The sequence below is a fragment of the Callithrix jacchus genome, chromosome 8 (assembly GCF_049354715.1).
Source record: "Callithrix jacchus isolate 240 chromosome 8, calJac240_pri, whole genome shotgun sequence".
Lineage (NCBI taxonomy): Eukaryota > Metazoa > Chordata > Mammalia > Primates > Cebidae > Callithrix > Callithrix jacchus.
Genome location: NC_133509.1, coordinates 91,198,851 through 91,343,029, shown reverse-complemented (window position 1 = coordinate 91,343,029; position 144,179 = coordinate 91,198,851). Strand labels below are relative to the sequence as shown.

Genomic DNA, 144,179 nt, shown 5'->3' with positions numbered 1-144,179 from the left:
TGCTGATTTTCCAAGGGCTCTCCACATTAATCCTCCCCACCAAATCCAGCCACTAGGAGCCTGAATGGTCCTCCAGACACCCATTCAGTAGAAAATGACGGGTGATTTTTGCCCTTGTCTCCCGAGATCTCCGGTGAGCACCGCTGCTCTGGCTGACATGTGTTTGTAAAGATAAAGCACCAGGCCACTTTGGGGGCCCTCCCAGGCTATTACAAAGAGCAAGTGGTGCCAACCATGGCTTTTTAGAATTGAGCTGTTAAATTTTTTTTTATATGCACCTCTTTCTGAAAAGGATTTGAAGCAACTTACAATACAGGCAAACAATAAAGTCTTTCCACTAAAATTAGAAAAGCAAAGTCATGGAAAGGAGGAAGAAGCAAACATTGACTAGGAAGTGTAATAGAATTACTGTGATTTAGCATCAGATTAGGCCCTGAGCTTCCTGGCAGCCAGAGCAAGAAAGGATACTCAATTAGACAGTGCATACAACCTTTTGGAGGGAAGCAGGACAATTCTCTAAGAGAGGTTTTGGTTTTTGTTCTTTTCCTTCTGGCATTAACCTGTGTGTGTGTGTGTGTGTGTGTGTGTGTGTGTGTGTGTGTGTGTTTTGAGACAGAGTTCCACTCTTGTTGCCCAGGTTTAAGTGCAATGGCATAATCTCAGCTCACTGCAACCTCCAACTCCCAGGTTCAAGCGATTCTCACACCTCAGCCTCCAGAGTAGCTGGGATTATAGGTGCTCACCACCACATCTGGCTAATTTTTGTATTTTTGGTAGAGATGGGGTTTGGCCATGTTGGCCAGGCTGGTCTCAAACTGCTGACCTCAGGTGATCTACCTGCCTTGCCCTCCCAAAGTGCTGGGATTACAGACGTAAGCCACCACACCCAATGCATTAACATTTTTTTAGGAGACTTTGTATAGGAAACTTTGAAAACATTATACAGTATGTCTATCGATCTTGTTATACAGTAGATGCAGAGGCTTTTCTGCTATTACTCTTTCTTGCTATAATCTTTGGCATTTGCAAAGGGCATATATCAATATATCAATCACAACTCACTAATGGTAAATCTTTTTTTTTTTTTGAGACAGAGCCTAACTCTGTCACCCAGGCTGGAGTGTAGTGAAGCAGTCTCGGCTCACTACAACCTCTGCCTACCAGGTTCAAGCAATTCTCCTGCCTCAGCCTCCTGAGTAGGTGGGATTACAGGCACGCACCACCATGCCCAGCTAATTTTTTGTATTTTTAGTAGAGACGGGGTTTCACTGTGTTGACCAGGATGGTCTCGATCTCTTGACCTCGTGATCCACCCACCTCGGCCTCCCAAAGTGCTGGGATTACAGGTGTGAGCCACCATGCCCCGCCCACCTTTTGCAAAATTAATTCAAAATGGATCATTGGCCTAAAGTAAAATGCAAAACTATAAAACTTCTAGGGATAATATATGAGAAAACCTAGTAACATTGGATTGTGTGATGACTTTTTAGATACAACACACACACACACACACAAAATTCGTGAAAGAAAAGAATCATTAAGTTGAACTTTATTAGAATTTAAAACTTCTGCTTTGCAAAAGACACTGTTAAGAGAATGAAGAGACAAGCTATAGACTAGAAGATAATATTTGCAAAACACCTATCTGATTAAGCACTTGTATCCAAAATACACAAAGAATTCTCAAATTTAACAGTAAGAAAACAGTGTTAAAAATGGGTGAATGCTCTGAACTAATATCTCAACAAAAATGATATAGCAAACAAGCACATGAAAAAATGCTTAACATTAGGGAACTGCAAATGAAAACAACAGTGAAATACCATTCCATATCTATTAGAATGGATAAAATCCAAAACACTGACAACATCAAATCCTGGTGAGGATGCGGAGCAAGAGGAACTTCCATTCATTGCTGGTGGGAACACAAAATGGTATAGCCACTACTGAAGACAGTTCAGCAGTTTCTTACAAAGCTAAACATGATCTTACCCTATGACCATACTCTTTGGTGTTTTACAGTCATACTCCTTGATGTTTTTACACAAATGAGTTGAAAATTTATGCCCACACAAAAACCTGACATTTACAGTTGCTGAAAACTTGAAAACAATCAAGATATCCTTCAGTAAGCAAATGGAAAAACAAACTCAAGTACATCCATATAATGGAATATTACTCTGTAAGAAGGAATGAGCTATCAAGCCACAAAGAGACTTAGAGGAGACTTACATGGTCATTGCCAAGTAAAATAAGCCAAGTCACACTGGGTCAAGCACAGTGTGACTCACACCTATAATCCCAGTACTTTGGGAGGGTGAGATGGGAAGATTGCTTGAGGCCAGGAGTTTAAGACCATCCTGGGCAATGTAGTGAGGCCCTGTTTCTACAAAATAAAAATATTAGCCAAGCATGGTAACCAGCATCTATAGTCCGAACTAATAGGAAGCAGAGGTGGTGGGAGTTCAAGGCTGCAGTGAGCTATGATCATGCCACTGCACTCCAGCCTGGGTGACAAAGCGAGACTCTGTCTCTAAAAAAAATTAAAAAAAAAAAGAAAGAAAGAAAAAGAGAGGCCAGGCTCAGTGGCTCTCACCTATAATCCCAGTACTTTGGGAGGCCGAGGCGAGCGGATCACAAGATGAAGATATCGAGACCATCCTGGTCAACTACTAAAAATACAAAAATTAGCTGGGCATGGTGGTGCGTGCCTGTAGTCCCAGCTACTTGGGAGGCTGAGGCAGGAGAATTGCTTGAAGCCAGGAGGCGGAGGTTGCAGTGAGCCGAGATCGTGCCATTGCACTCCAGTTTGGGTAACAAGAGCGAAACTCCATCTCAAAAAAGAAGAAAAAAAGTAATGTTGAGAAGGCTACATTCTTGTCATATAGTGGGAATCATATAGTATGTATGCTCAAAAAGCAAAAATATAGACAGTGGAAAGATCCATGGTTGCCAAGGGTTTCAGGGAAGAAGGAGGAGGATTAATGGGTGGAACACAGGAGATTTTTAGGGCAGTGAAACTGTTTTGTGTGATTCAGACTTCTGGGCATATGACACTATGCATTTGTCAAAACCCATAAAACTGAACAACACAAAGAATGAACCCTAATGTAAACTATAGACATTAGTTAATAATAATATATCAATATTGGTTCATCAATTGTAACTAATGTATTATACCAATGTAAGATATTAATGGGGCAAATGGGGGCAAAGAAAAGAGGGGGTAAGAGAGGGTGGAAACTGTATTTTCTGACCAATTTTTCTTTTTTTTTGAGACGGAGTTTCGCCCTTGTTACCCAGGCTGGAGTGCAATGGTGAGATCTTGGCTCACCGCAATCTCCGCTTCCTGGGTTCAGGCAATTCTCCTGCCTCAGCCTCCTGAGTAGCTGGGATTACAGGTATGTGCCACCATGCCCAGCTAATTTTTTGTATTTCTAGTAGAGACGGGGTTTCACCATGTTGACCAGGATGGTCTCGATCTCTTGACCTCATGATCCACCCGCCTCGGCCTCCCAAAGTACTGAGATTACAGGCGTGAGCCACCACACTCGGCCTCCAATTTTTCTATAAATCTAAAATTGTTCCAAAATATAAAGTTTATTAATTTTAAAAAATCTTGCTTTTCCACCTGCCCCCCCAGCCCTAGAAAAAATAAAAATAGCCGGGCATGGTGGCTCAAGCCTGTAATCCCAGCACTTTGGGAGGGCGAGGCGGGTGGATCATGAGGTCAAGAGCTCGAGACCATCCTGGTCAAGATGGTGAAATCTCATCTCTACTAAAAATACAAAAAATTAGCTGGGCATGGTGGCACGTGCCTGTAATCCCACCTACTCAGGAGGCTGAGGCAGGAGAATTGCCTGAACCCAGGAGGCGGAGGTTGCGGTGAGCTGAGATTGTGCCATTGCACTCCAGCCTGGGTAACAAGAGTGAAACTCTGTCTCAAAAAAAAGAAAAAAAGAAAAAGAAAAATCTTTTCTATGACATAAAAGACTCTTTACTGTCAAGATAGTATCATTCACCCCAAACTTAGCTCCACAAATTCTTGCCTATATCCTTTGTATGTTTGAAATTCTCATTTCTCCTAACCATGCAGTGCCATGTTTTTGGGTCTATACCACTGCACTTTGCTTAGAATATTGCTTTCATTATTCATTGATTGACAAACTCCTATGCATCAAAGTAAGCACTGTTTACATGTCTACCATGTGCCAGGCCCATCAAAGTCCCTACCCTAGGGAAGCGCACAATCTATTGGAAAGAAAACAACTCAACCATCATGCATTTTTACTGCAGGAATTAATTTCACCCAGTTTTGTTGTTTATAGTCTACAGTATCAGAATTACCCTCCTGTTTTAGAACAGCTTCTGGAAGCATCTGTTCTTCAGATTGTAACTCTGCCACTATGCAATGGTGAATGAAATAGAAGAGTCTCAACTGTCGCATTTATTACCAAAGTATATTCCCACGTAGGGAATAGGCCCATTATTCAGGGTAGCAAATGAGGCTCAGGGAAGTTCAGGAAGTTGGGTAAGGTTGCTGAACTAGATGTTTGCCCAGTTGGATTCAAACTCAGTGCTTTGCAAGAACAAAATTACCATCTGCTGGTGGCTTCACCCCACACAGCCCAGAAAGTAGCCCCAGCAGGTAACTTATTTCAGATTAGTTGTTGGTTGGCCTGAAAAACCAAGCTGAGATCTAGCTGGGTCTATCCATGAAAAGGTTTGAAAACATCCTTCAACCCTATGAAAAATGGAGGCCCTAGCTCCAGCCTCCTTAATGTGGCAGAGGAGGGATTGCGGTTAGTTTTTACACTACTGCATCCACTCTGTCTAGCACAGTGCCTGACTCACAGCAAATGCACTTGAAGTATCAGCTAAGTAAAAATAAAATAAAGGTCCCTATGTTTATCTTACCCCCTTTTAAGGCATTTCCACCTGCACTGTCTCTTTGATATATCACATTCGCCCTAAAGACCACGTAGAACAGAAATCATAGTCCTTATGCTATGCGAAGAAAGGGAATGAGGACCAGCATCCAAGTTTCTTCATGTCCAGTCTAGAGCAGTTTCTCTGTGTCTTAAAGCCACCCTTAAGGAAGCAGAGGCTCAGTGAATAGGGATGGTCAAGGCCAACACTAACTGAGCACTCACTATTGTACCATCTAATTTAATGCTAACAGTAGTCTTGTGGGGTAGATTTCAATAATTCTATCTTGAAGAAAAGAAAACAGGCTCATTGAAATTGTCACTTGCCTAAGGTCACAGAGCTTTGTTTTTTAGTTATTTGTACAAGTTTATGGGGTACATTGGAAATTTTGTTCTGTGTACATAACACATAATGATCAAGTTGGGGTGTTTAGGGCATCTAAGTACCATGCATTTGTGTTAAGTTTGGTCACCCCGCTCTGCTATCAAATGTTGACTTTATTCCTTCTGCTTTACTACGATATGTTTGTACCCTCTGATCCACTTCTCTTCTTCTTCCCTTACCCCACTCATGCTTCCCAGTCTCTGTTGGCTATTTTTCCACTTCCTTCCTTCATATAATCAAATTTTCTAGCTCCCTCATATAAGTGAGAACATGAGATATTTGTCTGTTTGTGCCTGGCTTATTTCACTTAAGATAATGACCTCCAACTCCATGTTGCTGCAAATTACAGGATTTCATTCTTTTTATGGCAGAATAGTATTCCATTGCGTGTATATGCCATTATTTTCTTTATCCATTCATCTGCTGATTCCATATCTTTGCTATTGCTATTGCTTTGCTATTGTGAATAGTGCTGCAATGAATATGTAAGTGCAGGTATTTCTTTGATATATTGAGTTCCTTTTCTTTGGGTAGATACCCAGTAGTGGATTGCTGAATCAAATGGTAATTCTATTTTTAGTTTTGTTAGAAACCTCCATACAGTCTTCCATAGTGGCTGTACTCGTTTACATTCCCACCAACGGTGTGTAAGTGTTCCCTTTTCTCCACATCCTCACCGATACCTGTTCATTTTTGTCTTTTTAGTAATAGCTACTCTGAAGAGGTTAAGATGATATCTCATTGTGGTTTTGATTTGCATTTCTTTGAGGATTAGTACTATTGAGCATTCAAAAAATATACCTCATATGCCTGTTGGCCATTTGTATGTCTTCTATTGGGAACTGTCTATTCATTTCCTTTGTCCACTTTTTAATAGGACCTTTTTTCCTGTTGACTTGCTTGAGTTCCTCATGTATTCTGGATATTAGTTTCTTTCAGATAAATAGTTTGCAAATATTTCCTCCCATTCAACAGGTTGTCTCTTCACTCTGTTGATTGCTTCCTTTGCTGTGCAGAAGATTTTAGTTTCTTCTCATGTATCTATTTTTGTTTCTGTTGCCTGTGTTTTTGAGGACTTAGTCACAAATTATTTGTCTAGACCAATGTCCAGGAGAGTTTTTTTTAGGTTTTCTTCTAGTATTTCTATAGTTTTGGGTCTTATGTTTAAGCCTTTAATCCATTTTGAGTTGATTCTGTATATGGGGAAGATATGGGGTTTAGTTTCATTCTTCTGCTTTTGGCTATCCAATTTTCCCAGTGAGTGCCTAGATTCAAAACCAATTTCACTGGACTCCAAAATTCATGAATTTCTTTTCTATGATGACAAGGTACTACCCAGTTTTCTAGATTAGAAAACTTTGAAAGGATGTTATGTAATATATGCTATTATTATTATTATTATTTTTGAAAACTGGCTCCCTTCTGCTATTAATAAGAATGAGGTGTCTTTGGGCAGTAGCAAGTAGGCCTGAGTACCTCATAAATAGGAGTGAAGGCTTCAGTGACGGGGAAAGTGTGGGATGGCTGATGGGGGCATCTACAGAAGGGCATTATATGCCATACTCAGGGCTTTGAACTTTGTAAGAGAGTGGAAGCAACATGAGGTCAAAGGAACATATAGGTTTGGGGTAGTCAGGGTTACCCATGGTGTATTTAGCCCTCCAAATAGCAGCCAGATGCCAAACAGATAATGAGAACCTGTTCCATGACAGCCTGCTTCTTGTATCAGGATACCTGGCCCAAACCCAGAAGAGTGATCTTTGAGATGACTTTGCAGTTTCCCTTTCCCAGACAAGCATTGGCTTCTCTCTCCTAACCAGCTCCCAGGGTATGAACAGTGTCCTCTCTATGCTGGAATAGGGCCACATTCACACGCATGTCAGTTGCTCAGCTCCTGTCTTCACATCCTCATTTTCACTCCAGACTGAGATTGGACTCTCCACGGTCATCCTAGGAAACCACCTCACTTCTCTGTTCTTAGACTGCTTCCTCATAGTGGCTTGGATTTTCGATCACCCCTCTCTGAAATGCCCTTTCCCCTGGGTCTTTTGGTATCACATAGGCTGCTTCCTTCTTTCTTTTGGGGACACCACTTTCTCTGCCCTTCTCTCTCTATCTCTCTCTCTTTTTTTTTTTTTTTTTTTTGAGATGGAGTCTCGCTCTGTTGCCCTGGCTGAAATGCAGTGGCATAATCTCAGCTCACTGCAACCTCCGCCTCCCGACCTGCCTCAGCCTCCCGAATAGCTGGGATTACAGGTGCCCACCACCATGCCCAGCTAATTTTTGTATTTTAGTAGAGATGGGGTTTCACCATGTTGGCCAGGCTAGTCTCGGACTTCTGACCTCAAGTGATTCACCTGCCTCAGCCTCCCAAAGTGCTGGGATTACAGGCGTGAGCCATCGTGCCTGGCCTCATCTCTGCCCTTCTCTTAAAGATTGATGTTTCTCAGGGCCCTTTCCTTGCCCTTCATTTAGTCCTACTCTATGTCCTTCCCACAGGAGGTCACATCCACTGCAGGGACTTCGTGTAACATCTATCTGTTGATGGCCTCCAGTCCTCATCTCTAGACCAGAAGGCACTACTGAGTGCCAGATTCATAATTGGGATTCCTACTGGAAATGTCATCTAACTATAGCATATATATTTTGCTGACCACTCCTGTCTGCCAGACACTTGCTGTAGGTGCTGGATGTATAGGCGGTGAACAAAACAGACACAAATTCCATCCTCCTGAAGCATAGAGGTCACTAGAACAAGGGGGGTCAGACACTAAATAAATAAGATGTTAGCACTATCAGAGGATGGTAAGCAGTGGGGAATGTCATCTGCTTTTATTTCTAAAGGCTCATTCTGGCTATTGTGTTGCAAATAGACTGGGGGGTGGGGAAGGTAGGAGTGAGAGCAGAGAAAGGCAGAAACAGGGATACCAGCTACTGCACATCTGTTTCTGAATATCCCATGGGCACCTGAGCCTCAAAACTCCAAAACTGAGCTCATTACTCTTCTTCCCTTCCAAACTTGCTCTTCCTTTTGTGCCCAGGACACCCAAATCCAGCAAGGACTCCAGTCAGGACTTGGAATTTCTGCCCACTGCAGCCCCTTCCCCTCATATCAAACCAGTCACAAGTCCTGCCACTCTAGCTTTTGAATATCCCATTCATTCACTCATCCACTCACTTACTATTTCACTAATTTGTCAAACATTTACTGGATAGTGACTATGTTTGAGGCCAGTACTAGAGAGAGAGATAATAATGGTCTCTGCCCTCTGGGAGCTTACAGTTTCGTGTATGAAACAGGTAACAAAATAAAAAATGAAACAATACATATATGACTTCCTCTCATGCTAAGAGCTATCAAGAAAATAAACTAGTTTCAAAACAAGAGAACAATAGGAGTGATACTCTTAGGTAAGGTAGACAGGGAAGGACCTCCTTAGGAAGAGACACCTGGGAAGGGATGTGTCAGTCACGCTTGAAGAATGGGTGTGTTAATTTCCTACAGTTGCAGTAACAAATCCCCTCAAACTCAGTCTCACCAATGTACCACAATGTAGCAGTTCCTCATTGTGAGGTATCACCCAGAATTCTTTGTCTCAGGACTGTGGACACAATGGGTGAGGTTGGAGCACAAGTTTAATAAGTGAGAGTGGAAGCTCTCTACTGCAGAGAAGGGACCCGGAAGAGGGCTGCCATTTTTACATTTGCATGCAAAGGCTTTTATAGAAAATCCATGAAGCCTGGGTGTCTCATTTGCATAAGGCACACATTTTTGGTAGCTCCATCCCGTCTTCCTAATGCACCTGTGAGCCGTTAGCTGGAGTTACTCCATATTGCTTTGTTCCCCTTACTGCACATGTGTCAGGGGACGGACTTTTCCATTGCGGGCATGTCTGGGCAAGTCACCTGTATCTTTTTTTATCTGTACAGCTGTAGCAGGTCTCAGGCAAGCCCTCCAGTGCGAGTTCCCTTATCTGTGCCTGCAGGCTGTGCTTTTGTTTGAAAGGATTCAACAGAGGAGCCGCCCTGTCTGCCTAACCTCTTTTTAACTTTTTCTCTTTTCTCCTCTCTCAAAACTGGCACTTCTTGTCATTCCTTGGCTTATGGACACATCACTCCAGTTTGCACCTCCACATGGTCACATTCCCTCCTTGTCTCTATCTCTGTGGGTCCTCTCCCGTTATAAGGATACTCATTATTGGATTTAACATTCGCCCTAATCCAGTGTGATTTCACCTTTACAAATGGACATCTACAGAGATCCTATTTTCTTTCTTTCTTTCTTTTTAAATAGAGACGAGGTTTCACTGTGTTGGCCAGGATGGTCTCGATCTCTTGACCTCATGATCCGCATGCCTCAGCCTCCCAAAGTGCTGGGATTACAGGCATGAGCCACCGGGCCTGGCCCAGAGTTCCTATTTTCAAATAAGGCCAGAATTTTGGGGAAACGTTTTTCAACTCAGTACAAAGAAATGCTTTTCTTCAGGCATACGGGGTAGTTTTTACACAAACCCACAGGTGAAAGGGCTTGGAATGTTTGGAGCCAGTGTGGCTGAAGTGCAGGCGCACGGAGTAGAATGAACCCAGGTGAGCTGGGAGAGAGGCAGAGCCAGGGCGTGAAGGATTTTAACAGGGAAAAGCTGAAGTGAAAGCCAAAGCGTCTTTCCAGATGGAGGACACCGGAGTGTGTGATACGCAGAGTGAGCGAGAAAGAGCAAGGAAGAGAGAGGCACAGAAGAGGAGAGACCCAAAGGAACAGACAGGGTCCTCGAGAAGGTGGCGGTGGCGGTTCAGGCATGGAGGAGCGGAAGACAGACACAGAAGCAGAGAGGTACGATGCAAGGAAAAGGCAAATCCTATCTAAAGGCTTCTATTTTCTCAACTGCATTGGATAGCCTGGAGGTGGGGGAGCGGGAGCTGAAGTGTGGAGAAAAGAAAGCTTGGGATGTTTGTCTTAGAGAGTGAGAAGTCACGCTTGCCCTGATGGCTGGGCAATGTTAAGAGCCTGTTCGGGGTTTGGTTGTTAGGATATGTTTGTTTTTCTTTCTCCCCGCTGTTACCGACCTAGTTCAGACCATATTATCACCCTGTGTAACTGCAGCCACCTCTGATGGGGTTCTCTCCTTCCCATTGTGCCCCACCCCACCCAGTCTGTTCCCCACACTGCTGTCACCACGGTCATTCAATGTTTATATGGCATCACTCTCCAGCTTCAAATCTTTCCCCTAGTTTCCCACTGCCCTCCAGATAAAACCCAACTTCTTACTGTAGCTCTCAAGATTGTTATCAGCTGGCTTATGCTTCACTAGCCTCATTTCTTACCACTTCCACTCAAATTATACACTTTTTCTTTCTTTTTTTTGAGGCAGGGTTTTGCTCCTTCACCCAGGCTGGAGTGCAGTGGTGCGATCATAGCTCATTGTGGCCTCAAACTCCTGGGCTTAAGCAACCTTTCCACCTCAGCCTTTGGAGTAGCTGGGACTAAAGGCTTACACCACCACACCCAGCTAGTTTGTTTTTTGTTTTCTTTTCATTTTTCAGAGACGAGGAGTGGGGGCTAGGATGGGGGTGGTGGTGATGGTGGGGGTCGCACCATGTTGCTCAGGCTGGTCTCGAACTCCTGTCCTCAAGTGATCCTCCTGCCTTATCTTCCCCAACTGCTGGGATTACAGGTGTCAGCCACCACACCTGGCCTACATTCTGCATTTCAAGCACTCAGGATTACTTTATACACTCCTTGAACGTGCTGTCCTCTCACTCTCCTTCAAGGTTTTGCCCTGCTCACCGCTGTTCCTGAGTCCTCTTTCCCCTCCGACTCCAACACTCTGGTCATCTGCCCTCTGCTGTTCACTCTCCTCCCGCTTCTGGCTAATTTAGTCCCTTCTGCCAACCAGCTTGCTTTGACATCCTCCACTCTGAGTCTAGATCGGTTTCCCATACATCCCTCATGTTTCCCTTATTACAGCAAGTATACCTTATAATGCAATTGCTCCTTTACCTATCTTAGGTCCTCATAAAAGTGTAAACCCTTTAAAGTATCCTGTTTTCATATTACTTAACACATGCCAGATACTTTAAAAAACATGAAATAGGTAAATAAATGAAAATATTAAAGCAGTTAATGTCTCTGCTGAAAGTCATAAGTAACCCAAAGCTTTAAAACAGTTGGCTCGGCCGGGTGCAGTGGCTCACGACTGTAATCCCAGCACTTTGGGAGGCCGAGACAGGTGGATCACAAGGTCAAGAGATCGAGACCATCCTGATCAACATGGTGAAACCCTGTCTCTACTAAAAATACAAAAATTAGCTGGGCATGGTGGCACATGCCTGTAGTCCTGGCTACTCGGGAGGCTGAGGCAGGAGAATTGCTTGAACCCAGGAGGCAGAGGTTGCAGTGAGCCAAGATCGTGCCATTGCACTCCAGCCTGGGTAATAAGAGAAACTCTGTCTCAAAAAGAAAAAAAAAACAGTTGGCTCTGGTTCCCCTCAAGGCACAGTGGGACAGACCTTGATGCAGGGGACATCAGGGACCCATGCTCTGCACCGCCCTGTTTTCCACTCTGCTTCTCAGTTGGACTTCCAACTTCCATCATGAACCTCATGAGGCTTTGGGAGGGTTCACTGCAGGATAATCTCTGCTGTGTCTTTCTGGTCCTTTGCACCTCCTGTCTCTTTTGTAATCGGTGGTCTCTGTTATTTGGTCATAGGGAATGCTTTTCTTTATGAGTGCTCATCCAGCTTCTGAGAGCCTTGGAAGAGTGTGTCTTGGAGTCTCCTGGGTCATTTCATTTTGAATTCCCAGAAATTCGTATCGTAAGCTGCTCTTTTCTTATAGCATAAATAACTGTCCCAGTTCTCATACTTCCCTGACTTCTGGCAGTGTCCCAAGGACGCACTTACACTCACACTCAAGTAGTATTAGGATGGCTTCTCAAATGGCAGAAAAGAAACAGAAGATGCTCTGGCTTCTGTTTTGCATGACTTTCCTCCATGAAGGCCCTCTGATTGTTTTGCAAGCATGCCGATTCCAACCGCTCATGCATGCAGATCCAGTTCCTGCAGACTGGCGGGATGACTCTGCATCTTTAACCCATTTCGTTGATGGTATAATAGTTTCCTTTCTCACTTCTCATCTTCAGAGAAGTCCCCACCTAGCTTTGGGTGAAACTGGCTATCTTTTGCTCGTCCTCATGTTCTTACCAATGTCCTGATTAATGTGCTTTGGATGTCACATAAATAGATACTACTGCACTGACCCATGTATTGCTGGGATAGAGGAAATAGATACTTTGTTTTTGAGACAGAGTTTTGCTTGTCACCCAGGCTGGAGTGCAACGGCATGATCTTGGCTCCCTGCAACTTCTGCCTCCCGGGTTCAAGTGATTCTCCTGTGTTAGTGTTCCAAGTAGCTGGGATTACAGGCATGTGCCACCACATATGGCTTCCTTATTTATTTATTTTTTGAGATGGAGTTTCGCTCTTGTTGCCTGACTGGAGTGCAATGGCGCAATCTTGGCTCACCACTGCCTCTGCCTCCCAGGTTCAGGCCATTCTCCTGCCTCAGCCTCCCAAGTAGCTGGGACTACAGTCATGCGCCAGCAGGCCTGGCTAATTTTGTATTTTTAGTAGAGACAGAGTTTCTCCATTTTGGTCAGGCTGGTCTCAAAGTCCCAGCCTCAGGTGATACACCTGCCTCAGCCTCCCAAAGTGCTGGGATTACGGGCATGAGCCACCGTGCCCAGCCTAATTTTTGTATTTTTAGTAGAGATGGGGTTTTACCCTGTTGGGCAAGCTGATCTTGAACTCCTGAACTCAGGTGATCCACCTGCTGCCTCAGCCTCTCAAAGTGCTGGGATTATAGGCCTGAACCACCACACCTGGCCAGAAATATGTAATTCTTAACCCCCATTATTTTGGGTTGATCTCAGTACCCATAAACCCTTGTTGAAAAATTCCACATTACTAATTTATCCATTTCTGAATGTGCATTTGTTTTTAGTTTAAAAAAAAAAAAAACAAAAACGATTTGCTTTCATGTACTGTTTGCAAATTCGTTTTAAAAAAAAAAACCATGTTTTCATTTTTGTAATTGTTAAAGTAGCAGATACGGTGTATAGATATTCAACATTTAATGCAACTGCCTTCTAAAATGCCTTGTTTCCTGCAGAGGCTGAACAATGAAAACGTGCCTCCCAAATGCCCTTTTGGGGAGAGTTCTGGACGTGAGTGTAGTTTGACCATCAGATACACTCGTGGGATTCAGAAGGTGGCAGTGAGTCACAGCCTATGTTTTCTATTCTTTTTGTGGGCAAGCCTAGTCGGAGATACTTTGTTTCCCTGGGTCTAATCACTAGCTTTGTGTGTGTTGAAAGGCGCTGTTGGGTAGGCCATTTAATTCGTGTGGATTCCAGTGGCCACAGGGATGGCTCTGGTTGTAGCAGGTGCAGTAATGCAGTAACTTCCTGACTATGGTGGCTTCTGAGAGTGGGAGGGATGTCATGGTTCTGGAGTTGGGGACAGAAGCAGTAGCTTCCCTCCTTGTTAGGGGGCTTCCTGGCTGTGAAAGGCTGCAGTTCCATTGGTGGCCAGGCTCTGCAGAGAAGCCTGGAGAGTCATCTTTGGGAAGGTTAAACCCAGGGCCTGTCTCTTCACCCTCCTCGTCATTCTGTCAGCCATGTAACGCTTAAACTAGCTGGAATGGATTCTGTGCTTGGCATTAAATCCATGACCTATATACCACGGGGTAGTTGTTTGCAATATTAAGTACAGCCTCTGGTTGGAGAGATTTTTAGACAGGAAAAGTAGCTGTCTGAGAAGACAGACAAGGTCTGGACGTTTTCTTGATAGCTGCAGCGATGTGGAAGCCCGATCGTGGCTCTTGCACTTGGGGTGCATGTACAGCTTTCGGTGACAGTAACAGCAATGGGATTTTGAGGGGTGAATGAAAGGCAGAACGTGGGGCCCTAACTTTAACACTAAACTTGAACTCACCCTGAGACCTAAACTTCTAATCCTGAGGGTCTAATTCTTCTGTCACAACCTTTCTAATGCTGAACAGCCTCTCTCAATTCTCTGCCTGTATTTTCCCCCTTCCCAAAGGAGTAAGGACTCCTACCCCGCTCTCCCATACACATGTGTGGGCCGGAGAAGGCCATTTGTAAAGAAATAGTAGTCATCTAAACAACAAACTCAAGTTTCAAAGGAGAAAAGATAACAAGATCTGCCACAGAGCAGACACCTGGGAGAAAGGACAATTACTCCTTTATGACAAGCACAAGAGGGGGAAAGTCATTCACGTGGCAGGAAAGGCTGACCTTGAGAACCAGGCTAGGAACTGGCTCATCACTCCTTTAGGCCACGTCCTGTTTCTCCACAGTTTTCCCTTTCAGATTCCTTTCTCTCCCCTCCTTCCCTTCCTTTCCTCTCTCTTTTTCTTTCTTTAACCAACTACCGGTCTGTCTACCCATTTTAAGATTGGGTAACACTTGCTCATGTTTCAAAGCTGAAAAGGGCACAGAGTGAAAAGCAAGTCTCCTCCACCGCCCCCACCCCTCCCACTGAGGGCATTCCCAGAAGCAGGCTCTGTGATGGGCTCCTCTCACCTCAGATCCTATGGAAGCATCCAACTTTCCAAAGGAGAGGTGGAGTCTAGGAGGAGGGGTGGCGACCACCAGGATTCCACACCCACCAGGCTGGTGGCCGGCCCAGGGCTGAATCCTCCAGCGTGGACCGGACAGCCTATGGTTGCCCTCTGAAGCCACCTGACACCTGGGCAGTAGCGGGAGGGAGGCTGGTGCCTTTTTCTTTAGCGTGATTGTCTGTTTGGTTTTATTATGTTGTGTCCTCACTTCCCCTCCAACTTCTCCTTCGGCTGCAAATCAGAGTGCCTATGGATGAATGTTTGTTTATATATGTCATGTTGCTGTCCCTTCAGAACAAATGTGTGTGTCTGAGGCAGGAGACTGTGTTTGGTTTTTAAACTAAGTGGAACTGTCAAACGCTCTCCGCCCAGCTTGTGGACAGGTGCACTATTAGGAGTTTACATAAGAAAAATCTGTGCCAGTTATAACAGGGAGGGAGGGAGAGAGAGAATGAGAGAAGGAGAACCTGAATAATCCCTTGGCAATTCTTACTGTGACACAAGATTCGCTTCCTTCTTAGCAATTCTGTGCCTCGTCCCTGATAATTTTAGGGTCTGCTATGTCTTTTGCTATGAGAATTAGCATCAGCAGCTTTCAAAATGACTTACCAGTTAGCCCCTCCAGAAATCTTAGGACATTATTCTTTTCTTCTCCAAATTTCCCATCTCTAAGCCTTCTAATTCTCCTTCAAATTTCCATCTGTAAAGTTAATACAATCCAATAAGAAAATAATGTGCTCTTGAGACGCTGACATGCTCAGAGCCATTTTATCCTGCCCTTAAGCCTGGAAAGTTTGAATTTTCCTTGGGATAAAAAGTAAGAAATAATAGAATAATTCACTGTACTGTAACAATTAAATCCAGCAATTTAACATTGTGCATTGGTAAATATAATGCTCGCAACAACTAAAAGTCTCCCATGTATTGACAGACAAAACCAAAGTTATAAATCTACACCTCCTATTCTGAACCACATTCCTAGATGTAAATAAGCATCTGAGCATGCTGCTCCATATCTTTACAGAAGCAATTACAAACAAGCCTTATCAGTTGGTGCTAAGTCACCAGCGCGCACAATGCTTATCTGCTATGCCCTCTACTGGATACAGTACACAAGGCAAGTCCCATTATTTCCAATTAATTTTTGGCATCATCACTCTGCATCTGCTTTAAGAATGCAAGGCGTGAAATTTATAGTAGCAGGTTTAATATTCCATCCAGCCAAAATCATTTTGCTACAAGGACTTACCTTTGGTGAAATATTTTGGGTTGGTTTTTTTAAGTACATAGATTGCCTCTCCCCTTCTTACAGCCCACTGTCCAAACTCTCAAGCTGTCACAAAACTCAGTACGTGGCAGGAATAATTTCATGCTGAGTAAAATGTGTTTAATTTCACATCTTGTAAGAATAATTACTTAGCATAATGCCACTTAAAATGTATTTTTATCTGCAAATGCTAATGAAGCTACAAAAACCTGAATCATCTTTTGAAAGAAGTAGGGTATTAAGGGTGCTTTGCCTTCACTCTCTTCTTCGCAGTGGCTGCCTGAAGAGAGAACCCCAGACTGGAGGAATAATCCCTGACTAGATCCTGCTGTCTTCAAGCTGGGTGTGAGCCTGGTGGCTTTGAGGGGAATTTAATCCCATCGGCCTCTCCGGAGCCTCCCAAGGTGCTGAAAACAGAGCTTCAGGCTCCCTGGGGCTGCCCAGTTCTCACCCAGGTCCACCTAGACAGCCACTAGGAGGAGGCTCAGGCCTGGGGCTACAGATACCTACCCTAAGGACTGGGCTGGTGGCAGACCTGTGGCCTGTGGCCTTAGGGATTGTGTCTCTTTGATCATCGGTGCACCCAAGTCATAAAGACCACTGTTCTATCTGTTGTTTTTCTCAAGGCCTAAAGCAGTAGTTAACAGAGAATGACAAGGAGTAAGGGGGAAAAGGAGTGCCTTGCTTTTAAAACTAAAAAAAAAAAACCCTTAAAAAGAAAAACCTCTTTTATTCCTGGTTTTAGAATTACAGAAAAGTTGCAACGATAGTTCAGAAAGTTCCTGTCTCCCTTTCACCCAACTTCACTCGTCTTAATATCTTATGTAATGATCAGAACCAAGAAACTAACATTAGGTCAAATACTATTAACTACACTATAGATTTAAATTGAGATTTCACCACTCTTTCTAACAACAGTGTTTTTCTGTCCTAGGATCCAGTCCAGGATCCCACACTGCACGTAGCTGTCCGGTCTCTAGTCTCCTTAAATTCATGACACTCTGTCTTTTCTTGTCTTTCATAACCTTAACATGTTTGAAGAGTACTGGTCAGGTATTCTGTAGACTGTCTCTCAATTTGGATTTGTGAGATGTTTTCTCATGATTAAATTGAGGCTGGCTTTGGTGGCTCGTGCTTGTAATCTCAGCACTTTGGGAAGCTGAGACGGGCAGTCAGGAGTTTGAGAACAGCCAGTTTTACCATGTTAATGGTAAAACTCCATTTCTACCAAAAATACAAAATTAAGCAGGTATGGTGGAGGGCACTGTAATCCCAGCTACTCAGGAGGCTGAGGCACAAGAATCACTTGAACCTGGGAGGTGGAGTTTGCAGTGAGCCGAGATTGCCCCATTGTACGCCAGCTTGGGCAACAGAGCAAGACTCTGTCTCAAAAACAAACAAACAAGCTAAACTGAGGTTCTACATTTTTGGGAAGAATGCTGCAGAAGCAGTGATTCTCTTCATTGCTTTGTGGAGCAGGCCCGCTTTCCTAACAATGAAGCTAAGCAGGGGCATGGGATGAGAGCCTGAATGAGAGCAGAATCCCCCTAGAAATTTGAGTGGTAGCTTTAAGGAGAGTTAGGCACCAAGCTTAAGGGCAAGTGACACACTTTTATTACCTCTTGCCTCCTTTCTCTGTTACTAGGGTGGCAATGGATAAGGGGAATATTTCTTTGCCACAGGTAGACAGCACAAATTTTTTTTTTTTTTTTGAGACAGAGTCTTGCTCTGTTGCCCAGGCTGGAGTGCAGTGGCGCAATCTCAGCTCACTGCAACCTCCACTTCCTGGGTTCAAGCGATTCTGCTTCAGCCTCCCATGTAGCTGTGACTATAGGTGTGCTCCACTACACCCAGCTAATTTTTATATTTTTAGTAGAGACAGGGTTTCACCATATTGACCAGGCTGGTCTTGAACTCCTGACCTCATGATCTGCCCATCTCAACCTTCCAAATGCTGGGATTACAGGTGTGAGCCACTGCATCTGGCCACAAATGTTTTTTTAATCCAGTGTTGCTGAGACCAGCAGAAGGATAAAGGGTAGCCAAGGAAAGCAGAGAATTACACATGTTGGTGTGGGAAAGGAGGTGGGGAGAGATGTGCCAAAACAAAAGTGTGGTCTAATGACCATTTCAGGGTCCAGTGAAGCCCTTTGCGGATTCAGCAGGGCTCCAGATAGCCCAAGAATGAGATGCAGACATCTCAACAGGTGGGAAACTTGTTAACTTGTGTTGAGCGGGTGGTGGTAAACATTTCAGAAGCATCACTTTTAACAATGAGAAAGCAAGTTTGAGTTCGATTCCTTGGTTGGGTAGAATGTAGTAGTGGTGAAAAAAGATCCTTGGGCAGATTTTCAGACTTGCATTTTGGCTTTCTCCCACTCTGGAATGGAAGCTCTTTAGGGGACAGGACCCTTGTCTGGCTCTCTTCTGAAAACCTTGTATTCAGGCCTGGCACATTGTAGAAACTCAAAAAATGTTTATTGATTAAATGTACTAAAAATAAGTGAATAGGCTGGGTATGGTGGCTCATGTCTGTAATCCCAGCACTCTGGGAGGCTGAGGTGAGAGATTGCTTGGGTTCAGGAGTTCATGACAAGCCTGGGCAATATAGCAAGACTTCACCTCTGTTTCAAAAAAATTAATAAAGAATAAATGGGGTGCTCATTTACAAACCATGCTCTTGGCTTCTCCACTCACCCCAGCTCAGTGATCTACAACCCTATCCCCCAGGATGTTTTTGAATGTCCAGCAGGGGCCCTGTGCTCTGAAGTGCAAGTTTCCTGCCCCATGTCAGTCCTCTAAGCCCCTGCAGCAGCTGCTTTGGTGGGAGACTGTTCTCTGAGAAGTCCCTGGGACCAACAAAGTCTACACTTTGTTGTAGTAGAAGGGGAAGGTAGACTGAGATCAAATATATAGACGGTGAAATCTAAGTTTGGGAAGAGGAGGAGATAATGAAGATGCCTCCTTCCTGATGGGCCATGGTTTGGGGAAGCCAGTAGAAAGAGGGAAGGACAGTCATGGTAATGAGGTCTCATGAAAATGAATTGTGAGGACATGATTTTTACTTTGTGTGTGTGCATGCGTGTGCACAGATTGAGATGTGTTTTCCTTACTGGGACTGATTTCATTTCTTCAACTGCTTAGTGCTCTTTGGTTACTCTCTTCTAATTCCCAGGTACCCATAGAATTTAAATAATTTATAAGTTTCATTGTAATAAGAATTATTTAAAATTTCCAGATGCATATTTCGTCAAGACGTTTTTAAACATAAAAGAGAGAAACACAGTACCAGGAGGCTTTGAACATTTGTTTTACTGAGAAGTAGAAAGTAGATAAGAACTGTTTTTTATTTTTTGTGGGTTTTTTTTTTGTGTGTGTGTTTTATTTTTTGAGATGGAGTCTCACTCTGTCACCCAAGCTGGAGTGCAATGGCGTGATCTTGGCTCACTGCATCCTGTCTCCTGGGTTTAAGCAGTTCTCTGCCTCAGCCTTCTGAGTAGCTGGGATTACAGGCACCTGCCACCATGGCCAGCTGATTTTTATATTTTTAGTAAGGGTGGGGTTTTACCGTCTTGGCCAGGCTGGTCTTGAACTCCTGACTTCCTGATCTGCTCACCTTGGGTTCCCAAAGTGCTGAGATTACAGGAGTGGGCCACCTTGCTGGGTTGAGAAGAACTATCATTACTGGCATACTAATGAAAACAGTGAACATTACTTGCAGTTGGTCTATACTAGGCACTGTTCAATGCACTTCATAAATATCCTTTTTCATTCTTACAGCTGCATCATGAGGTAGTCTATTATATTTCCATTCTACAGAAAAGGAAATTAAGGCCCACAGAAGTTTATTGTTATTTTTTTATTTTTTTGAGATAAGGTCTCACTATGATGCCCAGACTGGAGTGCAGTGGCACAAACACAGCTCACTGCAGTCTCAACCTCCTGAGCTCAAGCGATCCTCTCACCTCAGCCTTTTGAGTAGCTGGGACCACAGGCACCCAACACCAAGCTCGGCAATTTTTTTTTGAGACGGAGTTTCGCTCTTGTTACCCAGGCTGGAGTGCCATGGCGCGATCTCGGCTCACCGCAACCTCTGCCTCCTGGGTTCAGGCAATTCTCCTGCCTCAGCCTCCTGAGTAGCTGGGATTACAGGCACACGCCACCATGCCCAGCTAATTTTTTATATTTTTAGTAGAGACGGGGTTTCACCATGTTGACCAGGATGGTCTCGAGCTCTTGACCTCATGATCCACCTGCCTCGGCCTCCCAAAGTGCTGGGATTACAGGCTTGAGCCATCACGCCCGGCTCGGCAATTTTTAACAATTTTTTGTGGAGATGAGGTCTCAACTATGTTGCCCAGGCTGGTCTCAAACTCCTGGCTTCAAGCAATCCTCCTATCTTGGCCTCCCAAAGTGGTGGGATTACAGGTGTGAACCACTGCGCTTGTCCCACACAGAACTTTAAAAACTTCCTCCAAGTCACACAGCTAGGAAGTGACAGAGCTGGGAGTCTAATCAGTATGCTATACAGTGCTTCTGGTACAGTCCAGAAAGCCTATGTTCTGGAAATAATCCAGTTTCTGCTCTTTGCTCTTTTTTTTTTTTTTTTTTTTTGAGATGGAGTCTTGCTCTGTCACCAGGCTGGAGTGTTGCGGCGTGATCTCGGCTCACTGCAACCTCTGCTTCCTGGGTTCAAGGGATTCCCCTGCCTCAGCCTCCCGAGTAGCTGGGACTACAAGTGTGCACTACCACGCCCGACTAATTTTTTGTATTTTTATTTTTTACTATTACAAAAGTTTATTTAACAAAAAGTCTAATATGAAAATGTACATGACCTAATTTTTACATCATAGTAAAACAGTCCCTATGGAGAGAGGACATGGGTTTCTCTGCTGAACAGCCATTATTTATACTCGTTCCAAGGCTTCTAACATGTTAGTACTATTTCCTCATATTACCACCACTCCAATATTGTTCTGTTGTCTGCTAGTCGCCATCTCCACACATTCATCTATCACAAGATTTATAAAGGGATCAAATCCCCGCAATATTCTTTGGACATGTCTGCCACCATTTAATTTCAATAACTTCTTGTCCACAAATTTTTTCAACTCGGGAGGGTGAGCTTTGCTCATGATGGCTACTCTGTGGGCACATAGAGGCCTTGGAACCGTATTTTTTTTTTTTTTAAGACGGGGTTTCACCATGTTGGTCAGGCTGGTCTTGAATTCCCGATCTCAGGTGATCTGCCCGCCTTGGCCTCCAAAGTGCCTGGATTACCAGCATGAGCCACCACGCCTGGCCTAATTTTTTGTATTTTAGTAGAGACGGGGTTTCACCATGTTGGTCAGAATGGTCTCGATCTCCTGACCTCTTGATCTACCTGCCTTGCCTCCCAAAGTGTTGGGATCACAGGCGTAAGCCACTGGGCTGGCTCTTTGCTCTTTTGGGGAAAAATGAACACTCTAGACCCACATCCTTGCACGTGCTTCTTTGTGCAAGCAATATAAACTACAGTTATCCCTTTTCCTGGGAGGTAAGTCATAGTGACTTCCCACAAGAGATGGCACATGGCTATGGGAGCTTTTAAGAGATGAGATGAAGGTGTTGGCCGGGCGTGGTGGCTCATGCCTGTAATCCAGGCACTTTGGCAGCCAAGGCGGGCGGATCACCTGAGGTCAGGGGTTCAAGACCAGCCTGATCAATATGGTGAAACCCCGTTTTTTTGTTTTGTTTTGTTTTTTTTTAAAGAGATGAAGGTGTTAAGGTGTTGACTTCATCCAGGTGCATGATAATAAAAAAGGAAAATAGAATATCTATTGTATCCAAATTATATGCAGGTCACATGTTTCACATGACAATATAAGCACAATTACAGGATTTTATGCGATCCCATAAAATAAAGTTCTTTTCTTTATCTTTTATGCGATCCCATAAAATAAAGTTCACACATTTTCTTGGTACAAGTGAGCTCATGTTATTTCCCAGGTTTAGGCTCTTTAAATCAACTATTCAGCAAGGGACGAATGAAAAAGGAAAAGTTCTGTCCTAGTAAAAGCCAACCCTGTGAACTAGGTCATCTGTATATCTATACATCTTTATCAAATGCACGAAGTGCATGTAGCATGGTTTGTGAGGTCACATCAGAAGGGGATTTTCATTTCATGAGAGGTGCCAAACTTAGTTGCCTCCTAAATACGAAGGGCCAAATTACTTCTAATTCTGAGAGTAAATGAAGGAAATTTTGGTGAAGCAATTCAGTGGATGACAAATGTCACCTCACCAAGACTGTTATAACAGCTATTATTATTACTATTTTTACTACGGTGTATATTTTCACAAATCGTACATCAGAACCAAGAGTCAAATTTGGGAGAAATCACCATCACCTACACATTGAATATGTAAGGTTCACATTTAGAAAATCAGACACCTAGGCCTGCAAAGAGGTTTCTCCCCTGTGGACTTGTAGCATTTTAAATAAAGTGGCTAAACCAAAGAGAAGAATCATGAATACCAACACAGGGTGGACTCCGTTTCTGGAAGGTAAAGTCTAATTCCAGTGGAGCTGGGACATATTTCTTTCTCCAAAATATAAAAGTATGATTGTGTTTTGATGTCTACTTAAGAGGGGGAAGAAATATATAAACTAGTGCAATATTTTTCAAATTGAGCTTCTAGCAGCTGATTCAGCGGGAATGTAATTTATGTTAATAAGTTCCTGGATTTCAAAGTGACTTTTTTCTTGTCACACTAAAACCTTTTAATTTGGGTATATATTCCTAAGTCCAGAATGGGTAGAGACATTCTCAGTCAAAAAGCCAGGGATACAATTATCCCAGTCTAAAAGGGGGACAAATTATATTCTGGAGGGTTGAAGGAGAGGGGACAGTTCAATGTATGGTTTTTCAACAATTTCCTGCAACATAGTTAACGTTACACATCATTTACCTCTAGGCAAGTTTATCCTAATTTTAAAATGGCTGCATTACTTGAGGACTTTAATGTGCCATAGAGATGATGGTGGAATGTAGCTGTTTTCATACAACTGGGACTGAAGTGGGAAAACTACCAAGTTGAGCCAAGAAGCTATGTCCTAGTCTCAGTGCTGTTACTACCTTTGTGACATTAATCAAGTCACTTGTTTAGTATAGACATGTTTCTTTGTTTCTTAAACTAGATTAGTTGTGACAGTTAACACTGGATGATTCCTTACTGACGTTTTTGGTGTTTTTTTTTTCTTTTTGACACAGAGTCTCACTCTGTCACCCAGGCTGAAGTGCAGTGGCATGATCTTGGCTCACTGGCAATCTCCGCTTCCCAGGTTCAAGCAATTCTTGAGCCTCAGCCTCCTGAGTGACTCAGATTAAAGGTGTGTGCCACCATGCCTGGCTAATTTTTGTATTTTTAGTATAGATGAGGCTTTGCTGTGTTGCCCAGATGGTCTTGAACTCCCAACCTCAAGTGATCCACCTGCCTTGGCCTCCCAAAGTGCTGGGATTATAGGTGTGAGCCACCACACCCAGCCTCGTGTTAAATTCTCCTAAACCAGTGTTTCAAATTTATTTTTTACTATGATCTACAATGAGTAAATTTTATATTGTGACTCAGTATACACATTTATCAATGTCTTTACATACACAAGTATCACGTTATACACACATGCATATGTGCATACACACACATATGAAATGAAACTGAAGGTTCCATGAAACAATACTTACCCTTGTTACTTGAACGCATTTTTTTCTTTTTCTTCTTTTAGAGATGGAGTCTCGCTCTGTTGCCTAGGCTAAAGTGGCATGATCTTGGCTCACTGCAACCTCCACCTCTGGGTTCAAACAATTCTCTCTGCCTCAGGCTCCTGACTAGCTAGGATTACAGGCGCCTGCCACCACGCCTGGCTAATTTTTGTGTTTTTTAGGTGATCGGCCTCTCAAAGTGCTCAAATTATAGGTGTGAGCCACGGCACCCAGTCCATTGTGGTATTTTTAATTCTATTTCGTTAAGAAAAAGCTGGTCAAATCCCACTCAACTGACTTCATGACCCACAGTTTGACAATCAGTCTAAGCACAATCCTGCAAGTGGAGGAACGGCCTCCAGGTGGACACAGGAGACTGCATAGGTTAGCTAAAATTCTAATCACTGAAGGAGAAACTTAACTGTATAGATACAATCCACATGTTGAATGAATATGCTATAATTTTAGTGGAAAATTACGACATTCTAAATAAAAACAGTACGAGTATTCTCTATCAGTGAACTTGCTTGTTTTAAGCTCTGGATAAATTGAACTCTAGTTTTTTATGTTTCTAAGAATGAGCTTTTTTGAAAACTTTCTTTCACCTGTTAGACTGGCTTTTAACAATCAAAAGAATCCTAGCTTTTTGATAAATAGATCGTTTTCCATTTATAAACAATCCTCTTTAAAGTTTCTACAGCTTTTGCAAGAGTACTTCTTAAAAGCACTTGATTTCTTTATAACTTTTTTTTTTTTTGAGACAGTCTGTCACGGAGGCTGGAGTGCAGCAGTGCAATCACAGCACTTCAATCTCTGCCTCCGAGGCTCAAGGGATCCTCCTGCCTCAGCCTCCTGAGTAGCTAGAACTACAGGTGCATGCCACCTTGCCTGGCTAATTTTTGTATTTCTTTTGTAGAGATGAGGTTTCACCACGTTGCCCTGGAATGTCTTAACCTTTTGGACTCAAGTGCTCCACCTGCCTCAGCCTCCAAAAGGGCTGGGATTCCAGGCATGTGTCACCGTGCAGGCCTATAATAACTTTTAAAGGCATGGTTAAAAATAAAACAATTGTGTGTTCCCCTTTTACTTTCAAAACCTATTTTGAGGGGAGACACCATAATTAGATTCTACTCTTTCCATCTTTTACCCTAGCCTCAAAATCCTCAATGGACACACTATTACAGTTTTTCAGTTCAAGTTCTGGCATGCTAGGGCATTATGGGGAATGCTTTTTTGCTTTTTTTTTGAGACAGTTTCTCACTTTGTTGCCCAGACTGGAATGCAGTGGCATGATCTCAGCTCACTACAACTTCCACCCCCCAGATTCAAGTGATTCTCATGCCTCAGCCTCCTAAGTAGCTGCGATTACCTATGTGTGCCACTATACTCAGCTAATTTTTGTATTTTTAGTAGGTATAGAGTTTGGCCATGTTGTCCAGGCTGGTCTTGAATTCCTGGTCTCAAGTGACCTGTCTGCCTTTGCCTCCCAAACTGCTGGGATTACAGGCATGAGCCATCACTCCTGGCCTTGACTTCTTGTGTCTTAGATAATATGCAAGCATCCAGGGTAATGGGTGATTCATTTAGGTCCCATAAACACCATAATCCAAGGATGAGAAAACTGGGTCTGATTTTCTGAGCAGTGTTCTCCTTTCAGTTTTAATCACACACATTTATATGTGAACAACCACTGGAATTAAAGATACCTTCAACAGTTCAACTACCTAAGGGAGTATTTCACTTAGCTGAGAAAAATATCAAGTACTTTCTTTAAAACGTTACACTCCAACAAATACTTTCAGGTAACACTTCTAAATAGATGATTATGACTGTTATTTTAAAAACAGGACATAATCTCCATTTACTAGTTTGCAATGTTTATTATACAATGAACTTAATAATAAGATTTTATGCCATTTCTGGCCAGGCATGGTGGATCACATCTGTAATCCCAGCACATTGGGAGCCTGAGGTGGGCGGATCACAAGGTCAGCAGTTCAAGACCAGCCTGACCAATATGGTAAAACCCCGTCTCTACTAAAAATAAAAAATTAGCCAGGCATGGTTGTGCAGGCCTGTAGGCCCAGCTACCTGGGACGCTGCGATAGAAGACTTGCTTAAACCCAGGAGGCAGAGGTCACAGTGAACCAAGTTTACACTCCTGCACTCCAGCCTGGAAGACAGAATGAGAATCCGTTTAAAAAAAAAAATGCCGTTTCCATCTATTGTACATCGCCCTCTGCTACTTATATGAGAATTATAACAAATCCTAAACAAAGTTTTGAAAGGGTTAAAGCTTAGATTTGGTGCATTTCTATTTATCTTTTATTATACTTTTATCCTCATCTAAAGGCAACTATATACAAGAAGACTTGCAACTCTGCAGTTGCTCTGTGACGCTGGCTCACTGGGATAGGAGTATGGCCCAATTATGTGCCTTTGTGCCTTGACCTTTATCTTGTAACTTTCCCAACCTTGTCAACCCAACTTTCTAATATTACCACAGTGTCTGTATTGAAAATTAACCATCACCCCTAACTTTGGATCTGTAGCAAAGAGTCAGACAACTCCACTTTCAGGCCAAAAATTGTTGGCTTCACATTTACAGTGTTGGAACTGCTACTACTTGTCCTTCTCATGTGGCATCACCACTTTTTCTATTTTCAATATGGTGTGAGCTAATCTTTTGAATACATACAATTTCCATCAAATGTATGTTACGTTGTTGAAGCGCAATCAGATTTTTTTGTTTCCCTGAAAAAACCCCTTTTCAGGATATATTCCTGTTTAATTTTCTATAGCTGGGTAAGCACTCTGTACTATTCCTGGGGCTGTTTTAAAAACACCGTCTGTGCTGATCCAAATCAAACAGACCTTTAGAGGGTACTGACAATGATGTCTTCATTGAATATGATCACTGCTGAAGCTTTAGCTCCTTGTTTGCTCTGTAATGCTGTGCCAAGATCTTGGCCTTTAGATGTTCCCAGAATCCCTGGAAACATTACTTATTTGTTTGTATCAGCATTAGAATGGTTTTGCATTCACAACAAAATGTGAATCTCTTACTGGGTTGAAGTTGTTTTCTTTACCTAATCATAAGACTTGAAGCCCGATGGAACAGAATTTTAAGTAAAACATACCAGAAGTCAGAGTAATAGGATTCCTTTGTTTTTCAACCTTTGGTAAAAAATGTCTTCCTAAATATTACAGCATTAACATTTAAAAATTCTGAGGGATACTGGTGAGAACTATGATTAAAGATTCACAATATTTCACTTTTAAGACATAAAAAAACTACTCTTCATATCCTAGCCTGATGACTTAAAGATATCAGCAGGGTATCATAAAAAAATAATCTGAACACTCAAAATGGGCTTTATTTAAATATCATAAAGGCTAAACATTATGGCTCTACCAAAATAAAACACTAAGAATATAAGCAGAAATAACATTTCACATTTCTGTTTGGAGTTTTAAAATAATACACTAGTCATTGATTCCTTTCTATTTTGGCTACATTTTGAGTAAGAGAACAGAAGCATTTAAAATGAGTTCTTTTAAAAAACAACAAAAAAAGGCAAGTCAATACCAAGAACCAAGCATACTCCCATCAAAGGGAACAGGGAAGCACAGGGAGTGCAGTCCACTCAGTGGTTAGTCAGATAAGATGGGCGCCACACTTGCCCACTGGTGCGTGTCAGCCTCGATGCCAGGGCGGCAGGGACCTGAAACGTGGAGAGGCAGACAGTTTCACTGGCTCCCACTGGCTCCTCAGGCCAAAGTCCAGGCTTTGTGGGGTTCCTGTCGTCCTGCCAACCATGGAACTCCTGGGACACTGCTAGGAGAACGCTGGCCAAATCCTGTATGAGAAGTCACCTCCATCAAAGTCTCCTCAATGTCGGGGAGTCAGACTACAGGAAACCCCTTTTATCAGATTTTATGGTGTCTGTACACTAGCCAAGGAAAGTAAGGGAAAGAAAAAGAAAGCAACTTGTTTAACCTCATCTAATAGAAAGGAAAGGATTCTCCAAAGTAGTTGATCTGGGAATGAAGCCCAATATCTCTAAATCTCAGCTCAGGGTACTAGGTTTTTATTTACCCATGGTTTGTAGAAACTTAACTCATTAAGATCCTATCTGCTCTGGGCTATCATATTATTGGTTTCTCTAACAGAGTGGCCCAAAGCCATTGTTGGACACATGCAAAATAATCTGTGTACCATCTGACAATAATCCATACACAAAGCATTCAGCCATACACATATCTCCACAGTACAGACACATATTTAAAACATTTTTAAAAGTGCAGAGGTCTTCATCTGTCATTCTTAAGGCTACTAATAGGAAATATCACTTTTAATAAGGTTCCTCAAACACCACATGCATATGTAGATGCAGAGATGAATATTCACATACCTGTGTGTAGATGTTCAGAAACAAGCAGGACCACCACACATATGCTTGCAGTCTCTTTTCTGAACCAATAAAGACAATGCTTTCCTAAGGAATGTCTGAATTTTATTGTACTTTTTTTTTTTAAAAAGAGAATATCATAATCTTAATTTCTTTCAAATGGATAAACTTAGACAATTTATCAACGCTTCCTTACATTTTTACACCACGCTGAACTCCAACAGGTTTTTGTTTTAAGGTAAACCAGGTTTCTGGTTCTTCCCTGTGGAGAAGTTACTTTCAAGTCAGTGAAAGTTCTTGGCCCATGATTAAAAGTCTTTGCCAATTAGTACTCAACAACTTCAATTCATTTTTTTCTGGTTCAAGATGAGTAGGAGCCTAATAAGGCTGTGATAAAAGGGCAAAAGGCACTGAGAGCCAAAAGCGGATTAATGAGCTCCTCCATTTATTTGTCTTCCTAACAGCTGAACTGTTACAACTATTGACACTCTTCAAAAGGTTCCGCTCTGAACCCTGTCCAGGCACTGCAGGCTCCAATGGACATCTTCAAATCCAGAGAATGGAGGGGCAAGAGCTTCCCCTGTGTGATGCCAAAACCAACAAAGCCCCATGGATCAGGTAATGAAACTTCAGCTTTTCCCCCTTTGAGATTTATTTACTGGCAGCTGACAAGGGGCAAATTCAGCTCGAATTGTGCAGTCAAGGCCCTGTCAAGCTTTTAGAGGCACCCTTGTCTTGAAGCACCTTCATGACTGGCATTTCACTCAAAGCCCTCGGCACTGGTCCTTAACAGCTTATGACATCACAAAGGACACTCCAGACAGATGCCTACATGGCATCCTGCAGCATTTTAAAAGAGAATTAGTGGTTTTAATTATGGTCGTAGTATGAAAGGGAACCATGCAAGCTCCACAGGAGACCTTTGATCAGACCCTTTTGCTAGTACAATGCCACGGAACTGTGACTATTCCTGGTAAGGGGCCTTTTCTTGCTGAATGACTCACCAGTGATCTTTGAATGCAGACAAGCTTCTAGCCCTCCCTCTTCATTAGTGAGCATTTCTATACAGGGGCCTATATAGTGCTTGGAGTCTAGGAGCTATACAATTGGGGGGAAAAGAAGCCCTACAGATTCTGGCCTCTACTTAGGAAGTGCTGAAGGACTCTGAGTGACTTTATTCATTAAAACAGGTTGCTATTAATTAACTGTCATAATAAAATAAAGAACTATTATTTGCATTTCTTACTATGTTCTCTTTAGTAATATGTATAAAAGATGCTTGTAACAGAAATGAATTTATTGAGCCCCTTTCCCATCCCCCCCAGTCCCTGCCTTTTTTTCCCCTTTGCATTTTGGCAGCAGGAACCTACTAATTATTGGGCCTAGATCTCTGAGTCCAAATAGAAGTAAAACATAAATATAAAATTAAGTAAATGCAAAATCCTTTTTACTTGCCAATCAGTTTCTGAAACTGAAAGAAGCAAACAGTAAATTAGTTTTTTTTTTTTATTTCAGAGAACGATCTAAGACAGTAAAACAAACTTTAAAAATATCACCCACTTAGTGTTTAGCTTGAAGTGTAAGACTATGTAACAACTATAGCTACTTTGTAAAAAATGTATTCTCACCTAAAGCCTAACAAGATTCATTCTTCTTTTTTTTTTTTTCCCAGAAAACATAAAATGTCTTTGGTCTGGTATTACTATAAAAAAAATTTAACCTTTAAAACTGACCTCAATAAGCATGGCCCTTAAACAGTTCATGGTCAATATTTAGTTACATGAAAATAGTTCATTCTCTTCTAGAATCTAATCAAGCACAGTCATCTGGTGAAAGACTGGAAGTCAGAAGACTTTTCAAAAGCTTCTCACTGAAAGGTTAATTTGGTAACATGGGATAAACAGAATTTTGTGTAAGTGGGAGATCTTAGTCACTCAACACCCCATGAAACAGTACTGCTGGACCATGTTACTTATATCTAGGAGATGATCGTATCTCAGAGATGACTTAGTTTTAAATGTTTTATGCAGTTTCTTTTCTTGAAGGAAAAACTTCCGGACTTCATAATTTTGGAAGCTGAATGATGAGCAGGTTTTTCATATTTTGCTGTCTCAGACATTTTTCCTACTTCTCAGACTTTGCAGTTCTTTTCTTAGGTGCTTTATAGCACCTAAAATATCAGCGTGCTGTGGATCATTCTGTGCTTTCTGAGAATACAGACGAAAATGTTTGATGGTTTCAGATAGCAGGACTTCAGGGTCTGCATCTCTTGCCTGAAGGCGCAGCATCCGCTCACAGGCGATGGCATAGTTCTTGTGCCAATTCACTGGGTGTTCCTTTTGTAAATAGACAATCTCCTTATAAAGCTAGAAAACAGCAGAAATTTTGGTATTCCATTGTTAATCCCCCCCCCAAAAAAAAACCAGAGGAATTAACAAGAAAAAAAAAATCCAAGCAGCCTTCAGTAACAATCTAATCATTGCTAGGCCATGCAGAAAATGCAAGGATGTTACTGTAATTACTACAGTAGCGGGAGGCAAATATGCTGCATGTAAAACTGCTTCTGAGGTTTTCGGATGTTGCAGGGGAAACCTAAGACACCCTGTGTCAGGACAAAATGCCCTTCCTCCAGAAAGATGTTCTGGGGAAGGGATTTAATTTTAATTCATGAAAAGCTATTTACTCAACAGGTAGAAGGGTTGAAACTCTAAGTTTACCTGTTGGAGGAAAAAAAAAAAACAAACAAACAGCTTTCTTTAGAAGACTGCCCAGAAAAAGAACTTGAAGGAATTTAAATTTTTGTCCCATATTTTTGACAAAAATTTCTCTCTACATTAAAAACAACACTAATAACAATAGCAAAGATAAAACAATCCAGACAAATTCATTATCATAGAGGCTGGGTGACAGAATTTAAGAGACATCCATAAAGTGCGATACTGAAAGCTTCACAGTATCCTGTGATTTACAATTGTGATAGTTAAAAGTTTGCACACAGGAATTTAGAATTTCATTTTTCAACATCAGAGAGAGTATTAATTGAATAGTTAGATTTTTTTTTGATAGTGAGTTTTCCACAGAAAACACATAAAAAATTTAACAAGTAAAAAAGCAGATACAAATCTGCAAAAGAGAATATTACAGTTGCTTATTTGGGAATGTCACAGCTTTCTTGGAGACTGTCAAGTTAGAGATGTATTCACAGCCGTTTACCTGTAGACTTTCTGAGACAACAGAAAAGCAATAGTGCTTTCTCCAAGGAACAAGTGCTTTTTGAATTAGACATGACATCAGTTAGTTAAAAGAAACCCAATCATTTTGTCTATTTTTCTAATTCCCACTCCGGGGCAGACAAACGCATACCTATTTTAAAATAGCACCCTCATGAAAAATTCCACAATCCATGTTTTGATGTATCTTTCACTAGTTAATAACCCTCAGTCTTCCAGCTGCCTTTTAAAGCAAATTTCCCCTTAGTTCCCTTCCTTTTATACCACAGGGAAGAGGCTGGGCATGGCAGCCCATGCCTGCACTCCTGGCACTTTGTGAGGCCAAGGCCGGAGGATTGCTTGAGACCAGGAGTTGGAGACCAGCTTGGCCCACAGAGCAAGACCACATCTCTAGTTAGAAAAAATAAATGGAAAAAAAATGGGAGAGAATCACCACACGCTTTCATATACAGCAAGGTGATTGTCAGACTCCTACCCTTTATCCTCTTGGTAAAATTTTCAAAGCTTCTTTACCCTTTCCTCACCACCCTTTTTTTCTCCGGTGGTTTCTCTTCATGAGCTCTCCCCGGTAAGACACGGGTATAAAGGCTGTAGCACGCTGCCCCACACTTAAAGTAGGCATTCAGGAACTGTTCAGTTTTCAAAATCCTAAGTGTTGCTTTTTTAAAAAATGAAGTATAATACATATTTTTATACAAATCTATGCCACTTAGATTGATGTTTGTTACTTTTCTATTTTTAATTTTTACAGGTACACAGTATCTATAAGGTACATGAAATATTTTGATATGGCTTGCCATGTATAATGATCACATCAGGGTAAATGGGGTATCCATCACCTCAGGCATTTATCTTTTCTTTGTGTTACAAACAATCCAATTATACTCTTTTAGTTATTTTTAAATGTATCATAAATTCCTGTTGACTGTAGTTACCCTGCCGTGCTATCAGATACTAGATTGTATTTATTCTAACTATATTTTTGTACCCATTAACCATCCCCACCCCACTGCCCCACACTAAAGTGCTGATGTCCAAACAGATGCCAACACTTCCAGCAGCATTTCCCCAACTACTCCAGGGAATGGAGGCTCATTCATAACCCACCTACTAGTCTTCAGGCATCAGGAAAACTGTACTACCTTCTTCTGGAACACTTTGTTACTGACGCATTATCAACTTATTTTAGATGTCCTATTAAGCTACATACACCATATCTTAAGAAGCCTGTCATTTCTCATTATGTGGCATTGTATTTCTTCCTCTATGTTTATGTGTTTCAGTGGACCGTATTCTGCTGGTTGGGGACACATTCAAATTATCCAATTTATTCCTATAACATTGGTTACTCCCTGTCCTGCTCCCCAACCATGCCTAAATTATTAAGTCACCTGAACTTAATGTTCTGTATGAGCTATTGAGTAGGATAATGTACTCCACAACAAAAACATTCTTTATACCTAACAAGAACAGTCTCGAAAAACTAGCACCGGGGGTGGTAATTAAGTAATTATCACCAAGTAATTTGCCTCACTTGTAAACATTGTCATACATCTGGAGACTATGCAAAGGAGATACCAATAATCTGTGTTCACTGAAAAAAATAAACCTCGCTGACCCAAAGGGACAATAAGAAACCCACAGACGAGCTTTAGTAGTAGCCTAACAACTGACCACGGGAGAGATCACTGATGAGAATGTAAAACAGTAAGTCTCCTATCTCTCCCAACTAAATATTGCTTGTTTTTCGTAGAACTACAAGGTACGGGAGATATACAGCACTATGCTATGAACCGGATATGAAGGACAATCTTTTAAGGTTTAAAGCCCCTTTGCTTTTTCTTTTTTAGAAAAAAAATATCAAGGCCTGGAATGGTTCATTGACTCACAGTTGACAACTAATGGCAGAGTGGGCCTAGAAGCTGGGCCTCCCTACTGCCAGCCAGAACTCCAGCATGCTGCCTTCTATAATCAGGTATCTTGCTGTCCTTAAGTGGGGTGCCTTGGAGGGTTCTGCCTTTGCCCCCGTGGCTCGCTCCTTATGGACTGCTCTCCCCTCCCTCTCGCCTCCTTGCCCCACCATCTGTCTGGTTAGCTCCTTCTGATCTTTCAAGATGACACTCTAATGACATCCCCTCTAGAAGCCTTCCCTTCCTCCCTCCCTTGCCAGCCTACTCCCCAGCTTGCTCCGGTCCAGTGCTCTGAGTTTCCGTAGCACCTCTGCATGCCTCTCACAGAACTCACAAGAATGAACTGTGACCAAGGACCTGATCTTCTGTCTCCCTCTCTAGCCTGACACCTTTTTGATAGCAGAGATAAGACTTGTCTCCAATACACTATTTGCATGGAGTGGGTCCTTAAGAAATACCTTGTAAGTGGATAAGTGAATAAACAAGGAGCTAGTGATCACAGTTTAGGAATAAAAGTGGTCAAGTGGTCACACTAATTGGACACCAGGCTATTTTGATTTAGCACCAAACACTTGCCCTGGCTGAGTAGAACCACAGCAGTCTAGAGATAGCAAAAAGAGCTGCTCAGACATACAGGTCCTATGCTCTGTTTTCATTGTCCCTTGTCAGGATATTAAGTTTCCTACATAGCAGACTCTGCAAGTGTCCAAACTGCCCAGTGCCATAAGTCACAGAAAAGCAGAGACTCTTAAATAGTGCCACAGCAAGTCTCCTATATCTGCTCCCACTTCCCATCAGAGAGGACAGATTTGTGCGAGAGCTTCAGTGTGGCTGTGTCTTCCAAAGGTTCATTTGCCTTCCTGGGGCCACAGTTAGAAGACAGAGCCAACCTCCAACCTCCATGACTGTCGATCTCTTCCCATGAAATCTCAACAAGCCATGGCCTTATCATTTCAAGTGGAGCCAGGTCATAACTTTTGCATAGAGAGTAACCTGCCAGACTTTGTTTTATATGAAGCTATTATATTAGTTTCCTACTGCCATTGTAACAAATTGCCAAATGTATTTATTACATGTGGTTTAAAGCAACATATATTTATTATCTTGCACTTCTGGAGGTGAGAAGTCATGAAACCAGCATGACTGTGTTCCTTGAGGAGGCTCTAGAGGAGAATCTGTTTCCTGACCCTTTCCAGCTTCCTCCAGAGGTGGTCTGCACTCTTTCACTCCTGGCCCCTTCCTCCATCTGCAGTCAGTGTGTAGAATCTTCATGTTTCTGTCTCTCTCTGCCCTCTGCTTCTGCATCATGTCCACTTCTCTGACTCTGACCTGCCTAATTCCCTTTTATGAGGGCCTTTATGATTATGTTGGGCCCTCCTGGATAATCTGGGGATAAACCCTTGTCTCAAGACTCCTAACTTAATCCATCCCAAACCCCGCTTTGTTACATAGGTAACATACAGGTTCTGGAGATTAGGACATAGACATCTTTTTTGGGTAGGAGGTGTTATTCTGCCTACCACTGCCATTTACTTTGGATATTGTGATACAATTGAGCATTTGTTCATAATGCTGCTTTATACCATCCAAATTAAGATGGAAATAAAAGGATGAAAACTCTAATGTGATACACCCTCTAACCATCCTGAACAATCACCGTCACCTTCCCACCACTATATATAAAAGTGTAACAGGGGTTTCTGCCAAGATGGCCGAATAGGAACAACTCCAGTGCGCAGTTCCCAGAGATAGCAACACAGAAGCTGGGTGATCTCTATGTTTCCAACTGAGGTACCATGTTCATCTCATTGGGACTGGCTAGACAGTGGGTGCTCGCCCATGAAGGGCAAGTTGAAGTAGGGTGGGGCGTTGCTTCACCTGGGAGGCTGCAAGGGGTGGGAGAACTCCCTCTCCTAGCCCAGGGAAGCCATTAGGGACTTTTCCTGACACTGGCTCAGATACTGTGCTTTTCCCACGGTCTTCATAACCCCCAGACCAGGAGATTCCCTCTGGTGCCTACAACACCAGTGTCCCAGGTTTCCAGTACAAAACTGGGTGGCCGTTTTAGCCACAGTAGGTTTTTTTTTTTTTTCATATATCCCAGTGGCGCCTGGAACACCAGTGAGACAGAACTGCTCATTCCCCTGAAAAAGGGGATGAAGCCAGGGAGCCAAGTAATCTGGCTTGGTGGGTCCCACCCCCACGAAGACTAGCAAGCTAAGATCCACCGGCTTGAAATTCTCACAGCCAGAACAGCAGTCTGAGCTCAACCTGGAACAGTTGAGCTTGGTGCGGGGAGGGGCGTCCGCCATTATTGAGGCTCAGGTGGGCAGTTATAACCTCGCCTGTGTAAACAGTCACTTGGAAATTTACAGAGGAACTAGGCAGAGCCCATGAGCTCAGCAAGGCCTCTGGAGGCAGACTGTCACTAGACTCCCTTCTTGCTGGGTAAGGCATCACAGAAAAAAGGCAGCAGCCCATCAGGGACTTATAAATAAAGCCCCTACCTTCCTGGACAGAGCACCTGGGAAAAGGGGTGATTGTGGGTACAGCTTCAGCAGACTTAAATGTTCCTGCCCAGCAGCTCTGAAGGGAGCAACAGATCTCCCAACATAGCGTTTGAGCTCTAATAAGGGACAGACTGCCTCCTCAAGTGGCTCCCTGACCCCTGTGTATCCTGACTGAGAGACATCTCCCAGCAGGGGCTGAAAGACATTTCATGCAGGAGAGCTCTGGCTGGCATCTGGCGGGTACCCTTCTGGGGTGAAACTATCAGAGGAAGGAACAGGCAGCATTCTCTGCTGTTCTGCAACCCCTGCTGATGATTCCCAATCAAATGGGGTCTGGAGTAGAGCTCCAGCAGACCTGCAGCAGAGGGGCCTGTTAGAGGGAAAACTAACAAACAGAACATAGTTTCAATATCGGCAGAAAGGAAGTCCACTCAGAGACCCCATCCAAAGGTCACCAACTTCAAAGACCAAAGGTAGATAAATCTACAAAGATGGGAAGAAACCAGTGCAAAAGGCTGAAATCTCCAAAAACCAGAATGCCTCATTTCCTCCAAGGGATCATAACTCCTCACCAGCAAGGGAACAAAACTGGATGGAGAATGAGTTTGACAAACTGACAAGCAGGCTTCAGAAGATGGGTATTAACAAACTTCTCCGAGCTAAAGGAACATGTTCTAATGCAATGCAAGGAAGCTAAGGACCTTGAAAAAAAGGCTAGATGAAATGCTAACTAGAATAACCTGCATAGAATTGATGGAGCTGAAAAACTGTATGAGAACTTCATGAAACATACACAAGTTTCAATATCCAAATCGATCAAGCAGAAGAAAGGATAACAGATTGAAGATCAACTCAATGAAATAAAGTGAGAAGGCAAGATTAGAGAAAAAAGTGAAAAGAAATGAACAAAGCCTCCCAGAAATATGGGATTATGTGAAAAGACCAAACCTACATTTGAACAGTGTACCTGAAAGTGATGGGGAGAATCAAACTGTAAGGTTGACCTAAAGGATGGAGAGGCAGACCCAGGCTCAGGTTTAGAATGTTTATTTCAACCTGCCAGGCCAGCTATCTCACCACGGCAGTGAAGGCAGCAAACTGGCCTACAGACTATGGGAGTTATATAGGGGGTTTGCAGATAGCTGGTGCTATTCTAAGAAAAACTGCATCTTGGTTCTTAGGTGTTAACATTCTGCTTAATTGGGTCACCATCCTGGCTTTGAGAGCTGGGTGGGACCACATCCTGGAATCCAGGTACCCTGTTTATAAGGCCTGAGGCTGTTTTTGTTGTGAGCTCGGCTTAGCAGGGGAGAATGGGGAGCGGGTTTATGGGCTTGCCTTGTTGTGACCCTAACATTACAGCCTTTTGTTATATATGTAAAAGAAAGGGAGAAGGGGCACTGTTCATTTCTCGCTGCTTCATGCTGAGTAGGGACGCTGGTTGGGGTGAGGCTAGCATGCAAGTTGTAGTCCTGGAATATCATCATGTCTTGTATTGCACTGCAGATAAAGGCTTGTAATCGATTCTGCAAAAACTAGGTGAAAAGACGTAGGAGACAAGGGCCAAAGACCAAGAGGAGGAGGAGAGTTATAGCAGAGATAAGGAGCAGAAGCAGCCAAGGGGCCCAGGAGCTGAGAGATGAGCTGAGAGACCTGAGGGGCCAGGCGGGTCAGGCAGAAGAATTGTTTTCTTTTCATTTTTGGGCTCGGTCTTTGAGTCTTTTGACATCTTGCACTATTCTGATTGCTTGAGATAGAAACAACATTGTTTGTCTAGGAAGACGCAGAGACCACCTTTTTCAGCGGTAAGTAGATTGAGGCCTCTGCGGATCTGGAAGACAACTGCAGCCAGTGAATCTATTTGTGTTTGGAGGGTAGAAATGGACTTGGTCATGTCCTCTATACTGTCTGTAAGGTCTTTGGAGAGGAAGCCATAGTAGGAGAGAGTTGGAAAGCTTGGCAGTTCCTGTAGCTATTCCTAGTCCCACAGCAGATGTATGAGCTGCACCGCCCAGCACTGCCAGATAGGAGTGCTGACTGGGATGGATAAGGATTGGTTACCTGGGGCTATACTAACTTTTAGGCTGAGGAATACTAGTAGTGGGGAGGCAAATATAGGTGGAGGTGCTGCATAAAAAGACACCTTAGCTTGGCAGACAGAATTGGTTGTGTATGTTGAAGAGATGTGAAAATTTGTTTTTTTTTTTTTTTTGAGACAGAGTTTTGCTCTTGTTACCCAGGCTGGAGTGCAATGGCGCAATCTCGGCTCACCGCAACCTCCGCCTCCTGGGTTCAGGCAATTCTCCTGCCTCAGCCTCCTGAGTAGCTGGGATTACAGCCACGCACCACCATGCCCAGCTAATTTTTTGTATTTTTAGTAGAGACGGGGTTTCACCATGTTGACCAGGATGGTCTCAATCTCTTGACCTGGTGATCCACCCACCTCGGCCTCCCAAAGTGCTGGGATTACAGGTTTGAGCCACCGCGCCCAGCCTAAATTTGTTTTTTAATGTCCCTGCGAGTGCAGCTGCAGTGAGTGGCTACAGGGGTGCATTAAGAGGAGTTTGAGTGCCCCACAGTGCTTTATTTTCCCAGTGCAGGAAGAAGTGTTTGGTGTCTACCAGAATCCAGTGAGAGGAGTTCTTGGTAAAGAATGGGTGGAGGAGTTCTTGGTAAAGAATGGGTGGAGGAGACGGTCTTGAGTTTTAGGTGACTTGGTTTCATAGGAGGGCAGCCAGGGATGGAGACGTAAGCAGGGACAGTGTCTGCCATTGCAGAAGCCTGACTTCTTATTAAGGAGTAGGGTGATGTTGAGTTCTGGAGGGCTTGAAAAGCAGAGAGGAGTTTTGAATATGTTTTGGTTGGTATGCTCAGTGGAGGGTTTGAGTTGTGAAGTTATACTGTTGGGGGGCAGGTGGCCTACATGGTGGCCGGTGGGGGAATGGCACTGAACGCACAGTGGGGCCTGAGAGAACAGAGCTGTTTGTGTGGTGATGGGGTTTAGTAGAGCTGAACTTGATTGATACAGGGAGTAAGGGAGGTGAGAGAAGGGTGTAATAACAACTGCTTGTCCAGTGGGAGACTGAGGTTTGTTATGTTCTGTGAAGGATTTATAGAGAGCTGTATTAGTTGCTGTAAATTATATTGAAACAGTCCCCCTAATTGAAAGTGGGGGTGATAGGTTACTCTGGTATGAATCCAGTCTTACGTGGGGACGTGGATGGCAATGTAGGCAGTGTCCGAGACAGAGAGGCACAGCCAACAGTTGCTTGTTAGAACTGGGTTACACTGGTTTAGTTGGAACTGAGTTGAGAGTGTGGTGAAGGTGGCGTAGCAAGGGATGGGGTAGGTGTTGGTGGGGGGGGGGGGCAGGAGTAGCAAATAAGCAAAGGGTAAGGATGAAGGTAAAAAACTGGACTTTATCTAGGGTGAAACTGCACAGGGTGCCTTGGAAGGTAAGGTCAGTTATCCAATCTAGGAATGAGAGAGTAGTTTCTTCCCTGAAGAATATCCTCGTGAGACAGTGAAGGAAGACAGTGAAGCAACATGAACAGAGACAGGACATAAAAAAGGGGGTCATTATTTACCAGTGACTGTTATTCCTGCTATTAGTGCAATGATCAGGCAAAAAATTAGGGCAGTGAAGGCTCTCTGCTTGCTGTTCCACATTGAGGGGCTACAGTATATACACCTACTGCAAACAAGAGAGGGAGTAAGGCCGTTCCTGTGAGGAGGATGTGGTAAGCAATTTCCATTTAAGGGTGATATAACACTTGATTTGTAAGAAAGGAGCGGGAACAAATGGGGTAATTTTGCCTAACTGTCTGGTCCTCTGGCAGATCCTCTGGAATGGCTGTAAGGTGGAGTCTGGTTGGCCCGAGGACAATGCTGCAGTATTAATGAGTGGTTGGTGAGGAAGGAGTAGATGGGCCAGTGGGGGCCTTTCCACTTGTAATGTGGAAAGATGATACCAGGAAGTAAGTTCTGAGCATTTGGCCGCCGTGGGGATACTAAGGAGAACCTGGAAGGGGCCTTCCCATTTTGGTTTAAGGCTTGTGGGATTAAGGGTTTTTAGAAAACATACTCTCTTGGGAGTAGGGCCTGGTTAGCTGGGCCTTCACGAGGCCTTGGGAGGGTCCGGCCGGCATGTTCACAGAGAAGGTGTCAGATGAGGGAGAGTGTTGGCAGACACTCTCCTAGTGGAGAGTTTTAAGAAGTGGCCTGTTTTGTAAGAGGAAAGGGCATCCATACAGTAACTCAAATGGGCTAAGGAGGGTGCTTTTGGTTTTTGAGAGTGAGTTTGATTAGCTGAGTCTTAAGGATCCTATTTGCCCTTTCTACTTTTCCAGATGACTGGGGTTGGTATGGGATACGCAGGCACCACTGGATGCTGAGGGACTGAGAGACTTGTTGGGTGATTTGGGAGATGAAGCTAGGGCCGTTGTCTGATTGTATGGAGTGCAGGAGACCAAATCTAGGGATGATTTCTGTTAAAAGAATTTGGGAGACTACTGCAGCCTTTTCAGAGGAGGTGGGGACGCTTCCACCCACCTAGAGAAGGTGCCTGTAAGGGTAAGAAGAAACCTAGTTTATTTTGACAGGAGGTATGTGGGTGAAGTCTACTTGCCAGTCTTCTCTTGGGAGTGATCCTCTTAGCTAATGTGTGGGGATGGGAGGAGGGTGGAGGGCCCCTGAGAGGAAGTTAGAGCGTACATGACAGTTGGAGGGTATGTCCTTTAGTGTGGTAAATAGGTGGGGAGAAGAGAAGTAAAGGCGATGGAGAAGGTACAGGGGGCGTGCACCGATATGAAAGGACTGGTGAAGAGCTGTCAGAATTTCCTTAGTTTGTTCCTGAGGGAGGATGAGTTTGTGATTTTTGACTATCCAGCTCCTCTGGAAGGAGGCTCCTTATTGCAGTAGTGAACAATTCAGTAGGGCAATGCTGGGGTTGGACTGAGAGAGTGATGAGGAGGACAGGGGCAGGGACAGAGGAAAGGGAGGCTTCTTTTGTTGCCTTGTTGGCCTTTCTGTTCCCTCCTGATATTTCATCTGATCCTGTCTGGTGTCCTCGGCAGTATATAACTCCTGCCGTAGCTGGGAGGTGTGCAGCTTGGAGGCGTTGGTTAATAAGCAGACCATTAGTGATGGGGGTTCCTTTGGCAGTAAGAAATCCTTTTTCCTGCCAAATAGCGGCATGGGAGTGAAGGATGTAGTGAGCATATTTGGAGTCTGCGAAAATGTTGACGCATTTGCCTTTGGAAAGGGTTACAGCTCTAGTGAGAGTTCTAAGTTCTGCCTTTTGGGAGGAGGTTCCATGAGGGTAGGGGTTTAGTTTCAATTACTCAGTCAAGACTGACAACTGCATACCCAGAGATTTCATGGGAGTTGGCTGGTTTAGAAGAGGAGCTATCTATGAATAACTGGTCGTCAGGATTGGGGAGAGGCTCAAGGGAGATATTAGGAAATGAGGCTGTAACTGATCAAGGACTTCAATATAGGAGTGAGTAGGAGGGGAGGAAGACAGTGGAAGCAGAGATGCAGGAGTCAGGGGAGCACTTTTGGAGAGGCAGAACTCAGGTTTTTCGAGAGTGGGCACGGAGTAGTTGGATACAAGAAGGGGAAAGGATACGCAGCGCTCAGTAGGAGAAGATATCTTATAAATTATGTGAGCGGTGAATGGTGGTGTCTTGATTGAATGTTAGTCTTTCCAAGGCTAGGGTGGTGGCTGCTGCTAGGGCTCAGAGGCAGGTTGGTCATCCTTGAGTAGTGGTGTCTAGTTGTTTAAAGAGGTAAGCCACGGGAGCAAAGGAGGGGGGACTTCCTTTTTGTTGGCCAAGGATGCCAAGGGCTATTCCATGTTTTTCAGCTGTGTACAGAGTGAATGACTGAGACATCAGGCAGAAATAAAGCGGGAGCAGTGACAACAGCAGCCTTAAGTTTGTGAAAGCCTGGGATTATGTTCTGTGAAGTGGCTCATTTAGAGGGCCTTTGGCAGGTTCACAGAGGGGGCGGGCTAGGAGGGCAAAATTGGGAATCCATATTCTGAAGAAACCTGCTAGCCCTAGGAAAGAAAGGATTTCATTTTTTGAGGTGAGTGGGGACAGGCTCTCTATTAGTGCTGTCTGTGCTGAGGTCATGGCTCGGGTACCAGGGGAGAGTGGACTCCTAAGTATGTTACTGTTGAAGAGGAGAGTTGTGCTTTGGAGGGGGAGACCCTATATCCCTCATTAGCGAGAAAGTTCAAAAGGGTAATGGTGTGAGTTTGAGAGTCCTCTTGGGAGGGGCTACAGAGAAGGAAGTCATCCACATACTGGAGAAGCCGCCTAGAAGAAAGGTCTAGAGAGGTGAGGTCTTGACCCAGAGCTTGCCAGAAGAAATGAGGGCTGTCCCTGAAACCTTGGGGGAGGACGGTTCATATGAGTTGTAACTGAAGGGAGTCGGGATCAGTCCAAGTGAAGGCAAGATTTTGGGAGTTAGGATGAAGGGGAATGGTAAAAAAGGCATCTTTCAGATCGATGGAGGTATAGTGGGTTGTACTGGAAGGGATGAGAGAAAGGAGCACGTAAGGGTTGGGAACTACTGGATGAATAGAAGGGACTGCCTGATTGACAGCCTGGAGTTCCTGGACTAGTCAAGAAGAACTGTCTGCCTTTTTGACAGGGAGTATGGGAGTATTACATGGAGAATGGATTCGTCTGAGATGGCCCTGTGAGAGGAGTTTATGATGGGCTGTAAGCCTTTTTGATGAATTAATGAGATGGGACATTGAAGAATCCTAGGAAATTTGGAGGGGTCCTTTAATTGGATTTTGATGGGGTCATGGTGTATTGCTACAGAAGGGATGGTAGTATCCCACACTATTGGATTAACAAGGGAGGTGGGGAGTGGGTACTGGTGGGAGGGGTCAAGGGCTGGTGTGGTAGTGGAAAGGAGGAGGAGAGAGTCGGGTTGGGTGGAGGGCAGAGGAAGGTGATGGAAGCTCTGAATTTGGCTAGGAGGTCCCTGCCTAGAATGGGAGTAGGACAGCAAGGCATGGTAAAAAAAAAAAAAAAAAGTGTGAGAAAACAGTGTTAACTAAAGAACAAGTATAAGGGGCTTGGTAGCCTGTGGATGTCAGGCAAGTCCATCAACTCACACAACTGGGACTGGAGAGAGATGAGTTGGTCCTGGGAATTCAGGCAAAGCTGAGTATGTGGCCCCAGTATTGATTCTGTCACTAGTAGAGTTACCCTGGGCTCCGATGCAGTGATGGCAGATGGGGCCGCGGGCCCTGGGCCTCATCAGTCTTCAGCAGCCAAGCCAAGGAGCTGCAAGGGTGCAAGTGATTCTTCACCTTTTGTCTTGGTGAAGGGGTTATGGGTTGGAGGTACAGGCTTTTCTGTCTGCCTGTTGAGAGGACAGACTTCCAGTGGCCTGTCTGCTGGCAGACAGAGCAAGGGCTTTCTGGCACCTATGGACTGGGACATGCCTGTGCCCAATGGCCTTCCTTGCCACACTTGAAACATGCCCCTGGAAGTGCGCTGCTGTCAGGTCTTTTGTACTCCTGGGTGCCATAACCAGGTTGGCAAATGGCTGCTGCTAGAAGCTGGTATTTAGCACCATCTCTTTGGGCCTTGTCTATTTCACTTTGTTCATCCTTATTACTGAAGACCTTGAAGCCAGGTTAAGGAGGTCTTGTTGTGGGGTTTGAGGGCCATCTTCAGGCTTTTTGAGTTTATGCTGGAAGTTGGGGGCAGATTGGGAGATGAAATGGGTATTAAGGACAATAGTCCTTTCTCGGGAGGCAGGGTCAACGCAGGTATATTTCTGGAGAGCTTCTGTAGGGCAGCAGAGAAATTGGGCAGGGTTTTCATCTGCTTTCTGGGAAATTTGAGTTTTTCAAAATTTATAGTCTCATGGGCAGCTTTGTTAAGGCTTGCCATGAGGCAAGTAATCATGTAGTTACAAGATGACCAGCCCAGATCTGTAGGCTGACATTCCCAGGCTGGCTCCTCTCAGGGGACAACAGCCACCCCTACAGGGTTAGTAGGGTCCTGCCAGTGAAGGTCATCAGCATGTGCCTGTGCTTCAAGCCACACTCTTTCCTTCTCTTCGTGGAGGAGAGGATAATATGCAGCTCACACCAGGTAAGTTCATAAGACTGGGTAAGATATTTAAATTATTTGATGTAAGTGTCTGGATCAGAGGAGGAAGACCTGAGGCACTTTTCGATTTGGTAGGGATCAGACAGAAGACATGAACACAGACAATGACTTCCACCCCCACCACTTCTCGAAGTGGGAGTAAGGGAGCTGGCTGCAGGGGATGCCATGTTTGGGAGCAGCTGTGGAGTGAAGGTAGGGGAATTGGAGAGAGGTGGAGCAGGGATCGAAGGCGGAGGTTCAGGGTGTTCTGGCTGAGGCTTAGGGTGTTGGCAGGGTTATGATTTCCGTTCTTTTGCATTTGCTAAGGAGTGTTTTACTTCCAATTATGTAGTCAGTTTTAGAGTAAGCGTGATATGGTGCTGAGAAGGATGTAGATTCTGTGGATTTGGGATGGGGAGTTGTGTAGATATCTATTAGGTTCACTTGGTCCAGATCTGAGTTCAAGTATTGGATATCCTTGTTAATTACCTGTCTTGTTGATCTAATGTCGACAGTGGGGTATTAAAGTCCCCACTACTATTGTGTGGGAGTCTAAGTCTCTTTGTAGGTCATTAAGAACTTGCTTTATGTATCTGGGTGCTCTTGTACTGGTGCATATATATTTAGGATAGTTAGCTCTTGTTGAATTGATCCCTTTACCATTATATAATTGAATCTATAAATTACTTTGAATTTATAAATTAATTTCAAAGCCACCATTGACTTTCTTCACAGAATAAAAAAAAAAACACCTTAAATTGCATATGGAACTGAAAAAGAGCCTGCATAGCCAAGACAATCCTAAGCAAAAAGAAAAAAAACCAGAGCTGGAGGTATCATGCTGCCTGACTTCAAACTATCCTACAAGGGCACAGTAATAAAAAAAAGCATGGTACTGGTACCAAAGCAGAGATATAGACCAATGGAAGAGAACAGAGGCCTCAGAAATAATGACACACCTACAACCATCTGATCTTTGACAAACCTGAGAAAAGCAAGCAATGGGGAAAGAATTCCCTATTTAATAAATGGTGTTGGGAAAACTGTCTAGCCATATGAAACTAGATCCCTTCCTTACACCTTATACAAAAATTAACCCCAGATGGATTAAAGATTTAAACATAAGACCTAACACCATAAAAACCCTAGAAGAGAACCTAGGGAATACCATTCAGGACATAGGCATGGACAAGGACTTCATGACTGAAATACCAAAAGCATTGTCAACAAAAGTCAAAATTGACACACAGGATCTACTTAAACTAAAGAGCTGTGGCACAGCAAAAGAAAGTGAACTGGCAACCAACAGAATGGGAAAAAATTTTTGCAATCTACCCATCTGACAAAGGGCTAATACCCAGCATCTACAAAGAACTTAGACAAATTTACCAGAAAAAAACAACCCCATCAAAAATTAGGTGAAGGATATGAACAGACACTTCTCAAAAGAAGACATTTATGCAGCCAACAAATATGCTAAAAAAAGCTCAACAATACTGGTCATTAGAGAAATGCAAATCAAAACCACACTGACAGAGCATCTCACTCCACTCGGAATGGCAATCAAAAATCAGGAGACAACAGATGCTGGAGAGGATGTGGAGAAATAGGAACACTTTTACACTGTTGGTGGGAGTGTAAATTAGTTCAACCTTTGTAGAAGACAGTGTGACGATTCCTCAAGGATCTAGAAATAGAAATAACACTCTCCAAGATGGCCGAATAAACACAACTCTGGCGCCCGATAACCAGCAAGAGAGATGCAGAAATCCAGAGATCTCTTAGCTCCAACCGAGGTACCAGCTGCATTTCAAGAGGTCTGGTCTGATGGTGAGCAAAGCCCAGGCAGGGCAGACCGAGGCGGGGAGAGGTGCTGCTTCACCCAGAAAGTCCATCTGACTGGCGAGTCAGAGGCTCCCCCTCTGGCACTCCAGTCCAGATATAGCTTCCCCCAAAGCCTCAGCAATACACAGAACAGGGGATCTTTGCCAGTCAAGCGCTGGGAATTACAAGCGCAGAATTGAATAATAATCCAGTGTGGTGTCCCGGATTGGCACACAGACCTCAACAGACGCATAAGTCCAAAAGGCAGCCGGGAGAGTTTTCGGACTGAGCTATCGCCCCCTCTCCCTGACCAGAGAGAGGAAGTCGAAAGGGGAAGATGGCCAGGTGTGGCTGGGTGGGTCCCTACCCTCTCCCAGCAACCCCAGAGAGCTGAAGCTCTGACTTTAGCGGGTTGCCCAGCCAGTGCCAGTCTGAGCTGAACCCTGAATGATCCAGCCCAGTGGAGGAAGGGCACAACCCACCATAAGAGGGGTGGGACTGGGCTACATGTTTTAACAAAAAACACATGAACCTTACATAGCAACGGGACTGAGTTCTTGACCACCCGGCAGCACTGCCCGGTCAGCGTAAGAGGTGGGCCTAAACCCCCAGTGTAAACAAAAAGCCACAGGAAGCTTCCCTAGTAACCTGAAGGAGTCCCTAGAAACCCAGTAGCACCTCCACAGGTAGACAAGCACCCTCATCAAGCAGCTCCCTGAGACCACAGACAGGTAAATCCATAAAGATGGGGAAAAAAACCGCAAAAAAGATGAAACCATCAAAGACCAGAACACCTCTTCTCCTTCAAGGGGTCACAACTCCTCAATACAGGAACAACATGACCAAGAAAGAGTGCAATGACTTGACAAACAGGCTTCAGATGGTGGATGATAACAAACTTCTCTGAGCTAAAGGAACACGTTCTAACTCAATGCAAAGAAACAAAAAACCTTGAAAAATGGTTAGATGAAATGCTAACTAGAATAGCCAGCTTAGAAAAGAATATAAACTACTTGATGGAGCTGAAAAACACACCACAAGAACTACGTGAAGCAAACACAAGTTTTAAATCAATCAAGCAGAAAAAAGGATATCAGAGATTGAGGATCAACTCAATGAAATAAAAAGAGAAGGCAGTCTCTCTTCTGGTCCTAGGAGCTTCGGGAACCGCGGCTTGGGTGCAGACATGGCCAAGTCCAAGAACCACACCACACACAACCAGTCCTGAAAATGGCACAGAAATGGTATCAAGAAACCCCGATCATAAAGATACGAGTCTCTTAAGGGGGTGGACCCCAAGTTCCTGAGGAACATGCGCTTTGCCAAGAAGCACAACAAGAAGGGCCTAAAGAAGATGCAGGCCAACAATGCCAAGGCCATGAGTGCACGTGCCGAGGCCATCAAGGCCCTCGTAAAGCCCAAGGAGGTTAAGCCCAAGATCCCAAAGGGTGTCAGCCGCAAGCTCGATCGACTTGCCTACATTGCCCACCCCAAGCTTGGGAAGCGTGCTCGGGCACGCATTGCCAAGGGGCTCAGGCTCTGCCGGCCAAAGGTCAAGGTCAAGGTCAAGGCCAAGGCCAAGGCCAAGGATCAAACCAAGGTCCAGGCTTCAGCTCCAGTTTCAGTTCCAGCTCAGGCTCTCAAAGGTGCCCAGGCCCCTACAAAGGCTTCAGAATAGAACAGATATCTTTGTCTGCCAATGTGAGGACAGAGGACTGGTGTAACTCCCTTGGGGCTGCCATCTGCATGGGGCTGGGGTCCTCCTGTGCTATTTGTACAAATAAACCTGAGGCAGGATTAAAAAAAAAAAAAGAGAAGGCAAGACAAGAGAAAAAAAGAGAAAAGAAATGAACAAAGCCTCCAAGAAATAATGGGATTATGTAAAAAGATCTATCTATGCTTGATTGGTGTACCTGAATATGATGGGGAGAATGAATCCAAGCTGGAAAATATGCTCTAGGATATTATCCAGGAGAACTTCCCAAGCCTAGCAAGGCAGGCCAACATTCAAATTCAAGAAATATAGAGAACTCCACAAAGATATTCCCCAAGAAGAGCAACCCCAAGGCACATAATCATTCAGATTCACCAGGGTTGAAATGAAGGAAAAAATGCTAAGGGCAGCCAGCCAGCCAGAGAGAAAGGTTAGGTCACCCACAGAGGGAAGCCAATCAGACTCACAGCAGATCTCTCAGCAGAAATCCTACAAGCCAGAGAGAATTGGGGCCAATAGTCAACATCCTTAAAGAAAAGAACTTTCAACCCAGGATCTCATGTCCAGCCAAACTAAGCTTCGTAAGTGAAGGAGAAATAAAATCCTTTATGGACAAGAAACTACTGAGAGATTTCATCACCACCAGACCTGCCCTACAAGAGCTCCTGAAAGAAACACTAAGCATGGAAAGGAACAAGTACCAGCCACTGCAAAAGCAAAGCAGTTGGCAAACACCAAAAATGCAATGAAGAAAATGAGTCAACTAACAGGAAAGAAAACCAGTAACGATGGCAGGATCAAATTCATACATAACAATATTAACATTGAATGTAAATGGCCTAAACACCCCAATCAAAAGACACAGACCGGCAAACTGGATAAAAAGTCAGAACTCATCAGTGTGCTGTATTCAGGAAACCCATCTCACATATAAAGACACACATAGACTCAAAGGGATGGAAGAAGATTTACCAAGCAAATGTAGAACAAAAAAAAAAAAGCAGGGGTTGCAATCCTAATCTCTGATCAGATGGACTGCAAACCAACCAAGATCAAAAGAGACAAAGAAGGGCATTACATAATGGTAAAAGGATCAATCCAACAAGAGCTAACTATCCTAAATATAAACGCATCCAATACAGAAGCACCCAGATACATAAAGCAAGTTCTTAATGACCTAAAATGAGATTTAAGACTCACACAATAATAGTGGGAGACTTCAACACTCCACTGTCAATATTAGACAGATCAACCAGACAGAAAATTAACAAGGACATCCAGGACTTGAATGCAGAGCTGGACCAAATGGACATATACAGAATGGTCTACCGCAAATCCACAGAATATACATTTTTCTCAGCACCACATTGCACTTACTCTAAAACTGACCACATCATTGGAAGCAAATCACTCCTCAGCAAATGCAAAAGAACAGAAATTATAAGTCTATCAGACCACAGTGCAATCAGACTAGAACTCAGGATCAAGAAACACACTCAAACCCGCACAACCACTTGGAAACTGAACAACTTGCTCCTGAGTGTTGACTGGATAAACGATGAAATGAAGGCAGAAATAAAGATGTTCTTCGAAACCAATCAGAATTAAGACACAACTTACCAGAATCTCTGGGACACCTTTAAAGCAGTGTCAAGAGGGAAATTTATAGCAATAAATGCCCACATGAGAAATAAGGAAAGATCTAAAATTGACACCCTATTGTCAAAATTGAAAGAGCTAGAGGAGGAAGATCAAAAAAAGTCAAAAGCTAGCAGAAGACAAGAAATAACTAAGATCAGAGCTGAACTGAAGGAGATAGAGACACAAAAAAACCCTTCAAAGAATCAATAAATCCAGGACCCAGTTTTTTGAAAAGATCAACAAAATAGACCACTAGCCAGATTAATAAAAAAGAAAAGGGAGAAAAATCAAATAGATGCAATAAAAAATGATAAAGGAGATATCACCACTGATCCCACAGAAATACAAACAGCTCTATGCACATAAACTAGTAAACCAGGAAGAAATGCATAAATTCCTAGACACTGTGTACTCTACCAGGACTAAACCAGGAGGAAGTTGAAACCCTGAATAGACCAATAACAAGGGCTAAAGTAGAGGCAGCAATCAATAGCCTACCAACCAAAAGAAGTCCAGGTCCAGACAGGTTCACAGCTGAATTCTACCAGATGTACAAAGAGGAGCTGGTTCCATTCCTTCTGAAACTGTATCAAACAATACAAAAGGAGGGAATCCTCCCTAACTCATTTTATGAGACCAACATCATCCTGATACCAAAACCAGGCAGAGACTCAACTAAAAAAAAAAACTTCAGGCCAATATCCACGATGAACATTGATGCAAAAATCTTCAATAAAATACTGGGAAACAGATTGCAACAGCATATCAAGAAGATTATCCACCATGATCAAGTAGGCTTCATCCCAGGAATGCCAGGCTGGTTCAACATATGCAAATCCATAAATGTAATCCATCACATATACAGTACAAGAAACCATCATTAGAGTGAACTGGCAACCAACAGAATGGGGAAAAAATGTTTGCAATCTACGCATCTGACAAAGGGCTACTATCCAGAATCTATAAAGAACTAAAACAGATTTACAAGAAAAAAACAAGCCCATTCAAAAGTGGGCGAAGGAGATGAGCAGACATTTTTCAAAAGAAGACATATATGAGGCCAACAAACATATGAAAAAATGCTCATCATCACTGATCATTAGAGAAATGCAAATCAGAACCACATTGAGATACCATCTCACTCCAGTTAGAATGGCGATCATTAAAAAATCTGGAGACAACAGATACTGGAGAGGATGTGGAGAAATAGGAACACAGTTGGTGGGAGTGTAAATTAGTTCAACCATTGTGGAAGACTGTGGTGATTTGTCAAGGATCCCGAAATAGAAATTCCATTTGATCCAGCAATCCCATTATTGGGTATAACCCAAAGAACTATAAATTGTTCTATTATAAAGACACATGCACACATATGTTCAATGCAACCCTGTGTACAATAGCAAAGACCTGGAACCAACCCAAATGCCCATCAATGATAGACTGGACAAAGAAAATGTGGTACATATACACCAAGGACTACTATGCAGCCATAAAAAATGAGTCCGTGTCCTTTGCGGGGACTTGGATGAATCTGGAAACCATCATTCTCAGCAAACTGACACAAGAACAGAAAGCCAAACACCACATGTTCTCACTCATAGGTAGGTGTTGAACAATGAGAACCTGGGACTCAGGGACAGGAGCATCACACACTGGGGGCAGGTGGGGGGGTAGGAGAGAGACAGTGGGGGATGGGGAGGGATAACATGGGAAGAAATGCCAGATACAGTATGCACCTAAAGTAAAATTAAAAAAAAAAAAAATACCATTTGACCCAGCAATCCCATTACTGAGTATATACCCAAAGGATTTTAAATAATTCTATTATAAAGACACATGCACACGTATGTTCACTGTGGTACTGTTTACAATAGCAAAGAGTTGGAACCCACTCAAATGCCCATCAATGATAGAGACTGGATAAAGAAAATGTGGCACATATACACCATGGAATACTATGCGGCCATAAAAAAGGATGAGTTCATGTCCTTTGCAAGGACATGGATGAAGCTGGAAACCATCATTCTCAGCAAACTGACACAAGAACAGAAGACCAAAACTGCATGTTCTCACTCATAAGTGGGTGTTGAACAGTAAGAACACATGGACACAGGAATGGGAACATCACATACCGGGGGGGGCCTGTCAAGGGATGGGAGGATAGGGGAGTGATAGGAGACATATCTAATGTAGATGACGGGGTGATGGATGCAGCAAATCACCATGGCACATGTATACCTATTTAACAAACCTGCATGTTCTGCACATGTACCCCAGAACTTGAAGTATAATAATAAAAGTATAACATACGTCATATGCATGAGTGTAGAGTTGAGCTTTCATTGCTGAAGGCATGTTAGCAGTTTCTGCCAGGTTAAAGATGAAGAACGGTGTTTTCATCCTGGGAGTGGGGATAAGAACCTTCATTAAAATCATACAGCCAATTGCACATTCAGGGCTAAATCTTTCAGGCTTCTCCTCTGATAAAGGATATACAAAATCCTTTACTGTATCATTTTCAATTCTCTCATATTCATGGACATTTGCTCTGAACCAACAACAATCCCTCCACTCACCCCTAAGATGCTGCATTCACACTGATGAGTAAATCCTTTAGAATGAAAGCTTACATTCATCATCACTATTACACATCATTCTGCCTCCAAATGTACGTTTTTATTATGCGAGAGAAGCCAGGAAAAGGGAAACTTGCTGAGTTTGCCAACGCATCCCTGAAGGTACCCATCACGAAGCTCATGCCATGTGTGCCCATTTCTACAAAGGCAGCTAGACCCTTAGACCCCATGAAGTAATCCAGGTTGTATTCAGCACACCAATTAAATCAATACCTGCCCAAATAATGACCTGCTTTCTTCTTTTATGTGATTTCTTCCCAGCTTTCCCACACCCAACCACAGTGAATTGTGCAAATTTGTTCCTATGACTGAAAATATACCATTTTCTGATTTATTCAAAAAGACTATTGCATAAACTATAGTATATATATATTTGCAAAGACCTCTTTAAACTTATGTAAGCTCTTTATATCGTCACTGTTCTCAGTGCACAGTCCCTAGCTCAGACTGGGCATCAATATACTTTTGCTGAAGGAAGCACTCCATATGTACAAGATACTCCTGTCTGCATGACTTAGGACTTTTACGTCAATACTTAGGCCAAAGTTTGTTAGTGTTATTTTGATTAAAAAAAAAAAAAAACGACAGGAACCAAAAGAAGCAGTAGGATCACTATGAAATGTTCCATCCAGGACAGGATGACCTCTCTCCTCTCTGAACAGCAGGAAGGTATAGCATCCATCAGATTAATATTTCAATCTCCTTTCACATGTCTGCTCATTAGACTGTAAGCTTCATTAGGATAGGAACTATGTCATATTCAAATGTGTAGCTTCAATGCCTAGCACAGTGCCTGGCCTCTAGTGAGTATTAAGTGCTTAACTAATTAACGGGCACATTATAAATGGAGGCGAGGTTGTAATGATTAACTTCTACTCAATAGATTACACTCACTTTAGTTAACGCAAGAAAGCATAGGAGAGATACGAGTGTTCCAGAGGCAGACATGTGAGATTTGGACTTCATCACTAGCAGGTATATGTCCTTGGGACAAGAAGTAACTTTTCCACATCCAGTCTGCTCTTCTATAAAATGGAAATCATAACTTCCTCACAGGTTATTATATGGATGAACTGAGATATTCATGTATAAAGACTAGTACAGTGCCTCAAAAACATAAATGCTCACAAATGCTATTTTTATGATCACTACACACCCGTACTGTCAAAATGAAAAGTGCCATAGGTTACTTCCCTGCCACATTAAAAACAGACTACAAACACAAAAAAGTAGATTATTTACCTTGCTTGCCACATTTCTTCATTGGCCACAGATTCCCAAGAAGATGGATCAAACCTGTAGTTACAACAAAACAGTAATATCTTTCTGCCATCCACATTTTTAGGTTTTTTTTTTTTTTTGAGACAGAGTTTCACTCTTGTTGCCTAGTCTGGAGTAATGGTGTGTTCTCTGCTCCACGTCCCGGGTTCAAGTGATTCTCCTGCCCCAGCCTCCTGAGTGGCTGGGATTACAGGCGCCCGCCATCACACCCAGCTAATTTTTGTATTTTTAGTAGAAATGGAGTGGCACCATGTTGGCTGGTCTCAAACTCCTGACCTTTGGTGAGCCATCCACCTCGGCCTCCTAAAGTGCTGGGATTACGGGTGTGAGCCACCATGCCTGGCCATCCTCCACATTTTTGCAATGGATACACCATGACTGTTTTATAATCTGACAAGGCCAATAAAATAAGCTGAATCTTGAAATACTGATAGTGATCAAATGAATAAACTTCTCCTAAATAAGTCGAATTATAAGAAGTTTGAGTTGTGGTAAATGTGTTCTTAATCTGCGTAATGAGCTCCCATGCCTCAAGAGAGCAAACAGATTAATGGAAAGACTGGAAATACCTGGGGAGCCAGCTGTTCCTAAGAACCATATGTTAGATGGCAACAGGGCAGAGGTGAGTTGTAAGTCACTCTATGGACAGAGGTAAGAGCCAAAGAGCTGTGAAACAAGAGGATCAGCCTGAAGAGAGGGGACTCCTGGCTTGGAAAATCACTGCTGGAGCTATGATACTGCTCAAAGAACAATGGGCAAGACACTTGATTTTTCCTTCTCTTAATTAAAAATTTTCTTATATATATATTTTGATAGAATGGGGATAATGAGCAATGTTACGTATGTGTGCTAGTTGTCAGCTGTTCTGGCTTTTTCTTATGATGGTCCTGCAGTGCTTTGATTATCCACATGTGTACATATTGAGTTTTCAAAAAACCTTTACAGCATTTAAAAATAAAATCTTGTCTGTTGCTCTTAAATTATAAGCAATAGGCAGTGGATCACAAGGTCAGGAGTTTGAGACCAGCCTGGCCAATATAGTGAAACCCTGTCTCTACTAAAAATACAAAAATTAGCTGGGCATGTTGGCGCACACCTGTAGTCCCAGTTATTGGGGAGACTGAGGCAGGAGAATCACTTGAACCCAGGATTTGGAGGTTGTGATGAGCCAAGATCACGCCGCTGCCCTCCAGCCTGGGAGATAGAATGAAACTTAGTCTCAAAAAAAAACAAAAAAACCCAGAATCGCTACTCCATAGGTAGAGCAGTCTAGATAGTGGCTCATTTTCTATATAGGAAAGAGTAAAGTCTATGTAGAAATGCTTAAAGGAAGGCTAGTAATGCCAACAACATAACCAGATTGATGCCAAGAAACTGAAAACAGAGCTACTCAAATCTGAGTCTTCCCTCACAGAGAAGTTATCTGCCATTCTTAAAGAAAAAATATGACAAGTTTGTACATATGGAAACTACCACAAACAACAGAATGCCTTTTAAAGTTCAACTGCAGTTAATGAACCTCTTCCACTTTTACGGTAATGAGATATAGGATGGTGGACAAGACAGCCTTCAAAGACCCGGAAGTAGAAGGTGTCATGCATCTAACCATCATGGAATCCACACAACCACAGCACCCCTTTCCCTCCTCTCTCCCCATTGATCTGTAAATAGGAGGATGACAAAGACATGTTCTCTTTTTGTTGTTTTAAGGTATTCTGTGGGTAGCAAGTAAATATTAGCAATAAAAAGTAAAACAAATTAAAAGGCATCTCAAAATGTCTTTTTTGGGGTACTCAAAACGGCTATATTTATATGCACCAAAAGGCAACTGCTGTTCATACCTTCCATAGTCTTCAGTCCAGTTATAGATATTTTTTGTAAGTTTAATCCATTCCTCGGGGTTGAATACAATCTCCAAAGGAACCAATTTGTCACAAGACCCCCATGGCCAAAGTGAATAGTTCTTTTTCCAGGATGGGTCACCTTCATGAATTCCTATGCAAACAAATGTTTCTTTTCTATTGAAACAGAAAAATACATGATGTACTTAAAATTTAAAGTTCTAAATGTTAAGTAAATATAATTCATGAAACATCATTTTTAGATTTTTTTTCCCCACCATTTATTACTTACATGATTTTGGAAAAATAACTACCTTTGTCTAGTCTTCTCATCTGTGAAACAGGAACGACAACTTATCTTTCAGAGCTGCTTAAGATTAATGAGATATCTGATATAATTTACATACTCAAAACATAATAGAGGCTGGACATGGGGCTTCACACTTGTAATCTCAGCACTTTGGGAGGCCAAGGTGGGAGGATCACTTGAGGCCAGGGCTTTGAGACCAGCCTGGGAAACACAATGAGACCCCAACTCTATTTACTAAAAAAAGAGTTCTAGTTCTGGAGAAGATGGAGTAACTACAGTCTGCTTTGTGTCTCCCACTGTACACAACTATAACTCCTGGACACAGAATATGTGGAGCAGCCATCTGAGGACTCTGAAAAGTAAAAGGTAGAAAGAAGACTGAGAAAAATGACCAGAATTAAACGTTCCACCACATCAGGGATAAGTTTACCATTTTTCTCCCTCCATGGGGGGAAAAAGAAGCTCTAAACTCAGAAGTATGTTTCAAATAAGGACAAAAAGAGTTCCAAGAAAAGTCCCCCTTTTTTTGTAGCCCAAGGAGTAGAAAAGGGGACTCCTAAAATTTGGAGAGAGTGGAGGAAATCCCCCAGGTCTTTTTCCTTCTCTCCTTTTCCAGGTGCCAGCCAACACCATGGCATTAGTGGAGGCAGCAGCACAGTGACTCTGAGGGAGGGGAACCCTTCTTTCTAAGCAGAGACTCTGTGGTTCCAAGAGTGTGGAGCTAACCTCCCTTGCTTTTTGTTTCTCTCAGACCTTCAGCCTGGCTCCAGATGCAGACACAGTCACAGGAAGTGCATGGCAGAAGAAAGAGATTAAAGCCTTGGCTTTCTGGCCGGAGAGCCAAAAAGGAAGGCCCTAGCAAGTTGGAAAGTAACGGGGTGACCAGAGAAAGGAGAGCGATAAAGAGAGCAATCCCATAACATTGTATATAAGCTCCTGGCTTATCTCTGAGCTGTGCATGCACAGGTCTGACCCTAAACAGAGTTTGTAAAATTAACCACAGGGCGGACCACCACCCTGGTTCCAGACTGGGTACCTGGTAATATTACCATAGGCATGAGCAGGGCAGAAAAGGGCTCCCCACCACCTCACCCCAACCCCACCAGGAATTTCAGACAACCATCAGGTAATGGTCAGACAGTTGTCACACTGCTTCTGTAAAATAGTAACATGTTGCACAGCCAGCACCAGGAAAAGGCAGTTTCCCAATAGATATAAACTGGTGATCAGCAGCTTCCCAAAAAGATCTCAGGAGTTGGGCGAGTGGCCTCAAGCATGTGCGCTAAGAGGCAAAATAGCAGAGTTTAAATGGTATATGACCTTGCAGGCCATTCCACTGGTGAGGGAAGAACGCCTCAAGTGAGCCTGCATACAACTCCAGTAAACACACTGCACATTTCTTTCTTTCTTTCTTTTCTTTCTTTCTTTCTTTCTTTCTTTCTTTCTTTCTTTCTTTCTTTCTTTCTTTCTTTCTTCCTTCCTTCCTTCCTTCCTTCCTTCCTTCCTTCCTTCTTCCTTCCTTCTTTCCTTCCTTCCTTCTTTCTTTCTTTCTTTCTTTCTTTCTTTCCTCCTTCCTTCCTTCCTTCCTTCCTTCCTTCCTTTCCTTCCTTCCTTCTCTCTCTCTCTCTCTCTCTCTCTCTCTTCTTTCTTTCTCTCTCTCTCTCTCTCTCTCTCTTTCTTTCTTTCTTTCTTTCTTTCTTTCTTTCGAGTATTGCTCTGTAGCCCAGGATGGAGTGCAGTGGCGTGATCTCGGCTCACTGTATCTTCCTCCTCCTGGGTTCAAGCAATCCTCTTGCCCTCAGCCTCCCGAGTAACTGGGATTACAGGTGCACACCACCATGCCTGGCTAATTTTTTAAATTTTAGTAGAAACAGGGTTTCACCACTTTGGCCAGGCTGGTCTTGAACTCCTGACCTCAGCTGATCTGCCCACCTCAGCCTCCCAAAGTGATTATGGGCGTAAGCCACTGCACCCGGCCCACACTGCACATTCTCATCTCCCAAGTGCCAGCAGGCTACTGTGCATCCGGGCAGGGTACCCCCAGGGAAGAATCAGGGGAGATGGGACAAAAGACCCTAGAAGTATGCCAACATATAAAATCCTGAGTCAAAGGTTAAATGGGGCACATATGTCTTTCAAGTCGCCTGCTTGGCTTTCTAAGTATACTTTCCTTCCTTTTGTTTCTGCTTTAGAGCTTCTAATGAACTTTTGCTCCTCATCTAAAACTTGCCTTGGTCTCTCCTTCTGCCTTTTACCCCTCAGTTGAATTCTTTCTTCTGAGGAGGCAGGAATTGAGGGTGCTGCTGACCTGTACATATTTGCAGCCAGTAACTTGGACACTCGCCACCAGTAACAGTAGCACACACATGGGATTGATCCAAATAGCACTGCAAATGCTTTGGAAACAGAATTGGTATTAGAACCACAATTCACAGAAGGCAAGCCAGAATCTGCAACCTGAGATTAACCTGGCCAAAGGCTTGGTAACAAACAAACCAAAAAGTCATCATTCTCCTTGGGATTTAAATAAGACCCAAATAATCAAAATATCCAGGATACAATCCAAAATTACTCAGCATATGAAGAACCAGAAAAATGTCAACTCATAAGGGAAAAAACAATCAACAGATGTCAATTCTAAGATAACACAAATGCTAGAATTGTCAAAGACTTTAAAACAACTGTTATAACCAGGCATCAAGAAGAAGGGCAAATACTCTAGAAACAGTTGGAAAGATGGAGAAGCTCAACAAAAAAGTAAAATATACAAAGAGGATCCAAATGGCTTAATATAAGTTTGGCAAGACAGTATGCCAGGGAATTTGAAGGTAGATTTTTAAAAATGATACAGTTTAAACAAAAAAAAAAAAAATTGACTAAAATGTATAGAGTTTAGTCATCTGAGGGACAATACCAAAAGGTCTAAATTCATTTCATTAGAATCTTGGAAGGAGAAAAGAGAGGCTGTGAAACAGGAAAAATTATTTAAAGAAATAATTCCCAAATTTTGTGAAAGATATAATCTTACAGGTTGAAGAACCTCAGTGAACTCCAAATGAGTTAACTCAAAGAAATCCATGCTAAAATATATCATAATCAAATTGCTAAAAACTAAAGACAAAAAGTCTTGAAAATAGCCAAAGAAAAACAATACATTTCACCTAGGGGAACAATTATCTGAATAACTGTGGATTTCTAATTAGAAGCTACACAGGCAAAAAAAAAAAAATGTAACTTTTTTTTTTTTTTTTTTTTAGACAGGGTTTTGCTCTGTTGCCCAGGCTGGAGTGCAGTGGCACAATTATAGCTCACTGCAGCCTCAAACTCCCAGATTCAAACAAACTTTCCACCTCAGCTGCCCAAGTAGTTGGTACCACAGGTGTGCACCACCACATCCAGCTAATTTTTAATTTTTTTTTGGTAGAGACAGGGTCTGCCTATGTAGTCAAGTTTGGTCTGGAACTCCTGGGTTCAAGCAATCCTCCTGCTTAGCCTCCCAAAGTGCTGGAATTACAGACATGAGCCACTGTGCCCAGCCCAAAGTAACATTTTTTAAATGCTGAGAAAAACAGTATTATCAACCCAGAATTCTAGTTCCACAAATATCCTTCAAAAATGAAGGTGAAATAAAGACATTTCCAGATAAAGTAAAATTAAAAGAATTCATTGCTAATAGTCTTGGTTTAAAAGAAATGCTTAAGGAATATCCTCAGAATAAAGGGAAACTATACACGAGGAAAATCTGGAATATCAGGACAGAAGAAAGAACAAGAGATCTGGTAAGTGAATAAAACTGTAGACTATTTTTTTCTCTTAAGTTCTTTAAGAGAAACTGAAATATCACACCTGTAATCCCAGCACTTTGGGAGGTCAAGGTGGGTGGATCACGAGGTCGGGAGATCGAGACCAACCTGGCCAACATGGTGAAACCCCGTCTCTACTAAAAAATACAAAAATTAGCTGGGCGTGGTGACACACGCCTGTAGTCCCAGCTACTTGGGAGGCTGAGGCAGGAGAATTGCTTGAACCTGGGAGGCAGAGGTTACAGTGAGCTGAGATTGCACCACTGCACTCCAGCCTGGCAACAGAGCAAGACTCTGTCTCAAAAAAAAAAAAGAGAAACTGAAATAAAAGTGACAACTGAAATAAAAATGACCACATCTGACATAATATATAACACAAAAGTAAGAGACTCATATGGCAGTAAGGGCTCCACGTTCTGCTTGAAGTGGTAAAATATTTCTTCTAAGAAGACAACAAAAAGTTAAGTATGGATGCTGCAATCTCAACAGCAACCAGCTTAAAACAAAAACCAAAACAACAATAACAAAAACTTTACCAAGAGATACAGTAAAAAGACTCAATAAACATTTTTGAAAAATATATAAAAAGTCAACCAGGCATGGTGCCTCACACCTGTAATCCCAGCACTTTGGAAGGCCAAGGCGGGCGGATCACTTGAGCTCAGGAGTTCTAGACCAGCCTCTGGCCAACATGGTGAAAGCCCGTCTTTACTAAAAATACAAAAATTAGCCAGGCGTGGTGGCACACACCTGTAGTCCTGGCTACTCAGGAGGCTGAGGCAAAAGAATTGCTTGAACCTGGGAGGCAAAGGTTGCAGTGAGCCAAGATTGTGCCACTGCACTCCTGCCTGGGCAACGAAGTGACACTCCATCCCCCCCCCAAAAAAGTCAATTAATCCAATTAAGAAAAGATAATAGTAGATAAGACATACATCTAAATATATTAATATTTACATTAAATGCAAATGGTGTAAACATAGCAATTAAAGATAGAGATATTTGAAATAGTAAAATAAGGCTCAAATATATGCTGTCTATAAAACACCCATTATAAATAGGATATAGGTTGGTTAGAGACAAAAGGATGAAAAAAAACCACAGAAACACTAATTAAATCAAAACCAATCAAAAACCCCAGAAGAATTTTTTTTCTTTTGTAGAGACAGAGAAAGGTGCAAATACAATTAAATGAAGAAAGGAGAATCTCTGTAGTAATAGTGTGAGGACAATTTGACACCTGTACCCAAAAACAAAACTACAGAACTCACAATAGAAAACATGAGAAAATCTTTGTAACCTGGCATTAAGCAAAGAGTTCTTAGAAGTTATACCAAAAATATAATTCATAGAAGCAAAAAATTGGATTTGGATTTCATAAAAATTAAAAAGTTTCACACTTGTAAAAGACAAGCAATTAACTGTGAGACAGTATTTACAAGTTGCATATCTGGCAGAGGTTGTGTCCCTAGAATACATAAAGAACTTTCAAAACTCTACAATAAGAAAACAACTCAATCCTAACCCTATGCAGAAAAACATACTCACACACAAACCTGTATATGAATGTTTATAGCAGCTCTATTTATAGATGACCCAAACTGGAAACAACCCAACTGTCCTTCAACAGGTAAATGGATAAACAAACTATGGTACATCCTTACAATGAAATATTAGCAACAAAAAGAATGAACTATTGATACAGACAGCAACTAGGATGGTTCTCAAAGGCATTACACTAAGTGAAACATGCCAATATCAACTTTTTAAATTAAAAACTATTTTAAAAACTGATATTTATAAGTCATATTTATCCAGCAATCTTTGTTAGTCAAAAATATTAACAAAACTTTATGGGGCAGAATGTTCATATCATCTTATAATAGCAAAAGTCTAGAAACAAAGAACATCCAAAAAATAGAATATCTGTTAAATTATTACGCATCTTATGAGAATATTAGCCAAAAATGACAATAATATACATGAGGAAATGCTTATGATATAATGGTAGGTAAAAAAAAAATTGAACAGAAAATGATAGCTATATAAAATACAGTATGTATAAGCACATGTATATGTTTTAAAAGTAAGTAATTTAATATACATGGGGAAATGCTTATGATATAATGGTCGGTAAAAAAAATTGAACAGAAAATGATATCTCAGCTATATAAAATACAGTATGTATAAGTATGTGTATGTGTTTTAAAAGTAAGTAATTTATGTTAAAGATGAGTGGAATCCAAAAATATTTATCCAAATATTAACAGCAGCTGTCCCTGGGAGACAGATGATACTGATTGTCCTTACACTTTTCTGTGTTGTTTAGAGTTCCCCAAAGAACATAGGATATTTCCATCATATCATTCCTGGAACACTTTAGACACCCAAGTTTTATTCAGTAAATGCTCAATGAATGTCCCCAAGCAGAAATAATGGCTTCCTCATCCATGCTGCCAGAACACTTGGCATATATTGTCAGTTAAATCATCTATTCAGTAAATACCTATTGAGCATTTACTATGTCTGACACTTTACAAGGCATTGCTAGTATAGAACTTATCCCACCAAATTATGGCTAGTCGTATTAATGTTTATGTATGTATGCAACTAGATTGTGTTCTACTTGGATTTGGAACTGAGTCTCATTCATCTTTCTACTGCCAGGGCCTAATACAAGCTGTAACATAGTAGACATTCAGTAAATGCTTGTGAGACTGAATTCTTGAAAATTCCTAAAAATGCCTATTTGGGGATGTTAATGGTTCCTAATATCTTATTCTAGAATAGAATAATTAAATGTTACTCTCAAAGCACATTTATACCATTACTTTTGTTTACTCCATGAGCCACATAAACTTCATCTCTAAACACTCAAAATACCACATTATGTTCTTAGCAAGGGATAATTTAACTTTGGGATCTACAAAGACATTCTGAAGTCTTCTTTATAACAAAAAAGAAATTGTGAACTAAGTGTTTCTTTTTCAAGCTCTGGACAATCTCAAGCACTTCATGGCAGGAGGAATGTTCAACACTATACCATTGGGGGACTTATTTATTCTTGACCTTAACTACAAATAATTTTATGTTCTCAAGTACAGAATTCACAATTTTATCTCAGCTAGTATAAACTGTAGGTGTTTTTCTTATTTATAAAAATGTCTTATCCTTTATAAAAATCCTTAAGCTATTTTTATATAGTGATTATTCCTGAAAACATTTGCTTTATACTTAAAAGGGGGGCCATGGTGTTGATCAGGGGGAAACTGTAATTGCTTGCCATCCACCTGCAATGATTTCAAGTAGGCAGGCACATCTCCAATTTCTGTGAATTGTACTAAGATCTTATTTGCTGTTATTGCTAATCTGTCTTCATTTTTCCTTTACCCAGAACAATAACATTTATTTCTGCCTGGCCTCATTTATGCACAGATATTCAATTTAATTACAAAGATAATCTCACCAGTGACAGGGAAATAGGTATAGAAAATTGGTCTTTTGGATGAGGCACAGCTGCTACAGAAACAATTTTAGAAAAGCTTAAGATTTTAGAAAAGCTATTATATAAAAAGAAAGCTTACTGTTTATTTACTTCAAGAAAATGATAAAGATTAAATGTGACCATTCCACTAGGTAATATTCCATCCACAGGATTCCACCGGTTCCCAGGAAAGTTGACACCTGGCAAGTGCTTTGCCATCTTGGGTAAATACCACTCGTAAGTCATCATCTGCCAGAAAAGTCACACATAATGTCAGCCTTTTAAACATATTTATTAAGAACAGTCAAGTTTATCAAGTAATGGCAAAAACCTCAATTACTTTTGCACCAACATCATATGTACATACTGAAAATATAAGTACAACTAAAGATGTGGCACTGATTACTTTTTTAGTGATGTAAACCTTAGATTTTATTATGACTATCATCAGTCACATTAATACCTTCTTCCAATTTAGCTCCCGTGTTTGACTCCCCAGAAGGACCTTCCCCTATTTTTATACCTGAAGCAGGGGTCTCCAAACTGGGCCACACGGCAGGAGCCAGCTTTGCTACCTGTGCTCCACCTTCTATCAGATCAGTGGTGCCATTCGATTTTCACAGGAGCGTGATGCTATTGTGAAGTGCACATGTGAGGGACCTAGGTTGCATGTTCCTAATGAGAATCTAATGCCTGATGATCTGAGGAGGAACAGTTTCATTCCAAGACCATTTCCCACCCCCACCGGCACCCCCAATCACCAATCTGTGGAAATATTGTCCTTCATAAAACTAGTCCCTGTGTGTAAAAAAGGTTGGGGACTGGGTGGATGTGGTGGCTCATGCCTGTAATACCAGCACTTCGGGAGGCCGAGGCGGATGGATTACCTGAGGTCGGAAGTTCAAGACCAGCCTGAGCAACAAGGAGAAACCCTGTATCTACTAAAAATACAAAATTAGCTGGGTGTGGTGGCCAGCTACTGGGGAGGCTGAGGCAGGAGAATCGCTTAAACCCAGGAGGCAAAGGGTGCTGTAAGCCGAGATTGTGCCATTGCACTCCAGTCTGGGCAACAAGAACGAAACTCCATCTCAAAAAAAAAAAAAAAAAAAAAAGGTTGGGGACCACTAACCTAGAGAACATGTATTCAACTTTCAGAACCAGTGTAAATATCAATTCCTCTGAAGCCCTCTTCTGTCTCCATAGCCAGAATGACATGTTCCTGTAGCACTTTGTACCCAGCTCTATTAGAGCCTGTTTCTCACCAGACTATGAACACCCAGAGAAAAGGCACTGTATTTTTTCATCTCTGTGTCCCTGCACCTAGCACACTGCCTGGCATAGAATAGTTCTCAATTCATTATTATTATTACTTTGAGACAGATTCTCACTCTGTCACCCAGGCTAGAGTGCAGTGGGGTGATCTTGGCTCACTGCAACCTCCACCTCCCAGGTTCAAGCAATTCTCCTGCCTCAGCCTCCTGAGTAGCTGGGATTACAGGAACATACCACTATGCCCAGCTAATTTTTGTATTTTTGATAGACATGGCATTTCACCATGTTGGCCAGGCTGGTCTCGAGCTCCTGGAAGTGATCTGCTCACCTGGCCTCCCAAAGTTCTGGGATTGTGGGCATGAGCCACTGCACCCAGCCAGCTCTCAAATAATGTTTGCTGAAGTTGAAATGCCTCTGACGGCCAGACTAGACAATGTAGACAAAATAGCCATTCTTTTATTCATGCAAAAAAACAAGTATGCTTATCTATAATGAATAAGATATAATCCCTGCCCTGGAGAAGCTCAGTCATGTAATAATCTAGGCCTCAAACTTAAAAACTCTTTTGGTATTTCAAATTATCTGAATTTATTAGTAGTGCTATATTAATTACATATCCTTACAAGTTCTTTTGATTAAAAAATTTGCATATATTAGAAAAAATCACTTTACTTAATTCTATACTCAATACATACTTAATTCTAAACTTGGATGTGTATCTATTAACTTTATTTAAAGAAGAGACTTGCATTTACATCACCAAAGCTTTGTTATGTTTGGATCTCATCATTTGAGAAACTGTGCTTATGTTTTACTTATGCTAAAGCATAAGTCATTTAGTGAATGACAAATTAATTTTAATGTAAGTGTAAATTGTAAATACTCAAAAATCCTTACTGAATTAGGCTTCATCACCCAATAGCTCCAGTTCTTGAGGATATTATTAATTACATACCCACTGTGTGCTATGGATTTTATTGTTCCTCATTTAATTCTCATCATAACCCTGCTATGCGAGAATAATTGTATCAGACACTGTTGAATGCCCACTCAACAGTGAATACCTTGTTCTTTCTCACTAACACAATCTTGATTTTGATCAGCTGGCTTAGGCTGCAATGCTCTCAGGTCTAGTCATTCTCCTTTGCTAATGAGCAGTGAGTATATGACTAGGTATTGGTCAGTGGGGCCTGGGTAGAGGTCTGCTGGGGGGCTTCTGGGGCACATGTTAGTCTCAATAAGTAGAAAAAGAGTGGGAGATGCCCCAGAAGAAGCACCATGCTTTGTTTTAGGTTGTGATGTTTGGAACTGGGCATCCATCCTGTGACTGGGAGGGAAAAGTCAAGAGAATGGCAGAAAAGCTGCCCCAGAAACAGACGTCCCTGAACTACACATATTATCAATCCTAACATCACCTATCTCCAGACTGCTTGTTGTGTAAGGCTAAAAAAGTCGGTAATTTAAGTCAGGTATTTCTGTGTCTTGCATTCAGATGCATCCTAACTTATTTAATAATGACTTCCATTTCATAAATAAGGAAACAGAAGCTCTGAGAGGAGAAAAATCATTAGCCCCATGTCACATATCCAGGAAGTGACAGAATGAGGACTTGAGTATAGGTCTAATTCACTTTCTAATCCATGCTTCTCAAGTACAGTATCTGACATCCTAAACAGTATTTAAAATCACAGTGTGGAACTATGTTTTTAACACATAACCTAGCTTCTGTCAGAAACTAGACTGAAGATCAAATTATTCGATCTGTGTACATGATATAAATGCAACTGCTTATAAAAACATAAAATTGTGTATTTATAAATCTGTTGATAGTTTTCTCCAGAAATTGTAATTATTCATTAATTCAACAAAATGCATTAAGTACTATGCCTAATAATTTGTTCAACTGAATTCACATTATTCTTTTAAGATTAGAATTCCTCTTTTCTTAATGACTGCTCTAAAAACACCAGAGATAGGTTTCTTCCCTTTTATGTATTTATGGCCTAAATAATAACTCTTATAGTTTAAATAGTTCAATTAAAAAATTGTTTTCATAGCCCTCAGCATTTTCACAAGTCCTCTCTTCATGTTTTTTGTCATAGCACTAACAAAGTTTACGTAAAAAATCTATAGTATAATTGTGGTTAATAATTTGTTTTGAGTGAAATGTTTACTTAACCACAGTATGATTTATTTCCTACTCAATATCATTTCTTTTAATCGTTGAACCAATGGGCAAGGTTAATTTGAATGGCTGAGTTAGCTGAATGTAAAATAACAATTTTAAAATAGATTTACAATACAGCAAAGACTTTTATGGTTTGTCACAGGAACTAGAGACCTAAAATATTATGAATCTAACATGAAAAACATTAATTCTAAAACATTCAGTTTGGATGTTTTGAAAGAAGAAAGAGGCAACTAGTGTGACTTACGCTATTAAATGAAAGAATGTCATATTCTACCTAACAGTGATCATGAAAACTGTACCCATCCACTGTTTTAAAGAAGATAGTTTTTTCCAAAACATACATTTTTAAATAATTGCTATATTCTAAGTATATTTTTCACATACTTACTTCCTGATCAACTAGGGAAATGTCAGGTCTCAATCCCTCACAGTAATGCATGTAACGGAGAGAATTCCCGGGCAAATCTCCTCTGAGTAAGATAATTGCATCATGAGGCATGGATATGAGAAGGTTCTTTGCAAATTTATCAATCACATAGTTGGTCCTTTGGTCACAAACGCTAAATAAAAGGATCGAAAAAAAAAATTAAAATAGCAACACTTTGCTACAGTTTTCATAACACTGGGCTTATTTTCTATGTCATTCCTTTCCTATTATACAATCAACATTTAGTGTTTCAATATATTCTAAAATAATAAATAATTTGAAGAGAACACTATCGTCTGATAAAAAAGCAGCAGCTAATGTGCAATTGAAAAAAATCAGTCTACTGCTTACTTCTGGAATTTATAATCATTTCCACAAAAAGGGAATCAGTGCCTAAGAATAGGTCCATTTTCCCCCCAAGTGCAATCCAATCTTATCTTTAGAAAGTAAGATTTCTAATTCCACTTGGAATTTAAGGCAATTTCATGTTAATTCCATTTACTCAAAAGAACTTTCAGAAATGCAAAAGGAAATCTGCCCATTTCTGACTTGAATTTGTATGATTTTCTTGCCTGCAGAGGTTGATCCTTCCACCTCTCCCCATGAATCACAGGCCTCCTGTGTTCCTCTCTGCCTTTAGAGATCAAGAAATCGCTAAGGGGATGAGACCAATGAGAAGCAAGGGGAGGAAGAGTTTACTGAGTTGCTTACTTCTCTCCAGGCATTATTTGCTACTGCCAACAACTTCATTCTTTTCAAGAATAAAGTGAACTTTCTAGCTTCAAAGAAAATCTGGCATGAATTCTGAGACCACTATATGAAAACAGAAGACGACGACAAGACAGTAATAAGTATCAAAAAATCAGATAATCAATGTCCTTCCTGTTATGACCAGGTCCATTACATTGGATGAAGCTGAAAAACACAGCCTAGAGCTGAATCACCGGGTTAGTATCATGAAGCAAATGAGCACCTCCAAGAACAGAATATTATCCCTGCCTTTGTAATTCATGTAAAAATCACTGTTTCCTACCTGATTCCCTACGCTACAGAGTGATGAGGCACATTGTGCCACCTAGCAAAGGTGCTACGTATTCCATTCCCCTGAGGCAAATAAAAAAATCAAACAAGATAAAAACACCTAGCCTGTGCAAACATGTCTCATGCTGAACTTGGACTGCCCTAATGGCCTGAGCCAGGAGATAACTGGGATTAAAAAAGGTTGGGACACACACTGTGGGCTTGGTGAACCTTCTTGAGCTAGTGACGATGTGTCCAGGACAAGCAGCCCCTTCTCTCAAGGCCTCCTGGTGGCCTTTCTACCACCAGCTGTACCCCAGTATTATAAAGAACAATGGTTTTTTAACTTTTATTTTAGGTTCCGGAGTATGTATGTGGGTTTGTTATTTGTTATATAGGTAAACTTGTGTCACAGGGTTTGTTGTACAGGTTATTTCATCACCCAGGTACCAAGCCTGGTTCCCAATAGTTATTTTTTTCTGATCCTCTCCCTCCTCCTAGCCTCCACTATCAAGTACGCCCCAGTGTCTGTTGTTCCCCTCTTTATGGCCACAAGTTCTCATCATTTAGCTCCCACTTACAAGTGAGAAGATGCAGTATTTGGTTTTCTGTTCCTGTGTTAATTTGTGAAGGATAATGGCCTCCAGCTCCAACATGTTCTGGCAAAGGACATGATCTCATTCTTTTTATGGCTGCATAGTATTCCATGGTATACATGGACCACATTTTCTTTTTCCTACCTGCCATTGATGGGCATTTTGGTTGATTTCATGTCTTTGTTATTGTGAACAGCACTGTAATAAACATTTGCATGCATGTGTCTTTATGGTGGATTGATTAATATTCCTTTGGGTTTATATCCAGTAATAGAATTGCAGGGTTGATTGATAAGAACATTGGTTTTTAAAGTTAAAAGAGAAAAATTAATCCTTTAAAACAATACCAGCCAAATCTCACTATAGCAAAATTCCAAGGGACTGTCTTCCAATTCCATAATGTGTACTTGATATTGCTGGAAATAAACAAACTATAATCTAAGACATCTTTTATGTTAGACTGAGATTCTTATTGTAATGATTATTAAATAGATTTTGAGAAATACATGTAATATCAATAATACATGAGTTAAGAAACTTTTAGAACTTAATTTAAAAATAATTAAGGCTGGTGTGGTGGCTCACACCTGTAACTCCATCACTCTGGGAGGTTGAGGAGGGAGGCTTGCTTTAGGCCAGGAGTTCAGGACCAGCCTAGGCAACGTGGTAAGACCTTGTTTCTACTAAAAAAAGAGAAGAAAAGAAAAAAGCCTTGCTAATAGTGGCATGTGCCCATAGTTCCAGCTACTGAGGAGGCTGAGGCAGAGACCTGCTTGAGCCCAGGAGTACGAGGCTGTAGTAAGCTACGATCATGCCACTATACTCCAGCCTAGGGGACAGACTGGGACCTTGTCTCAAAAAAAAATTAATATTTACTACTACAGGGTCAACTGGACATAAAGTAAAGCATAAAGTGAATTATTTTAGGATATACAAAAAGACCCTCAATCATTTTACTCTTCACCTAAGTGTTATTTCAGGTCATAGAATTTTACCTATACTACGGATTCTGAAAGTATCTCTAGGGTTCTTTAGAGAAAAAGATACAAATAGTCTTCATGCACCACCTAAACCCTTGCTTGCAATGGCCTGAAACCATACATCACCCATGCTGAGAGTCTGGTTCTGGAGGTTTAACAGCCCCAAAAGTTAAAGAACTACTGCATTCAACCAAGCTGTCTCACTTTGAGTCTTGAAAACCAGTAGAAGTTAAAACTGAAATAAACTTTGAATCTAAACATTCAGCTATCTCTGGCTTGACAGCTACTTCTTACAAAAATAACCATGTGTTACCTGTAATTAGAATACATTTGGTAAACTACAAAAAGAATTGCAGAAAGCCATTCCAGACACTGAAGCCCATTGTTATTCAGCACTCGGTTAGTCTCAGACACAAGTGCAGCCAAACCAGTGCCAGCGAGGACAGCCACTACTGCATTGCTCTGCATCCAGAATCGTTCCACCTGTGAAAAAGACCAGTAGGTCCAGTTGACTAGTTTATGCTATTCATCAGGTATGTATATATTTTTTAAATATACTGTGTAAACCTAGTTGCATGCGCCTGTTATCATTCAGATTTTGTTAGCTGATTTCCCGAATCCAAGCCCAGGTCATATCGTTTTTCTATTTCAAACATTATTCCTTCCCAGTTTGACAGGTGCATCTCCCTTTTTAGATCCACACATTCACTTCAATACTGTGGCCTTACTCTTAACTCCAGTAATATACAGGCTGAAAAAGGTAGAGAAATGCTTTTGCTTTACTCCTGATGTTTCCTTCCACAGGGAGAAGCTCCACTTTCCTAGCCTCTCTCTGACCCCTCACGTATTTCCTCCTGTGGGATGTAGGGACTGATCCAACTAGGGAGTTTGGGAGCTGGGACTCAGCCTGCAGGGCCTTCCCTTTTCCTCTCACTTTTTCCTGGAAGTGAGCTAACCACAGGAAGCACTTGACCAGGGGCAGAGTCTGTCTCTATGGCACCAGTGGGGTGGGGAAGACATGGGAAGAGGAGTGCCCTGCACAGTACTGCCTGTGACTAGTGGGTAAATCTGTTCATTCTGAGATGCTCAAAGAGGAAGCCCTCTTGGCCACAGATAGAAGCCACATTTTCAAGTCTCAGTATTATCAGTAATAAAGGTGATTCTCCCACCCGTTATACTGGATTACCTTGTTTCTCAATTGATTCAGAACTCAGGTGATCAAGTAGGGTATTATTTATTAGGCTTCCTGAACACAGACACACACACAAAGACCAGTTGGTTTCAGCTGTCAAAAAAAAGCTATTGATATTTACAGAGATTCTATTATAAGTAGAAGAAATACTCTAATCTCAGAGACTGCTGCCAAGGAAAACAGAAACACAGTTGCTCTTCTGCCTAGGCATGGGACAGGGGAGGTAAGAAACTAGGGAGTATGTGGTTAAGTGCCCTCAATTGTAATTCATATTTCTTTTGCTATTAAAAAATTCCAGGAGAAATGCTGTTGTGCCTATATTTGAAAGCGCGCGTGCGCGCGCGCGCGCACACACACACACACACGCACATACGACTGACTTAAATCTACCTTACATTTTTCTATTTAACAAGTGTGTTAAACACTGCATTCTTCTTATCCTAAAAAGAGGCCTTAGCTGTAATGACTCAATAATTTAACTATGATTTATAAAAATGTAAATACAATTTTAACTATTCCTCAAGTAATCTGCTCTTCTACAAGATTCATGAAATGCAAATTTGTACATTCTTCTCAAACATTCTGGTCAATGATACATCTAAGTAAAACTTACCACACCCATGAAAAGTGGTTTTGAAATATCTAAATTTGCTCTCCAAGCAAAGAACAATGAATAAATGCAAAACATTCCAGTAAAAAGCCATACTAATGATGGATTCTGCCTGTCCCTACAAAAAATAATAAAAATATATCTAAAATATTTATATAAATATACATAAATATCAATAATAATATCACAGGACTGTAAGCTATTAGATCTATAAAAACTTTCCATTTTTAACTACGATCAAAGAGAGATGTCGGTGTTTAAAATCTGAGTTGAAACAAATAACCAAAATATAGTAATAAACTTGAACTACAACTTGGGACTATGCAATAAAGGAGATAAAGCTAACATTCACAGAAGAAATACAAACTACTAATTTTGTTAAATTTCAGAAGTGATCAAATATATGCAAAACAGATATTTTCATAATTGAAATAATAAAGATTTAAGAATGATAAATCTCAATGCTGGTGTGAATGCAGCAGTATGACAGTATGTTAGTATAATCCTTCAGAAAAGTTACTTTAGTAACATCTATATCAGGAGCCTTAAAAATATTCATAATCGTTGACTCAGTTATGTGACATGCAGGCATAAATCTTTAAGCAATAACCAGAAATGTGAATAAAGATTAATCCATAAAAATGCTTTGGTATTACTTACAATAATACCAAATAAAGAGTGAAAGCGATCTAAAGACTTCTCAATAGAAGAACATTTAAATTAATTCTCCTTGGTCATAGGATGTTACATAGACATTTAAATGATTTTAAGTATTTTTATAGTATGGAAAAATGTTCATAATACCCTGTTTAAGTGTTAAGTAAACAAAACTATAGATGCATATGCAAATATATATTTGCACACAAATACATACATTCAAAAGACTAGATAATAAATTAATTAATAGGTTTTATAGTGCTATATTTTTCAGGGTTTCTTTTCTCATCAGGGGTTACTTTTATCATCAGAGGAATTAAAATAATTGCTTCTTTTTAAGATCAGCACTAATAATCAGTTACGCTGAGTAAGAGATCAAGCCTGAAGTTTAGGACATAAAACGACTGCCTATTTAGACAGTAATATACTGCTCAATTTCTTGAAATCATTGATTTAGAATCAGAATAAAAATAAGAAAGCAATACATATTTATCTTAATAGATAGCTAGGAGACTCACTTATTTGAAATATAAAATAATACTAGCAATGTCCTAAAGTGACACAATGAAAACATTAATTCATTTCATGAACACAGAAAAGTAAGAGAAAAAGGCATTCTATTACTCACTTTCTTGCTAAACATACATTTGCACAAACTGCAAGGGCTTGGATGTTGAATGAGAGTTCGGTCCTCATACTTGTGACTTGAGAACTGCAAAAAACAACCTAACTTACTGTTGGCAGAAAACAATTTGATTAATTCCAAATAAAATATTCCTTGTAGGATACATTTGATTATATTCTGAACAATCATAAGGGCCGTGGTCAGATTTAAAAATTTTGCCTTTTAAAGTTGGAAGACAAAGTGCAATAGAAAGAGTTAAATAGTTGCAAGATGTTTTCCAATTGTAACATGTGGTTACCAACTTACTTAATTTGGAATAGGATCAGAACAAATAATGCTTCTGTATTTTTGATATTGGATTCCTGTATAGAACATCCCTGAGCTTCCTAGCTCTTTGAAATGAGTTTCTGAATTTTTTCCTGTTGGCAGTGTAGACATGGTCAATAGTGATTTAGCAACTGGTAACAAAATTAATTTGAATAGCTTTCTGGAGATCTAATATGAAGAAAACAAAGGCCAGAAGAGATGATTCCCAGCTATTCTTTTGCGGGTTATCTTTTTTCTTACATGGCTTCCTTGTTTTCTATATTATTTGTTTTGGTTCGAAAAATATTTAAGCAATCTCAGAGAAATGTATTTTTTTTCCTACAATTAAACTAAATTCTTCCATTGACACATACGCATTTTCAGGTGCTGAGTCCTAAAATAGCTTCTGTTTTAGCTGTCTCCAATTTTTAAAAAAGAAATGACTCTATACATCATCTCAAAGAACTTTCTTCTCCCTACCGGCAATTTTACTGGAGAAAATGTGATACCATAATTATGGACACCAGACAATGTGTATTTTACTAATGAAGACTCATCTACTATGAGAAGATATCCTTACTCATTTTCAAATACACTTGAAAAATTGATTCCAGCATGAGGCCCATTTCAAACCATTCTTCAAAAGGAATAAAGTCAGTCTCAAAATTAATTCTTGGAGATCTATTGCTTAAGTGTAAGTGCAAAAAGATAGTCACTGCCTAAGGTTAGATTTGATAATTTCCTTGTACAGGATTGCAATTTAGAGATACGCATGGGGAAAAATTTAATTTGCTTGACTGAAAAAGAGCAGATAATTAGCTTCTATCATTTTGAAGGATTTTCTCATAAGTTAATCACGAGTTGCATTTTTTAGCACTCCTGCCCACCCAAAACAATTAAAGACTAGAAATTCTCACTCAGGGAATGCTAAAATTACACCTTCATTCTACATGATGACTTGGTCCACACAAAAGTATGAGTGTGAGTGGTCCTCACTTTTGTCAAGTCTTTTTTCTGGGTAGACAACCTGCTATTATTTTAATGTAAAGGAGGCCTTTAAATCTCCCAATAGATGACTTTTATGTGCAACTAATAAAAGTTAGACATATGGTCTAGGATTACTCTTGAGAGTTCTTTGGAGTTCATGTAGGGTTTGCTAAGGCAAAACATACCAGTTATCCTTAATGCTATAACAATCTCTGGAAGGTAGGTAGAAAAGAGCAGGCAGTGAGTCCCCATGCATGGAGCAAAGCAGAATAAAGTAAAAGCCCAGAGACATTGATATGACTGTCTTTATCTTTATCTCATTTATTTATTTTTTGAGACAGCATCTCACTGTGCCACTCAGGCTGGTGTACAGTGGCATGATGATGGCTCACTGGAGGCTCAACCTCCTGGGCTCAAGTGATCCTCTTACTTCAGCCCCCAGAGTAGCTGTGACTACAGACACATGCCACCAGGCCTGGCTAATTAAAAAAAAAAATGTTTTGTAGGCTGGGTGTAGTAGCTCACTTCTGTAATCCCAGCTTTTTGGGAGGCTGAGATAGGTGGATGATTTGAGGTCAGGGGTTTGAGACCAGCATGGCCAACGTGGCGAGACCCTGTCTCTACTAAAAATAACAAAAATTAGCTGGGTGTGGTGGCACGAACCTATAATCCCAGATACTCAGGTGGCTGAGGTGGGAGGATCACTTGAACCCAGGAGGCAGAGGTTGCAGTGAGCAGAGATTATACTACTGCACTCCAGCCTGGGTGACAGAGCAAGACTCTTTTTCAAAAAAGAAAAAAGTTTTTGCAGAGACAAGGTCTCACTAAGTTGCCCGGGCTGGTTTCAAACTTCTGGGCTCAAGTGATCCTCCCACTTTGGCTTTCCAAAGTGCTAGGATTACAGGCATGAGCCACCGTACCCAGAGCCATCTTTATTTCTGAAAAGAAAACTGAGCTTCCTGTTCCATTCCCCCAATGAAAAGGAGAAAGCCACAAAAGTCTCACACATAAAAAGAAATATTTAAAACCAATGGTGAGAACCATCAAAAGGTTATGTGAAAGTAACTGATGGCAGGGAGATATTTCAAGATACGATGTAAAGTGAAAAACAGCAGGCCAATAAAACAGTAGTTTTACTGTGATCCTACTTTTAAAAATAAAAATCTTAAAAATATTAGAAAAATACAGTTCAAAATATTAACAGATTAATAATAGTGGTTACCTCTACATGTTGGATTTATAGGTAGTTTTTACTTTCTTAATTTTGCTTACCTGTATTTTCTATAAAGATTATGTACCTTTTTTGGAAGTAGAAAAAAGAAGTTGTTTAAAAAGAAAGGAAGGAAAGATGGCTGGAAGAAAGCAAGCTAGTAAGTAAATTACACCAAAATCGTGAGAACTCATGAACTGCCTCACATATAAAGTTGAAATATTCTCCTCACAGTTTTTTTTCAAACAGCCCCAAGAGTTCCAATTAGTAATTAGTTAGGACATTACTTTAGTGTTGTAGAAACCTATTTTCTTCCAAAATTTTGTATCAAGTTGGTATGGATATCTTTCCACTTGTCTTAATCTGCAGGTTTTAAAGCAAATATTAACCCAGTTTTCAAAGAACACTATTGAATAATATAGATGAAAATATATTTGCTTAAGCCAGCTCTAATAAGGTTGGATGTTAAAAATATGTAAGTCAAAGATAGAGCTTATGGCAAGGATAGCCTAAAGAAGTCATAGGAGACATTACATAAATTAAGCTCTGAAGAAATAAAAACCAATAACAAGGAAATAGTTGTTCAAATTGTGCTGAATACAATGTTATAAAATGTACATAAAATAAAGACAATGTAAAAGCCAGAACAAACAATATATTATTTATAAAACAATACTACACTGACTGGGTAATTTTATATCCAATTGAAGGTTAAAACATTTTAGTTCTACAAATGCTCTATATAGTACCCTAATATTCTCATTCACTGTTGTGTTTATTGCTCATTTTAAGCTCTTACTGAAGGAGGTGCGAAAATATTTGATGGTACAGTTGGCCCTCTGTATCCATGGGTCTGTCTCTGTGGATTCAACCAACCTTAAATCAAAAATATTTGGGGAAAAGTACTGTCTTTACAAACATACACAGATGCTTGTTTTTTATCTCTCCTCCCGCCCCCACTCCCAGATGCTTTTTCGTGTTGTTATTTCCTAAACAATACAGCATAACAACTATTTACACAGCATTTACATTGTACTAGGTATGATAATGTAGAGAAAATTTAAAGTATACAAGCGGATGTACATAGGTTATATGCAAATATTATGTCATTTTGTATCAGGATTTGAGTACCCATGGGCTTTTGTATCCTCAGGAGGTCCTGTAACCAATACTCCATAGATAGTGAGGGACAACTGTAAATACAAACAACTGTTAACTGCAGAGGCAATAACTACTTCTCAGACATACTTTGCTACAAAGAGATAAACTCAGAAATCCCTAAAATCACTTAAAGGAAGTAACAGAGAATTCATTTTAAAATAGTTTCAAATATTTCATACTCACAGCAGTATTTCAGACATACTGGATCCTACTTCCGATTTGGCCTAAACACAAAAGGCAAACGTTTATTTGCACAAGCATTAAACTGAAGCTTTATTAGACTACTGTACTTTAACAATCTTAAAACATACCTGTGCAGGTTTGTTATACAGGTAAACTGCATGTCAAGGGGGTTTGGTGTACAGATTATTTCATCACCAGGTAATAAGCATAGTACCCAATTGTTTTTTTTGATCTGCTCCCTCCTCCTACCCTCTGCCCTCAAGTACATACATGTATCCATGTGTACTTAATATTTAGCTCCCACTTACAAATTAGAACATGTAGTGTTTGGTTTTCTGTTTCTGCATTACTTTGCTAGGACATAAATTCATTCTTTTTTACGGCTGTGTAGTATTCCATGGTGTTTATGTACCACATTTTTAAAAATCCAGTCTACTCTTGATAGGCATTTAGGCTGATTCTAGGTCTCTGCTATTGTGAATAGTGTAGTGATGAAGACACGTGTGCATGTATCTTTACAGTAGAACAATTTATACCCCTTTGGGTATACAGCCAATAATGGGATTGCTGGGTTGAATGGTAATTCTGTTTCAAGTTCTTTCAGAAATTGCTGCATTATTTTCCACAATGGTTGAATTAATTTACATTCCCACCAGCAGTGTAGTAGTATTCTTTTTTCCAAAACCTCACCAGCATGTTTCTTGACTTTTTCATATAATAAAAGCCATTCTGACTTGTGTGAGACGGTATTGCATTGTGGTTTTGATTTTCATTTCTCTAATGATTAGCGATATTTAGCACTTTTTCATATGCTTTTTGGCTGTGTGTATGTTTAAAAGATAAAGATTTTAAGTGTACAATGCAACATTTCTCTTCTCTCAAAGTCTTTAATCAGAGTCTTATTGAATTTTTAAAGAGAAGTCAGTGAAAACTAATTGGTACATCCTTTAGGAAGAATTTCAGAAATAATAATTGGCAGGCTGGTCACAGTGGCTCACGCCTGTAATCCCAGCACTTTGGGAAGCCAAGGTGGTTGGATCACCTGGCCAGCATGGTGAAACCCTATCTCAACTAAAAATACAAAACAAAGGCAGAGCATGGTGGTGCGCACCTGTAATCCCAGCTACTTGGGAGGCTGAGGCAGGACAATCACTTGAACCCAGAAGGTGGACGTTGCAGTGAGCCAAGATCGCGCCACTGCACTCCCACCTGGGTGACAGAGCAAGACTCTCTCTCAAAAAACAAGTAACAATTGGCTAGAAATCAGTTAAACTATTCCAGAAAAAATGATTAACATGTTAATAAAGTAATAACCTTTTTATACTTCCATTATAGACTTTTCTTAAGCTCTTTATAGCACTTCGATTAAAATTCATTACAACCTGTTCATCTACAATTTCACAATTATGTATGAATAATATGCTTCAAACCTAGAATGGTCCTCAGACAATATTTTTATGAAATAACCAATATAAGTAAAGCAGAGTATAAATGTAAAGTATCAAATTCTCTAAGTCAAAATAATAATTTTCCTTTTTATTAATCTATTTCATGTGAAATATCTCCTACATATAAAAACATATAGAATACATATCTAAGGCTCAAAGTGCTTTTTAAAAAATCTATAGATCCATCATTGATTTAAGAAACAAAACCTCATCAATATCATAAGGTATCTCACAAAGCCCTCAAAGACTTTTTCCTCCTTATCCCACAGTAGTAACTACTACCTTGAATTTGGTGTTATTTCCCTCTTTTTTATAAATATATGGTCCTACCACTTTTGTATGTACCCTTGATTAATAGATTGTTTAGTTTTCGCATGGTTTAGAGTTTTGTGTAAGTGGTATTATATACTATGTACTCTTCTGAGATTTGCTTTCTTAAACAGGACACAAAAGTACAAACCAAGAAAGAAAAACCTGATATAATTGTCTATATGAAAATAAAAAAACCTTCCGCTTATCCTTTCATTTTTCAGATAAGCTTTACTGCGACTACATTTAATGTGTTTCCCTAACATGTCTTAGGAAAAGCAAGGCCTTTTGAACTTCTTTGGAGCACACTGTTTCCATTTAGTGAACTTGTATGAGGCATTTACAGATATGTCTTCAGTTTTAATAACTAGATACTAACATAAACACTGTTCATCAAATATGAAAAAGAAGAAGAAGTGGTTTGGTCAAGGTAAATTTTTAAATCTGAGGACTTTTTTTTTCCTTCAATCTTTTCCAGATAGTTTTATTCACAGATCAAGAGCCCATAGTGACTCAGTGCTAACAAGACTGAAATGCTTCAAATGTAGGTGGAAGACTTTTTAATGATTGCTATCCGAAAAAATATATTCAGGATATACAACTATATGATGTCAAATTAAGTGATTCTGACTTTCCTCTAACTTACATCCAAGGTCATATTCCGAGGGGCAAGTTTGCTAAATAAATAACCAAAATTAAAATTCGATCCACTGTCATTGATAAATATTGTTTTTTGCAATCAAGGCCCAGGCAGAGCACCAAAGTTTTGCCACTTGTTTCCTTAGAAGGGCTTTAAATATGAATTTACCAGGCTGAAGGTTCCATATTCTTCCCTGAGAAAATGTGTCAAAAATCCTTGCAGTGTTGTCTGGTCTCCCCAGGTCCACCGGGCATGATTAAGGTAAGATGAGATGGGAAGGTGGACATAGGGCAGCAAACCAGCAGAGAAGTACAGGCTCAACTTCAACAAAGAGCCCAGGGAGAGTTCCTGCATCAGAGCACATTGGGTGGTATAACAATGTTTATTTTAGTAGATTCATCCTGGAACTTCAAGAACATATCAAGGAAAACATCAAATATGTTTACTCAGAGCTGATCTCCCAATTTATATTAAGTCACCACACAATACTATGGTAAACCTTCTGATTACTATGGATTACTAGAAAATTGCATCAGCCTGAACTCCTTTGCATGGCAGGTGAAAGCTGAGTGAAGCAAATAATATTAGCAAAGGCTCATGAGTATCATGTTTATTGCATCACTTACATTTAAAACCATGTCATGACAAGCAGCATTGCACAGCTAAGATAACCTGCTTGGAAGTGATTATGTGCTGTTTGGCTGATTTTGAATATGCCCAAAATACTATTCTAAGACCAATTTACTTCATCATCATTAGGAGTAGACTTCAACTATATATATTACTATGATTATACGTTGACTATCCTTTCAACAATGATTTTGAACATTTCACAGAAACGTTTGGCATAAATGAAACTAGCTTTTATATAAACTCCAAGCTCAACCAAATGCTTTTTTCCCCTTCAATTTACACACAGGATGGACTATTAAAGAAAATTACTTGTTATATTTAACAATGCTGCTTCATATACCTTATTTAGGAAAGTATATTTCTCATTTGTATAACACTTTTCTTAAACAAAGGACAATATTGACAATGTTTTATAAAGATTAAATCCAAAAGAATATGAATTCTGGTATGTTCCATCAATTCTTGCGTATTAGAGCAAAAATCCAAATACTGGTTAGTTAACTTGAAAATGTGGTCTACTGCAAATATCATATTTGAAAATTGCCCATTTTTCCTTTACAAAAAAAGAGAGATTCATAAGTGAGAATGAATACAAGAATCAAGGTTCACATTCACCAGAAGTAGAACAAATAGTTGATTTATATTAGCATTTTCAAATAAACATTCTTAATTGAAAATGAAGTGTTTTATTATAGTACTGATTTCATTTGAGATTTCTATAGCAGTTATGAGATGCATAAAAAATGATGGCATGAAAGGAGTGTGAGAAATAATCTCACAACATGCCTTTGCTATTCTTAAAGGTGGTTTTAAAGAAAGTACATGCTTACTTTTGCACAGTTTCTGCATATTATAAAGTTGAATTTAGAATGGTAAGATGCAGTTGCTGCAGAATTTTCCTTTTTGTGAAAAATAAAAAGGGAGACAATTACATGAGAGCTATTGCAGACAGTTGGGGAATAAGTAGTTCATAGTCCTGACTGCACATTAAAATCATCTGGGAGCTTCTTAAAAATACTGATGTCTGGGCCTAACACCAGATCACTTATATCAGAATTTTTTGGGGTAGAATCAAGTTTTAGCATAAATATGTGTGTATGTGTACATATATATATATGTGTGTGTGTGTGTGTGTATGTGTATATATATATATATACATGCACATACACCTATGTATGTATGTGCATGTATATAGATACATACACACACACCTATGTATGTATGTGTATGTATATATATATAGATACATACACACACACCTATGTATGTGCATGTATATATATAGATACATACACACCTATGTATGTATGTGCATGTATATATATATAGATACACACACACACCTATGTATGTATGTGCATAGATACATATATATATATACCTACATTAATATATACACATGTACATCTATGCATAAATACACACAAACACACACTTTTTTTTTTTGAGATGGAGTCTCACTCTGTCGCCCAGGCTGGAGTGCAATGGCATGATCTCGGCTCACTGCAATCTCCGCTCCCTGGGTTCAAGCAATTCTCCTGCCTTAGCTTCCTGAGTAGCTGGGATTACAGATGCCCGACAGCACACCCGGCCAATTTTTGTGTTTTTAGTAGAGGTGGGGTTTCCCCATGTTGGTCAGGCTGGTATTGAACTCCTGACCTCATGATCTGCCCGCCTCTGCCTCCCAAAGTGCTGGGATTACCGGCATGAGCCACTGCACCCAGGCCCAAACACAGACTTTTTAAAAGCTTCTCAGGTAAGTAAGCATCCAGGGTTGAAACCAACTGACTCAGGACTTTCTGCTCTGTCTCGCATCACCTCACAGTGAAATCCAACTACCTTGTTACTTCATTGGTAGGCCTTATTTTCAAGCCTCTACTTTTTAACTAATGGGAAATAAACAGTCACAGTTCTCAAAATTTCAGCACTGTCTGGTAGCTTACCTCAGTACAGGGAAAATATGCCCTTAGTCCAGGATCCAAAATTATCAACTCTGAATCCTTCATGTGTTACACAAAATATATGCCTCTCCTTTCAATCAACAAACATGAAATATGAGCTAAGAATGCACCCCTCCAATGTCTGTCCAGGTCAGAAGCCTGGGTAAGATGACTGATACTAGAGGGAGATGTATCCATCCACCCCCACTGATTCACAAGAGAAATATTTGGGCCTCCTTCTCATATTCCATAGGAAAGCTTCACTGAGTTGTATTTCATATCTCCACTTTTAATCAAGGGTTTATACAATAAAAGGCCATATAAAGAACTTGCTGTATACACTGTTAAAGACACTGCCGGTTATGCTGTTTAATAAGCTTTATATAAGGACTTACATGATTGACTTCGCAAAATTCAGTGCCAAGGAAAAGTAATTTCCTGTCAACTGCTATGTTTCCCTTTTACTTACCTTTTCTTTTCTTTTTCTTTTTTTTTGAGACAGAGTCTTGCTCTGTCGCCCGGGCTGGAGTGCAGTGATGTGGATGGCTCTTGGCTCACTGCAACCTCTGCCTCCTGAGTTCAAGCAATTCTCCTGTCTCAGTCTCCTGAGTAGGTGGGACTACAGGTGCATGCCACCACGCCAGCTAATTGTTTTGTATTTTTAGCAGAGATAAGGTTTCACTGTGTTGCCAAGCTGGTCTTGAACTCCTGAGCTCAGGCAATCCACCTGCCTAGGCTTCCCAAAATGCTGAGATTATAGGCGTGAGCTCCTGCACCTGGCCCCTTTTACTTACTTTTTAACCACATCATAAAACTTTTATTACCCCCAGGTTACCCTTTTTGGTTTGCTGTTAAGAAGCTAAGAAGCAAAATGTGTTCAAGTATAGTAAATACAGTTATCTAAAGCTTTGGTACAATTATTTCTCATTTCTAGATAATTTTATTCATGTGTTTTCTATTATAATTTTGATTATAGCCGGGTATAATGAACAAATAATAAAAGGATAAATAAAGCTGAGTTTGTACAAACAAACAAACAATATAGTAAAAAGACTCCAGCACTGGTTTTGTATATAGACTATTTTAACCTCTGGGTACTAAATCTCTCAGTGCCTAATGAAGTCATTTTCTTATGTTGCTTTATATTTAATTTTTTTCAGAGAAAGAAGAAATAACAATAAATCAGTTTTAAGTCTAGGGAATCCGTTTTGAGAAAACAGCACCGTTATTTACCAGAGATTTTATTACTTAGTTCACAATAGCAGTGATGTCTGTTTTGTTGAGAGCTGACTCTTTAGCACCTGGAACAAGCAAATGGCACACGGCAGGGACTCGGCACACAGTTAAATGAGTAAGTAAGTATGACGGCACACCACTCTGAGCCTTAGAATGTAAAAACAGTAAGAAAATGTGACATTGTTGCTTTAAGTCCTTTCAGCCTACTTTCATTGAGGTGCTGTTCAGAATCAGTCACAAAATTATGGAACAGGCCAGATGCCACTGCAATCAATACTGCATAATTTCTGTAAATCCTATTTTTTTCAGTCAATATTGTTAGGCCCTAAGGTTATTTACGGCCTAAATGAAACCCAAGAAAAATTAAAGCCTGAAATTTTCTCATAACAAAAATGTTTTATTAGACCTAAGTAAAATATTGTACTTTATTTTTCAAAATTCAAAAACCTACCTTCTGTTTTAAAAGTCGAAAGAGAATCCAAGGTATTATGCACAAAACATAGAGTATTATTGTGTGCTGGTTACATAAGCTGAGGCCACAGCAGAAAGCACCAATTTTAGTTATCTGAAAATGAATTTTTAAAAAATTAAGTTAAAAATTCACCTAAAACTCTAAAAACAATAATAAAAAGCCATTTTTATATTAAAACCAAGCATTTGTCTCATAAGTTAGGTTAAAAATCAACCTCTAAGACACAAGTAGTTACACCTTTAATAGTCCCTAATATTTATCACTATTATTTTTGTTAATAGTTTCCATGTTCATCAAATAATTGCAGCTTAATCTTAAATAACTGTTTTCAAACCAACTTTTAGAAAATCCTGTATGATAAACAGGTAAGTTGTAATAGTAACAGGGTATTGCGTAATGCTTATTCAAGTAAAATCTATAATTGAAATTCAGCAATTGTTTTTTCTCCTATTACACAAATGAAATATAACTTCTTTTATTTAGAAACCTGGTTATCTCTGGGTGATGTTTTTGAGTTTTTTGAATGTGTGTTAATTTCATAATTGACAAAGTTTCTCTCCTTGACCAAATTCAAGTCAGGCTCCTCTGAACTGCTCCCAACTAAGCCTTGACTTTTGGGTTTCCATGCTCATCTCTGCATAGTCCAATTTTAGCATGAATCCTGCCAAGTCAGTTTCGCTAGAACCCTCATCCTCAATATCTGATCAAGTTCTTCATCCACTACCATTCCCTAGGTGATGTTCGCTCTGGCCTGCTTTCAGCCAGAATTCAAATTGGTTTAGCTAGAATCCCTCTTTACCCCTGATGTTTCCTCTCAGTAATTTTCTATCCACTGACTCTCACCCTGCTCCTTGGCTAAAAATTCCCACTTTTCCTTGTATTTTGAGTTGAGCCTGATTTATTTCCCCTACTGCAAAACCCCCTTGCAGCTGTCCCTACACCTGAACCTGACAGTGTGCCTTCTCACTCTTTAAAAGGCGTATTGAAAAAATTTTTAAGATAATCAGACATTTTTTAAGCCCAAAAAACCCCTCTAATAGCATCACAGGAAACTACACATAAACGATAATGTTCTTTTGTTTCTACACTCTTGAACAACAAAAGGCTGCCTATACTAAGATGATTTGGTATTTCCCAACGTGTAGACTCTAAGTTTTTAGAAGATAGCGTTCCTTTACATGTTAAGTGATTTTTATGATAGTGTTTACCTTAAAATTCATTGTAATCTCATCTGAACTACTTCATGTTTTACATTTGATACTCTTCTTTTAGGTAAGTAAATTACAAATTTGACCTTTTTTGGCAATTAAGGAGTGAGTCAATGTACTATAATTTAAGGGGGCCAGTCCAGAGTTTGGCAACTTCTGATAACATAAACAAATGATGGTGAATTAACCAACAAGCCTTTCTTTCCCATGGGACACACAAGGGAGTTGATAATCCTCTCATTTTCCAAAAACCTTCTCAACTCTGAGGGGAAAAAAAGCATCATGTTTTTATAAGGGTTGTCGTGGTTCCATCCATAATAAAAAAGACTGAGATCATTTTCTCTCTCAACATGCTAGATTATCCTGACAGTAATCAGAACAGATAAATGGTATTTAAGCCAACATTGAAAAGAAACACATGTCTAAAAAATTAAAACAAAAACTGATTTCACTTTGATCAAAATAGGTTACCTTTGATCTCTCCTTTGCAGTTGCTGCTTCCTCAAAATGTACAGTAAGAGCCATAAGCAGCCCCACAAACAGATTGTTTAAGCTAAAAACCTCTGCTGCAATGGACCACTGCCATGTTAGACGAGAAAATGAAAACACCCCCGCAGCAAGGATTCCTCCAGCAGATGAGCCAGAAAGTCTGCAAACACAGATAACATGAAATCTTCTTTCCCAACAAGAAGAACTAACTTTATTTTCCTTTTTGTAAACTGTACCAGCAAATTATGACAGTCACCCAGCACTATTCCAACACATTATATGGTTGATACATTACCTCATATAATAATTTCTTTCAACGGATTTTAATCAGGAAGTTCATATGTTAACCTATTAATGAACAAATAAACAAACCTATTGCTAGAATGAGGTTCAGTCCTCAGATGTAACTGCTAGGATTCACGCCAGTTCAGAAAACCTGAAGACATAGTGGCTAGAGAGAGAACAAACCTGTGTCATTTTATTGCTCTACCCATGAAGAAGGAAGATTTAGTTAAGACCTAAATGTTTGATTGTAAAAATTAATGAAATGAAAAAATATTTATTCAGAAAAATGCATTCTCACTTCAGGTAGAATGTTTGAACCTAGATACCTTCTATTTTCATCTCTTAGCACATGGCTAAGAGAATGTCTTGACCACAAGATTTGATGATTTTTTTTTTTTTTTTTGAGATGGAGTTTCGCTCTTACCCAGGCTGGAGTGCAATGGTACGATCTCGGCTCACCACAACCTCCACCTCCTGGGTTCAGGCAATTCTCCTGCCTCAGCCTCCCGAGTAGCTGGGATTACAGGCATACGCCACCATGCCCAGCTAATTTTTTGTATTTTTTAGTAGAGACGGGGTTTCACCATGTTGACCAGGATGGTCTCGATCTCTTGACCTCATGATCCACCTGCCTCGGCTTCCCAAAGTGCTGGGATTACAGGCTTGATCCACTGCGCCCGGCCCAGATTTGATGATTTTAATATCCTATACAGTGCAGTTCTTAGTTTGCGTTTTTTTCTTTAGACAAAGCTGAAGTTCAAACTAATTTTTTTTCTAAAGAGGAAGATAGAAATGTGAATCTCAATAACACCAGAAGAATCACTTAGAAAAAAAATTCTCACCCATAAATGTCAACAAACCCCGTACCTTCAAAACAATCAAGGATCTGGATCTCAGTTCAGAGACTTGATTTGAGACTGGTAGTGTGGTTGAATTTACTGGCGCATATCAAACCAAAATAACTTTCCATTTCCTTATAAATATTCAATGAAGAAAATGAAAGCTATTGTGAAATGCCTATTTCTAACAGTGTTAGAAAATTCAACAAGCATTACTGTGTCTAACAATTTCTATAGCTCCAAATCATTAATTTTCAACTATATTCTTTTGTATAAGAAGTTGCAGAGTAGTTCTATGGCTTTTAATCAATCATTATTTTTAAATGATTAAATAGAAATCTCAGTATCAGCAAACCTCTTTCTTCTTTGAGTTTCTGTTTGCAACTTATTTCTGTTTTCTCTCTTACAAAAATCAGCAGTTTCCTGTTTCTTTCAGTTTCCCATTCTCCCAGTGACCCTAATTCAACACACTGCTATTTATTCCTTTCAAATTAATTTCCTATCTACTCCCTCCTTTCTATTTGTACTTTTACTGCCTTCGACTTGATTATTTTAAGAGTTCCCTAATTTGTCTTCTGTTTTTCAATCTACTCTGCAATATAACATCAAGTTTCCTAAAACATACTCTACCCAGCCCAAAAACTTAAGGACTCTGTGCTACTTTAAAGGATAAGTTCTAAATCAGCCAGCCTGGAATCTAGGCTTGCAATAAGCTGGATTCCACTCATTCACTATTGATCAACATTATTCTCCCCACCAATTAGTCAGGCTCATCAGAGTTTCCTCCTAAGACACGCCTATGCCTAGCACTATACTTTTGCTCCTTCTGTAGCACTGAATCTAATGTCCTCGCTGTTATTTATTTAAATCCTACTTCTTTCTCAAGTGTTTCTTCAATTCCTAGGTTTTTAGCCCATTCTGTAAATCTATAGTATTAAATTGTCTGTAACAATTAATTTAGCATTGCTTTTGAAATGTGAATTGGAGTTAAATTTCATTTATATTGGAAATATCTAGCCCTAAGCACCCAAATTTAGTGAACGAGAGAACAAATTAAAATATTTCTAACATTTCTAAAGGAACTTCTTTGTTTCATATGTCAATATTATTTTGAAAGTCAGCATAAGATATAAGATTCCTTCCTCTACTTAAAACCAAAATTAGCATCCTTGGAGAAATGGCCGATTCTAGAGCTGGGGTAGCTCTAGCACAATATTATTCTGAAACAGCTTGTGGTGGAAAGTAAAGAAGTGCTCAGAGAATGATGGGAGCATGACAGAAGGACACAGGAACCAACTAAAAAGGCTCCCACTGGCCAAATCTGGGATAATTTAAGCATCAAAAATAATTATAGTAATAGCTTCTAACTCCCTGAATACACAACAATCTATTTATCTACTGATGGAAATAAATAGGTGAGAAGAGAATATCATTGGCCTTTCCATAGAAAATCAACTAATAATTGTAGAAAAAATGACTGAATTAGAAATCACCATTTGGCAGCCTTCTTAATAATCATCAATGAATACCAAAACTAGTGGGTAAAGGTTTTGGAGTAACAGAATATGTATAGTCTCAAGGCACCTCCCTATAAATAGATGAATTACTAAGGGAAAAATGGTAACTTAACAGTAATGAAAACTGTCAGACACAATCTTAACCACATAACCAAAATTAACAGCATTAGTAATAGGACAAACATCACATGCTTCCCAATCTATTCTAGTGAAAAGAATACAGCATCATTTCTACAGTATTCCTGCAGAAATGTGTTACCTGAAACTAAGCAGAATAAAATTCTGATATAAATGAATCCTCAGAAAGAAAACTCAACCTTCACTAATCTACAATGATTTTTAACACATTCTTTCACTCAGGAAGGCATCCTAAAGCATTTGAACTGTTGACATTAATTATTAGAATTATGAACTATGTTAACTGCCCTTTCAAATATTTCATAAGGCTTTAAAAATTGAAGAATATAAGGTAAAATTTTTGGCTTCAATAACATTTATCTAGTTACCTTAGATTACTATACTTAGGTACATTAGTATTTTACTGAAGACTAATCCCATATCGTCAAGGTCTATAATCTGAATCCTCTCTCGCCATCTCCCCACTAAGGTCAAGATGGTTTTGCAATAAATAATTCATGTACTCCTTCACCTGATTTTCCTCAGCATTAGAAAAATAATTTGTGAGACCGCTGAGTAAAGTAGAAGACAAGATAACTAACAGATTATAAAATGAGTAATGGAAATAAAATCTAAAATCTCAGCCGTTTTAGCATCAGATGAACTTGCTCAGAAATCAAACTAAGTCTACAGTAGTCCTAATGTATTGCACACAAAAGCGTAGTGGATCTTTCCATTTGCTTGTTTCCCAACAGCAGTGTATGAGGGTCTGATTTTTCCACATCCCAGGGAGCACTTGCTATCTAACTTTTTAATTCTAGCCATCCTAGTTAGTGTGAAGTGGCATCTCACCAAAGTTTGGATTTGCATTTTCCAAATGGCTAATGTTGCTGGCTGAGTATCCTCGTCTGTGTTTATTGGCCATTTGTATACCTCCCTCGAAGAAATGTCTATTCAGATCCTTTGCTCATTTCTTTAACTGGATTATTTGTGTTTTTAATTATTGAATTGTAGAGTTCTTGCCAAGTTCCTTTTACTGTTTCTTCTTGGCTAACCGCAGCCAGAGTCACCCATTTGCAACCAAGAACCCTGACTGGAACACACCGTCTTCCCTCTTTAGTATACTTCCCATAATATTTTCAAGGAAATTGTGTGAAGAAATTCTGAAAATAAAATGCTCATGTTCTCCTAGTCTTGTGTAAAACAGGAGAGGAGGCACGCCTCTAAGAGCAGAAAGTCATGTGTATGTCCATACATAGGATATATAGAATATAAAACATTTTGGAGGACCCATCTCTTTTAGTATTCATGTTTTTATACAATAATCTATATGGGGTAAGCCTGTATGAATTTCTTTGATTTCAATAGGATAAGTCAAACTCTGAAAGCTCCTTAAAATGCACATATTTCAACACACTGCCTTTTTTAAAAGTTTACTTTATGACAGTTAATATGTGGGCTATATATTGCTTATTTAAACATTGACCAAATTGTCTACCATATCTGCCTAATCATCAACTCTCTTCACTTTGGAAGAAAAATTATCCAAATAATTTTTAAGACCCAAATGACTTTGGATTTTTGTAAACAGGATGATAGACAATTTAAACAACAGATTCTAACATTCTTCAAAAAACTTGAGATGACTGAACTACCATTTATATGGGTTTATGTTGTATTTTAGTCCAAGTAACACATCCATGTTTAATAGATTCTATTTCCAAAGGTAGATTCAGCTAAGTCTTCCAAATCGGGTTTTTTAATTTTTGTTTTTCCTTCATTCCTTATCCAGTTATGCAGTAACAAAAACAGACTAAAGATCAGGAGTCAGTTTATCAGAGCTGTATGTATAAGACTCCCTTCCCTTGTTAATACAAAAATAAAAAGCTAAAAGCAAAAAAGAAAGTTACTTTATGCTAAGACTCAGAATCAATAAACAGTTACTTGCCATGTAACATATACAAACTAGTGGATTAAGAAGTTGAGACAGGCCGGATGCAGTGACTCGTGCCTGTAATCCCAGCACTTTGGGAGGCCAAGGCGGGTGGATCACAAGATCAGGAGACTGAGACTATCCTGGCTAACACAGTGAAACCCTGTCTCTACTAAAAATACAAAAAATTAGCCAGGTGTGGTGGTGGGTACCTGTAATCCCAGCTATTGGGGAAGCTGAGGCAGTAGAGTCACTTGAACCAGGGAGGCAGAAGTTGCAGTGAGCCGGGATTGCACCACTGTATTCCAGTCTGGGAAACAGAGCAAGACTCCGCCTCAAAAAAAAAAAAAAAGAAGTTGACATAATCTGAAACATCTGTTGTGGAAAAATGCCACAAGCTCAGGAGGGATACATACAAGGTTATGTAGGTGGCAATTAATGCTCAGCTGAGTTTGAAGACTACAGAGACCGTGTGGAGATGGAGCAGCAGCATCAGTCCACACAACTGTGGACAGGTCTGTAGCAGCCTGAGCCAGGCTTTATTATAATAATAAATATTGTTTTATCCTGGAGAAGCTGGATGGAGCCATCCTTTGGGGCTTTACTAGGTCAGAGGGACAGGAGGGCAAAAGGACAGAAGGAGAAGAGGGAGAGTTAAAGGAATGAATCATGGGGCCTAGATTGAACAGAAGAGGAAGTAAAGCCAGTAGGGGGCTAAGAGAGGACGTAAGAAGGATGAGCAAAGTTGGGCTATGGGTTCCAATTGTACCACTGACAGTGTGAGCCATCAATGAAACGAGTGAAATGAAAGCTAAAGTCATACCAGGGAGTGAAAGTAGGTTGGGGAAGGGAACATCAATTTGTTAGCAGATGGAACAGGCCAGTTAAGCAAGATTAGACTCTACTGTTGAAAGCAGCCAGTGATGGAACAGAGTTTTAAAAAAGCTGTTCTCAAAATTGTAAGATTTTTCAAATTATTTGTCCTGAAAGTCTACCAGTGATTGGTACACGTGCATTAATCACTCTGCAGGCTGAGTGCAATGTAGAAATATAGGTCTGTGGCCTAGTGCCATGACTTCACATGTATACTGTTGTGACCCCCACATCAGGACAGAGCAAGTTGTGCCTGTGATTTGCGCTGACACATCAACACATCAAGGGATGATGCCAGTAGTGATAAGAATGACTATTTTCTGAAGACTTTGGAAGTCTTCAGTTAATTCACTAATTCTGTAAGAAAGCAGTCTCATTATATTGCTCAAGTCACATTTCCTATGCATCATCTGAGCATGCTTCGTTTCAGAGATAAAAGACTACAAAACAGGTTGGCGTCAGGGATAATTTCATGAAGACACATTTCAGATTAAGGGTGAGGCTCAGTATCAGCCTTACATGTCCACATCTGCAGCCTCTACTTCTGTTCTCACTCTAGTCTTCTACTCAAATTGCTCTTGCTGAGGTCCCCAGTGACAACAGGCTTTCTGAACCTCTCTGCTGTGTTGATCCCTGTTGATGATCATTCCCCTCCCTAAACACACTTTACTGAGTTGATGTTTGGGACCACAATCCCATGGTTTTTCTTCTATGGCTCTGGATCTTCCTTCTGTGTTTTTTCTGAATGTCTCTTCTTTTTCCATTAATTTCTTTAAAGCTGGTTATTTCCCCAGATTTCATTCCCAAACAATTGCTCTTCTCACTCTACATACTCTAAGTGGCTAGAGTAATTTTATCCACTATCCTGATTTCAACTGCTAACCACAAACTGAAAAAACCAGATCTGTTCCTGGCACTGCATTCTCCTGCAACGTTGGACTTAAATATCTCCAACCAACTATGGTACACCCCAGTGACAGTGCAACTCTGGATGCCCCGTAGAACCTGAATGTCAACATGTATAAAATTAATTTCTCATTCTCTTTTCTAAAAATGATTTCCTACTCCTGTATTCTTTTAGTGACTTTCATTATCTGCCTTGTTATTTAAGAGACCCGAAAGTGATCATCAAAGCTTCTTTTCCCTCTCTCTGTCGAACATAACACATCCTGACAATTCTATTTCTTAATAATTTTTAAAGCTAATCTTCTCTCCATCCATAACACCACTGTCCCATTTTAGCTATTATTATCACCTCGGACCCAAATCAATCCAATAACGTGGTAAGCCATCTGCCTCCAGTCCTATACCCACCATTGCCAAAGACGTAAGAGATCCAAAACATGTCTGACCTCACTCCTATCTGACTCCAACCCTTTAACGACCTCCCCTTTAATGATAAAACATAATACAAGTTCCTCATCATGACATAAAAAGCCTTTCATGATCATGTCGTTTAACATAACACATCAAACTTTATGTTTCAGCAACACTAAATGATTTGTCCCTATACTTAAAAGCTGTTTCTCCACTTCGTGGTTTCTTTGCAAATGAGGTTCTCTATACAGGTTGAAGATCCCTTATGTGAAATGCCTGGGACCAGAAGTGTTTCAAATTTTGGATTTTTTCGGAATTTGGAATATTTGAAGAACACCTATCAATTGAACATCTCTAATCAGAAAATCTGAAATCTGATATGCTCCAATGAGCACCCTCTTTGAACATCATGTAGTATTCAAAAGTTTCACACGTTGGAGCATTCTGGATTTTGGATTTTTGGATTAGGGACGCTTAACCTGTGTGTGGAACAGTGTTTTGCCTTCACTTGGCTAATTCCCACTTAACTGTTTACACTCAGTATAAGCATTACCTTTTGCAACTTTTCCCTGAAATATTTTCATTAAGACTAGGATACTTGCCCCTTCTCTAGGTTCTCATCAAATTAAATGCATTAAATGAGTATGAAATAGATTCTTTTTTATTTCTAAAAAAAAAGACTGTGAGGAATATGAATTGTTCACTGTAACCTAATCAAAACACTATAAAGAAACCAGACTTGAAGAACTTAAAATCCTCTATGTAATGTATTACAAAGTCAAAAAATAATTTTTGGACCATTGATAATATTAAATAACCTGTCAGCATATTGGTATATTTTTAATTAAAAATGTATCTCTCTCTATATATATACATATACACACACACACACACTCACATTATGTACATATTTATTATGCGAGTGTGTGTCCCTAGAAAAACTACTTGATTTTTTGAAAAACTGTTTCCCATATATATTATTTTAGACATACTTTATTTTTAGTTTTTAATGCTCTCCAAATAGCAATAGTTTCTAATGACCTCAATACAAATCCAAACATTTTAAAATAATGCTTGATAAAATTACTTACACAATTATTTGGAAAGAAATTTGTTTTAATTGCAAAAAATTAAGACAAAAGATGTTTTGGTCTTGGAGTAAGTTTTGTTCAGGAACCATGTCGTTTATTATTGCTGTCCGTTATTATTATATAAATGGTATCTTGCTAACAAATGTTACTAAGGGAAACATTAAATAATTCATTTTAATTTATTACGTTGATTTTTTTTTATCTTAAATAAAATGATGTTTGTATGGATAGATCTTCCAGAAACTAAAGAATATTATTTTATCCTTCTGTACTTTAATTCAAGTGTTTATTCTTTTGGGAAGGGTATAGAATAACTTATTTTTAAAAACCTTCTATTTTCATATTAGTTTATTCCTTGTCTGTAAGACAAATATTTCAAAGAGAATAATAAGATATAGACCAGGCATGGTGGCTCATCTCTGTAATCCCAGCACTTTGGGAGGCCAAGGCAGGGGATTGCTTGTGCTTGGGGGTTTAGAACCAGCCTGGTCAACATAGTGAGATTTCATCTCTACCAAAAAAAGAAAAAAAAAGAACACCTGGGTGTGGTAGCACATGCCTGTATTCCCAGCTACATGGGAGGCTGAGGTGGGAGGACTGCTTGAGCCCAGGAGGTTGAGGCTGCAGTGAGCTGCGACAGTACCACTGTACTCCAGCCTGGGCAACAGAGTAACATGACTGTCTCCAAAAACATATAATAAAATACAGGTTCACAATTACTCATACTGCCTTTCACATATTGATCTGCAAAGAAAGTTCCTTAATTATCTCAAATTTTTGTGAAATTTCAAACAAAATACATCAAATTTCCCATCTTACATTTTATTGAGCCAAATAACAATGAACCCTTTATATCAATAAGGCACTACATATTGGAGCTGGAAAACAAAATAAAATAAAAATATTAAATGTGCAGAAGGCTTACCTAGGTGATGCTACAAAAATCATAACAACAAATATATCTAAAGGCATATCTAGTCTTACACTTGCTAAGAGAGATTACTGAGACGCACCTTTATTATCTGTTTATCATGAGTTTAAAAGGCATTTTCCTATGAGTCTACAAAATTCCTAGCACCTTTAATTAATCCACTATCCTTTTTCATCGCTGGGGGCTTCATTATCTTACGATTCTGGCCAATTATCATCCCTATCAATGAAGGGAACCCGTGAGTGATTAGACAAGTTAGTTGCAATCTCTTTCTGGGAATAACTCTAATCAGGAGACATACTTTATAAAAAGTTTTTCCCCTGGAAAGGCTACAACATATATTTAAAATTTTGTTGGCAGAGTTAAATTACATAAGTAGAGCAAAATATTATTCATAAATCTTTTGCATACAATACTATTAAATGAATTGGTAGTCCAAATTTCTAACTTAAATAATCTTTTAAAAATAAATGGAAGGAATGTCCAATCTGACATTATTTAATTTGGAGCTTTAAATAAAATTGTTGATCCAAGTTCACAAAACAAGCTATATTGTATAATCCGTAAAATCTAAAGTATAGATGAACTATAAATAAAAGTACCACCAAAATCAGACAATTGTCATCTATCCATAGAGTAAGTCTGATAATTTTTTTTTCTAATAAAAATGACATAATCGAAAACATCACTGTGTTTTCACTTGGCAATCCTGGAGACCTATTTTCAATTTCCATTTTATTCTTTTGGACAACTCTTAAAACAATTCTTATTTAGACATTTCTTAATTATTATTTTAAAAAAGCAACTAAGAGTTAATAATATGCTAATGCAGAATCTTAAAATTAGCCCATTAAAATGAAAAGACATATTTTTTCTATTGAAATTATTACTTCAACCAAATAAAAGCAAGCTGGAGAAACAGAAGATAAATTCAAACAAGGTTGTGAATAAAATGAGAATTCTTTTCACCAGAACTCGCTAATATATAGTTATTAGTTTAAACTATTTTCTAGTTTAACTTAAGAACACTTTATGATGAATTAGATATAAGAAAAAAATGTTTCCATTCTCAATTTAATTCTCACAGAGCCCCAATAGAGTAAGGTCAAATAAGGTGTTCCTTCAAATGAAACACACAGTTTTATCATCTAACCTGAGTTACAGAAAGATAAAAATCATATTAGATCATATTAAAAAAAGACCACAATCTTCAAACTCCACCACTATGATCATTTTAATAACACAATCCTTGTATTATAAAATAGTCAACTGTCAATATCAACAATCAACATCAAGTTCTTACACTGTTAAAGAGGTAAACTTAATTCTAAGGTTTTGCAACAATACAGGAAAGCACTGATATAGATTATTCAAAATATCAAATCCAAAAGTCATTGAAGTACATTTTGTTGTATATAAATAACTTTATACTCTCTATATAAAATATACTTTACAGTATATTTGCAGGAGATAAATCTTCCTGATTTGCTTTTTACTTAGGTTAACACAAAAACCATGTGGTTCACATTCCAGGAGAGCACAGTGTTTAGTCAATAAAAAAGACATACCAAGAGTATGATAGATAGTATGGGAAGGGTAGTCAAGTGTTTAAAATCTCACCCAGATCATGCAAATGACAGAAACCCTCCACTGGAGTAGGGATGATGTGATGCTATTAAGCATCAAATGTGAGCATCAGAATTCTCTGCTTAAAACCTGTCTTCTTTTTTTGGTCCACAAAATTCATGACATTAAGGTAAGATTCCTAAGAAAGGTACTGATTGTGTAGTAGTTTTCTCACTGATGGAATACTATTCATCTGTTGACACAATGGATAAATCACAAGGTTACAATTTACACCATTGACACAGGTTTGCTATTGATAAGGTATATTTTGCTTTCCACTACACAGTATTTGATTTTCATGTGCAGTCACATGTTTGTCTAACCCTTAATCAAATGGCAAATAACAGAAACCTGAAATTCTTTCCGAACACACATTTGACATGCCTCATAAAATTCATGAATGTATTTGTCTTCAGTGTTACTTGCATGCAAAAAACCCAACATGGAAGGTACACTGCCCTATGTCTATTCTGAGTGTACTGAGAATTCCTACTTGAAGTAAGCAGAATCTGACTGGACAGGCCACAGTGCAGCATCTGAGCATTATTGTTTAATAAATTACTATTAGTGTCAATTCATAGTGACAATTAAAATAGTGCAGTTGACTACAGGGTTCGAAGCATGGTAAAGGAGAGTAAAATGAACAGCAAATCTACTATCCTCATCCTTACACGTTCTTATATTTCTGGGTCCTGTTCATGAAAATGATATAAAAGTTCCCTTCAGGCTCATTCACATAATCAACACCATGTATTTATCTCTCCAGTCTACCTGGAGAATGGTCAACCTAGGGAGCTAAGTTACTGAAAACCAAAGTCCTGCTAAGCCTCCTTCTTTTGGTGGCAGCTCATTCAACATTCTTTCAACAAATATGTTCTGGGTATCAATATGTGCCAGGTGCTTGTGGGAAAATTATAATGAGGCCACTGAGAGAGCAGTAGAATATAAATATTTTCACTGTCCAGTTTAGACCTAAGAACATAAATCAGTAATTTAGGACATGATATAAAAAATACATCTCTGAAGCCATCACCACTGAACCTAAAACAAGTTAAAACATTTCCATCTTTAATAAATTTGCAAATGAGTCCTTTCTTCCACATTTTAGAAAAACTTACTGTGATTCCAGATACAATCCTACTAAGGTTAGTTCTACTTCATGAGGTTTAACCAAAAGGAGAAATGTTTCGCTCAGAATTTTCAGCTATATAAATATTAACTACCAGTACTCTAAAAGGAAAAGTATAAAGTATTATTTCTGATTCAAAACCACTAAATAAAATTAGGGTAAAAAACTTAAAGCCTTCAAAAAGGAAAAAAAGCAAACTAAAATGCAAGTGAGGTTAGGAATACCTTCCATAAGTAAAATGTAATCACACAATTTCCATTAGAATTAAGATTTGTGCATTAGCTTCTAAATGATAAAGCTATCAAAGTTTAAACAGTTCATTTTCTTGTACTCCATCAACTTATTCCTGAATATGTAGAAGAAAACATTGAGCTTGGCTTTATAGGAACAACCGCAATTTACCTCAGGTTTTCACTAAGTTTTCACAGTATGCTGGATAACTGGCACAATGGTCCAGCCTGGTTTAAAATAACTCCCCAGTTACAAATTTTAGTCAGTTTTGTATAAAATGTATAAAAGCATATAAAACCTCAAGATCAGCTTGTTACTCAATCTTTATAATGTATTTTGCATTCAGTAGTAAGACTGAAATTGGTTAAAAGTATATTCCATCGGAGTATCTTCAAAGACACTGGTCAAAGCATATCATCATACTATATCCTTTTTAACTGAAAACTTAGAAGACGCTGCATAATTCTTACAATGTTAAGATACTAAAAGTATAGGAAACAAATGTAAAGCATCCAAATAACTAAAGTCAACAGAATGAGGGTACTAAACTACTTTCATCAGCAGTACTAATCAACTTAATAAACTATAGAGATTTAATATTAGTCTTATGCAAAGTCACGAAGTACATCTTAATATCTCAATTTATTAAGACTATTGTCTATTTTTATGGCTTTGAAAAGTACCAAATCTATATGAATTATGACATAATTTTATTTGTAATTTATAGAAATATGTGCATTTATTATTACAACCATAATAACTGATGACTAGTTCCAGTGGCAAAATCTCGGCAGGAAACAGATTTAGCAATTTAAATGTTTTATAAGTTTTTGTAATTGAGGAAACTTTTCATAATCTGACATTTGTTAAAACCACTTATTAGAAATTATGCGGCACAGTAGCTGTGGAAATATGAGCTAGCCTCACAATTATAAAGTCAGCCTATGTAGCCCTTTCCTATTGTATATAGTGGCATAAACCCCATGGCGGCCTATCAGCTAACTGGCAGGCAGGGGGCTGCTCTATTCAAAGTGAGAGATACAAGCTGCAGGGCAAAAACCTGGCAGCTCCCATCTGACCCCACAATCCCCTACTGGTGACAGCTCCAAGCTCCATGGCAAATTAGGCCTTCTCATATTACAATTGGAGAAGACAGATTCCATTAGCAGTATCTGAAATTGAGTGGAGAGCTGCACTGTTATCAGACTTGACTCATAAGCACTGCTATTAATCAGAGCTATGATAGCATTTATATATTTCAAGCTATCTGCTGCCGCTGTGATATTCTGCTACAAAGGGTTGATGGGACTTAGGAAAGTGAACAATAGAGCTTTCTGGGAAAAGCAGAGTAAATCAAGAAAGTCTATGACTTCCGCACATTCTGAAGGGATTGTGGTTTACATAAATTTTCTCCCAATTGGAGATTGAGCTCTTCCTCATCTTACACATGGGATTTAGTTGTCACTCAATGGTAACAGCTGTGAAAAGGTGAAGCGGCCCACCGCTCAGAATATTGCCTTCGCTTTTAAAGCAATTAACCCATGAACAGGAGGATACCTGGTGATATCAAAGGGATTAGGCCAGGCAGTGCATTATTAACATTTCCTTGAACTAATTCTAACTCTGACTAGCTGTCAGAAAAGACTGTACAGTCTTAAAAAAGAGTTTTTGCCCTGCTTTCTTCCCTTTAAAATGAAGTGCTACAATTTGAGCCTAATATGTCCCTCTACTTATAAGAAAATGCAAATGAACCAAGCTCTTAATATGCTTAAGCAGTCTAAGTCAATGCAATTTTAATACAAGTAGGAGAGAAATATATGATCAATTAACCAGGGATCAAGACAGATATTCTCCTGAATGGAAATTAATGCTCCAGTACTTTCCATTCTTCTTCCACTACAAAAACTTGGTGACTATTTGTTACTTACGCATAGTTACTTCTGAAATTAGGAAGAGCTTCACATTATTCTCTATGGCAATAATCTAAAATACTCTCTGAGCTGGAAAATCCAAATGTCCCTTAAGCAGGAGATTCTGCATTCTCTAAGGTATGGCATTTTAATTTTCTATTCTTTATTGAATGAAATCTTAGCTGAAGCTATAAGAATAGCAGACACAGTGCTCAGAATCAAGTCTTTGCCTTCCAAAAGTTTAATCAAATTAATTTTTAGCAGCAATGTAATGTTTAAAAATATATAAATTATAAAATTACAAAGTCCATGAATTAAATGCTGGCACAAAACAATCTGCCAGAAGATATTCAAGGATTACTGAAACTGATCACACGTTCTTTGTGGTAACCATAGTTTCAATATACCTTCACTATTAACTATTCCTATGTTAATAGTCCTATATTTTAGGTAGTCCACTTGACATTAAGAGATCTGATGTCTTACTGTACAATATTAATGACATTGGAAAGTAATTTTATGTGTTTCCTAAAACCATATCTTTTAGAAAAAATATTTGAAAAACTGCCTATTTAATGGTTAGTGACTTTGTATTACTTTCTTTAAAATAAGCACTGAATTTTGATTATACAAACTAAGAGCTTTACTTTCAAGTCACATGAGTGTTCAACAAATTTTGTGTAATGAATTCTTCTATAGTTCCATTTGGCCCATAATAGTTTGAAAAGGCTAGGCTGACTGTCAGGTCTGTTGAGAATACATCCCCTGCACTGTAACTATCAAAATAAATGAAACAACATATATCTTCCTCTGATATCATAAGCAATTTAAATCTTCCTATGTTGACAGCATTTAAATACAACGCTATCAACATGCTCTCTTCTCTCTCAGTGATACCAGAACATATGAAGAGTGAGAATACAGATGTTTAATGATAGTGAATTCAGCACTCCTTCTTTATTCAGTAATTAAGATTTAGTTTGTTATTTCCTAGACAACCATTTTGAAATTCAACCATTAAACAATGTTAAATGGTGTTCATGTTAATGATTTATATCATTTATAACTTTAAAATTTTATAATAGGATTTGTGAATTTCAAATAGAACAGGGCATTTTAAATATTATACTATCAAATCTAAAAATCATTTACTTTAATAGCCTTAAAAAAGAAAACCCCAATTTCCAGAAATCACTAACTATATTACATAGTTTTAGAAACACAGATGTACACATTAATAAAATGAATACTATTTCATATAAATGAAATGTACTAAACTCCCCTAACATAATGCATGCTTAAAAATACTCCTGAAGGGGACAATACATAAAAAAATACATACAGAAACAAGTGCCACAATCTTACTATTTTTAATTCAATAAACTACAGTGACACATACAGCTTTCAATGTGCTGTTTTACTCATATGCTTTCAACATTAGAGGAAAGCAAATATAAATGAGTTCTTGCCAACCATTAGGAAAGATTGACAAAAAATGCAGTGTTAATGACATCTTACAGCTTTTAAAAGCAAGAGAAAGATGCAAGAAAAGCAAAAATTACATAGTAATTGGAAACAACGAATAAATTGGTCTTTCAATCTAAGTCATGTTTACTGAAAAAAATGGAGCTTTTTACATCAACACATTTAAACAGAAATTTGCTTTTGAAATAAAATCTTTGTTTAAAAGGTACAGAAGGTCTTTATGTCCACCCCAAGAGCTAAATATAGTGAATGCTATGTGAACAATTACCTGAATAAAATCTAAACCTGTTAAAAGAATTAATTTACTGCACACCAGTCAGCACTAATCCTACATGTACAGTAATGGTCTCTTAAGTGATGGGGGAAAGAAAGAATAAAACTGTTTCCTGGATCAAAACCCTTCAATATTCAACAACAAGACGGAATGATGATTTGGTTTGTAAATGAATTAAGTAGTGAAATGTCTCCTAAACAAATTCTGATAAGGGAGTCAACCTGCAAAGAAACACATTTACTGTATGCTGGGACAGGAAAAAAGCCATCACTGTAATGGTTGTACAAAAACTGTGTCCTGCTGTTGGGTTTATATTCACAGAAGAAAGGTTTTAAAGGTTAAGTTCAGGTCATACAACAAATGAAATTGTAACAAGCCAGCTGACATTGTATAATGTCTTCTTCCACTCAATCAATAGGCTACTGTTAGTCCTATTACCATAGAGATGGCTTCTCCTTTTTGAAGGGTATCTATTGTTTGACAAAACAGATTTGCCACTTGAACTAGGTTATTCCCAAAGGACGTGTACCTTGTCAATTATTTGTATTCAAAATAATGAAGTATTTTCATATTAAAATTATGTTAAGAGATAATATTGTTAGATCCCTTTTCTGAAAGAAAGCAACTTTTCCAAAGCACATACTGTATTATTAAAACCACTCAAACACCTAATTTACTCATATTAAGAGTTTGGATTTAAAGCACATGGCAGCAAGTATAAAATATATCATTAGCCATGTATATTAAACGAAAAGTGTTACAGGCTAGTGTGCTAATCTAAACCCATTATAATCAATTATGATAATAAAAGCTATTTTAAAATAGATAACTCAAAAGAAAAGTACTGTCCAGAGCTATCTGGATTCTGTAAAATTTTTTAAGATTTTTATTTATGATTTTTACAGTGGTTCTCATGTGGAATGGCATCAACAATTAATATGTTGAAAAACATGGAAAAGTTTTAGAAAATGAATCCCTTTACTTGCACAAAGAGCTATTTATAGCTACATAATATTTAAATATATGTATATGTTACATAAATGATCTAAAATACAGACTATCAAAATGAATAGTTTTCTTTAAATGTTTTTGTTCTAAAGTATCTTATGAAAATTAATAATGTACTAATTCAATATAGAACAAGTTCCTGTTCAATCTGGATATTTAAAAACAAAAAACAGTTTTTTTCTCAGTGGAAATACTGACGGATTCTTAATTATAAAAGACTCAAAAAAAAAACCAATTCTAATAAAAATTATTCAAACAATTGAGAAAAAAATATTCATGGCATTAATGAATCTAAGCAAAGACATTATTTTAATTATTTCATACTTAAAGATTTGGCTATTACTGTAAACTTGTAAGACTAAAATAACAACAAATTTAATAATATAAAAATTCTAGAAAACAGCAACAGTTATAATACCTGAATCTGAAAGTTTTTTCACATACAGATTAAAAGTAAACTTCAGTTATAGTTATACTGTTATCTTTCTATAAATAACTAAAAGAGAATTTAGAATTTAGCTAAAGGGTAGTATTATGACTTTAACACAAATAAAAATATTAGTCTTCAAAAATAACATTTGAAATTGTGCCTATTCAAATTATATTTACATATAGAAATCATTTGTTTTGTAAGACGTGCAAAAGCTTTTAAAAGTGTTTTAATTTGGTTTTTCCTTTTGCAGAAAGCATAATTTGTATTTTTCCCTATAATCCTCTTAAGTATAAGATACACTGAGTTAAGAATGAAGGCGACAGAAACATCAGAGACAAATGAGTTACCAACATTCTAAACTAACGACCAGTGTTTTAAAAGCAGGGTAGCCTTCCAAACTAAGAAAGCCTTCTATCAATGAAGTACTTGGGATCCAATTTGCCTGCCTTCCCTACAGCAATAATGGAGTGGACTGAAACCTTACCACATCCCAAATTGATTTCCTTAGTTAACAGCCTTATTTCAAAAAGTATACAACATGTTCATATTCAGAATACAACATAATTAGATATTAACCCTGGACCTGACAGGCAGCTGCCCATCAGCAATACTGTGAGTAATTAAATGATATTTACCATTTACCAAAAGATGAACCTCACACTGTTGAGGTAAACTGGCCCATCTGCATCTTCATAAAATGACAAACCTTATTAGTTCTGCCTAACCAGAGAATTGTGATAATGAACTGGTGACACCTTCACTCCATTGTACAAAACAGAACCAACTGTGTAATCATTTGAGGGGTCAAATGCATATGAAATTATTATAAATTAAGAAAGTGAAATCATGTGTTAGGGAAACCAAGCAAAAGATTTTTTTAAATGTATGTACTTGAGCCATAAGAAATCTACATTTCCAACTGCTCAAAATTAATTTTAACTAATCAACTACTTTACCTGAAAACGGTGAAAAAAAGTAACGATGCAGCTACTGCTCCAAATAAGCCACAGAGAAGATTGACACGGTAGGCAACTGAACCAAAAGGAAACAGCATAATTGCCAGTTTAGCCACCAGCGTGAACAAAGGATAGCCAGGAGGATGGGCAACCTATGGAAAAATTAGCAACAGTTAGGAGATTTTTCATCTAGGAAAGGAAGAGTCACACAGACTTTAATTGAAAAGTAGCCCTTTTCACAGGCAATTCTGAAGATTATGCACCAATGACTAAACGTATGAATAGTGGTTTTCTATTGTAATCCTCTTGTGGCAATACAAATAAATATTTTCTTTAGTGGATTTGGCAGCATGTATCACATGGTGCGCCACCCTGAGAAAGGGTGACATATTTCATTGTCAGTTCTTAAGCAGTTTGTTCTCTGGGTTCACAGTACATTAGGGTCATTTAAAAGGCTATTGAAAAAAAGCAGATTCTGAAATAACATATTGGTTAGAAAGTTGAAAGACCACACTGCTATCGGATTACCACCACACTGACAGTCCTAAGGTCTTGCCTAAAGGGATCATGCACCATAATAAAGTTTATTAAATAATAAACTTATTAAAACTGTTAACCCGATTTATTTTATTCTCCACAGCTTATACAAAATTTGGGGTGATAATAAGGCAGCTACTGTATATATAGTAAAGGCTTTGCTTTATAATTTAGTTTAATTGGATTTAAAACTTAAAGTAAATTGTCACGTACTGTACTTATAAGTTACTAAAAACTAGGGTTTGAAAATAAATTAATCTACTTTACTCCATGCTTAATTAAACTTTCTTAATTCCTAAAACTGTTAATGAGAGCATTGATTAAACAATAAAACTAATACTTACTCCAAGCTCATATGCGGCTGTGATCAGTTCCCCTGTGAAAAAATAATGTAAAACCAATAATTACTATTAGAGAATGACACTCCTCCAAAGTTTTCAAAATCCAAATGCTTGCATTGGGGTTTTGCATTAATTTGACTGGATAAAACTGTAAATCTGTAGAGATTTAACAGCATGAAATAGTCTAAGAATATTTTCTCCCTTAGGTCTTACTGAACAAACTATCTTTGATAGTCTTTAAGAACTGGTCAGTGGAAATATAGGCAAAGTCTGGTTTTTAAAAAACACTTACTTTCCCTCTTGAATGTTGTATCCATATGCAAATATACAAATATTGTTGGGGCATTAGCGTAATATGTTTTATTACCCCTGAAGAAATTAGCATGACAGTTTATAAAGATGCAACCTTACGATAATGTAAAATGTGCAGACATCTGAGGTTTGGACACTCCATAAAATATGCCATACTACCCTAAAACTGGCATTTGGATATCCTCTCTGCATTAATTGCATTGGATATCTTTCATTGATTTCCAAGTGTTTATTAACTCCAGGTTATTTTGGTAAGGTCTACTATAAGACATATTTTTCAAATAATGTTCTTTACGTAGTCCTTTATAGTTCCTCACCATTAGCGACTATTTCTGAAATTACGATGCAGTAATTTAATGCTTATTTGTTAATCTTTTAAGTATTCAGAGCTCAGGGACTTTTTCTGACTCATCCCTATACACTGTAATACAGTACAATGTAAGGAATCAATGTTGATGAATGACTCATGAAAGTTACTAGTACCTATTAGGAAATGTACTACTGTCTATTCCCTATCCTTTCACAGATACCAACACTCTACTTTTAATTTCTGTCCCAGCTACAATTTAGACCTTTAGTCTCTCTGGCCTGAACTATGGCAACAGACTTGACCAATCTTCTACTTCAGTTCATCTTCATACTGAAATCACTTATAATTAACACCTGCCGACCCCTCCCCAAACACACACATAGACACACACACACACACACACACACACACACACAATAAAAAGCTGGATTGCATCCCTAGTCTAAAACTTCTCAATGGCTGCTCTCTGCTTTCTGAATGAAGTTCAGATTCCTCAGCATGACATTTAAGCCTTCTATGGTTTCAAGGTTCTTTTTCTAGGCTTATACCCATGAAACGTACGTTCCCTCCAGTCAAATCTGATTACCCACTGTTTCTCTGGAGTGGCCCTCTTTTGCACCTCTTCTCACTCATTTTCTCACCCTGTAGTATTTTCCCTAGCATTCTCTCCCTAAATCCTTCAAAGCCTAGTTCAATTGCCACCTTCTCAGTAACACCTTTCCTTAGACACCTGCTTCCCCAGCCTCTCCATCAGAATTAATCACTTCTTCCTCCTCCATAGAACCTGCTTGAGTCTATTTAGCACTTTAGATTGCCTTATATTCTGGTTAGTTGTTTTCATTTCTCTCTCCCATTAAGTTGAAAAACATTATCCTATCCATTTCAGGATCCTGCCAAGGTTATCACCCCCTCTCCCCTCTGGCCACACACAAAGAATCAATTCAAGCCATGCACACAGAGGTTAACAAAAAGACATATCACATTGTCATCCTTGCTACTAAGACATCCCTGTCTTACGTGAATGACTGCATCATGGAAGTCCTATAGGGACACCTGAAGACAAATTAAGTCCATTACTTAAGGACATTTGTTAGAGACATCCAAGAGCACCTTAGAAACCAGCAGCACTTTTTATATCCTAAATGTTTCTTTTTAAATAGTTTATGGTCTCACAGTGTATGAAAGAGCTGTTCCCTCTGTTAACTACTGGAAAGGATATGATTTTATAGTTTACCCCACAACGGATTCGCTCTTATGTCTTTAGCTCCGAACTATTTTCATCAATGTTTTTGTTCTTGTATCTTTTTGGGACAAAGCCACCATAAGTTCAAAATTTCAAGGTCACTTTTCATTCTCCTTCATTCTAAATTCATTCAGAATTACATTTAACATCAAGAAAAATAGCCTATTTTTCTCTAACTTCTCCTTACCATGGAAAAGTCAGTATGTGGTTATTTGCTGGAGTTCTGCTGTCATAAAGATAAATCTGGAATGTGACAAACTTCCATCAATTCTAATCAAATGTTAAACTAAAATCAAAATAGAAAAGATGCCCCCATTCAAAACTTGTATATGTATCTTTGATAAAGCTCTAAAGGGAAATACTACTCTTACAGTGAATAGTATTAAAAAAAACCTCAAAAATTCCTGAGTCCTGCCTTTCTCCTGACCCTTCACAGGAAGGGCTCCTCAGAGTTGTGTTTGCCTGCATCAGAATTAATCTGCTTTTTAAAAATGAAGATTCCTTGCCCATACCTCCAAACTCCTTAATCTAATAAGATCCACTGACACTGTGGCTCAAGTTTCCCAAGTAATTCTGAAGTACTTCCCGTTTGAGAACCACAGCTCTGTTGACTGCAAGGCAAGCCCAGAGTTGTCAGCAGGTGCTTAACCTTTACAAAACCAGCTCCCTTTTAATCATACTTTTCAATATTAATTAGACTAGATTGTCACACATCACATCTGCTAAAGACAGTATCTTTGAAATAAACTCATGTATAAACTAATGGTGCCCCCAAAAGAACCATGAGCACCCCTGCCCATAAATGAACTATGTGTCAAGCGGTACAAATAATAATTTTGGCAAAACCACACAATGTGATAAATTTATGGAGTAAAATGTAAGACTTATCAGGAAGAATACATGTTTTACATTGGTTTTGAGATGTGTTGTTTATTGATGAAAATATAATTCATAAACATTCAAAAATAATACATTCAACGTTTATCAAATATATGATTAAGCAAATTTTCCATATTGGCATATACTTGGCAAACAGTTAATCATTCCCAAAAATGAACATAAAAATATTAGAAGAAACCACTATTTAACATCACACCAAATTAAAGCACCTGAAGTTTGGTAACTCAAGGTAAATATACAACTTCATTCTTTTGGTAAAAAACACAGTATTAATAAAGTCAAGGCAATAATAACTTTAAATAGATTTTCAATATCACTACATATGTGATGGTGGATTTAGAAAAGAATTTCATAAAATGTTTTGGCAAAGAGTAAAGGTCAAGAGGGCACATTCTAAAGTCAATGTACTTGGGTTCTTTTCCTGACTACTACCTGCATGACTTTGGGCACAGCTTAGCCTTAGTTTTCTCATTTATAAAAGGAAAATTAATAATTGCACCTCCTTTTAAGGGTAGCTGGGAGGGTTAAAACAACCCATATAAAGCACTTGGAACAATGCCTGGCACATAGTAAGTGCCCAATAAATGTCAGTGATTATTAATCTCACTCCCATCCTTCACACTCAACCAACCGTAAGTAGCTGTCACTCTTAATTTTTTTTTTTTTTTTACAGGTAACAGAACTATCTAACCTCTGAATAATGTTCTCCAGCATCAAAACTCTCACAACTATAAAGTTACTTCCATTATGAAATACAAATCTTGGAAACATGGTACAAAAACTCCCTCCTACACGAATGAAACACTATCCCTATTTGTGCAACAAGACCAGAAAGAATGTAACCATTTGAAAACGGAACATCAACGATCTTCAGTGTGGTAGGCAGCTCTAAAGATTATCTCCACCGATCCCCAACTTCTGGTATTCTCACTTGTGTAATTCTCTCCCCACTGAATTATGGGTTGGGTTTACCGACAAACTTCCAGGAATAAACTAGGGAAGAAGTACATTACTTACAATATTAGGTTAAAAAGTGACAGAAGTGTTAGAGAGGTGTCCTCCATCTTTTTCTTGACAGAAGTCAGTTAAATTATGGAGACCCAGATAGCAAAGAACTGGATTGCGTTTCTCCCCAAATTTGGCGTTGCGAAGACCGCAGTCCCAGCCCACACCATGACAGCAACCCTGTTCTGAGTACTACCTTCTAGCTTAATTAAGCAGCACCCAGATTCCTGATTTACCGAACCGGGAGATGATAAACGTTTGCTGTTTAAGCTGCTCCACTTGGAGATAACTGATCAAGCACCAAAAACTGCTTTTTCAGTCCATAGGTTCACCATCGGAAATTACAGCACCATTCTGACAAAATTACTGGCCATGATATGGCATCGTTAAATCCAAACCAAAATCTGGATCTTGTTTCTTGCTTCAAATATAAAACAATTAATGTGATTTAATGGCCAACGAGTCATGCTTTTCTTTTTCATAGAAACAGCCGCACTTGGCTTCCACCTTGTTAAGAGTTCTCCCGCAAATATCCTGCACTGCTAGTTCCTTCTCAATACTCAGGCTTCAACTAAAACATCACCTCTTCAGAGGCCTTTCCTGAATAGCCCTTCGGATGGACCCACTACTTACCCCCACTCTCAATCACATTTCCCGCCTACTGTCTCCATAACTTATCACCAGTTAATATGCTGTTTATTCATTAACTTGTGTACTGTCTAACCGCACTGGCACGCTCGCAATATCTGTTCACCAGTACTGTTCCTCCGTCTGAAACATAATAAGGACTCGGTGAGTAGTATTTGTGGACTCAAAAAGAATGCAAAGTAAATACTCAGGACCAGGAAAAAAGATAGGGGGAAATGGAGAAGACGTTAAGCCCCATCTCGAAAGCCTGAGAACTAAAGAAACGAGAACGACAGGGATGGAAACAGCAGCTGGCTCAGGGACACACAATACTGGGCTATGTATGCCCAGGCGGGCGGATGGAGGCCCAGGGCTGACCAGAGAGAATGTTAAGAGCGGAGGCCAGACACGGCCCCTGCCCGTTCTGGGACCAGAGCAGAGGGGCAGGAGGGGTAACCCTGCTAGTACTTTACCCGAGTCTCCCCCCGGCACCGAGCGGGGCAGCGTGAGCGTGAACACGGCGGCCACGGCGGCGAACACTGCCAAGCCGCCGCGGAGGCCCCCGGAGCGCCGCGGCCCCACTCGGACTGCCCGCTCCTGGGCCTGACCCCTGCCGTCGCCATGGGGACTCATGGGCCAGTGGCGACCGAGGGAGGAGAACGCCGCCGGCCCAAGGACTCGGTGCTACACGAAGCTCAGCAGCCAACAGGTCCGGCGGCAGCGGCGGCTTCCGGGTCGAGCCTCCGCGGGTCGGACCGCACCTTTCTCCACCTGAGCGCGGGGAGGAGAAAATGCCAAGTCGCGCTTGAGCGAGGCCCTGGGAGCTTTCCCGCAGTGCACCACGCATTGGCGTTTAACTGCTTATAATGTGCTTTAAGGTTCCTAATCACCGGGGAGAGCGTTCCCTTTAAAAAGCAAGCCTGGCCACAGGCCTACCGTCTCCATGACTGTTCCCCCCTTTCATACTGACTTGGTTGGGTCTGACAGAGACCAAAGCAGCATGGAAAATCCGAGCGAGGAAGGGCTGCTCCTGCCCCCTCTGGTGTGGGGTGGAATTGCACGAAAGGGATCAGTCAGGAGCCCCTACCTGTGCTAACACAGAGGGTGCTGTATTTACTGTATGTGCAAAGTAAGCCAATAAATACATTAATCGCAATTATGTATTTATTACGATTTACTACGTTACTATGATTAATTACAATAAGTCTGTGTGCTACTTATTAAATCACTGAGTAATTTTTAGAGAGATTAGAATATGCTAGTGTGTCAATTTTGTTTTTCTTCTGTAGCATAATGAAAATGCTAGGTGAGTTGGGAAATTTTAGTTCCTGTATTCATGCAAATAACTCATACCTGGATAAAGGTGTCTCCTAGTTTAATGAACAGGGGTGTTTTCCTGGAGCTTTCAGCACAACAAATTGGGAACGAAATGGAATCACCAAACTTCACAATGAGCTGTAAAGCAAAAATAGAATCAGGTCCTATTAACATAGGACAGTCACATAACAGCACAGTTAGTAAGGTTTTTAAGCTTACATTTTATGTTATTAAAGCAGTTATTAGGCCGGGCGCGGTGGCTCACGCCTATAATCCCAGCACTTTGGGAGGCCAAGGCGGGTGGATCACGAGGTCAAGAGATGGAGACCATCCTGGTCAACAAGGTGAAACACCGTCTCTACTAAAAATACAAAAATTAGCTGGGCATGGTGGTGTGCACCTGTAGTCCCAGCTACTCGGGAGGCTGAGGCAGGAGAATTGCTTGAACCCAGAAGGCGGAGGTTGCGGTGAGCCGAGATCGTGCCATTGCACTCCAGTCTAGGTCACAAGAGCGAAACTCCATCTCAAATAAATAGATAAATAAATAGGTAGGTGGAATAGATAAATAAAGGTATTCTGGAGTGGGATGGGAGGAGGGCAGCCTCCATAGAATGTATCTCAAAGACACACTGAAAACCAGTGACAATCCCAAAAGTGTTACATGCAATTTGATAAGGACACAGTGATTAAACCATAGAGTAACAAATACCTACCTTGACAGTCATGGGGCCAGCACACCTTAGTCTTTTCCAGGTACTTATATAATTTCCAGTCTTTTCATGGCACTTTCTCAGCTATACTGTGAGTTCTGGGAGGACATGGGCTGAGCAGTAGAGTGCTTCTAAAATGGCTTCCCAGATATCCCTGCTTCCTCACTCACTTCCTGTACAGTCTGCACCCCTTATGTGAGGAGCTTAACCTAAAGATTCGCTTCTATCAACAGAATAAGGCAAAAGTGATGGATGTTACTTTCAAGATTAGATTATAAAAGACTAACTTTCATCTTGCTGGCACTCCCTCTTGTCCTCTCACTTGTTTTCTCTGATAAAGCCATCAACCGTGGTGTCAGCTGCCCTGTGGAAAGGTCCACGTGGCAAGAAACTGAGACCTGCCGCTAGCCAACAGCTGGCAAGAAACTGAGGCCTGCAGTCCAACAACCGTAGAGGAACTGCATCCAGGCAGCATGGTGTGAGTGGGTGTGGGTCCCTCCCCGACACAAGCCTTGAGATAACTAGAACTCCTGTCAAGACATTGATTGTACCCTGTGAATGACCCTGAAGCAGAGAACCTAACTAAGCCTCATCTAGACTGCTGTCCTCTAGAGACTGTGAGATAGTAAGTTTTAAGTCGTTATAAGTTGATGAATGCAGGGAAATTTGTTAGTTATCAGCACTAGATAACTAAGATAGGCTGTCTCTTATTTTTTTGCTGAAAGAACATACCAGTGAGTAACAGTGACTGGATCAAGCATATACTTCTTTCCCTTTTTATGCATTTCCTCTTTTGCTCATGAGTTTTATTTAAACATTTTTTATTTTGGAGGGGAATACTTCTTTGTCTGTGTTTGGGAGGTAGAGCTCAGTGCTGGAAATACAAATTTGGGAGTTGTTCATATAAGGATGATATAAATGATTTACTTGATAAAGGGATAGTGTAGAGAGAACAAGGTTGAGGTCTAATGTTAGACCATATTTTCATTTAGGGGATGGCTGGAGAAGAGGAGAGAACAGTGGAAGAGAATGAGGTGTCACTAGAAAGCAAAAAAGCAAAGTCAATGAAGTACACGTGGTCAGGTTAACAGAGAGGCAAAGGGCAATGAGGAGGGGCACATCTAGATTTTATGAAGCTCAAATGTAAAAACTTGGAGAATTGTCTATGAGCAAACTAATATAAAACTGCAGATACAGAATTAAGCACACGATATTGGAAAATGCCTGGGCTAGAGAGAAACTGTGAAGCCTAAGCTTCATTAGCTTCAGGGTTGTTTTCCTTTGAAGATTGAAAACTGCCAGTTCTCTGTTTGTGTCTGATTCTACCTCTCAGTAAGCATCTGACTATTCCCTCCTCCAGAAGTATCTTCTTTTCTGCTCTTCAATGATAGCACCCTCTTTGGTTTTCCTTTTATCAACGGCCTCCCTGACTTGGCTCTGCTTCTGTCAATCCTCCAAATGCTGGCGTGTTCCTGGGCTGTTCTACACTTTTCTCTCTTTCTGTCTTCTTTATGAAGATGATAATATTGAAGCTTTAAAAAGCAACTATGGGCTGGGCGTGGTGGCTCACGCCTGTAATTCTAGCGCTTTGGGAGGCCAGGGCGGGTGGATTACTTGAGGTCGGGAGTTCAAGACCAGCCTGGCCAACATGCTGAGACCCTGTCTCTACTAAAAATACAAAAATTAGCTGGGTGTTGTGGTGGACGCCTGTAATCCCAGCTACTGGGGAGGCTGAGGCAGGAGAATCACTTGAACCTGAGAGATGGAGGTTGCAGTGAGCCAAGATGGCGCCACTGCACTCCAGCCTGGGTGACAAGAGCAAATCTTCGTCAAAAAAATAAATAAATAAATAAGAGCAACTACGGGGCAATATGTCTAAAAACTACATCTCCTCTGCCTCTCTTTTTTAAGCAACAGATTTGTTTGTTTGTTTGTTTTTTTAATCCAACTGCCCTCAACCCTCTCCATTTCTATGTCTAAATAGCCTTTCAAACCTGATGGATTTTGTCTAGTTTTCACCATATAAACTTATACCTGGCACAAAATGAGTGCTAAACAACTATTTATGTAATAAAAGAATGAATGAACAATCAGAGATCATTGGTGTATCCGTTAGGGATTGTAGTTAGCTACTAGTGACAGATCCTGCTACAGTGGCTTAAATATTAAAACAATTGTTCTCCTATGTAAAAGAAGTCAGAAGGCTGGAGGAAATCAGTGTAATACTGGCTATGCTAATACTCCCTGATTCCACTAAGGACAAAGCTGAAGTCCTCATATCTTTCTGCACCATCCCAATCAGCTTACATCCTCAAGGTCATCTACTGATCCAAGGTGGCTGTTAAAGCTCCAGACATTGTATCTGTACTTGAGGAAAAAAAAAGAAAGGATGGGAAAAGAAAGGCCTGATCCAGCCTTAAAAAAAAAAAAAAGGTGCTGAAACAGCCCCTTTCAGGCTATTCCACAATTTGGTACATCTAATTGGCCAAAATGGAGTAACAAGTCATTCGTAGGGGCAAAGGATGCTGGGAAAGGGACTTTTCAGCTAGACAGCCTGCCCAGAATTCTATTACAAAGGAAAAAGGGGAGAATGGATATTGAGGGGCAACTAGTGGGCCTGCATGGATTGGGTGGCCTGGAGGTATTTGAACCTTGAAAGTTTAAGAGGTCAGCTCCAGTAGAGTAGTAGATATGGCAACTAGGTACCAGTGGCCAAGAAGTAAGCAAATGAAAGACATGAAAATAGAATACATTTGCAAAAAGTTTGGCTGTGAAGGGAAAGAGGGAAATAGCATGAAAAGTCACAGGGATTGAAGGGTCAAATGAAAATTTTTGAGTATCTTGTTTTGTTTGTAATTCAAGGGAGTAGTTGGAGAGAGATAGTGATGAAGTAACGATGTACAGCTTATTGGAGAGGTAGAATCAAGGAGGACAGACGAGAAGGATTGAAGATAGAAAATGTTAGTGATGCCAGGCGCGGTGGCTCAAGCCTGTAATCCCAGCACTTTGGGAGGCTGAGGCGGGTGGATCACGAAGTCAAGAGATTGAGACCATCCTGGTCAACATGGTGAAACCCCGTCTCTACTAAAAATACAAAAAATTAGCTGGGCATGGAGGCACGTGCCTGTAATCCCAGCTACTCAGGAGGCTGAGGCAGGAGAATTGCCTGAACCCAGGAGGCGGAGGTTGCGGTGAGCCGAGATCGCGCCATTGCACTCCAGCCTGGGTAACAAGAGCGAAACTCTGTCTCAAAAAAAAAAAGAAAGAAAGAAAAGAAAATGTTAGTGATAAAGAGAGAGACCTCATGATGTCTCTCTTTACACAATTTGTAAACACACAACTGTTGGACTTGATCCTGAGGCAGACCAAGAAGACACACAGGGAGTACTGACTTCTTGTTTATGCTCTACATCATTCTATGCTGGCTTCGAGTTAGTCACTAATACAAACCATAAAGTAGAAAAATATGTCAATAATTTAGGATTCATCCAGAGAAACAGAACTAGTAGGAGATATGTATGATACAATTTAGGAATTGTCTTATGTAATTGTGAGGGCTGCCTAGGCAACTCTGAAGCCCATAGCACAAGCTATCAGGAAGGGAAGACTGGAACTCTTGGGCATGGCAGAAGGCTGCTGCCTACTGCCACCAGTTTTTTGTCATCAGGGGACCCACACTCCTGCTTAAGGCCTTTCAACTGATCGAATCAGGCCTACAAGATTAACTATGATAATCTCACTGTTTTTGAAATCAACAGAGGCCGGGCATGGTGGCTCATGTCTGTAAATCCAGCACTTTGGGAGGCTGAGGTGGGAGAATCACTTGAGGCCAGGAGTTTGAAACCAGCCTGGGGAAACCCCATCTCTACCAAAAATTCAAAAATATTAGCCAGGTGTGGTGGCCCATGCCTATAATCCCAGCTACTCAGAAGGATGAGGCACAAGAATCGCTTGAACCTGGGAGGTGGAGGCTGCAATAAGCCAAGATCGCACCACTGCACTCCAGGCTGGGTGACAGAATGAGACTGCTTGGAAAAAAAAAAAAGTCAACTGATTATGAGCTTTAGTCACGTCTACAAAATACCATCACAGCAACACCAAGATTCATGTTTGATTGAAAAACTGAGGAACGTAGTCAAGCCAAGTTGACACATTCAAAGAACATCACAGAGGCCTGGGAACACATGAATTAGATCTAGAACATCAGATTGATGGAAAGCGAATAGATAGATCTGTGGCCCTATGGTACTCTCAATTTGACTCTGGGAGTCTTCCTGGCACTTACGGCCAGCATCTAGCTTCTATTGAAACCCAGGAAGTGGCTCCTCATTATTGGTGAGCAGAGGTGGGCACTCCAGCTACCCACAAGGCCTGTACTGCTGCCTCCCTGCTGCAAGGGGAAGGAATGCCTCGTCACTGTTCCACTCGTGGTTTCCACTAGCACCCCACGGTTATGGGGGTAGGGAGATGGCCCCCTTTTTTTTGGACAGTGGTAAAAGTCCTGACTCTCACTAGACTCCCTCTGATACTGCCCCAGAAGGGAGGGAAAGGGGTACCTCATTATTTTTGGACAGAGGTGGAAGTCTGGGATCCCCATGTGGTCTCCACTGCCGCCATGGAGAAGAGTGGTCTCATTATCACACAACCAGAATGAAAGTTCTGGCTTCTTCCTCTGCTTTCTTTGCCATGACTCTGGTAGGTATGTGGAGGCACCTGGAGAGGGGAGAAGACTGGGCTGTCCACTCAGCCTATCTCATGGTTTATTCTTTGGTTTTGGCTACAGTAGAGTGGCTGTTTTCTAAACGTATCTGTCTTGCCCCTTTCTTGGTCTTTTAGCTAGAGGGAGAAGGCTTTTTGTTGGGGCTTTTTTTCTTGTCTGTGGCCATTGGCATTTCTGGGTTGCCAGCTTCTTTAGCAACCGATCTGCGATATAAGAGGCAAAAAGAAGCCCAGGGATCTCACCACCGTGTTGTTCTTCAGATTTCAGAGCCCCTGTCTCATCTGGCTTTTTTTCTTCACCTTTCAAAGTCTCATTATCTTTGTTTTATATATAATGTTCAGGGTGTTTAGTTGCACTTAGCAAGAATTCCAAAAATACACCTGTTTTATCTTTCCAAAAATGCACCTCTTTGTTTTATTCTTTCTGAGCGTTCCGAGTAGCTTCACAAACATTAATGTACTGAAATTCACCTAAAAGTTACAACTTAGAAGTCTAATCCCCCCAAACCCGACTTGATAGAAAGTCAATGTCTTAATATTTCTAATATCAGTGAAATTTAAGGTTAGAAACTTTAGACTAGAAATTAGATACCTAGAATACTATCTAGTAATCTACCTACAATAGGAAAATACAAGAGATACAAATATCCCTGTCAAATGCCTCAGAAAAGTAATTTTAAATTTTTAAATGTATTAGTAACCAAAAGAATTTGAAATAAAAATAAAAGAAGGCCATTTCCACCTTTCCAATTATGAAAGATATTTAATAAGTATGGGGTATTGGTGATAAAGGAATCTAGTATAACATTTTAGAGGTCAGTTTATCTATGTGTATAAAAATGCATAAAGATATTCATATAATTTGACCTAGAATTAATAGTAAGTGAAGATTTGTATACATCCTTAACTTTATTAGTAATCAGAGAAATACAAATGTAAACCACAATGAATACTGCACACCTACTTGGTTTGCAAAAATTAAAGTTTAACTCTACATGATGTTGGTAAGTGTGTGGAACAATAGAAATGTTACCAGGAGTGTAACCACCTGGAATCTACCTCCAACCACTTGGGAAATAGACATTTCCAGTAGAGTCAAAGGTGTTTAGATTCTCCCACCCCGTAATTCTACCCCAGGTTTATACTTAGAGAAGCTAGGAGGTCCACAGCAGTGTGGTCCCTACAGGAACCACCTCACACATCTATCAACAGCGTAACAGAGAAATAAATCCTCTCATATGCATACAATGAAATAGTATACACCAAAGAGAATGAACAAACCGTGGAACAATCTGGATAATTCTCACAAACAAAATATTGGGCAAAAGGAAGAAGTTATGTTAGAACACATGTGAAATTATTCCAGTTATTTAATTTATTTATTTGCTTATTTTTGAGATGGAGTTTCACTCTTGTTGCCCAGGCTGGAGTGCAGTGGCGTTATCTCAGCTCACTGCAACCTCGTCTCCTGGGTTCAAGGAATTCTCCTGCCTCAGACTCCCAAGTAGCTGGGATCACAGTTGTGTGCCACCACGCCTGGCTAATTTTTTGTATTTTTAGTAGAGACAGGGTTTCACCATATTGGCCAGGCTGATCCAACTCCAGACCTCAGATGATCCACTCACCTCAGCCTCCCAAAGTGCTGGGATTACAGACATGAGCCATAGTGAAACAAACTGTATTGTTTAGATATACATTGTGTTTATATAATATATATGCTGTATATACACAATATATATCTAAACAATATTGTTATTGTAACAATATATGCTATATGTTATTGTTATAACAATATTGTTATTGTTATATGTTACTATATATGCTATATATATCTAGATAATATTGTTTAGATATAGTGTATATATAGCATCTATTATATAGTATATATTATATATATACACAATGTATATCTATTGTTTTGAAAAACTGTATAAAACAATATACAGTTTTTCAAAACAATAGATATACATTGAAAAATTGTATATATCATATATCTCTCAACATGTATCTCCATAGTGTTTAAAACTATGAAGAAAATAAAATCAAGATTGCAGGTGTTGGGTTAATGGTACCTCGGGGGTGAGTGGGAGCTGTGATTGGAGAGGGGTACACACAGGCTTTGGGGTGCTGTCAATATTTCTGTTCTCATCCTGGGTAGTGGTCACATGGGTATATTCTTTATAATCATTCTTTAAACCATTTAAAAATGCTTTATGTACTTTTTTTGTCTATCATTTATCTTTCAAAATAGCTGTGAAGGAAGATTCTGAAGTTATCTAACAGAGAGTTTTGTAATGAATACTTTTCTTTTCTTTTTGAGGCAGGGTCTTGCTCTGTCACTCAGGTTGGAGTGCAGTGGCATGATCACGAGTCATGCCACCTTAGCCCCCCCCAGGCTCAAGTGATCCTCCCACCTCAGCCTCCCCAGTAGCTGGGACTACAGACACGTGCCACCATACTCAGCTAAATTTTGTATTTTTTTGTAGAGACAGGATTTTGCCATATTGTCCAGGCTGGTCTCAAACTCCTGAGCTCAAGCAGTCCACTCACCTTGGCCTCCCAAAAAGGGCTGGGATTATAGACATGAAGATCTATGCCCAGCCTGTAATGAACACTAGTCAGAATATTATCCTGAGTTGACATGAAATAACTCATGAAATTTCCTGCATCTTTTTAGTGCCATTTAATGTAAGTGCTTATGTGGAAGTGTTTTCTACTCAAAGAAAGTAGATTCCAGCATGAAAGTAAATTTTCTTTCAAAATTCCTTGTGGTGATCTAATATAACTGAGTGTTAAACTCTCTCCTAAAACCAATTTACTTTTCAGACATAAACTTTGTGAATTCCCTTCCAGAACTTTGGCAAATAAAAAAAAAAAGACTCAGTTTTATAGTCTGATATTTGTCAGTAATCTTCAGAGTTTTAGTAAATCTATTTCTTTCTAAACGAAACTCCAAGACATCACATAAAAAGAAATATTAGTTAAAGGCACAGAAGTATACAATTAGAGTCAAAATAACAACTATGAAAATTAGGAGTGTAGGTGAAGATAGTGGTAATAAACTCTGGCACTGGGGACTCAATAAATAATGCCCTTTTTTTTTTTTGAGACCGAATCTTGCTGTCACCCAGGCTGGAGTGCAGTAGCACCATCTTGGCTCACTGCAACCTCCACCTTCCAGGGTTTAAGTGATTCTCCTACCTCAGCCTCCTGAGTAGCTGGAATTACAGGTGTGCACCACCGTGCCTGGTTAATGTTTTTTGTTGTTTGTTTGTTTGTTTTTGTATTTTTAGCAGAGATGGGGTTTTACCATGTGGTCTGGTGATAATCCTGACCTCAGGTGATCTGCCCGCCTTGGCCTCCCAAAGCGCTGGGATTGTAGGTGTGAGCCACTGTGCCCAGCCTTAAAAAATAATGTCTTATGTTGATAAATCAAGATATAGATAGCACTAGAGGCACTAGATGTCTATAGTTTAGGGAGGTAATCACGAGTAGAACTAAAGCCATGAAAAGTTAAAAGTGGTTGCCCCTGAGAAAAGAGGAGAGGCAAAGAAAGATGGGAGATATTGCTTACATTATAAGTTGCTCTGTATTCTTCTGTTTGCCATGTGCATTGCATTACTTTGATAAAGACTAGTATGGCCAGGTGCCAGTGGCTCACACCTGTAATCCCAACACTTTGAGAAGCTGTCAGGAATTCAAGACCAGCCTGGCCAACACAGTGAAAAACCATCTCGATTAAAAATACAAAAATTAGCTGGGCATGGTGGCAAGTGCTCATAATTCCAGCTACTTAGGAGGCTGAGGCAGGAGAATCACTTGAACCTGAAAGGCGGAGATTGCAGTAAGCCAAGATTATACCACTGCACTCCAGCCTGGGTGACAGAGTGAGACTCCATCTCAAAAAAAAAGTAAAATATTTGTAAAGAAGCAAATGAGAAAGAAAAAAGCCAAATTATAGCTCTTTTGAATTAGACATTACAATGCATATGAAGAACATGAAACAGTAGGAACTACAAAAATGTTTGCCCTCAATGAGTTTTCTCCTGTTCAAATTACATTTAAGAATCCTTATTTAATCATTCTATTTCAATATCTAAATATAATTTTCTCTACATTAGAGAAATTAAATGTTCATAAAGTATTTCAAAAATCTTTGTTCCAGTTATGTTATTATGTTAAAACTACCCTCATAGTGGCACATACAACCATTTACTATATCTTATAGTTTTGTAGGTCCAAAACGTATACAGGGCTCAGCTAGGAGATCGTCTGTTTCATGTAGCAGCGTTGACTGAGGTCACTTGGTGGTATTCAGCTGGCAGATAGGCCAGTCTGGAAAATCCAAGATGCCTTTATTACATGCCTGATGCCTTGGTGGGGATGGCCGGAATGCTGGGCTCAGCTGAGACTTTTGATCTGTGGTCCTATGTGGCTTCTCCAGCATTGCAGTCTCAGAGTAGCTGAACTAATTACCTGGCACCTCAAAGTTTTCAGAGGCTTATAAGAGGCCTAGGCAGAAGCTGCAAGGTTTTTATGTCTTAGGCTTAGAAGGCCCAGATGTTGCTTCTGCTGTATTCTCTTGATCAGGCAAGTGTGTAAGGTTAACCCAGATTCAAGGGGGGGAATTTGACTTTACCTCTCAAAGGGAGTAGTAAAGAATTTGCAGCTATCTTTAATCTGTACATCCCCCAACAAGACCCATGGTACAAAAATTAAAAATACATGTGGCAAATTTTTTTTCTGCCTGAAGGGGGAAAAACTATATGTGAATTGGGACTGTGGGAAAATTCAAATCATTAACTCAATATGCAGTTTGGAAAATAAATATTTTTTGGCCTCAACACTGAAGAGTCTTCTAACAAATATTAAGGTAATACTGTTTTGAAATCTGATGCACTTAATATTTGAGTTATTTAATTAGAGTTCAAGACGGTTTGTGTTATTTTCAAAATCTTTTTGTTCTATTTGAAGTTCAAAGAATAAAGTTTTTTACATTTAATGAGAAAATGATAATAAAATCTATCAGATGGAAAATGAGTATTGAATACTAGACTGTGAATGTATGCAAGTACCCAGCACAGTACCTAGAACACAGTAAGTACAGGGAATTATTTGAAGATTAACGGTAAAAGAGACACAGAGAGGATATCTAACTTGCTAAGTGCTTTCAGAGAAGATTACATCTAAACCCCCCACCCTAAGGAAAGTCTCTCCTAACCCAGACGCAAGATATAAACCGAATGACAAAGGAAATGTAAGAGGTATATAATTATAAATGGGAATTTCGAAGGTAATTATGGAACTTATAAAATATTAAGCATTTTCATAGTCATTCAAGGAGCAGCCTATGTTCAAATCCTGGCTCTACTAATTATCATGGTGATCTTGAAAGTTACTAAATTACCTGGCCCTCATATGACTCATCTGAAAAGGGAAAATTATGACAGTGCCATCCTCTTAAATTTTGTGTGAAGATTAAGTAAAATAACAAAAAAGAACAGAACTTGGCTCATTGTGAGTCACAATAAATATTAACTGTTATCTAACATTTAGAAGAAATTCTATAGGATGTTATTTGAAAGCAGGGCAAGTAAAACTGATACTTTTCTACTTTCATTTCAAAGATAATTAGCTAGAAGGAAAAATATATGAGACAGACAAACTATCCATTTGCAACCAGAACATGAACTGGGAAGCTCCATGCTCCCTGGAGACTTAGTCAGCCTTAGATAAAAACTTCAGTTCTGGCCGGGTGTGGTGGCTCACTCCTGTAATCCCAGCACTTTGGGAGGCCGAGGAGGGTGGATCACAAGGTCAAGAGATTGAGACCATCCTGGTCAACATGGTGAAACCCCGTCTCTACTAAAAATACAAAAAATTAGCTGGGCATGGTGGCGCGTGCCTGTAATCCCAGCTACTCAGGAGGCTGAGGCAGGAGAATTGCCTGAACCCAGGAGGTGGAGGTTGCAGTGAGCCGAGATCGCACCATTGCACTCCAGCCTGGGTAACGAGCAAAACTCTGTCACAAAAAAACAAAAACAAACAAAAAAAAAACTTCAGTTCTATGGTCTGTACAAGTCCAAACCCCATCCCAATATTTCTAGGAAATCTTGCTGGCTTGTTCCACTCATCTCTAGCTCCTCAATTATTCTGCATCAGCTCAAACTCAGTCCTTTCTTTAGTTACCAGAGAAACCCACAGGTTCCAAACAAGCTGATTTCTAAGAGAATGGGAAAGAAGAGTGTTCAACCATCAGCCATCTCCCGAGGTTCCTGCTCACTCTCCTCCTGATTTCTTCTCCCAAACTTGCCCTTGCAAACTCTCTTTTCTCCTCCCTTCTGCACCGCATGTTAGCTTACCTTAGGGTAAGCTATCTCTAAACCAACCTGATGACCCAACATCATCAAGGTATTTAGTTAGTAGAGGACCTTCCGTGTAACAAGATTTACCTGCTCTGAATCACAGACGTATTTAATGATCTGTTAGGCTCCTGGTCTATTACATGTTCTTCTGTCTCATGTTTCCTGCATTGATGCTGTCAAGATGTGAAGAAAAATAACCAAGGGATAGGTGTATAACATCTTGATGTGTTTAAAGTAGTTGATAAAGTGAATAGTTTCATGCATATGCATGCAAATGGCAATTCCACATATAATTAAAGTTTGCCTACTCTAGGCTATGCAGTGGCCTCAACACCTATACAATGGAGTTCCTGGATGGTGCTCTTTGAACATCAATAATCCAGACCCCAGTGGCCAGTTGATGTTGCTGTGTGCTAATGTTCTCTCCTTCTCACTGACCTGGAATTCTTATAATTAGAATCATTCAGCCATACTAAACACTAAAGTTGGAAATGTTGTCTCCAGAAGTGTCAGTCTGCTTGTGATTACCTAATCTTGGAAGTTGGGAAGAGGAAAAAAGCATAATAGGTGTCAGACTGTATTTTAAGAATTTTCTGAGACTAATACTTTCCTACCCCTTTAGAAAAGAGCCACACTAATTATTGGGATTTAGAAGAAGGCAAATACTGACTATAAAATGTTAGAAGAGTCAAAATGCAAGTTAGTGTTTTCATAGCCAATGGGAAGAGTGTCATAGTTAAATTTCTCTTCCTAAGGTAAGATAGATCATTTTCCATTTGCCAGGGTCTTAGGAGTGAATAAGTGAGGGAGAAGTCCTTTACTTCCCGCATAACAGAGCCCAGTGGGAAACCGGCTTTTCTCTTAATAGTGGGAGTGCCAATCAGAATGGGAATGCAAATGGAGTAGGGAGAGGAAAGTACTTCAGTAGGTTGGAGACTCACAAACACCAAGGCTCCGGGACAGGAATTATATCATGTATATGAGATGATGCCATAGATTGGACCCTACTGTTTGTATCTTCTCAGGTGGGAATGGTGAGATGCCAGCAGTGACGTCCTCATCTTGAAAGGATATCAAGAGCAGGTCCACATTAAACCAGAGATATGCTGAAATGAAGAAAGTCTGAACATGCAAGACTTCTATCAGGCATTGGAAGGGGAATGGCAAACTGAGCAGGTAATGCCATGCCTCATGTTTTATTTTTCCAAAAACCCAGTAAAAGGGCTTTGTTTCTCTGTGGTCATGCCTCACACTGAGTATGTTATTCTGTTGAACCATGAGGTTGGGCTCAGAATATCTGAAATAAGCAGATTATAAATCAGTGGAGGTAGTCCAGGGGACCATACTGCAAATGTTACTGAGATTCAAATATACTACCGAAGAGACACATGAGAATTTTATTTCCTGTATACATGAATAAAGACAGGTTCAGTAGGTTTTAGAGACTTCACCTTGAAAAGCAATGTCTTAGACACAAGAGAAGTACATGAAGCACACACATTTATAGAAGTGGGGGAAAGTCACAAGAGCAGCAGGGGTGGGAACATGGAAGGAGCGGGCAGCACACATGGGGTGCAGGAAGCTGTCATTAGTGAAAAGATCATTCTGTCATCAGAATGCCACTCTTGCTAGAGCCCAGCAGCCTGGAGGCACCTGGCCTACCAGGAGCTAGGGTCCTTTCATGTTCATGACTGTAGGGTGATAGTTACATTTATGGTCTTTGGAGTTACACTTCGAGTTCAAATCCCATCTCCATCACTTGCTAGTTGGACACGTTACTTCACTTACCTTATTTTCCCCCATCTATTAAATGGAGATATCATGAGAATTAAATAAAAATAATCTGAATTCAGAGTTAAACACCCAGCCTGGCACAGAGTAAGCACTCAACAAATTTGGGTTATTATTATTATTCACTTTAAAATGTCAGTTGAGTGTACTGTGTGCCAGGCTCTGTGCACTGATAAACAATTGTAAGTATGGCATGAATTATTTCTGTCCTCCCAGAGCTCACGGACCAGCAGGAGATATAATAAGCAATCTGGCAATGACAACATTGTATAAAAAAAGGGTATAACTGGGAAAATGCAGGGTGTTATGGGATCACAGGTGGATTCAAAGAAGCTGAGACTTGAAGTAGAACAGGAGTTCACCAGGTAAGGGCTGCTAGGGGAAGAAGGGAAAGGGCAGCACACATGAAGACCTAGAGTTAAAGAGGAACGGTGCACTAAAGCCAATAGCTCTGTGGGCCTATGTGCCGAGGACAGGGCGGGGAAGGCAGTCGAGGGTGATGCTGAGGGTGTGAGAGGACACATTATGCAGAGATGGTAACCCAGGTAGAATAGACAGGCATTTTAATTCACACCACAAGGGCATATTGACTTAAATAAGCCAAATTTAATCAGTTTTGAATCCATGTCCCACTTAGTTATCAGAATGTTCACTCAGTCATTATTGGGGCTCCTTTCTACTCCAACCCCACCCCACAAGGGTCATATGCAAGTCTTAGGAGATTACACAGCCACAGCTTTCTGGGCTTAATCTGCACAGTGGCCTATGCTGATGTGCTCATCATCCATGTTCACACGGTCTCTCGAAAGCAGGTGCAAGCAACACCAGTGCCAAGTTTGGGCCTGCAGAGATTTCCCCCCACCCGGGATACCAAAGGGTTGACTCTCTGTGATACCAAAGGGATAGCCTCATCCTCGTTCCCATTAATCTACTCTAACATCCTCCATTAGTCCTTAGTCTGAAGTGTTACTAACAAGTGACTCTGGGTCTCCATCTGATTGAAAACCTTCCAGAAACCCATCTCTTAACTCTGCAAATATCTCTCAGCCCTCTAGTTTGTCTACTTCTGTCTCTCTTAAACACCCAGCTCTTGACCCCTTCCTTTCCTTCTCTGGGACAGGCTAACATCCATGAGCCCAAATGTCACAAAGAAAATCTAGGACATGAGTTGTCTTCTTCCTGTAAACTCTTATTTTAGTTATTTAACACAGACACCAGGAAAACACAAAAATCTGACTATTTTCTCGGGATGGGGGAAGGTAAAATACCTAGAGCCGCAAAAAATGACACTCAAAACAAAACTTATCTTGTCATATATTATTCTGGAAGCTTTATCCTCAAAAACAGGGAACTTTCAAAGGGTTATATGATTTGCATTTCAGAAAGTTCACTGTGGCTACAGAGTGGAGAACAAGAGGTGGGTAACAATAGAGGCAGGGAAAGTGGTTAGAAATAACCATCCTAGTTATCTGAGAGCTGACTGTGGTCCTATTCAGGGTAACACTAGTGGAAATGAAGAAAAACAAAATTAAATACAGTACAATATTCATATTTAAATATAGATGCTTTTGTTTTTCCAGGCAATTTTTTGATTTAGTTTTATTTTCTCTGCCACTTCCTTCTGGGCTCATTTTTCTTTTTTTTCTGAAATATATCCTTTAGTAGCTTCTGAATCTCTATATGTCTGAACTTGTTTCTTCTTTATCTTGATTTTTGATTTTTAATGATTTAGCTGGGTATAGAATTTTAGATTCATTATTTTCCTCCTAGGTGATTTTTATTTCTTTGAGACAGATTCTTGTTCTGTTGCCTAGGCTGGAGAGCAGTGGTGCCATCTTGGCTCACTGCAACCTCTGCCTCCTGGATTCAAGCGATTGTCCTGCCTCAGCCTCCTGAGTAACTGAGATTACAGGTGCCTGCCATAGTCGGGGTGGGGTTTCACCATGTTGGCCAGTCTGGTCTTGAACTCCTGACTTCAGGTGATTCACCTTCCTCAGCCTCCCAAAATTCTGGAATTACAGGCATGATGTGAGCCACGACGCCCTGCCCCTCAGGGCTTTTTCTTCACTCTATTTTATTTTCCCCATGGAATCTATTGATGAGAAATCTGTTATCAATCAAATTGTCATTCCCTTAGCGATTTTGCCTTTTCTCTGTGGCAGCTTTTAGGATTTTTTTTTTCACTTTGTCTTTATTGTTTTAAAATTTTCTGTAATGTATCTGAGCATAGATTTTTTTTTCTAATTTATTCTGTTTGGTACTCATTTGTTCTTTTTAATTAGAAGATTCAAGTCTTTTAGTTTTGGAAAATTGTCAGCCATTATCTTTCCAAAGATTGTTTCTCTATCATGCCATCTTTCCTTTTCTCCTGGAACTCTGGGCTTTTCCTTGTTTCTACATCTGTTATGTATTTCTTTTTTTTTTTTTTTGGGGGGGGGAGGAAGGCAGGAAGGAAGGGAAGAAGGACGGTAGGGAGGAAGGAAGGGATGAAGGAAGGAAGGAAGGAAGGGAGGAAGCGGGGAGGGAGGGAGGGAGGGAGGGAAGGGAAGAAAGGAAATCAAGCAATGAAAGAGACATTGCCGACCTGGATCTAGAGGTTTACAAGTTGATTTCTTTTTTTTTGAGAGAAGGAAAGAAAAAAAAAAATAAGTAAAGGAGAGGAAGAAAGAGGAAGAGAAAGAGGGAGAGTAAATGGAAATATTGCTTTATTTTGAAAAAAATTGGGTATTAATAATGGCCAATCAATGTTTCATTTAAACTAATGGGTAGGTGTGATGTGGTATTGACAAGAATGTATATTTTGTGTATTTGAAGTGGAGAGCTCTATAAATATTTATTAAGTTTACTTGTTCTGGATCTGAGTTCGAGTCCTTGATATCCTTATTAATTTTCTGTCTCATTGAGTCTAAGTCTCCTATCTGGGTGTTAGGATCGTTAGCTCTTGTTGTTGCATTGATCCTTTTACCACTATATCTTTGTTGCTTTAAAATCTATTTTATCCGATACAAGAATTGCAACTCCTGCTTTTTATTTATTTATTATTTACTTTTGCTCTCCATTTGGTTGGTAAATCTTTCTCCATCCCTTTGTTTTGAGTCTTTGTGTATCCTTGCATGTGAAACAGGTCTGGATGTAACATGCCGTTGGGTTTTGGCTGTGTCTTTTGATTGGGAATTTAGTCAATTTAAATTTAGGGTTACTGCCATTTGATGTTGACTGGCTGTTTTATCCATGTGTTGGTGTAAATTCTTCTTTATGTTGGTGCTCTTTACTTTTTGGTGTATTTTTAGAAAGGCTTATACTGGTTGTTTCTTTCTGTGTGTAATGCTTCTTTCAGAAGCTCTTGTAAAGCAGGCCTGGTGGTAATAAAATCTCTGAGTTCTTGCTTGTTCATAAAAGATTTTATTTTTCCTTCAGTTGTGAAGCTTAGTTTGGCTGGATATGAAATTCTGGGCTGAAGGTTCTGTTCTTTGAGGATGTTGAATATTGGCCCCCACTCTCTTCTGGCCTGTAGAGTTTCTGCCGAGAGATCTGCTGTAAGTCTGATAGGCTTGCCTTTGTGGGTTATCCGACCTTTCTCTCTGGCTGCCCTTAGTATCCTCTCCTTCGTTTCAACCCTGGTGAATCTAACGATTATGTGCCTTGGGGTTGGTCTTCTTGAGGAATATCTTTGTGGTGTTCTCTGTATTACCTGGGGTTGAATGTTGACCTGCTTTGCTAGTTTAGGAAAATTTTCCTGAATAATATCCTGAAGGGTATTTTCCAGCTTGGATTCATTCTCTCCGTTGCATTCAGGTACACCTATCAAACGTAAATTTGGTCTTTTCACATAGTCCCATATTTCTTGGAGACTTTGCTCATTCCTTTTTATCCTTTTTTCTCTAATCTTTTCTTCACGTTTTATTTCATTAAGTTGGACTTTGACCTCTGATATCCCTTCTTCTGCTTGAACAATTGAGTGTTTAAACCTGTGCATACTTCTCGGAGTTCCTGTATTGTATTCTTCAGTTCCATTAATTCACTCATACTCCTCTCTAAGTTGTCTATTCTCAATAGGATTTCATCAAGCCTTTTGTCAAAGTTCCTAGTTTCTTTACGTTGGGCTACAATATGGTCTTTTAACTCACCGAAGTTTGTTATTATCCATTCCTTGAAGAGTGATTCTGTCATCAGGAGGCGCTCGTTCTCCATCAAGCCTTGTTCCATTGTTGATGTGGAACTGTGATCATCTTTAGAGGGAGAGGCGTTCTGACTTTGAGTATTCTCAGCTTTTTTACGCTGGTTTCTTCCCGTCATTGTAAATTTATCCTCCTCTCGTCTTTGAAGTTACCAACTTTCAGATTAGGTCTCTTGAGTGGACGTCCAGGTTGTTAGTTCCCAGGGCCAGAGCAGCGGCGTTAAAACTGATGGTGCTTTTCCGCCCAGGATTCTCCTATTGGGCTTCCTTCTTGTTTCCGTAGTAGGCGACTCTGCCTTCCCGGGGCTCCAAACCTCGGTCAGAAGGGGAAGCGGTCCCGTTTACTCTGCTCCGAGAGCTGCCGCGCCGAGGTGCCGGCGGAACCGCTGCGCCGACCACGAGAGTCGCGCTGGCGACCCCTGTGTTTCCACCACTGGGGGATCTTCTGCTCCGTGAGCGACCAGACTTTTGTCTGAAAGTGTGGCGTCCTCTAGTTCTCCGCGCCTTCCCTGAGAGCTGCAATCCCGGGATGTTAGCGATCGGCCATCTTGGATCGTTCCCCCTGTTATGTATTTCTTATCTCTCTGAGCTACATTTTGAGAGACTTAGTTCTTTCTTCCAATGTGCTTATTGTCTTTTCAGTTGTAAGCAGTTATAAATCAGCTAGCCTTGCAAATGAAATTTTTAGTGGTATAATAATCAGCTGTATTTTTCACTTTTATGATTTCTAGTTACTTCTTATTCTTCACTATTCTAATTCTTACTTCATAATTATGTTATGCATATGAAATTACACATTCTTTCTCATAACTTCCTATTTTTATTGCATTATTGCTATTTTCTTTTTTATGTCTTAAGGACTGCTCTATTGTGCTTATTTCCTCAGGTGTGAATTCTCTCATTTGTTAGATCTGCTGACTCTATTTTGTGCCATTAAACCTTCTTTGGCCTTAAGATTATTGCTTGCATGCATATTTCCTACTGTATTTTTTTTCCCACATTTACTCTGAGGCTGTATCATGGTTGCTCCTACTTCAGCACTAAAGGTTGAACAAGTAGGTCTTATCTTAACAGCTCAGCTTGGGGTTCTCATCATAAGTAATATTTCATGGCAAGTCCCAAGTCCTGACCTCATTTTGCGGCTCATCCTCTGTCCCTGGGAAGTTTCATTTCCTCCCTCCATCCTTCCCTTCCTTCTCTCCTTCCTTTTTTTCCTTTCTTACTTTTTATTATAAAAAGGTTCAAACATACATAGAACTACTGTGAATAGTGTAATGAGTCTCTAGTACTCATCACCCAGCTTTAACACTTATCAATACATGCCTAATCTTGTTTCATTTGTACCTCTCTCCTACTCTCTACTTCACTGGATTATTTTAAAGAAAATCCCAGACATCGTATCACTTTATCCATGAATGTTTCAGTATGTATGGCTTAGAAGTATTGTCTTCTTTAAAAACACATAACAATAGTACAATTATAGCATGCAAAAATTAATAATTTCTTAATACTACTAAGCAATTAGTATTAAATTTCCTTGATTATTTCATACATTTTTTTTTTTTGAGATGGAGTTTCGCTCTTATTACCCAGGCTGGAGTGCAATGGCGCGATCTCTGCTCACCGCAGCCTCTGCCTCCTGGGTTCAGGCAATTCTCCTGCCTCAGCCTCCCGAGTAGCTGGGACTACAGGCTGCGCCACCATGCCCAGCTAATTTTTGTATTTTTAGTAGAGATGGGGTTTCACCTTGTTGACGAGGATGGTCTTGATCTCTTGACCTCGTGATCCACCCGCCTTGGTCTCCCAAAGTGGACATAAATATTTTTATAGCAGTTTTGTTTGCATTAAGATTCATGTAAGCTGCAGACATTGACCGGATACAGTGGCTCATGCCTGTAATCCCAGAACTTTTGGAGGCCGAGGCAGGAGGATTGCTTGAGCCCAGGAGTTCAAGACCAGCCTGGGCTCTATAAGGAGACCCTGTCTTTACAAAAAGCTTTTTAAAAATTAGCTGGGCATCATAGGGCAAGCCTATGGTCCCAGCTACTTGGGAAGCTGAGGAGGATTATTGGAGTCCAGTAGGTTGACGCCGCAGTGAGTCATGATCACATCATCACTGCATTCCAGTCTTCATGACAGAGTGAGATCCCGTCACCTGTCGCACGCATGCATGTGCACACACACACACACACACACAAAGGCTGACATTGCCTTTGGCTCATACGTCTCTTAAGTCTTATTTAATCTATATCATTTATTCCTCCAGAATACAAGGATAAGAGAATATACAGGACAAGAGAAGAAACTACATTATTTATCCCGGACAATTTTCCACATTCTGGTTTTTGTTGATTGCATCCTTGTGATATCATTTTGAGCATTTATGCATCTATTGCTTCAATAATGTTATATAACAAAACCTCCACGGCATACAAGAAGGGTTTATTACTGTCCACACATCTGGAGAAACTGGCAAGGTAACTTTGCTGATCTTGGCTAAACTTGCTTGCCTGTCTGAGGGTCAACTGGCTCCCAGCTGGGATAGGATGACCTTGGCTGGGAGGACTAGAGTGACTTAATTCTCTTCTGTGTATCTCTCATCTTCCATTAAATTAGCACAACTACATCCTTCTCGGTGATGACAGAAACCAGAATAGAAAGATTGGTAGGATTAAAGACACAGGGGACAGGAAAGAAGGCCTCACATGAGGGATCTCTTAGAAGATGGCTGAAACAGGAAGAACATGTCCTGAGGGAACCTGGGTTCCCTGGACAAGGTAGTAAGTTGGAGTCTCAGAGAACTCTGCAGAGTCTACCAATAATTGGACTGTAGGATAAAAGAACAGTCATAACTTATAAAGCAATAGTCTAGATTCTGTAACCTAAATAAAAAGTGAATCGGAATCAGGACAAACACATGGACAGATTTTCTGTAGATTAATATTTATTGCATTCCTACTAATGTTAAGTACTTTACTTCATCAAACACATTGCATAAATTATAAAATAGTGGATGAGACCATGAATTCTGAGCCTGCCTGGGTCTGAGACCTACCTCTGCCAGTGAAATGCATTAATAGACCTACAATGCTTAGAAAAATGCCTGCTGCAAAGCAAGCACTCAGAAATCTTAGCTGTTACACATGATCTCATTTTACATTCCCAGCAACCCTGTAAGATAGAAAAATGTTGGCCAGGCACAGTGGCTCACCCCTGTAATCCCAGCACTTTGAGAGACTGAGGCAGGAGAATCACCTGAGGTCAGGAGTCTGAGACCAGCCTGACCAATGTGGTAAAACCCCATCTCTACTAAAAGTACAAAAATAAGCTGGGTGTGGTGGCAAGTGCCTATATTCCCAGCCACTTGGAAGGCTGTGGCAAAAGAATTTCTTGAACTCGAGAAATTCTTTTTGGCAGTGAGCCAAGATCATGCCACTGCACTCCAGCCTGGGCAATAAGAGCAAAACACCTTCTCAAAAAAAAAAAGATGATGATAAACATTGTATTCCCATTTACAGATGAGAAAAGGGAACCACAGATAGGTTAGCTGACACAGCCAAGTCACATAGCCAATGAGCAGCAGAGCAGGAATCCAAACCCAGGAATTTCATCTCAGGGCCCATGCATCAATCACGAGAGGATTCTATCTCATCTGTACCCCTTGATTTCATATGAGTCCTGGAGTTAGTTTTTTAAGTGTCCTTGTCTTGGGCTAGGGTTGGCTCCAGATCCTGAGTGTATACATAAGAGGGGTGGTGGGGGTGAGGCTGGGGCAGGAGGAACTGGATTTATCCTGATAAATGGCTTCACACAGAGGAATTAGTGAGCTACAGGGGTAGAACCCAAGCAGTCAGAACAGTGTGGGACTCCCAGTGGAGGAGAGGCCCAGGGACACAGGAGGAGCAGAGGCGTGTGGCCAAGGCTGCAGGTGCAAAGGAGAGTGTTCTGAAATCAGTCAGCAAGGAGCAAGGGAGGTGATGGCAGAGATGAGTTGAACTTGAGTCTGCTTGAGGTATTTCTTTAAATAGAGTGAAAAGAGAGGCATGCCCAAGAAAAGAAGTATTATTATAATAATTATTATTTAAAAAGAAGGAATTATTTTCACCATCTCAGGCTGGTCTTGAACTCATGACCTCGTGATCCATCCACCTCAGCCTCCCAAAGTGCTGGGATTACAGGTGTGAGCCACCACACCTGGCCGATACTTCTTTCTTAAAAGAGGTCTTGACAAATACGATTGAGTAAACCAACTTCAGATGAATGGATCAGTCAATGCACTTACCTTGACAAATTCTCTGCCTCAGTTAGCAGCACTAATTTTCACTTTTGGGATGGCAGTATACCACACTAAGCCTGTTGTCACATATTACCTTTCTTTTATAAAAAAAAAGAAAGCTGAGGCACAGAAAGTTTGCAATAATCCTCCTAGATTACACTACTAACTAGTGGAGGAATTCGGAGCTTGTGCTTTTTCTGTGCATAACTTTATAATGCTGCCCAGGTAAGAAGAAGTAGATTGCTGGGTCTGTTTTTGCTTTTGCTGCCCAAAGAGTGTCTGCAAAGCACACAAGCACAGAGGCAGAAGAAACTCAAGGGAGTAAGAAGAGAGTCAGGGTCAGTGTGGGAGCTTTGTCAATCACATATGCCATCTTGGTGGGTATTCTCAGAGGCCTCTGAGGTCCATAGAACCTTGGGGGACTCCTGGTTTGGGGCACTTTGGGGCTTTTGGTCCCAACAGAATCCCAGGATCAGGAATAGGGCAGATTGTACTCATTTGTCCCCAGAGGCTTAGAGCCCAGTTGGGGTTGGCTCTCCTAAGTCTCTGGAACCGAAGTCTGAGGAGTCAGGGTGCGGTCTTCACACTGGAAGAATAACTTGAGGTCCATATGGATGTAGCTCCAGTTAAAACTTACATGACTTGGCTTCAGGTTGTAAACAGGTGCACTGCTTTTGTTTAGAATCTACTTCAATTGGGATGGCTTTGAAAGGAGCTGGGCGCAGATTACTGGAAGGGGTGTTTCTAAATCTCCCAAAATACCTCTTTGTGTCCCCATTGTGCAAGAGAAAGCTTCAGCTGAAGGCTATTCACTACCACAACTACCTGAAAAGGAGGCTGGAACGCTGTCTACTCTGAATCCAACCTGAAGTTTACAGGAATAGAGGATCATCAAGTACCACAAAGGGGATAAATGGCATATATGGGGATCCCTTCAGCCCATCTAGAGGCAAAGGAAGCCTGGCACCCTGGGCCATCTCAGATGGCTCTCTGAGCTGTGGTCCCTCTAGAGCTAATCTGTTCAAGTTGACCACAAATCTTCCCTTTGAGCTGGGCCTCCATCTGTCCAGGCAGACCCAGTCACATACTTTTGGGAAATCAGTCATGGGCTACCTTCTCTGATTAGAAGGAGAATGTGAGACCCAGAGGTGACAGTCATTGAACCCTGAGCAGGAAGTCTTAGACATCCAGGGAGACAAATGGTCCCAGCTCTAAGGACCTTGTTTTAGCCTTTGCTGGAGAAACTATAGTTAATGTACTTGGGGAGGAAGTTATTTTGGGGTTGAAGCTGTTTAAATGTCCAGGAGCAAAAAAAGTTAGGTCACTGGAGGCATAAAGGGAACTGAAGGGCCACAGTATCAGGAGAGAATCTCAGTGACCTGCCTTTTCCTGGGGAGGAAGGAAGATAGAAGACAGAAATGAAGATGTTCTAATAGAGGGATGAAGGAGGAGGCGCTGCTCCACTGTGCTAGAATCACAGTGATGAGAATAGAGAGGTTCTCCAGCACAGCCAGCTGCCACAGGGATCCTACACTGTGCTCTTACCACTACCCCGGGCACCCAAGATCAAGTGCAGGGGCATCTGCCAGGGATTTGAGACAAGGGCAGCAGACCCTCAGGCTAAGCCTTCTAATTCTAGAGAATGCATTGATATTGATGAAGGTCTGCCACTCAGATAGCGATTAGGTTTGCTGTTGTTGTTTGTTTGTTTTAAAGATGGTGGAGATTAACAAAAATGGGAGACACATCCATCCTGGCTTGCAGACACCTTTCTCTCTTCAAAGGAGTTAATTCTGCCCAAGTAACCTCGCCACACATTCACATGCTAGGACCACAGTGATGCTTATATGTAAAGTGAAAGGGTTATTGCCTAAAAACGTAGCTTGTGGATGGAAAGGAAATAGTATTTCTCACCACTGCACTGGAGCTCAGTAGAGCAACTTCAGATCCAAAATATAAACTCACTGAAAATATTGTCACGCGTGAATGTTGATGTTGTCTTCAGTTCCACCTTAATCAAATTGGCGAACGTAATCCAGTCTTACTAAGACAATTAAAGGGACATTTCTGTAATTCTATGGAAAGGTTTTTTTTTTTTTTTCTAGGCATTTCATCATCCACCTTGCCAACGATCTAAAGAAAAAAACATGTACTTATGGCACTAGAGCATACTCTAGTGGTGGTGAAGAAAAGTAAATACTTCCAAACTGCTAACTGTATCCATTGCTGGGGAGTACTAGGTAAATACTTCTTGTTTGGGCAAAAGGTTAGGTAGGCTTGCCTCATAAAACAGCAAAGAAAATGGATGGAGCATTGTGTAACAAACCCATGCAGTATAATTCTCCCCTAAGAATAAGGCAAGTTCTGTTTTATCCAATGCTCAAAGCCAAGGGCAAACAAACAAGAATTATTAAAAATCTTAAAACAATCTGAAATAACATCCTACACTGTGAGGTTTTAGGGAAGCTTTTGGGTTTTTTTTCTTCTTCTTAAATCCGAGCCATATTTAGACTTTCCCCTTAGAGATTCTGTTTAAAGAAAGGAGAGGGAGCAGATAATAGATATAATACCTAAAGCAAACTCCCTTCAGCCATGACAGTGTTATTACAAACTTGAGTGAATGCCATTATTTCAGATAAATAAAAACAATGGACCAGAACCAATTTTACATAAGAAAATATTGTTCATTTCATTGCAAGCCATAGTGAAGACTCCTCTGGTCTATCAAGTGATGGTTAATATAAATAAGAACATCTGCCCTTGTTGAAGATAGCACTCATCAAAGCAAACTTACGCATTTAACCAAGTAACCACATTGCCATATGCTGTGTGTCTCCAAACTGAGGGAAATATATTCCCATGATTTCAAATGTAAATTATGCTCTTAAATTCAAACTAACACAAACTAGAAGGAAAAAAAAAATCCAACACCACCACACACGTAAAAAATAAAACAACTTTTTTTAAAGCCAGAAGCTTTGTGTTCTATTGTGTTTAGACTTAAAATATGGAACTATTTAGAAAGAATTAAAGAGATTATGTTTATTTGATTTCAAGTTATCTCAGCAAGAAACATATTTTTCATACCTCTTTGGAAGAACAGCAGGTCAAATGACACATTTGTGAGTGACTATTTGAAATATCTCAGCCACGCCGCAGGGTCCACCTGACCTGGGCACCATAGATGGAGGGAACAAAGGCTTATGTTTTAAATGTTCCTTTAAGAGCCTTTCTGGGGGAGGGGATAGGGGGACGCGGGAAGCTGTCACAGCCTCGCTTTTTATTTTTATCCTATGACACTAATCAGTTTAATTATATTTTTAACCCATGACTTCGGATCATAATTAATGTTCCCAAATGCAAACGTTATATAGCATAATTCTGCAACTTTGCAAGGATCAACACAGTTTGTTTCAAAGTCACCCACATCCTTTGAACGCCAGTTTCCCAGTCTGTGCAAATTCATTCCTCACTTTGAGTAGGTTTTGTTTCTGGCTATGTTCAATAACCGAGGTGGGTCTTTATTCTTAATGATAAAACAAGTTGCAGAACAGTGTTGTTAAAGAGATCCAGGATCTGAGAAATGTATTCACTTCATTACTTGACTAAATGAAAATCACACATCGATATAACGTTAAATGGGGCTTCGATTTCCTTATTAAATGGAACAATTAATATTACAAGTGTTGGAAGATCATGATGGAGAAGACTTCACGGAACGTTTCCGAGAGTAATTATCGCAAACAGAGAGAACACAAACCCTATTTAGTGTGTAACTCAATATGAGGATTTGTGAGTCAAATGTTGAGCCCTTTAGAACTACAAATCCTTCTTTGTGGCCTTATTAAAGAAATTCTCCCATCTCCATTGAAAGGGATAGATTGCCAAGGCCTAAATAAAATGCCAGACCCTAAAATGAAAATGCTTCTGACCTCGCTGCCACACCTGATACTTCCAATACTGATTTCCTCCGAGTGCCACTTTCTTCAGCTCCTCTGCCCCAGGCCTTCATAATCCAGAGAGAGAAAAATGAATTTCACTTCCCAAATGCTAGAATTGCTGGTGCAGAACGTAACTAAATATCAGCAGCTGTGCCACAGCACCTGGGGCCATATAAGGAAGCCTTACAAAAGACTTCGTTATGAACAAGATCCCAGTTCTCTGCTCATCTTGGTTTTCTGTTCTTTAAGAAGGGCAGGGAGAATTGCAACTATGATCTTAAAAAATGGGTGTGTGTGTTTGTGTGTGTGTGTGTGTGTGTGTATGTGTAGAGGAGTTCTAGTTCTCAAAAAAAAAAGGATAAAACAGATGTTCCTAAGGCAACAAAATGGGACCAAAATAATGCTGCTATGGCTCATGATCACAGCTTCTTAAACGTTAATAATGTACAAATGCATCACATAGGGATTGTTGAAGATGCAGATTCTGAATCAGTCTGGGGCAGGGCCTGAGAGTCTGCATTTCTAGTAAGTTCTCACATGATGTTGATGCACTGGTCTAAGGGCCACATTTTAATTAAGGGGTTAGAGCAATTCACTGCCTTTCAAATAATTAGCCCCCTGCCCTGTATTATTATTATTCCAAAGTAGTTTCATTTAATACTTGTCACTCAAGTCAACAAGGGATTTTCCTGAAGGCAAGCACTGTGTACTCCATCTCTGCTGTATCCCTTAGCACCTAGCATAGCACCATTATAAGGATGAGAAAAAGGAAGTACCAAGTAACAGAGACAGACCCTTTTTTGAGGTATTGGCAGCATAACTGTGAGGAAGGAGCCAGGTTCAAGGGCAATTATACAATCCTGGTGGAGAAGGTGTCACAGAGCCTCTCTTTACAATCCTTCACAGATACCTTTAACAAAGAGTGTTTGAGAAGATTGCGGTCTCTTCTTATCTCTCTTTCATGTTTGGAATGTTTTCCTTCCAGGAGAGGCAGCAGATTTAGCAGAAAAAGATTGGGTTTGGGGACTAGCAATTGGAATGCATTGTCTGTGACCTTGACTCAACTTGAAGATGATCATAGCCTCTTGCAAGTTGATTTTAAGGTTATAAAGGATCTGTATAAAACACTCAACATAACAACTGGGGATAACAGCTGCTCAATAAATATAGGTGCAATTAATTCTCCTTTATCAGGGCTCACTGTAACCTAGGTGCTTCCAACCTTGGCAACTGCACATTAGAAACAGCTGGGGTACCTTTGAAACTTCCTGATGTTCCCAGGCTATACCCTAGACCAATGGCATTATGAATCGGCATTATGAATCTCTGAGAGAGGGGAATGGGGCCACTCCTAAAGCCCCCAGGTAGTTCCAACACCCAGTAGCAGATGTTGAAAACCACTGACCTAAGTGTAGCTAAGGAGCAGTCACTTTTTGGGGGCCTAGAAATAGGAACCAGCTAATTAGCCTCCCCTAGAGGCTTCCCACCCCTCATGCACACCCCCAAGGCGTGTCTTCTCTCCTGGCCCTGCAGGGAACAGTAATCTGCTAGCAATCAGTGCTAATCAGTTTCCTCCTAGTTACAGAGCTATCCTGGGGTTATCAGGACGGTGCCATCCCTCCGGATATCTGAGCATGGATTACTTTGTGTTATCTGTCATTTGTGTTTATCTACCGTCTCCTTAACCCAATATGATTACTTTATTATTACCACCCACATTTTCCAGGGGTTCACCAACCTGTGAAATTGAATGGGGTCACATGAATAAAACAGCCACTGAAAACACTCATCTGATATTCATCCTGGAGAGCTCACCCCACAAATGTGTCTGCTTCCTGGGGTGTACCTCATGTGTGTTCTTGAACAAATCCAGTCAGCTGCCATGCTGATTCTATAACACTGTATCCCTGAGATCAAACTACCTTATGGGATGGTAAACAATTAATAAAATAACATGCATAAAGTACAGTAGCTTAGTGCTGGGAGCGAGGTTGGTTATGTTTTTAATAAACATTAGGGTTTTACAATTAATAGGTGGTACCTACCAGGCTTGACCTTCCCTGCCAGTCATTGCCTTTGTCAGACACTACAACCCCTTCCTGATGCTATTTTTTTCCCCCATCATATTGCTTCTGCACGGGGCTCCCATCATTATCTGGAGACCATGCTGTGGAAGCTGCACAAGAATTTGTGTCAAAGGAAGGTAGAGTCCCAACTTTTTGCAAGACTCATTTCAGAGGTCCCCAGCAGTAGGACCGGGGCCCTAAAGTTTCGCTGAGCTTTTGCATCCTTCCGTTCTTCCCTCTGACCCAAGCCTAGGTGCCCACCCTGTATTCAGAATCATTCAGCCCACTATTCCTGAAATGTTGCTGCTAGATCATGCTCACTGGTCTGACTCTCCACTCTCTCCTAGGAGATACTTGATGGGCTACTGCGCCTGGTCATTAGACATTGCTAGATGAAGCTGGTGCATTGATATGCTTTCCTGCAGTGAGGGGAGCAGGGTCTTGAGAGGTAGTGGTTTGTGGTTTGCATTTGCCACCCACACCTTCATCCACTACCAACTGACGAACAATTCGTCATCTGGTAGGTGCTGGATGTCAGACCCAGTCATGCCTTCATTAACTTCTGTTTGAGGAGAAACGTGATTTGCAGGAGGGAGTAATTAAACACATTTATTACTACATTTTAAAAAGGGCTATAAAGATATAGAGTATACCAGCTACAGAAAATCACAGAAGAAACAGACATTGCGAGTCAGCTACTTGGAAGAGATTTTCTAGATGAGATAGATCTAATAAAATATTTGAAATATGAGCAGTGGTGTCCCAAGGGAGGGGAAAGGGTGGGAATGTCAGATCAGGGTGCAGGCAAAATAGAGGTACATTGTCTGGAGAGAATTTAAAAACAAAACCAACTAAAAGTCAGTGGCTTCTTATTATCACCATACATCAGAACTGCTAGACAATAAAAGAACATTCTGGTAGTAGTCATTTATTGTTTTAGTAATTCTTAGCAAACACAATGAATTGGGTGATCTAGATACACAGTTAGAGAAATCAGTAAGTTTTTTGTCTTAAGTATTTGACCTCCCCATTGCTCCTGTCAAACAAATTAAGAATGTGTTTTTAATCTCCCACCTCATGCCATTGCTAAGAGCCTGGTACTTTCTGAAAAGTCCTTTTGGAAGTCCTTTCTGAAACGTGCAGTGTTTAGTAAAGACCAGGTCATTATTCCAATTTAGAATGAAAACAGGAAGTCAGAGCGAGGACTATGGTCATAAACAATATTTGGGGAACGGGTGGTGGGTCTAGACTCTTAGAATTCTACTTCCGTCATCACTTTTATGGCTCCCCTGTATAAACTGCTGTCCCAACCAAAAGCAGGCAACCCATAGTATTTGTGGATGCTCGGGGGGTGGACTCCATGAGGGAGGAAGTCTTTTCTTTACTTTGCTTACTGATAGAGCTGTGGGGGCACCTAGAAGAGAACTTTTCCTTGGCGCTCTGAAAGTTTGCTGAAAAATCAACTCACAAAAGGAAGATTCATTAGAGAAAAGGCATGAAAATTTCTTTAATGTGTATACATGGGAGCCTTCAGAATGAAGACTCAAAGATACAGAGGAAACTGTCCATTTTTATGCTTAGGTTCAACAAAGTCTGGACAACTGTGTAGAAATATGATTGGGCAGAAAGGGTGTATCTAATGCTAGCTAGAGACGGAGTTGGGAAGCACGGCAAGGCTGTTTAGATCTTGGCTTCTCTGAGCATGCACGACCTAAACAAGGTAAGTCATAATTTCTTTATGGCCAGTTTTACATAGAAAGGCAGAGGGAAAGTTAGGTGTTTAGGTTTTATGGCCGACTCCCGGGAAAGGGGGTTCTAGGTTCTATGACCTGCCCAGGGGAAGAGTGGAACTGAGGGATAAGAGAGCAGGAGAAGCTCAGAGGAAAATGTTTGCTTCTGAAGCTGCTTCTGAGGTTTTCATTTTGGCATATTGTTTTTTGAGCCCCAAGATACCCAAAGCACCTGGATGAGTACTTGGCGAGAGGAGATGGTCAATCCACACTTGTTGTGTCAGGGGAAAACCAATAGTTTGAGTGATTCAAATAGAGGTTAAAGGCTTTATTCAACGGATGGGAATCTAGATCTGAAGACTCAGAAACTCCCCAACATGAAGTAGTACTGGGGGTCTCAAAGATTGAGAAGAGTGGGGGTATGTCCTTGTGGTCTGGTCAAGGTTGCAATTTTCTGTATCTCTAACTGCTGTGCAATCTGCCTTTGGAACAGCTGGAGATTGCTCTGGGTTTTTTATGCCTCCTGCTTGGGAGCATTGGAGCAATCTCATCCCAGTAACGGTCTTTCAAGAACTGTTCTTTCAAGAGCTGTTTCTGTAAGCATGTGGGTTGTCTGTTAGTCAGGAAGGGTTCACGGGAGGGGAGGTAGCAAAAAAAGTGGGGGGTGGGGCAGGGGTGGGAAAAGAAAAAGGAAAAAGGAGACAAGAGTTGAAGCCAGAAAAACCGAGGTCTATTTTAATCCTTTTATAGTGAGTGAATGAATGAACGAACAAGCCCCTTGCCTTTCCCCTGCTGAGCCATGAACTGGGAACCTGAAAGGTTGCTAGAAATATTTAACACACATTAATTTATTTGGATTCATACATGTAAAATCTGCTGCTGCTAAATGCCCCTCAAGAGCTCTGGCCTCGTACAGGGGACTCGCTACTGCTTTAGCTTCCAAAGCCTCTGTTTCAGCAGTCATGGTAAATTAAAATCAGATTCACCACAGGCATTTTAACATTTCTCGAACGATGAGATCAGGACTGGGGTCCTCACTGCACACTTTAAATGCATAGCCAAGAGGGAGCAAATCAGCCAAGTTCTACCAAGTTTTAAATGTGGTCTAATTCTGTGCTTGTCTGCAACTTTGATGTGTTCCGGGGGCACAGCCTGCGCTTCTGATCTGGACCCATTGCCGTGGAAATGTATGTCCTGTTCATACTGAGAAAGATGAAGTAAATAGATTAGGGCGAGGCCAGTACTCCAGGGAAAAGCACCTTAAAGGCAGTACTGGTGCTGTGTCACCATCGTCACCTTTAATATGAAAGGTCCTCAATGTAGTTTTCAAAGGTATTCAGTTTGTAATTAGGACTGTGCCGAGGGAATTGGGGAGGAGACGGAAGTAAGGCAAAATGCTATTTTACTTACTGAGAGAATTTAAAACCGTATCATTCTTTGTTTTTTCAAAATACTTGTTGAACTGAATGAATCTTGATCGCTTGTCAAGCTTCCATTTAGTGGTGTGAAAGTTGGCTTACACTGGCTCATGTGTGCCAAGTGTGGGCCTCCCACCTCACATTCACTAGTGTTTGATTGGTAGTTTTAAGTCAGCGATGGTGGGAGTTTTCATGGACATTGACCAATGCTATAAATCAGGCTCCTCAGCCCAGGAGCTGGTTTTTACCAGCATGCCTCTGCCCCAATTCATCTTTCACGAACCAGCTTGCTACCTATTTTCTCATAAAGCTTCAACTGACAACCCTAACCCAACAGTGATTTACTGCTTGATATAAGCTGAGGGCACTTATACCATCGATTCCACTTATTTAACACTAAAGCGATTTACTATGGCTTTGGTTATTGTCTTAGTGTTATCTTCTTCTTTTTTTTTTTTTTTTTGAGACGGAGTTTCGCTCTTGTTACCCAGGGTGGAGTGCAATGGCGCGATCTCGGCTCACCGCAACCTCTGCCTCCTGGGTTCAGGCAATTCTCCTGCCTCAGCCTCCTGAGTAGCTGGGATTACAGGCACGCGCCACCATGCCCAGCTAATTTTTTGTATTTTTAGTAGAGACGGGGCTTCACCATGTTGACCAGGTTGGTCTCGATCTTTTGACCTTGTGATCCAACCGCCTCGGCCTCCCAAAGTGCTGGGATTACAGGCTTGAGCCACCGCGCCCGGCCTAGTGTTATCTTCTTAACAGGCCACCATTTAATGTTGAATGATTCTTCATGTAAAGCATAAGATCCATGAGGGCAGGGGCCACGTATTACACATCTCTGTATATACTCTCATGGAGTTTGACAGAATGAAAACAAATGGCGGGTGCTCAAAACGATTTGTGCTAAAGAAATGAGTTGTTGCAGGGGTCCTCAACTCCCTGACCATGAACCTGTACTGATCCTTGGCCTGTTAGGAACTGGGCGTCACAGAGGAACAGGAGCAGCATTACTGCGTGAGCTCCACCTCGGATCAAATCAAATCATTAGATTTTGACAGGAGCATGAATCCTGTTATGAACTGCACATGTGAGGGATCTGGGTTATGTGCTCCTTATAAGAATCTGACTAATGCCTATGATCTGATGCAGAACAGTTTCATCCCAAAACCATCCCCCCAACCCCTCAGCCCGTGAAAAAATTGTCTTCCACTAAACTGGTCCCTGGTGTGGAAAAGGTTGGAGACCTCTGAGTTATTGGGTAATTAATATATTAGGTGCTGGAAAACCTGGGCAACTGAATGGAAAGTGAGATATACTTTGAAATAAGTAAAACTGTATTTTTGGAAAACAGTTAAAATAAACCATATAGCCGTAGGTAATGCCACTTCCACCTTGTTGATTACTGAACTGGCTTATGGTTTTTGGAAGCTTTGGCGGGCCTTTTATGCTAGTGCTGGCATTGCTTAGTTGTGAAATCGGAAAATTGATATGTGCTTTGCTCATGGCAAACATCCTTCAACACTGCAGCTGGTCACAGGCAAAGAGAATAAAGCAAAGAATGCCACAAGGTACCGTGTTTCTAATCTGGTGTCTTGTTAATCAATTTGTAAATGGCCATCAAATCTTTTCTCTGCTACAAATTGAAAGCCTGATATAAATCATAATCTGCATTCCCCACCTAACTTCACATATAGCGATGGTGTCTACTGAATGTTTTTGAGGTCAAGATGTATCTTAATACCAAGAACTAAAGCTCCATCCATAATGTACCAGTAATGGATACGTGTGTTTTTCAATATTTGTTTTAATACTAATGTCAGATTATTTAGGACCAATCCATTCTGTTGACTGGACCTACTATAAGTGGAAGGATAGAGATTTCTATCCCCACATTAACACGTTTTATGGGCTGCAAAACCACTTTTTTTTGCCACTAAAACATAAGGTCACGAACTAATAGAATCCGCACTTTCTGAGGGTTTCATTTGGCTTAAAAAAATCAGTTTTAGAAAAACTAATCTGCAGAATAGGCTTGTAAAAGTACTGGGTAAATAAGTCATCTGAATTTTATAAAATGTTGCTCTCAAACCAATATCTGCTCCTCAAAACATTTATGTTAAATGGAATAGAAGTAAATGTTAAGAAGCACTCTGCTCCAAGCTATTTACATAAATGTGCTGTCACAGATTATACTTAAGCGACTTGAAGCAATCCTTACCCCCTCCAAAAACACTAAAAGACTTTGGGATCTCTTCATATCCTTTTACCCCCCAAATAACTAAGATTCCTTATGGTCGTTAGTTGTTATAATACGATGTGATTTGCTGTTACTGATTTCATCATTCAGCTCATTTTCTTTCTATCCTGTGAGCCTTCTCTATGTGTCTGTTTTTACCTCAGTAAATGACAACCATGTGGATTTTTTAAAAATCAGGAAAACAATATAATTAGGACCCTGTTTCTTTTTTCTCTGCTTTTTTTCTATATTTTGAGATGGAGTCTCTTTTTGTCACCAGGCTGGAGTGTAGTGATGTGATCCTGGCTCATTGCAACCTCTGCCTCCCGGATTCAAGTCATTCGCCTGCCTCAGCCTCCCGGGTAGCTGGGATTACAGGAGCCCACCACTATGCTCAGCTAATTTTTATATTTTTAGTAGAGATGGGGTTTCACCATGTTGGCCAGGTGGTCTCCATCTCTTGACCTTGTGATCCACTCACCTCAGCCTTCCAAAGTGCTGGGGTTACAGGTGTGAGCCACCGCGCCAGGCCAGGTCTCTATTTTTAAAAGACCATTCCCTCTCCTCTATGCCCAGCCCCTGCCAACCTCCTGCCTGGCACCAACATTTTCTCCTTTTTTCCCCCTCATTTCCAAGGTTATACTGTATTCTACTAATTTCTTGTTTCTCCAGAATGGTCCGTTTACTCTTCCTTTTGGGCAAAATCAGATGAAGCGAGGGCTGGAGAACCAGGCCTGAGCAGAGTGACCTGACCCATTTCCCTCTCTCTGTTGCTCAGGCTCCTGGCAAGTGATTCAGGACTCATAGTCCTGGACAAACAGATGAACGTTATCTCCCAAAGAAAATCTGGAACCAACTGTCTCTTTGCTTTGGTGTATTTCCTCTGAATTGTGCCAGGGTGAACATATGGCAAACTCTTTCCAGCTTTAGGGGGAAAAGGCTACTGTAGGGGCATTATCAGAGTTGAAACCAAAAGGCCAGAAGTTGTAGGTGACCCCAGAAGTTATTTGTTCATGCAAAAACTTAGTGAACACTCGGCTTTACTTTCAAGAAAAAGAAAACTCTTTAAAATGCAATTTTCCCCAATTAAATAATGAAGATAAAAAGCCTTCCTATGACTTGTCCAAGAAACTTGGTATTGTTCTTTCTCTTTGAATTGTTAAGCAGCACAAGTTTTATCTTTTCTGTCCCCGAAAGCATCCCTTCGCAGTCCTTTGCTCTCCATCCTCACTGCCAGGAACATTTTCTTTCTTTTGTTCCTATGGGGCCATCTGTATCTTGTCTCATGTTAAAAGCCACCCTCCATATAGCCACCTGAGGAATTTTGTTTTTTCACCCCTTAAAACTTTTCAACATTTAAGTCCTAGCTCCTTAAAATAGCAATCAAGAGCCTGGCCCCTTGAGAAAGTGAAAAGCATCTGCATTGATGTCCCAGCTGAACATAAACTACACTCACAGCACAAGGATCAGGTTGGTTCCCTCCATGACTGTGTCTGAAAGCAGAGACCAGGATACTCTGCAACCGCAAAAATGACTAAAACCCTCCCCCTCTCCCAGCTAACACAAAAGACTTTACTATTGATGATGCTATCCTCACTTTAATTATTCCATCTCCTAAATCAAACTATTAAATACCCAGTTACTGAATTGCCTCTGTCCTTGATGGTACTCCATCCAGAATGGGCCTGCACTTTCTTAAACCTTAGAACCACTAGCTAAGGCACAAGTCC

The 144,179-nt window shown here is 40.1% G+C and overlaps 2 protein-coding genes and 1 pseudogene across 9 annotated transcripts; 1 reads left to right on the top strand and 2 right to left on the bottom strand.

Moving 5' to 3' along the window:
* Window positions 1-21,028: 21,028 nt before the first annotated feature.
* On the bottom strand, window positions 21,029-21,552 carry LOC108593489 (small nuclear ribonucleoprotein G pseudogene; annotated as a pseudogene).
* Window positions 21,553-27,314: 5,762 nt separating this feature from the next.
* On the bottom strand, window positions 27,315-108,407 carry TMEM260 (transmembrane protein 260). 7 transcript variants are annotated; one of them, XR_013521721.1, is made up of 17 exons: window positions 108,174-108,407; window positions 103,307-103,338; window positions 102,426-102,577; window positions 84,453-84,630; window positions 82,753-82,866; window positions 78,661-78,840; window positions 76,096-76,136; window positions 72,252-72,335; window positions 70,970-71,084; window positions 69,478-69,647; window positions 66,530-66,701; window positions 62,779-62,927; window positions 55,085-55,261; window positions 53,205-53,258; window positions 51,637-51,727; window positions 28,378-30,740; window positions 27,315-27,915 (listed from the first exon to the last, which is right to left on the bottom strand). XR_013521721.1 is itself a non-coding variant. In XM_035260601.3 (17 exons), exons 1-16 carry the CDS (start codon window positions 108,331-108,333, stop codon window positions 28,392-28,394), a joined length of 1,914 nt encoding a protein of 637 aa, XP_035116492.1. In that variant the 5' UTR covers window positions 108,334-108,407; the 3' UTR covers window positions 27,315-27,915; window positions 28,378-28,391. The 7 variants fall into 7 exon arrangements, 6 of the variants coding, with proteins under 6 accessions (XP_035116492.1, XP_002753982.1, XP_009004323.1 ...); XM_035260601.3 differs by having other exon boundaries at window positions 28,378-28,436; XM_002753936.7 differs by having other exon boundaries at window positions 27,315-30,740.
* Window positions 29,238-67,697, top strand: LOC118144951 (uncharacterized). Of its 2 annotated transcripts, none has more exons than XR_013521722.1 (3): window positions 29,238-29,347; window positions 33,455-33,579; window positions 67,147-67,697. XR_013521722.1 is itself a non-coding variant. In XM_035260604.3 (3 exons), exons 1-3 carry the CDS (start codon window positions 29,275-29,277, stop codon window positions 56,251-56,253), a joined length of 306 nt encoding a protein of 101 aa, XP_035116495.1. In that variant the 5' UTR covers window positions 29,238-29,274; the 3' UTR covers window positions 56,254-56,396. The 2 variants fall into 2 exon arrangements, 1 of the variants encoding a protein (XP_035116495.1); XM_035260604.3 differs by lacking the exon at window positions 67,147-67,697 and adding an exon at window positions 56,146-56,396.
* Window positions 108,408-144,179: the final 35,772 nt, after the last annotated feature.

Bases quoted from the DNA above. Each gene is read 5' to 3' on its own strand.
- TMEM260 (XM_002753936.7), bottom strand. From the start codon at position 108,333: ATGAGTCCCCATGGCGACGGCAGGGGTCAGGCCCAGGAGCGGGCAGTC. The intron at 51,728-53,204 runs GTAAATAATCTA...CCCCACTCCCAG, and splicing joins GAAGAAATGTGGCAAGCAAG to GATGAAAACACCGTTCTTCA. The intron at 30,741-51,636 runs GTATGTTATACT...GCTGTTTTCTAG, and splicing joins TCTACACTCATGCATATGAC to CTTTATAAGGAGATTGTCTA.
- LOC118144951 (XM_035260604.3), top strand. From the start codon at position 29,275: ATGCAAGCTCCACAGGAGACCTTTGATCAGACCCTTTTGCTAGTACAA. The intron at 29,348-33,454 runs GTAAGGGGCCTT...TTTCTTTTTTAG, and splicing joins CGGAACTGTGACTATTCCTG to AAAAAAAATATCAAGGCCTG. The intron at 33,580-56,145 runs GTATCTTGCTGT...TGTTTCTCTCAG, and splicing joins ATGCTGCCTTCTATAATCAG to ACCTTCAGCCTGGCTCCAGA.